Here is a 115,112-nt window from a genome sequence, read left to right on the forward strand (position 1 = left end):
ACTCTATTAGAGTGGACCGCCGTTAGGTTGCCATGATCTGATCTCACTCATTTTCCCAGGCCCAAAGCTATAAAGTCTGTAGATACACCTTTCCATTCCGAAATCAGGTTGCAGTTTCGACACCTTGCGGCCAAAGTTGAGCTCGGGATGAATCTTGGGCTTGGATTTGGCTTGCGGTCTGCGGTGCGAGATCTTCGGGATCCATAAATCAACACGGCGAAAGATCATTAAAAGAGAATCTTTGCTATCATAATAAAGAAATCACACGAGAAAACAAACGCAGAAGACAGAGAGATCTCTCTTTTGATTTGATCGCTCAATCAAAATGATAAATGAAAATTAATATTTCTTAATATTGTTTACAAAAGTGAGAATTTCGGTGTATTTCCTACAAGAGCTTTTCTCCATTCTGTGGGTAAAAGGCGGTGCCGACCGGGATAATATAACCATCTATTTTTCACTGCTTTCGGTCATTGTTTGATAAGAATTATTGCAACATATCAATCACGAGGTTAAGTGGGATCTGTGAAATGTGAGCGAACATGCATCAAGCAGCACGCAACTACTTGCGTACCATCCAATATTCAGTCCACAAAATGAAAACATTAACCGGGAACAACAGCAAATGGTCAGAAGTGTACACACCGGGCCCAAAAACAACAGCGGAAAGTTGCGGCCACCGACATTCATCAACATCAACATCAAAAACAAACAGCAAAAGGCGCGATACCCATTCCTCTACCCTCTCTATAAAGAGGGTTCCATAACCCAAGCCATCCAATCCCATTCCCATTCCCATTCCCACTTCGGGTCGATTTATAGCTGGAGACCTCTTGAGGTGCTCGCCGCTTTTTGGCGGTTGTCGCGGTTTCTCTGAGCCCAAAATTATTATCCCGCACTTTAGGCGATTAATTGACTTTATGACTCTAACAAGGAAGGGGTTTCGATTTTATAGAACAACCATATTACAGGGCCTCTAAGCCAATGGGGTTCCAATTAGAGCTGGAAGAGACTTTCCCCGGGGAGAATGGCTTCCATCGAATAGAAACCCTCAGATAACTGAGGGCAAAGTAAATTAAAATAAAAAATTGTACTGTAAACTTTTAATGTTCTTAACATATTTCAGTGATAGCAAGCCCTTTTGCATTCTCCATGTGATCTAAATAAATTTTTACTTCCGTATTTGGTGCATCCAGTGTACCATAATTGCCAGCAAACATTCGTATGATAGGTATACGCTATTCGACGCTTTCCGCTGCATTTTCCATCCACCGGACTTGGACCTTCACATCTTACTGAATCACATCAAAAGGAATGCATCTTTTACCTTATATAAACTGTTAAAATATATTACCTGCATCATAGCCCTTAACAAAAGGTTTTAAAGTAGCCAATAGACCGACTATGAATAAGAACCTTACTAGTTTCATCTCAAAACTGTTTAAACTTCAAACATTTTATTTAATTCCTAGCTTGTTAATTTAGCATTTGCAAAAGTGATTTAATTTTATGCTTGATTAAGGCGAGACGTTAAATAAGAAATAATAACGTATTAGTATTTAATTTATTTCGTACAAGTAAAAGTGACAGCATGTATAAATTTATTTTTAAAATTTAAGAACCGTGGATCTTTGGAATACTAATGGTATCCATGAGTTCATTGATTTGCAGTAAATCGTGTGACTAACCCTATAATGCCCCCATTATTTCCGTTAACATCTCCCACTGGAGTCCCGAAAAAGCGATGCCACTTCAAAATAATCCCATTTCAGAGGGACCGCCATTGAATTCCGGTCTGTTTGTCCAGTCGAGCGAAAGAAAGGCTGACTTTAAGCAAATTAGCAATTCCACAAAAGTGTCGCCTCGCCCTTAACCCTTGTGTGGCCGTAGCTGTGCTGAGCCTTAACCCCTGACTGGCCTAATCGTGGCACGTGCTTGGACATATTTAATGACAGGGCTGTGTCTCTTCTTATTCGACTAAAAAAAAAAAGTCGAACAACACTCGAACGAAACTGAAAAAGGGGCCAAAGTTGTGTAGCACACATAGCACACATAAAGATAATCCAATCTTATGCTGCTAATTTTACAGCATCCCGAAAATGAAATAAAATCAAATCTCGTGTGTGGACGAGCGTGTGCAAATGTGGTTTGGGTTAGGGGTTGAGGTTTTCCGGGAAGGGAAGGAGTTCGGAGCAGGGACCAAATCCAGATGAATTCAAAACTGGAAACCGCTGCCAGCTTTGCGAAAAACTTTTGCCCGAAAGAAAACCCTCAAAGAAATAAATTCGATTATATTACACTTGAGGAAAACAAGTTCTATTACAAAAGTAGAGGGTTAAGATTTTGCAATATTTATTATTGAAAGAATTTAAACAAAAATGTTGAATAACAAATTTTCAAACTATTTTCATGGTTTTAATGACACATCTCTGACATTCTAGTGTTTTTTTTTTCAGTGTTCGCTCCCTCTTTTATGTGCCTCACTCCCCGCTGAGACGAAGGCGGTTGGCATTCGCAGGGGGCGTGGCATTTGCATTTTTTCAGCTTTATTTTCTGGCCCTTCTGCTGAGTTGTTTGTTTGGCCAAAGTTTCGAGCCAGCGAGATGCCTAATTCGTTTACCAAATCCACTTTACATAGTTGAGCGAGTCGCAGGCACAAAATATGAAAATTCAATAAACTACGCAGGTCCTGAAGGACTCTCCCGCTGGTCCTGCCACTTGAGGCTTAATTGTGCGTAGCTCCACCTGCCGGCGAAAATGGAAAATGGCACGTGCAACACACGGGAAAAAGCTGAAAAGGGGGCAAGAGACAGTGCCACACGCACGAACTGCATTCGCAAGTGGGCGTGCATAATTTATGCTAATTCGCATGAGAAGCGCAACCAAAAATAAATAAAAATATTTATGAATAAATAGAGCAGCAGCAGCATGAGCTTTAAGATTCTGAGTTATGACAAATTGTTTTTAATGAGCATTAGCTTTCTAATAAGCCCAATTCCCAGGGTATTTTTGAATTCCGCTCGAGTGAAAAAAAACAACTGTGTTGAAGCTCATTAAATCAGCTAACTTAAGATTTAGTGGTGCTAAGTTGCTTAAATAATTGCCTAAGCTTGCTTGGGTAATTGCACATTAAATCAATCAATGTCGGTTAAGAAATTTCTTGTGTGGGTTTAAAGAGTTTTACTTAGCTCCCACAGTTTATTCTTTTTGATTTTCTTATAGTTGTGTTAATAGTTAAAAGGATTATGTGTACCATTTTGTAAAGTTCATTATAAAGTGCAAGGAAAACCAAGCATTGTAGTGAAAGTACTAGTTCGACGATTTCCCATAATGACCTGTCTTAACCCCTTGATGACCTGACCCCCGACAAATGACACTCTCTAATGAACCGCCGCCACACATGGAAAGTCTTTCCGCTTCACGCTCTGTCAATTGGCTAGGCGACATGTAATTATCAGCAGTCCTCGGAAAAATACGGAAAATGCGATTGAGGCTAATTTCGGTTAGGTGCTATGGGCCCAATAATTAAAAGATCATTTCTGAGTGCGGGCTGTCGATTCGTTGACCTTCATTGACGCCTATAATAACTTCATTAAAAAACGCTCCTTTCTATTTGTTTCATTCTATTTTAATTGCAATCAAGTGAAATGTTTGAAATTTGGTAACCAACCCGCATGGCGGAAGCCATCAACTCTTTTATATATTTTTTCTTTACTTTGGGTGACATTTCCCTGAACGAGAATTTCTTGCTACATTTTTTATGAATATTTCCTGACGCAGCTCCTCTGCTTTTAGTCATTATTCACACTGCAGTGATTCTACAGCAAGATAGACATTTTTCTACAAGCAAAAGGAGGAAAAACAAAAAAAAAATCAAGTAAGAATGGAAAATGAAATACCCAAAGGACATTGGAGCTGGGAGAAAAAACTTGGCCGCTTTGTAGAAAATTCATAAAACTTCCGCTTGGAAGAACTGAAGAGCTGGGGAGGAGAGATTTCATAGGCCCGGGTCAGCAAACAAGAAAATGGCGCATTTTAAAGTGAACGGAAGCAAAAGGAAATGGCAAGGAAAAGCGAGAAAAACACAGTCCAAGGAAATTTTCCGTGTCAAGAAATTTTCCTTCTACTTGAAGCTGCTTGCTTGTGCCGCCATTTTCTCTTTCTCGGGGGTTGCGATTTCCCGAGCTTTTCCCTCCCCCATTTTCCTTTTTTTTTCGCTCTGCGAGGGTGGTTCGCAGGCGAAAATAAACAAAAATCAAAGTTGCAAATAAGAAGAAACTACAAAGTAAGTTAGCATAAAAAAGTTTAGCGGCGCCTTGTTTTTCGGAAGTTTCAACATCTTCGTCGCCGGGGGGGGGTGAGTAGAGGGGTTGGCGTACTTAGCCCACCCCCTCCCCACGAACACAAGCACATGGACGCACACACACACACAGACACAGATACTGGGACAAAAGATTCCGTCGAGCACTTTTCGTGCAACAAAAGCCGGAAACAGCCGGCAAAAAGAAGCTGAGGAAAAACTCAGTCAACATCCTCTCAAGTGCTTCCTTCGCTCCTTCTGCTGCCTTCCACTCGGGGATTTCGATGCTCCAAGTTTCTGCACTTGCGGAAAATTCTTAAGTATTGGAACTGAATTTGGGGTGTTGCCATTCAAGCTATAAAGATTTCCGAAATGTTTTCTACTCTTCAAAAGATCCTTCAGCTACAGTTTGGTTTCATGGGAGTTAGAACTTTATTAATTTTTTATACGTAAGTTGATGGATGTATTTTCCAAAGTGTCCTACTTGTCAGCATGCAGCCAGCGATGTGGCCGCTCAACCAAGCGCAAGGGCAGCTCCCGAGAAAAAGGACGAAGCCGGAGAAGGACGACAGCGATGCTCCCTCACCTTGCTCATGCTGATCACGTCTATTTATTGTGCACATAATATGGGAGCAGCTCCAAACCAGCAGCTCCTGCCCCACCTTCCTATCCTGAATTCTGCTGCTCCTTGGACTTCGTTTCTCCTCCTCTTTCTGCTTCTCCGACTACGTGCGACGCATGCATCGCTGGACACGCTTTGGGGTCGTTGGTGGCCACCCCACTACCCCACTTTGCTCCTTTGGACACTTTTTTCCTTCCTATTCCTATATACTCCGCCGGGGAAAATTCAATTATCGAATGCGAATTTTTCTTCTCGTTTTTATTTCCCTTCGTTTTTTTTTTTTTTGTGTTCTCCTCGTTTCCGCTTCGAATATTTTTTTTTGTTTCAGCCGAAAGCATCCCAAGACGAACTTTCAGCGTATCAGCATTTATTTGCTGTTGATTTATGCAGCGAACACCCCATTCCACCCACCACCCCCATATTCTCAGCCCCCCTTGGGCTGCTCGCTCAGTCAAACAATCGACATCGACATCGACATCCCCTCCACGTCCCCATCCACATTCACGTTCAGATTCAGATTCAGATCCAGAGCGCTGTTGAATATTTGCCAAGTATGCTGATTGAATTTTTTCCAGTTGACTAAATGATATCAAGGATATTTGCCAGGCAAGCGCGACTGCCTTTGCTCCTGCCAGCAGGTTGCGCCTCTTAAAGCCTATGAGTTCAATGATTTTCCTGGCCTACAGGACTCTCGAGTCAGCTGATTACATTTAGCCAGTGGGCATTGGATTAAATATTACATAATTTAAGGCAAGAGTCTTGACAAATAAAGTGTTTCCCCAAGGGAAAGAAAAATTTCTTGAATTGTAATTATATACAATGGTCAATGCTAATTAGATTAAGGTTGAAGGACTTTTTGGCCTTCAGATATTTTATACTCTTAGGAATACATACATAACCATGTCTACGATATTAATAATATGAATATGAACAAAGTTTTCGAATCCTTTCCATCCATATCTAAGTATAACCGCTTTGTGCACTTACCAATTTAATTACAATTGCCGCCCACATTTGCAACGGAGAAGCTTCCTTCTTGCTTACCAGCAATCCGTGTTTGCTGCTCTGCATCCTTCAGATGAATCCTCGTCCTTGATTACCATGCTGCACTCACATCCATAAACCATTTAAGCAGCACTGCCAGCACATTGACAATTTCCAATATTTAGACAGGCAACTACTAATAATCGTGTTTGGCCGGCGTAAAGCGAGCATGCAGTTGGCAAATACCCGATATCCCAGATGAAACTATCCATCCATCCGCCGGATTGGATGGGATGAAATGAAATGGCAGGATGGGCATGGATAATTAACACTGGTGCCAAATCGAGTGGGTTAAACATCGGCGTACTGCGATCTATTTGAAACCCTGTTGCCCTGCAATAATTAATATGCCCAACGTGCAACAGCAGACAATTTGTGGAAAGGGGGCGACTTTCGGGGGCTCGTAAAGGGGTCTTCACGGATTGCGGAGGGGGGTGAAATTGGTTCGAGGTTGGTGGGCCGTAAAAGGCGTTAAATTGACACAATTGAACACACCCTTGAGATTCGAGTGAGTGAGGCTTTTCTCACTCGTTTTGTTTGCGATTGCCGTTGCAGGAACTGATGTTGCTGCGGGGTGTTGCTGCTGCTGCGTGCTGCTGCTGCTGTTTGGGGGTGCATGGAACAACATCTTCATCATTGCGGCACCGCAAAAATAAAAGCGAAACAAGTCAGCGATATGCGAATGTACCCCAAAACGAAGAGATGACAATACATGGCTGCTTCTAATGGGGGATCGAAAGCCCCCAAAAAACCCCCTTCCATATTTGGCCTATGCAAATATGCGCGACAATTGATACTTGGCATCGAAATGCGTAATCCAAAACGTGACAGCGATTTAAGGGGATTGTATTCAGTGAAATGTGCAAAATGCCAAGTCAAATTATGAAACTTATAGGAGGAGTGTGAATTCGAAAGCTTCATTTGTACTGAGAAGATAAAAGAAGTATGAGAAGTTCTTAGTTAAATATTTTATGATTTTCTGAAAGGCTTTTCCTTTGTAATTACTTTCAGAGCCCTATAAACTATAAATACCACATTGAAACCCACCACACCAGGAACTAGCAACATTCATAGATCGAAAATGCCCGCAAACCCGACTGTCAAAACAGGCAAACAAATTGTGCAAATAAGTCGGGGAAATGTTATTTATGCCCGTAAGATTTTCCGTGATTAAATAACTAAGGTACAGGCCAGTCGCCTCGCCGCTTGTTTTGCAGAATGACAGCAGTTGCAACTTAGCCGAGCTCCAAATGTGTCAGCATCGGTTGCATATTAATGGCCCGGAGGTGTGCATGCCAATTGTCATGCGCTGAAATGCTTGTTAACAACGTCGATTGCTTTTGGCCAAGTCAGTCGTCTATATATACCCAGCACCAGCCCCACCCCCAGCCAGAAAGCAAATCCAACTCCACATCCACTTTCAAATCCGAGCTAAAGCCAAAGTCAAATCCAACTGAACCTCCTGCTCTCCCACTTTTTCCTCTTTTTAATCAAAAAGAAGTCGATGCTCCTGACTCCAGACTCCTCCCCCGTGGCAATAACGCCACACATTTGTAATGTTGCTTCTGTTTTTGGCTGAAAGAGGAGCCCAGGAAGCAGCAGAGACAGTAGAGGAACTGCACTAAATGCTCACACTGAGAAATATAATCTGGTAGTCGATAAATAACATTTTAAGTTAATTGAAAGTTGATAAAATGGTAGAAATCAAAATCCAATAGGATTACATATTTATGGTTTTAAGGATATGTAACATTATTTATTTATTTCCAGAACCCTTCCGAGTTTTTTCCGGTGCATCTCTTAGATGCATTTTACAAGTTACTTTAAGGCAATCAATTTGTAGTCGAATCGCGTGGATCGCAAACGGGCGGGCGGGTGATGGGTTGGAAAAACCAATCAAAAGAGCGTTGCGAACGCAAATTGAACGGCAAATGGTTGCAAGATGATATTTCAATACACCAGCTTGCCGGGATCACCTGTGCAGCGGACTTCCAACCCTTTCACTCCCCTTCGGCCATCACTTTTTGGCCATAAATTATGGACGGGCGACGCCTGCGCGTAGTTTTCTTACTTTTTTGCAGTTATGATTATCGCGCCAGGATGGAAGAATGGGGCAGCAGAAGGAAACACATACGTTCCGTTCCTGTGTGTGCAAACAAATGTAAAAAATTTTTAATTGACTTTTGCAGTTTCGCAGTTGCCGGAGCCACCGCCAGTTGCACTTTTTATGGCCCCTCGCGTGTATGGCAGCTTAAAAGTTAATAAAACACGCCCAATGATAACAAGCCGCCAATAACATATATATATATATTGCCCCTGAGGTCTTCATCATCGTTTCGTATTTCCCAACATTGTGAGCTGATCCCCAGATACCAGATCCGCCAGCATCCCAGTCGATCCTCGCCAGGTTACCAGAAGTTTTCGGAGCTTCGAGCTCGTAGAAAAACAATCAATTAGGCCCAAAAGTAGCTTCCAACTCCAAGGGAGCGCCATAAGTTTCCGTCTCCCCCCAAGATCATGATGGTGATGATGGGGCTTCGGATGGTTAGGATGGTCCGGATGGCTGGCATGTTGCCCAGTGGCATCGACACGACTTTGATTCTCTTTCCGCGCCGACTGGCAGGAGTTTTATGGCCTGCTTTGGCGAAATTTATGTTACATTTTTATAGTTCCAGTGTAAATTGACTTTTAAAATGCAAAAATTTATCATAGCAACGGGCTGCAGTATGCAGGGGGAAGTCCCGCGCCAACTTTAATTGCCTGCGCCCCGCAAGACGGTGGCAACTCTGGCGGAAGCTTCGAAAAGTCAAAAGAAAGCTCTGTGAATGGGACGATAAACATCTGCGCGGTTTCAAGAGGAAAACAACCCCCAAAATTGTTCGCCAAGGCTTTATTTATTGGAGAACGTTTAGATACTCTAAATCATAATTAATGATTGTAATATTTTACTAAGAAAACGATATACAACTTTAAAAAAGGAGATTCACAAGCTAGCTTGGCTATTTTAATCAACGTTTGGTCGGGGTCACCAATTGAAAGTCATTACTGAATATAAAGCTATTAAGCCATAAATTTAAAAAAAATATTTGGTTAGTCTAAGAATACTTTGATTTTTGAATTATCCTTACATGTACATATATTGTATAAACCACACGCTTTAGATAGCCAAAAAACTCAACGGCAGAGTATGAAACAAAACACAGTCGTAAAAGCTTTTCGCCGAGTCAAAACATTTTGCGGACCTTGGCACTCAACGTTGTTTTATCCATATAGTTTTTTTGATTAATTCGCTAGTGCAGTTTACGCCCCAAACCACAGGAAAAAGCTCCGGAAAAGTTTGGGTCGCGTGGGTGTTGCCCCTCCACCTTTTCGCGAGGTCTCCAAGTTCAATTGCATGACGAAACAGCCGCGGAACAGTTGCGTCGCTCCTTGATTAGCTGAATAAGCGGGAAAAATCCATAAATTGATTAAGTAAAACTCGGAAAACTAAAGTGAAATGCTGCTGCCAACGGTCAGCGGCCAATCCGCCGCAGGATGCAAATGGAAAAACTGCTGTCGCCGCAGCTGGGAAATGCTGATGGCGCCCGTATCGCCCAAGAACCTCAGGACCACGGCGCTCTTGACGAGCATCTACCAGTTGGTAAGTTCAAACATACATGTATATATAGTAGCGGATTATATAAGAGACTGGAGAATGGATATCTCAGGCGGGGCGCAGCGCACTGGCACGCAGGGAGATCCGGGAATCCCCGAGCAATCCACAATGTGCAGCCGCGGCCCCAAATACAAAAATTACGCACTGGATATGCAAAGCCATACCCCACTGGGCGCGCAAGGAGGCGTCGAAGGCGGCAATGGAACGCTCGCCCCCGCCTATCCCCGGAGAAGTCCAGGGGCGGAGCGAAGGAGACGCTCCTGCGGCGCAATGCGTCCGCACTTGAGTTTCGTGATCGGAAACGTGCCAGGACGAGCACCCTTTTTAAAGCTCTTCTCCTGAAATATATTGGGAGTTGTTGCGAAAGCTCCTAGAACCAGTTGGGAATTGTAGAAGCAGCTTTCTGGCTTCGTTCAGTTTGGTGAAAAATAAGGGTGGTAGCTTCAGCAGATCGCTGGGTTGTTCCGGTTTTCGCAAACACTTTTTGTTAAGTGAGATCCTAAACAGTCGCTTTTCTATATTCCCCAGTTAATCTCCCACTGCGCCCTTTTCCTGGTTCTCCTGGGACTGGCGCATGCCGAACAGATGTGCGAGGTGCTGGAGCTGGACATCTTGGACCAGAAGGACAATGGTTTCTACAACATGTCGCCCTTTCACAACGATCTTCGCCTGCAAACCGCTGCCCAATTGGCCGTCGCCACGGAGAATCTGCTCTACGTGATGGCTGGTATCGCGGGTACCTACGCCCTGAGTGCCATATTCCTGTTTTTCGGAGTCTTCAAAAATCGGCCGGGCCTAATCATACCCTGGCTGGTTGTGGAGTTCCTATTAATGATTGGTTTGGGGGCACTGGTCTTCATGCTGAGGGATACAAAAATCGTGCAATTGCTGGGTGGTCAAGTGCCCTACTGTAAGTTTGGATTTTTAGGCTTAAATTTTGAAGTAAATAATAACGAATTATCTTATATTTCAGTTATCATTTGCTACATCTTGATCTGCATGGATTACTGCAAGTGGTATGTGATGCATAGCTTCTACCAGAGTCTACGCACCATGAATAAGCTTCGAGAGATTGCCACTGTGGCCATACCATGTCCAGCTCCAGGAGCCGTAAGTTGGTATCAATATTTTGAAAACTTTAATAGTAACTTTCTTATACATTAGATACCCTATCGTTTCCAACGCGAGCACATGTATCTGGGCAGCAATGGATATAAGCACATTCTAACCGAGTCTCCCGATGGACAGTGTTAAACATGTACTGAAAGATTGGATATTTTTGGAACTTCCCATCAGGTGTCTTGATTGCAATTGCACTGCAAATTCTGTATTGCAAAACAGAGTGTGATATGGTTTTGGTAGAGATACTATTTTATATAGCCAACGGACATGGAGCGGCTTATTAGAAATGCAGAATCGGTTCAAAGCGTTCGGCGATTAAACTATAAACTATTTTTGTGTAGAAATAGCTCCCAAAGCACCTTAAAAAATAAAAAAAATAATAATAATATTTGGTCACTAACGCGACTCGAACTCGGAACTTCGAAGCGAAGGTCGCACTCTCTAACCCCTAGGCTACGGCAGCGAAACTCTCGGGATAGCCGAGATTGATTAAGCCCCAAAATCTTGAAACGAAAAACTTGTCTTAAATAAATTGGCGTTCATACAAATATGTATTGTAGCAACGAATTTTTTAAAGCTTAGTTTCTCAGTAGATTTACCACTACTTAACTATAATATGCCTTAAATTCTGTTGACTAGCAATATTTTAGGTATTTCTATTTTGTGGCACAGAACGAATATCAAATAAAAGTGCAAAATTGTAACATATCTAATGAACGTGTTTTTTATTATTTCCACACTTACTAATTTAATGTACATCAAGTTAGAAAAATGTTTGGAATATTCAGTTTTGGGTGCTTTTATTATTTGGCCTCAGCTACAGATGCACATTATCTAATAATATCTTTCTTGTCTTAGGATTATTTGTTCCACTAGCCTTTCCGGCCCTTTAGCTTCATAATTGGCGGTGGCAAAGTGGTTCCTACAGTGGTGGTGCTCAGAGTGCTGGCTCCCATTAGACTCATATCGTTATCCAGGCTGTCCATTACAAAGTCCACTACGGTTATATTGTTAGCGCCTTCAGAATCCCCCTTATCTGTGGGGATACTGATCTGAAACTGCAGCAAAACCACCAGATAAGTGACCATTGTGGTTAAGAGTCCTTTAAAGAGAGTCCTGTTCACATCAAAAAAGCCACCGCAGTTGATGGTCGATGGATTCATTTCGGTGGCTCGCAAAAACATATTTATCTCCGTCTGGGCATCCGAGTTCATCCAGTTAAGCTCCACCATGAGTAGTTTCTTCTGGAAATTGGTTCGCACATTAACCGAGGCATAATGTGCCTCATCGCAAATATAGAAGAGCAGTCCTATGTTCCACAAAGCCGTGATAGTCAGTCCTATGTCCTTGATGCCAAATCCCTCGGAGAGTTGCGACATTAGTCCATAAATCGAAAGGGTAATGATGAAGAACAAGTAGAGGCTCATGAAAACAAAGGTGTAGCACAGGGCATTTCCAGTATCACGGGTCAACTTGCTCAGTCGTAGCCACAGAACACGGTAGTCTGCCACCATGGCAGCGGGTCCAATGTGTTTCAGTGCCTTCTGGAACCGCTCCGCCAGAAGATGAGCCGTAATGCTCATGGCCTCGCAGATGAGGAACCACCAGGCACCCAGCATTGCAGTCAAGTTGTCCAGGATGCAGTAGGGCACCACCTGGTTAATGTTCAAATCCGACATGGTGACGTGCGTGATGACCACCGATAAAACCGAGAGAATTGGCAGCACGATGGCTATGTACACCGCCTTCTGTCGCAATTTCAGAGGCAAACTGTGCCCGGATATCTGGTAGTACAACACCTCAAAGTCATCCCAATCATTGAAGAGCTTTGCTATCTTCCTGGCCTCGTACCACAATATTGGTATAATCATAATGGGCAGGATGTTGACCAGAAAGAGGTATGCAATAACCGCCTCCTCGAAGGGTCCACTCAGGGAGCGCACAATGTGGATGCGGTTGTTGGCCACATAGCCTACATAGCACTGTAAAGCGGTTTTGGGTTACATAATGGTATCCATAGTCAATTTTGAAAAATGTTATGCAAACACCACACTCACCGCCAGGAGCACAAAGAAAACCACCGAGTAAATAAAGGAGGCGGAGTTCATTTCGAACTTGGCACGAGCAGGACCATGTCGCACGATGGGTAATACTCCAATAATCCTCAAGAACCAATTGATGGGATCTATGTTTCGGTAGAAAACACTCTGAAAGCAGCGAAATTCAGTTTTACAAAAATGGTTTTAACAGCGTAGCAATCCACAAACCGGCTTAAATTCCGGATTATTGGACGCCGTGCTGTCCGAGCTCTTTTTCCTATCCAACGGAGGAGCTTCGTAATCCGCATCCAATCGCTCCGCCAATCCAATGGAGTACTTGCGGACCCCGTACAAGTATGCCTGGGCATTAGCACTGTTCAGCGGTTTTGCATTGAGGAACACCGCGTCACCCTTCTTGCGTCGATAGTAGTTGGCCATTCCGGAGAGACTGTGTCCGGAATTTCCTTGTCCGTGGCCTTTTACCACTTTTTCGCCAGACGGACGCATTAGCCATGCACCTGCACACGCCCCCTTATCGACCACGCCCTCTGTTGACTTAGAGCCGGAGTTTTAGTTTCCTGTTGATGTGCGTTGTTTGTCTTTTGAATGAATTAACCTTAGCCCGGTGTCCCAATTTCGAATTTGTGTCAATGGCGCGCATGTGGCAATTTACAACACTGAAACCGGGCTGCCAGGCTACCGATTTGGTATCTAAATGGATCTAGTCCGGTCACACTGGTGGGTGTGGGTGCGAAAGATAAATAAATAAATATGTTGAAAATGGACAGGGAAAAGTTGATTGTGCCCAATCAAATTGGCTATCTGATACTAAAGGAAGATGGAGCAGTTCTGGAGTCCGGCGGAGATCTGAAGAACGATGAGCGCAGTGCAAATGTGATAATGGGATTACTAAATCTCACAGAGACGTGCGTTTTTAAACAAAGGATGAAGGAATTTTGTAATAATTACGCCTATATTGTAGCATCGACGAGTCCTTCATGCCGAGCAGCAGCTGCGAGAGGATCACCATCGATTACGAGCATCACTACTACAGCATCTGCATGTCCAACCGTAGAATATACATCATTAAGATCAGCAAATCGCAGAATGGCGTCACCACGACCACGAGCTCCTCCTCGTCGAACAGCGTGTATAACGATGCCAGCGATTCCGGGGCAGTGCTGGCTTGAAATCCGTCGTCGGATGTCCGACCCACTTGCAGATTCTGTTGGCAAGCAACCGGACAAAGACCCCACAATTGGCGCACTCCCATTATTTACCTAATCCTCCTCTTTATTTGTCAAAAAATACATCATCTGTGAGCTCTTGCTCGAAAATGCGCCTCGCTTCCTGGGTGACGTCCAGCAAGGTGGCCTTGCTATTGCACAGGATCACATAGTACTGCCTGTAGTTACAGCGCCGCTTCACAATCCAATAGTCATTGGTGGTCTTGACCTGAACTTCCTCGGCAGGAGCACTCTCCATTTCCGCCTTGCCACTGCCATTGGCCAAGTCCGCAATGATACTAAGCACATTGCGGGGCAGCCCTTGGGGCAGGTGCCTCTGAAAGTTCGTGTGGTGCTGCAGGCTTTGTTCGTTAATGAACAAGTACTTCGGCGCCGTTTCGCTGTTCCCGCTGGAGTTGTCCTGGCCTGCAGCACCCACCGCCTCCTTTGTCAACTCGCTGGATATGTCCCGGGCCAACGAAGTCAGTTGGGGAGCCATGTAGGCATGGAGATCGTCGTAGAGATCTTGTTTCGGCGCAACCTGGTCAGCTGACAAATGTGGAATGTTTCAAGTTGATTATTTTGGCTATTTAGTTCTAATCCTTAACATACCATTCAGAAACAGACACAGAGTTATGTGCAAAGCGCGGTAGATGAGCAAGTAGTAGGGTTTGGCCTCCTTGTCCAGTGTCACATAGACCTTCATTGGATGATCTTCCTCATTCACAGCGTCATGTTCATCTCCTGCGACCTTCTGACGACTTCTTACGAATCCGCCCACCTGGCATTCACTTATGCTTCGCTTTAGTGAAGGAGAAACTGCAATGGTGGAACTGCTGGCCTCGACTTTCAGCACGTGTTGCACGACATACGAGTGCACGCAGTGCAGATCCTCCGGGCTAAGTTTTCCGCCACAAAGGACCTGCTCCTGGTAGAGCATTATGCTCTCCTTGATGTCGGGGAAGGTCTCGCACAGGGTGCCAAAGTTTTGGGCCCGCAAGAAGAGCGTTTTATCCAATGGCAGATACTGAATGGAATGCAGCATATCGATGATATCACATTGCGCGGGATCCCTCAGGTTGGTCAGATGCTGATCATAGAACTGGAGTAGCTTCTGGCAGAGCAGTTCCCTACGCTTATCCGGATTAGGTTCTTCACTTCCGCAGGAGGAGAAACATCCGTTTTGAAAGCGAAACATTTGATAGCATTGTCTAAGTATTGCTCTATAAATCCTGTCGGAGATCTCGGCACCCCGATAATCGGCCACCTCCACGCCCTCCTTTAAGCGCACCTCCTTGGGAACATTCAGGACCAGTACTAACCAATACCCTGGCTCGGGTTGGTAGAAGAGTTGTGTGGTTTTCTGGGTATGCAAGGCCTGGCAATCATCTTCAGATGTAAAAGTTCTGCAAGTACAGCAAACTCTGTATTATTACCCACTTCCCTCTATGTAAAAAGTTCCATAAATACCCAGTGAACCTTATGATGGCCTCACTTAGTCCCACATCTTTGATTTTCGTATTTAATTCAATGTCATTTGGATGGTAAAACAAAACCTTCTTGTGTTCCTGAAAAAAATTACTCATTAGGGGCGTTTCTTAGCCTTAAAATTGATTTGCCAACCTCGCCTTCAACTTGGCCAAAAGTCGAGTTAAAAATGTAAAAGCTGCGTAACGTAATTTCTACGCGTTGCAATAATTTAGCCATTTCTTTCCGCACAGAATTAAAAGTATTTATTTTGGCCAAAGGTAAATAATGAAAAGGTACTAACGCGTCCGTGTTTGCCAACCAGGGTTACATTTTACCAAATGTAGTGTGCTAGTATATACCAAACGTTTCCAGTACCAAATTAAAAAAAATACCACACAATTAATAAGCGAATTTAAAGCTTTTTCATTTATTTTGGAATTTAATAGATTTAATAAAATTTATGTCATGGCGTTTACTGAAATTTAGAATTTTTCTGATGTCTTCCCTTTTGACAATGCAGAAAGGAAAGTGGCCATCCATAATCTCCTCATATTTATTTAGAGTGAAGTGCGTGCTAAATTGTGTTTATTTGGAAATGTATTTAGTTTAAGCCTGGATTCCTCCACGGAGACGGAGCACCAAGTGAAGGGTCGATTCCTTCTGGATGTTGTAATCGGACAGGGTGCGTCCATCCTCAAGCTGCTTGCCGGCGAAGATCAGACGCTGCTGATCTGGGGGAATTCCCTCCTTGTCTTGGATCTTAGCCTTAACATTCTCAATGGTGTCCGAGGGCTCTACCTCGAGGGTGATGGTCTTTCCGGTCAAAGTCTTCACGAAGATCTGCATACCACCACGGAGACGAAGGACCAAGTGAAGGGTGGACTCCTTCTGGATGTTGTAATCGGACAGGGTGCGTCCATCCTCAAGCTGCTTGCCGGCGAAGATCAGACGCTGCTGATCTGGGGGAATTCCCTCCTTGTCTTGGATCTTAGCCTTAACATTCTCAATGGTGTCCGAAGGCTCTACCTCGAGGGTGATGGTCTTTCCGGTCAAAGTCTTCACGAAGATCTGCATACCACCACGGAGACGAAGGACCAAGTGAAGGGTGGACTCCTTCTGGATGTTGTAATCGGACAGGGTGCGTCCATCCTCAAGCTGCTTGCCGGCGAAGATCAGACGCTGCTGATCTGGGGGAATTCCCTCCTTGTCTTGGATCTTAGCCTTAACATTCTCAATTGTGTCCGATGGCTCTACCTCGAGGGTGATGGTCTTTCCGGTCAAAGTCTTCACGAAGATCTGCATACCACCACGAAGACGAAGGACCAAGTGAAGGGTGGACTCCTTCTGGATGTTGTAATCGGACAGGGTGCGTCCATCCTCAAGCTGCTTGCCGGCGAAGATCAGACGCTGCTGATCTGGGGGAATTCCCTCCTTGTCTTGGATCTTAGCCTTAACATTCTCAATGGTGTCCGAAGGCTCTACCTCGAGGGTGATGGTCTTTCCGGTCAAAGTCTTCACGAAGATCTGCATACCACCACGGAGACGAAGGACCAAGTGAAGGGTGGACTCCTTCTGGATGTTGTAATCGGACAGGGTGCGTCCATCCTCAAGCTGCTTGCCGGCGAAGATCAGACGCTGCTGATCTGGGGGGATTCCCTCCTTATCCTGAATCTTGGCCTTCACATTCTCAATGGTGTCCGATGGCTCTACCTCGAGGGTGATGGTCTTTCCGGTCAAAGTCTTCACGAAGATCTGCATACCACCACGGAGACGAAGGACCAAGTGAAGGGTGGACTCCTTCTGGATGTTGTAATCGGACAGGGTGCGTCCATCCTCAAGCTGCTTGCCGGCGAAGATCAGACGCTGCTGATCTGGGGGAATTCCCTCCTTGTCTTGGATCTTAGCCTTAACATTCTCAATTGTGTCCGATGGCTCTACCTCGAGGGTGATGGTCTTTCCGGTCAAAGTCTTCACGAAGATCTGCATACCACCACGAAGACGAAGGACCAAGTGAAGGGTGGACTCCTTCTGAATGTTGTAATCGGACAGGGTGCGTCCATCCTCAAGCTGCTTGCCAGCGAAGATCAGACGCTGCTGATCTGGGGGAATTCCCTCCTTGTCTTGGATCTTAGCCTTAACATTCTCAATGGTGTCCGAAGGCTCTACCTCGAGGGTGATGGTCTTTCCGGTCAAAGTCTTCACGAAGATCTGCATACCACCACGGAGACGAAGGACCAAGTGAAGGGTGGACTCCTTCTGGATGTTGTAATCGGACAGGGTGCGTCCATCCTCAAGCTGCTTGCCGGCGAAGATCAGACGCTGCTGATCTGGGGGAATTCCCTCCTTGTCTTGGATCTTAGCCTTAACATTCTCAATTGTGTCCGATGGCTCTACCTCGAGGGTGATGGTCTTTCCGGTCAAAGTCTTCACGAAGATCTGCATACCACCACGGAGACGAAGGACCAAGTGAAGGGTGGACTCCTTCTGGATGTTGTAATCGGACAGGGTGCGTCCATCCTCAAGCTGCTTGCCAGCGAAGATCAGACGCTGCTGATCTGGGGGGATTCCCTCCTTATCCTGAATCTTGGCCTTCACATTCTCAATGGTGTCCGATGGCTCTACCTCGAGGGTGATGGTCTTTCCGGTCAAAGTCTTCACGAAGATCTGCATACCACCACGGAGACGAAGGACCAAGTGAAGGGTGGACTCCTTCTGAATGTTGTAATCGGACAGGGTGCGTCCGTCTTCCAGTTGCTTGCCGGCGAAGATCAGACGCTGCTGATCTGGGGGAATTCCTTCCTTGTCTTGGATCTTAGCCTTAACATTCTCAATGGTGTCCGAGGGCTCTACCTCGAGGGTGATGGTCTTTCCGGTCAAAGTCTTCACAAAGATCTGCATTTTGGATTATTCTGCGGGAAGAAAATAGAGATGTGGAAAATTAGTACGAAATCAGACGAGTTTCGTTGAAATTACAAAACTATTGAAACTAACTTTCTGGCTGGGGAATAAAAATGGGAAACTTATTTATCGACGCCAACTTTGTTGAGAAACCCCTATTAACCCTCTACGAATATTGGAACAAAGGAAAGCGAAGAAACAGGGAACAAAGGGTAGTTGAGAAACCTTTGTTCCGTTGCTTCGTCATCGTTTTCGTGTTGCGAGTGTGTGCATGTATGTATACACAGCTGAAATGCATGCATACACATTATTTTGTGTGTATATGGTGACGTCACAACTACAAGCAATAAGAAATTTTCAGACGTGGCTTTGTTTAAGCAACCTACTCTATTTCAGCTAAAAATAAGTGGATTTCGTTGGTAAAATACTTCAATTAACTAAACAACTAACTAATAACATGCACACAAATGCTCGAGTGCGTATGTGATTTCTCGAATTTTCAAATACGTCACTGCGAATTTCACAATTTGCCAATAAATCTTGGCGAAAATCAACACGTAAGTTTTATTTATAGATTTGTTTGCGTTTTGATGCCAATTCATTGGGAAAACGAGATGCGTGGCTGCCAATTTCTTATTTTGTAATTACGTAGAGCGTTGAATAAAAAAAAATGGCCGAACAAAGACCTTGAAATGCAGTTTTTCTTGAAATTACTCAACGTCTTGTTGCTCTTATTACTAATTGGTAACAGCGAGTTAAAAACTTACGTTTCTTGTGACTTTCGAGAATGTTCTTTTAATTGTACTTTAATCACCAACAATTAAGTATAAATTTTTCGCTGATTGCGCTTTACTTTCTGCTTGTACTTGCTGCTGCAAATGTCAATTGGTTTTGAAGGCGACCGTTCGCGAACGCTGTTTATATACCTTCGGTGTCCGTTGAAAATCACTAAAAAATACCGTAGTGTTCGTAACACTTTAGTACAGAGAAAAAAAATTGTGCCGAAATGTTTTTGATACGTACGAATACCTTGTATTAAAATTTTTTATGATTTCTATGTATCACTTTTTTTTTGTGTTTTTCGTTTAAACTCACCACAGTACAAAACAATAAAATATTTTTAAGACAATTTCAAATTGAGACCTTTCTCGTACTGACTTGACCGGCTGAATGAGGATTTCTACCTAGACGACCTACTTCTTACCATGACATTGAATGCAATGCCACCTTTGATCTAAACTTACAAAAGTCCAAGGCTTGTTAGGATTGGTGTTTTGGAATTTAAGACCCTTGTTAGTTTGCTTTTGAAATAGCACTGTCTTCTCTACCGGCTATAATTTTGAAACTCGCAGCTTGACTGGAAATTTAAAAAGTAATTCTGTGTAGGTAAAGGGTGTTTTAAAAGTGTGATGTGTTGAGCGTTGCGGCAACGACTGCTATTTATGTATATATTTTCAAAACTTATTGTTTTTGAAGTGTTTTAAATGGAGCTATCTGGCAACGCTGCGCATAATCTTACACAAGCTTTTCTTAATCCATTTTTAAGTAAAATTTGTTTATACTCTTTCGGCAAATAATTGTTAAATCGCTTTAAGTGGGCTTACATCTGGATAAGTAATGAAAACCTGGATAATATATTAATACATATAATCCACTGTGCTTTCCCCGTGTGTGGCCATATACCTAAAAAAGTTTATTTTCGCAGAGCCCCGCACGGTCACACTACGGTTCGGCGATTTTCGATTTTGGACAGTACTGATTGCAAGCGCACCGAAAGCAAAATGGAGCTGGAGATTTTGAACGCGAAGAACAGCAAGCCGTACGGCAAGGTGAAGGTGCCCTCCGGCGCCACGCCCATCGGCGATCTGCGCGCCCTAATTCACAAGACCCTGAAGCAGACCCCACACGCGAATCGCCAGTCGCTTCGTCTGGAACTGAAGGGCAAAAGCCTAAAGGATACGGACACATTGGAATCCCTGTCGCTGCGTTCCGGCGACAAGATCTATGTGAAGGATCTGGGTCCCCAGATTGGCTGGAAGACCGTTTTCCTGGCCGAGTACGCCGGCCCACTGATTGTATACTTGATTTTCTACTTCCGACCGGAGTTGGTGTACGGCAAAGCTGCCAGTCTGCCGATTTCCCTAACCACCCAGTGAGTTTGTAGAAAGTAGTCTCTGAAGTCTTTCGATTGTCGACCTAATCGACCTCGTCGCTTATGCAAACTAAAACGCAACGGCTCTGCATAATTATCCCCGAACTTTGGATGGTGGTTCACCCAGTAACCCGCTTTCTTTTCTCTTTTGCCCCAGCATTGCCGCCGGCTGCTATACGGTCCACTATGTGAAGCGTCTGCTGGAGACGATTTTCGTGCACCGCTTCTCGCACGCCACCATGCCGCTGAGGAATCTCTTCAAGAACTGCACATACTACTGGGGATTCACCGCCTATGTGTCCTACCACGTGAACCATCCGCAGTTCACCTCGCCCTGCATGTGCACCGTTTGGGGAGCTCTTGGGGCATTCGCTGTATGTATCCGCGGCCATGGTTTATGGATCTGGGTTATATGTTTTCGTAATCTACCGGTTTCCTTTGCTTTTGTTCGAAACATTTGTTTCTTAATACCAAAGGTGTAGCTTTTTGTTAAAATTGGTCAAGCAATTTGTAATGTTATATGTGCTATATATTTGGGATCCATTAATCATATTTGCAGACCCACAAACTAAGCCGCACACTTTTCACTTTCAGCTCTGCGAACTAGGAAACTTTTCGGTGCACATTGCCCTGCGCAACCTGCGTCCGCCGGGAACAAAAGTGCGCAAGATTCCGGTGGCCGATGGAAATCCCCTCACCAAGCTGTTCGAGTAAGTGGTCACTAAAAAAACCCACAGCTCAAGTTTATTAATTCGCGCTCTTCGAACTGCAGCTTGGTTTCTTGCCCCAACTACACCTATGAGATCGGTGCCTGGGTTTCATTCTCTGTGCTGACTTCTTGCCTGGCTGCCTATCTGTTCGCCTTTGCCGGAGCCTTCCAGATGACCATTTGGGCCTTGGCCAAGCATCGCAACTACAAGAAGGAGTTTAAGGACTACCCTCGCCAGCGCCGCTCCATCTTCCCCTTCGTCCTGTAGGTTGGATGTGGGTATCCCCATGACGCATTCGCTGTATTACCTATTCCACATTATACATTTACACATTTGGCTAGCGTTTAACAGGGTAGTTGTCTAGTGAACTTTGTGCTTTCGTTGATTTAAAGCAAATACAAATTGGAGAAGCGTACATTTGGCGTGTTTTCGTCGCTTTTTGGACTTTGATCGATCGTATGGGAAGTTCGACGAAGCGCGTGTAATCAGTAATAGTTTATTTGGGGCTTTCAAAGGTGTGCCAGGTGCTTACCTTGCTAAAAATAAGTGGCCACCTTGGGTCATTTATTTTTAACACTTTTATTTCAGAATGAAACACCTTTTTTATAGCTTTAGTAAACCAATAATGCATTTTTATTGAACAAACATTTTGAAACAACGCGCCATCTGGAGCTGCCACACTGCTGAACTCCGTACCGTTTGGCATCTCCAGCGAAGCTAAGTTGGCTGCGGCTGATGATTTTGTGTTTACATTTTGCCGGCAAATCGAAAATTGGATTTAGAGGCCCTAAATTAACCATGAATCTGTTCGAGGAGCTGGACACCTTGGACCCCTCCTTCAAACTAGAGCCTCCCCGCATCGAGACGCCCACGGCGCACAAGATTACCGTGTTGATATTGCTCAAACAGTATGTGATTGTAGGTGCACCCACTTATTTACTCCGTGAAAACCAACTTCTAACATTTATCAATTTTTAAAGAACAAAAAAAACTGTTTGGATACTGGGATATCCATGCGCACCCAGCGACGGCGCATGTTCTATATGCTGGTATTCAAGCTCATTCAGGAGCAGGACAAGAGTTACAATGAGCTACATAGTTTGTTGACCACGGGGAAATACAAACTGGATACTCTGATGCTGGAATCCTTCGAAAAAGCCATGTCCGAGTTTTGTGCGGGCAGCATTGAGGCTTTGTTTGACTTCTCGGAGATCCAGAACATCGACGAGATCCTAAACGAAAACTACGGCATTAGCCAGTTCAGCATGGTGGGCGTTTATGTGCGCAGAGTGGGCGTGGTGCTAGAGCGCCTCAGTTTCCCTGAGATGATGGATATGTACAAGAACGTATGCTCCTATTACGAGAGAGGAGTTCGAGCTGCTGCCTCTGGTTCAAGAATGGCCGTAGCCGGAGGTATTCTGCATAGGGAGGAGACCCCTCCTCCGAATCCCATAACAGAAAAGCCTGAGGATCCTAAACCTAAGAAGAAAGTGGAGGCCGTAGCTCGTATTGCCCAAGAACGTAATCCCCTGAGCAAATGGGCACCAAAACAGGCCAAGTTTTTCATCAACAAACAGTCGGAACTGTTGGAGAATAACGAGCGTAAGGCTTTGCCTCCTTTGGAACTCCAGAAGAAGGTGCAGGAGATCATACACGACCTCCCACTAACAACTACACCCTATTTCCTGGGCTATATGAATCAATTGAGAGTTAGGGATTACTACAATGCTCTTTCTGCCCTCCACAGAGCATTGGACAGGAGTCCCGTGCGCCTGATGAGCCAGGAGAAGGGCTACCAGTATTTTTGCGTCAATCTGGCGGTACTACATGCCACCTTTGGTCATCGGGATGAAGCGCTAGCAGCGCTCAGGGAAAGCATTATGCTGGCCCAGGAGCACGGCGACAAAAGGAGCCTCAACCTTGCCAACACTTGGTACTGCTTGCTCAGGGATGAGCTTCCCTTGTCCGCTGTTCAAAAGAGTGTGCAGGATGCCAACGAAGTGGATGGTTCCCTGCTGCAGAACTACACCTTAGCCCTACACTTCGCTGTAAAACTAGGAACGGTGGCTGGCTACCAACCACTAAGACTCTTTGATCTCCTGCAGCACAGCGACAATCTCACTAATCGCAACAACTTCGCCGACCACGCATCAGAGGCCCTTGCCTTGAGGAGTGCTGTTTGGTCTGCTTATGGAAGGCATGAGCTAGCTGCTTTGTACTCCCAAGTCCTATTGACAGGCAGAGACAGGTTCGGCAGTGGATCTGCGGGTTTGGGAAGCGCTTTGGCCAGTTTCGCCCTGTGGCTTCAGTTGCAAGGAGAGCCACAACTATCCAAAGTACTCCTACATCATGCTAAACAGCGCTTTCCGCGTTTGCCCAGCGCCGAGGGTTGGATGATAAGCCAGTGTCATGTGGTCATTCAGGCGGGAATCTACCAGTGTCGCTGGCACGATGCTCTGAAGGCTTGCGATCAGCTATATTTGATCGATCCCTCTGACTCCTTATTCCAACGTGCCTCCATATATGTGGCCAAGCGCGAGTTTTTCAATGCCAGGCGCCTCCTGGACAAGTTGGCCGTGCAGGATAACATACCATTCCTCCTTAGGATGAGGGTTCAAGTGTTGCTTGGTTATTGTGGCATGGCGAACGGTCGATTTTCAAGTGAAACAACAATGCTTCTGCTCCGTGTGTCCGAGGAAATGTCCGAGGCCCAGATGGATTATGAGTTAGCTCTGGTGGATCTGCTCTTGGCCCTGCAACTATTGCTACTCGGTATGCCGCAGAAGGCCTATCAGGCAATAAAGCGCTGCATGCACGACATTCACATCAACGGCGGTCTATATGAACGAGCAAAAACGGATTTCGTGTTCGTTCGCTGCCTGTTGGCCGTCAATCAGAATGATGCGGAGAAACGGAAAGCGCAGCTGCTTAAATCGCAAGTAATCCTCCAGCGTGCAGCTCAATCATTCAAGAAACTCTCCGCACATGCGAAGGTTTTGGATGTGTACGTGTTCTTGGCACAGCGATTTAACGAATTTGGCGATCGGAATTTAAGGAATAAGTACGCTGGAGAGTTCCGACGCTACTTTACGGATCACCCCATTCCAAGGGAATATCTGGGTAGTCCTTAGTTTCCGTCTGTTGTTAAATTCTAAATAAACTTGTTCTTACAACCTAAGGAATCTCAATCTTACCTAAAGTTTTTCAATTCACAAGCACACAGCTGAATTATTTTGACTATTAATAAACGTAGTTTTATTAATTGGTTTAAACCGCAGTGGTTGCTTGTTTATACACTGTACGCCAACTGCAATGCTAACACCTATCTGAAGTTTTGCAACGGCTCGTTTCGATTGATGAGGACGTCCTTTTTTTGGGGGCCGGATGTTCATAGAGTGTGGATGCGTAAATGCTGCGCTGTGAAGTGGCATTTAATGGGTGGCTGCTTTATTGGGGGGAATCGCTGGACGTCCTGCACCGCTCGATTTCGACTGGGATTGATTGGTATCGACAAACTTAAGCTAACGTGTGGCAATTTCCGGATTTCCGATGCCGGTTATCGTAGAGCTAATATGCGTATGTGGTAGGGGGTCTCTCATGGTTAACGAATCAAGGGTAAGCTGGGCGACGGCCCTCCAGGACCCATCGCACTGCCGGGTCCAAGAAGCACCTGCTTCTGCTGCGACTTGTGCAGCTCCTCCATCTGGGCGCGCTCCGTCTCGAAGATGACCGGGGCGAACAGGATAACCGCGCTGGTGAAGAATATCCAGCTGGCGTTGCACGAGAACGAGTAGAAGCCCTTGACGCTCTTCACCGTGGCGCTGCTCACGGCGCCGACTGCATTCCTCACTGGCTCCGGGAACATCTCGGTTAGTCCCCAGAAGCGCTCGGATGCCGTCTCATCGGGCTCCTGTGTATTGTGAACAGAAATGAGTATTAATAATCTTTAAAAGGTGCTTCTTCTAAGCAATTAAATTATAGATGTAACGCCATATTCTATTCATTATTTACAATCAAAGTAACCTTATAGGATTTTGATGAATCAATATTATATACAAACTACTTACAAGATTAAATCTTATAATGCAATTTTTAAATAAAAACAGTGCATAATTATGTTAAAGTTACAGGAAAAACAAGTTTATGATGACAATGACCTTTATCGCGTGCACGTTGTGGCTAACAGCTGATTCATTTCTTGGCCAAAAGGCCAAAGCTAAATTTGTAAATAAACTCATGAACCTAAATAAGCTGTTTATAAACTTGAGATCCTCAAGACTATTGCTACATTTGGAAAACACCTAGAATGTCCTTAATGTGCGCCTCCCTCCCGAACTTTGAGGTTAGATTTCGTGCTGTGTTTACAAACAGGGTCCACTTACATCATCGTAGTTCTCGCGTTGCGGATCATTGGAGGTCTGGAAGAAATGGGAGAATGAAAGGTATTATTGAGGGGTATCAGTGGATTCGTTTTCATGCGCCAGCTGCTTTGATTGACCGACAATTACGTGAGCACGATAAGAAGTCGAGGGGATTGGGGGCTACTTGGTTTTCAGCGGGGTGGGGGAGCCAACGAGGGGCCACCACGTTTTTACTTACGGCAGCCACTGCCCGACGCTCCGGCGTCTCGTCCTTGCTGCCGCCTAACGACGACATGCCGCTGTCCTTTTCAATGAACTCGATTTCAGGATCAGAGTCCATCAAATCCTCGATTTTCACTGTTTCGGTATCCACTTTTGCGGCTTTCAATCAACGCACACGGTCGAAAATCGCGGGTTTGTGCTCTAAAGCAACCCTTTGAAGGAACACGGAAGTATCTTATCACCGGAATCGCTCACAAAATCCAGTTCGCACTGGCATTTAATTGAGCTTGAGCGGAGGATTCGTTCGCGTTCGCTTAAAATTTATGTAAAAATTGATTTTATAAAATGCTCCTCGTGAGCTTAGTGGTGACCTCACAGCGATAGACTCCAATTGGCCATATTAATCGATTTATCGCGGCGCATTCATGAGAAATCTCCTAGCGCGTGCAAGTGCAACGCTTTTTCAAATTCTCTTACATCTTACACACTTAATAATTTAACTTTAAATGTTTATATTCTACATCTTAGGCTTGGGTCAGTAGAAACACTCACCTTTCCCTCATTGTAGTCACCCATTGTCGTTAATCAACTGCGTTAAGAGTTTAAAAATGAAAATATATACAATATTTTGTGGAGCCTGAAATTTAGAAACGTTGTCAAATCGAACAGCACAAATTTACAAGTACTTTGATTTCCGATTTCTGGATTGGCAACCGAAACCAGAAAGGAAAAAGCCTACTATTAGTAATAAAACATTTGTTGAGCGTTCGTGTACCGTTTTTATTTATTATGCCACATCTCGTTTTCCGAATCGAAATCGCATTTATAAATTATGAAATCTTTAATACCTATTCCAATTATCTACCACTTTAGGTACGCATACAGATAGTGTCTTAGTTCTTGTGTGTGTTTTTCCAGTATCTATACATATAGAAGATAATATTAAGTATGTAGTTTGATCATTAACATAAACAGTAATCGTGTATATAAGTAGTAATATTGTTGGGTAGGTATATAGTCCTGCATATAGTTGGTAAGCACATTAAGAGGTCATAAAAAACTACTTGCATCGAAGTACATACATACATTATATATCAGGTATATTCAATGTTTTGGGCTAGAGTTTAATTTGATTCGGTCTTCGATTTTTGATTAGGTTTAAACTTGCTTTGCCTTTGCAGTCCTGTTGTAAATACCATACAAAAGTTGTGGTTTTTTATTTGCTTTCCTTGTGTTTACCCAATTTTGCTATTTGTACCTTTGACCTGATTATATTTACTCCACGCAACTTTTATCCATATAGTATTTTAAATGTATGTAAATATATATATATTTTAATTCTCGTTTCACTGATTTTTCAAAAGAGCACTTTTTTATATATATAAATTGTTTAAATTGTATTTTATGGTTTTCGTTTTTAACTTTTCTAAATTTGTATCAAAAAAGGGCGATAAACTAATTAAAACTTATTATTTGAAACCACGATACCTCAAATCGATGAGTTGTAATTGTTATAAAAATCAATTGATATTTTTTGCTGAATTATCTATGGGACGGCAATATGCAATGGACTGAATTTGGAAAATCAATCAAAAAGGAACCGAAAACAAACAATAATTCAAAAAAAAAAAAAAAATTACTTGTCTTTAAACTTTTAAATCCTAGAACTCTGAAATGTTCTTCTCTGGTTGTTAGTTAATGTTTAATTATATTTTCATTAACTTTCAATATAGTTGTTGCTGTTCGTATTTTGTTTTAAGTTCTATGTAATAGAGCTGAAAAAACATCGTGACTATAAATTTGGATTCCACTTACAAATTTGTATCAGTTATGTAAATAATATTCATATTTAAGTAGTTCATAAATTCATTTAAATATCGATGTTTTTTGCAGCTCTATCGAGTAACTTCCCAACTGAAATTAAATGTTTTGGTTTCTTATATAAATTGTTAACATTTATTTTCTTATTCTAACAAATTTGAAACAATTTTTGTTTGTTTTTTGGGGTATTTGAAACGCGCATACATCGAAAGCAGCATAACTACAATAAAATACAAATATATGAATCCACATGCCGACCTTCTTCGAATCTGGATATATTTTAATTAAATTTTTATTTGTAATTTCTCCAAATGTTGTCTGCTCTTCATTTTCGCAGCATCCTAAACACAATATCACTCACGCGCTCAGACTTATCCGAATATGCATTTTATATGTTAAATGTAAATGTTTTGTGTGTGTCTCTGAGTGATTTAAATCATTTCCGTCGCAAAATGTCTACACAAATTAGTCTAAACTTTTCACTTTCATTTTCCACATGAAAATTTCACTTGCATTATATGGAAAATGAATAATTCCACTTTTTACAATCGACAAAACTTTGAAACTAATTTACATATGTATGAATATGTTGTGTGTGTGTGTGATGAAACTAAAACGTTATGGGTGTGTATGTGTGTGTGGCCTGCCTTGCACTTTTTTCATACCCTTGTATAAATAAATTTATTGTTGTATAAAATTTCAAACAATTACGCTCTGCACATTTTGTTGCATTATTATTTTCTGCATGTCTGAGTATATTCTTAATAGCTTAACAATTATGCTGAAGGGGCAACTCGGGCTGCAATCCGCTCGAAATTTCCAGGGTTTTGGGGTTGACCATGCCTCCTTGATGGGCGTTAATCTGCTTAGAGCAAAAGTCTCGTGAATTCTGAAAAAAATGAGAAAAAGTTCATTTAAAATAATTGTTGGTTTAAAGAAGGTGAAGTATTTCATTTTTTTAAATGGTATACTAAGCCCTAACTCTAAACATAATTTTATTTTATAAGTAAGCACCACAATTGGTTAAATGAAATAAACCTGACACCCATTTCCCCTGACAGTTGTGTCCATCAAGGCAAAAAGCATTTTGCACATGAGATATCCAAACTATATAAGCTGTCGCCTCGGGTAATCACGCCTTCGAAGGGCGAAACTACGTATTTTTTGTATGTTTTTTTTTTTTTTTTCAAAGAAGGTTCTCCTGGGGGCGTCGTACGTGTTGCGCCGACCAATCGACCCATTCTCATGTTCTCAAGTTCCACTCTGGCACACCACCACACTGCAGTGTCAGCAGAAAGTGGAACGGACAACGTTGCGTATGCCGTATAACGTATAACGTATACGCAATGTTGGCCCATGTCGATGCCGGTGCAAAGTAAATAGCGTTGAGGCAAAAGCAACAACATCAGCGAAATGAGTAAATAAATTGCAGATGCCAGCAAACAAATGCGGGCTGCGGGCCGGGCTGTTCGAACTTTGCTGAACTGGGTGGACTTTTGGTTGGGTGAAAGGTGGCATGTCAATGCGTTACAAGGTCAAAGTATCAACTAGCGAGGCGATGGCATATGAACCTAATGATACAGTGAATTCTACTGGCCGGGCGAAAAACACACAAGCACACACACACACCTTTTGCAGCAAAGTAACAAAAAAAAAAAGAAGAAAAAAAAAAACAGAAACAAGTACAAAGAGGACACTCGAGTCGAGCATGTACCCGTATTAGTTTAAGTTTATTAAACCAATTTTATGCCACGCAAGGGAATTCTGTGCTGTCCTTTTTTTGTGCCATTAGTGCACAATAATAAGTGGCTGGATTCTGAGGTTGCTTAGGTGCTGCAACTACAGCACGGACTTGCTTATTTTGCCATTCTTAAACTTCTCGATAAACCCGAAGGTTGTTTAAGAACTATATAAATACTAAAAACTTTAGCCACTAGAAAACAAAATGTACGTTCAACATTCATCAAATATATGATTTCTGATAGATTTTAGGAGCTTATACCAGTTACTGCGTACATCATAAAATTCTATTTCTTAAGCACTCAATCTATGAAAACCGAATAAAGCCACCAAAGTCGCGAGTAGCCGGTATAAAAAACTTTACGAGTAAACAAACAAATAAACCTTGGGTTGTAATAGGTGAACTCCTGTTGCTGTTACTTGAGGTTAATAAACTTTGTTGTCGCCTTATTTGCCTAGCTGATTTATGGGCGTACGGCTTTCGGTGCGTTTGGCAAATATTGACATGAGTTTGGCATATTTTATGCCAGCACTTGATTATGGACTCAGACAGGCGCAGAAACAGGAGCAACAGGACTTTAGCTTTTGAATAGCACATAGCTAAAAATTATGTAGAATTATTTAAACTGTCCCACAGCTCATTTCTAAAATCTAAGAGAACATAACTGCTCATAGCATAATTGAACATAATAACATAATTAACTGAAATTGAAATTGGAAGCCCTAATGTGCAGCGCATTTAATTTCGGCCGATGCACACATGTCCTTCCATGCGAACGCCAGCGTCAGCAGTGTCCTTTGTCCCTTCTCCCATGTCCTTTGTCTGCGGCTGTGAATGTGGCTGTGGCTGCTGCACTTACCCTCGTAATTGATGCGCCCGTCCTGGTCCAAGTCCGCGATGACCAGCAGCTGCTCCAGCTGCTGCTCGTTCAAGGGCTCCCCAATCATCTCCATGGCGGTCTGCAGCTCGTCGCGCGTTATGAACCCATTGCCATCCCGATCGAATACTCTGCGTGGTGGGGGAAGGCGATTAACCGGGGGCACCAAGGGGTTAAGCGATATGATGATGCCAAGCATCATACGTACCTAAATGCGGCTATCAAGTCCTCGGTGACATCATCGGCCTCGTCCACCGGCTTGCTGTCCTTGCTGTCCTCATGTGAATGCTGCTCGTCCCGCAGCGCCTGGATCCTGCCCACCCATTGCAGGAACTCGGCCTCGTTGATTAAGCCATTGCCTGCGAATCGGAAGAGAAGAGGATGTGAGGTTGAGAAATAAGAAAGTTGTATTGCAAGGACAACTCGTGAATATCCTGACGGCAAGCAAGTGCAACAGTAGCTCCAGTAATTGAAAGCACTCGCAAAAAGAAAGCCAGAAAGTTGCAGTACTCAGCAAATCAGTTAGCCATGGAATCCCCATCCATTTAAATGGTATTTTCCAAGTCTGAAATTCGTCAAATGCATACCCAAAAGATAAACATTTTCCGTGCAAGCGCTGCTGGAAACCTTTTTCCACAAAACACTTTTCGCAGCTGGAACAAAAAAAAATGCATTTTCATTGTTGGGAAGTGTTCACACGCCTCAATCCCTGGCAACGAGGACATCCTTTGTTGGCAGGATATGCTCGGCAGGCTTCCTACTGCGCCAATCCCAGTGCGCCCAGGTGGTGGCATTGTCAGAGACATTTCCGGCTGAGATCTCGCCGACCATTAACATTCACAAGAAAAATAACAACAGCAAATGGATAGCAGGAAAATAGGAAAACGAAAAATCAAAATCAAAGCCAAAGTCAAGGGAAAATCCTAAGCCGAATGCTGCAAGTGAGCGCTCTCAGTGGGAACGGCTCAACTTTTTCTGCCGCTGAAACTTTTATAATTAAACGCAAAAGATACTGCGTGCGGAAAACCTTTTGCGCTCTGCTTTCCGGCCTTGACCTTCACCATGATAATAACAAAAAAAAATATAATAAAAATATAAGGAGAAAAACAAGTGTGAATGGCAAAGAAAGCGAAGTTGAAATCTCTGATAGTCCACGCTCGCATAAATTTTGGTGGCGAATGCCAAGGGACATCAAAAAAATAAAAAGAGGAGCGGGTGGTATATCATTTGCTTTTTTTATCTCTAATTGCAATTTGTTTGAGCAAACCGCAGCCATAATTAGAATTGCTAATTTATTTGCCAGTTAAAAGCAAAAAAATAAACTAGGACGATGTATATATAATCCTATTAAATCAAATGGCACTCAAGAAATCAAGTCGAGCACTTTTTATATGTCGTGGGATGGATTTCTTAACTTGAATACATTTTGTAACTTAAAAGAAGGCCCAATTTGAGATAACAAATAATAATGGCAGAACTTAAATAGCAAAATTATTTTCAGACTGAAAAGGTTCTGACTATTTATAGGGTTTTGTGACTCGAAGTATATTTAATCGAATATTTAAGGCAATAGATCAAGATTTCGGCTCAAACTGGCAGAAAATTGATTGCTGGTGTTTACCAAGAGAAACAGTTCGTTGCCAGCCGTTCGGTGGCATCAAAAACGCATTAAGGGTCAAACAACCGAATCCGCATCAATTAGACAATTGCACCCAACGAGTTCCTTGGCCCGAGGCCAGCTAACAAAACAAAGTTCCACACTGCTTCCAACTCTCTGGCGGAATACAAATATTGCTCCATCGTCAACATATCAACATATCACGATGATTGCTTTGGGTATTTGCTCATATGTTGCCAACCGACGATGGGTCATACATGACCCATTATTGTCATCCTCCTCGACCCGCACCGTCTTCTTCTATTTGCCATTTTCCTGCCGCAGTTTTTCCTGCTTTTCCCGCTTTTCTTGTCGCTCTGACAACTGTGTGACATTTCTCTGTGTGCCGACGCTGTTTTCATTCGCGCTTAGCGGCTTTCATTCTACTTGGAGTTTTCCCTCGCTTAAAAAAGACTTGCCAATTGTTGAGATAGATGATGGGTATTTGGTAAAGAAAAAATTCAATGTGTATCATTACATTAAACATTTTGTTATAAAAGTATATAGTATATATATATAGATATCAATTTTACCATACTTTCTAGCACCTTTATAACCAGTTTCATAAAAGAAACAATATTTCTTTTACACAACTTGTATACTTTACGTTCCAAAAACAGGGTATCCCAGGGTATCTGTTTGTCCTCATCTTTTAGGACTGCAGGTTTTGTAAGATTTCATCTCCTTCTCAAGGGCCAAGCCCCCATGCTTGAGAGGCCTTCGTTTCAGCTGTTTCCTCTCTGGTTTTTTTTTTAAATGCGAAAACCAAATGCACATTATCTCTATCTCTGCCTCTATCTGCGCCAATGTCTGTGTCAGGCTGCGAAAAGGACAAGTCCAAGGATAATGAAAATGGCTTGGTTATATGTATATGTTGGTGTTGACGTTGCCGCCATTGTCATCGTTTCTCGTCCTTTTTTTTTCCATCCTTATTTTTCTGAGCCATAAGGACGAAGGCGAGGGCGTTTCTGGCTGCGACTGCTTGTCGCACATTTCGGTAATGTCCTGCATACAGCGTATCCTGTGCAGTGGCTTCTGCCACATACATATGTCTGTGCTCATTTGGCTCGTTAGGCAGGCAACGAATTTTCAAGCTTGACCTGCAGTTGGGAGCACTTCGTGGCATTGATCGATGGCTGGGGCGAAATGGGGAAGTTTCCCAATCGGAATGCCCTAAATCATAGATGCAGTCAAAAGAGCAGGCATTTAGGTTTTGCACAATCTGCGAATAATCTTGCTTACTTCAAGCCACCTTTGATTCCGTATTCTACAATTCGGTAGATTAACTTGCGCTGCTACCAATCTCTCCTCAACTGTGACCGCGTCCTTTTTGGATGGCTCTATTTCAATCACAGATCCCTTCGGTTTATAGGCCACCCTCGATGACAGACATCCAATGACAACCGGCATAACAAATGGCCACTGCGGTCTGCCAGTGCAGTCCGTTGGTTTGGACGATGGACGGGGATCCTGCGGAGAATCGCTGAGGTGTGTGGCAACAACTTCATGGCAAAGTGTAATCAATTATTGGCAAATGTTGCTGCCGGTTGTAGGTGGCGTATACTTGTATATGTATGTATGTGGCAGGTGACCTCATGCCACAAAGCGAACGGAAACGGAAGTTCGCCGTTAGATTGTTGCTTTGCACTGAGACGATGGTTGCCCGCATTTCGAGTTGTAAAGCAGGCAATAAATGCTGACTAATACACAGGCAGGCATCCATGAGCGACTGGCTTTGATGGCCAATAAATTACCTTGCAGTTTGGCCATTAATTAAATCTCTACAAAGAGCCAACGTTGCGTATGTGCAACGTCTGCTGGTAATGGGGAATTTTCATTTTTCGGCCAAGGAATGCAGTTCAAGGCGACGCTTTTAAGGGCACCAATGAACTTTGAACTTAGTTTCGACCATTTTTGGGGAGTGAATTTATTCCTTGCCAGCCATTTCCATTCCACTTGGTTGGCAATTTTCAAGGAATTTTCGCTGCTGGCATTTTAAGCTGTATTTAATTTGGCTCCTAGCTTCCTTTGGCCCTTGGTTATGTAAATTTCAGCCAGAGGTCTTCACCGAAATTCGATTAGGGCCGAAATGCACCAAGGTTATTTCGGCTTTGGTGGGTGGTTTTCCATCGGTTGGCTGGTTGTGCAATTGCCACGACAGTTGTTGCTAATGCGAAGCCCAGCGGTTGTGGTTTTTGGCCACGGCAAACTAATTTCACATGGCAAAGATAAACACGTACACACACACACACACATAGAAAGATAGAGCGAGATTCCCCGCGGCTTTGGCTTTGACACTTAACAACTTGGCTAATAGCAAACTTAATGGCTTACAGCTGCTGTTTATGTGGATTTTGCGCCTAAAAGCAAACCCAACTCCTGGTGGCAATTAATTTGGCTGCCTAAGTGCGTGCAACAATTTTGAAATCATGTTGTGCCACTAAGCGGCAATTGAGCTCCAATTAAATAGGTGAGAAAATGGAGCCGAGCAACAAGGAAAATGGCAAAAAATAAAACTGTGGCTCGCGTGCCGCAATCAACGAATAAATAAGGCCAAGAAGAGCCACCATCAGGTGGTCACTTAGCTGTGTCCGAATGGCTAAATCAGCGTCTTGATACCTCATATAGCCAAGCCCCTCCCTCTGGCGAGAGTGTCACTGAATCCCCTGGAATGTCAATGAAGCCATCAAGTGCACGCTTTAAGCCACATTCAACTGGCCAAGTGAGTATCAAAAGCCAAAACACAATCAAGTGAGCCTTTGTCTCTCGCCTTTTGTGGCCATTTGTGGGCAAAGCTCCTGCCCTTTTATGGTGATTTGCGTTTGCCTTTAATGGGGTTCAAGGACCTACTCAGTTGTGCACTTTAAATCAGAATAGGGTTTTTTATGGGGCAAATGGTCGCAGTAAATTAAAAAATATTCACATATTATCTTTAGTCATATATAAGAGTGCATACTTTTGAACACGTATATAGTAGTGATTGCAAACCCCTGCTGCAATTTGTTGCATGCGTGGCATAAATGTGCTGAAAAGCTCCGTATTTCAGACCGGATTTGTCTATCGTTTTCATTGAATTTCGGTAGCAACCAGTAGCCTTTTCCTTTGTCTGTCTGGCACATGTCGCTGTCTGTGTTCCGAGTGTGGTTCGCTGTCAACTTACAACTTACAGGTTTCCCAGAGGTCGGCAAACATGTGGCATGGACGGGTGTGTGCAGCACACGCCTGCTGGTGGCAGGCATCAAAGCCTGGGTCCCTGTGCCCCAGGACCCCTTCGTAGGTCCTGCGTGGAGGAGGGCTGTCAGCAACAGTTGCCTGCTTTTATATGATAAATGTCACTAGCCCACAAACCAATTCCTGTGAAAAGCCCCTGTCCTTTTCGCCAGAACGTGACCGAGTTTAAATTTACTGCATAACCGGTGCAAACTGCAAAGAAGCGATAAGAGCTCCTAATGCAATGGACAAATATTTAAATTACCTGTGAAGCGATTATTACAAACTCAACTCGACAGACTCGAACAAACAAAAGTGACACCGGCACGCACTATATTTAATATATGCAAACAATATATATATATATATATATATTGAGTCAATTTGTCAACATTTACTTTACTTGTTAGGCGTTCAATGTAATTAGTATTTAAAATAATAGTCTTTTCAATTATTTGTCAAGATAATATGAATTGACTATAATTAAAATCGCTTTCCTCGACACAAACTCGAAATTCATTAAAGTCTATTTAAGGATAAGTGCATTATTGATGTGAGCATATTGCAATCACGACAACAACTGCATTTTAATGGAGTAAATTCAATTTTCTGCCAGGTTGGCCTAATTTAATTTTAATATGCACAACAGGGCGAAACTGATGAATGAAATATAAATAACACAAATTGTATGCATCGCAGGCGCACTGGCCATCCGTTTCGTTTATATCCTTACAAGTTTATCGGACGAGGAGGTCCTTTTACGGCTCTCCGTCTTGTCTGGGGAATTTATATAATAAAAAATGCATTTCCTAACGAGTAAATTAAATGAGAAAAACTTCTGCCACGAGAGACAGGAGGAGCTCAAGGCGGATTTTCTAGGGGGCATTAAACTTGTTAAAATGAAATTCCGCAGATATTAGCACGTTATATTTCTATATAACTTAATGCAATATAATTCAATAACTATGCCAGGATCATGTCAGTTACGATTACCATTGCTTTTATTAAACAAAAATCGTAGCATACTTATTTGGGCTTGTTTTCTTGCACTAAAATATGGCGAAACGAAAAATTTGTGGCACTTTGTTTACCTTTGGGAAATTCAAGTCAATAGCCAAGTTTTTCAACCCTCATATTTGTTTACACCGTGGTCTAAACTTGATTAAATGCCAATCGACATCCCTCGGCGAGTTTAATTAACTCTACCCGACGGCATTTCAAATGCCATCGAGCGTCGTGAATTATTAAAGGGCAGACAAACAAACACTTTCATGGGGACAAACTGTTGCACTTTGCGTCCACAGGTTGTGTTGGCCAGGCCAAAAGGGAAGGGACCTGGCCCTAACTGAAGTGGTCCTTCGAGTGGCACTCACCTGAGTGGCTCGCCTCACGTATGAGATCGTGTATGAGTTCGTCACTCACGTTTATGCCCAGGTTCTTTAGCATAAACTGCAGCTCGTTGGCGGTGACGCGACCGTCGCGATTTCTGTCTAGTAGATCGAATGCTGTGCGTAGATCTGCAAAAGTAATAGAAGAATCATTACAAAAGATATTTAAACTAATTAATAATAGTGTAATATGGTTTTAAAGTTAACATAACATTCTATGTTTCATCTCGTGAATATATAAACATTTAGCATGTACAAATGTTAGTTTAATTAAAATGAAATTCTACGACACTTCTTAGGAAAAACATTTATTTAATCCATTTTCGTCCATTAAGAGCTTTTCCCCGGCCCAAAACCACTTTCGTTTGTGGTTTTGTCGAGAACATATTACGTATGCGCCGCGTTAGCCACAACAAACTACTCAGGCCACATAAGTATTTACATATCAGCTGGAATAAAATGGCGTCTTAAGTTCTCACGATTCCGTAACGCAAATTTGTCCCATACAAAATTTTATGGTGAAAGTAGGGCAAACCCAAAGTCGTAAAATGAAAAGGCATTTCTCTGTAAATGCGTGATTTGTTTTTTTTTGGTGAAAAACTTGCGTGCTTGTTTTCGTTTGTTTACTGCATTTGTGGAAATTATGGAACGCGCTAGAAAAAAAAGAGCCATTGAAAAATGTTTATCGTCCGGGGGAATTTTCTTGTTTTCCCACCGAGCAAACAAAATATAATCGCTGCATGCTTCCAGGCTAAGACGGAAATTACTCGGGCTTAAGGGCTCATTCGGGATTTGCGGCGGAGCGTTGGTATTCTGTTGGCCAGAAGTTTTGGGGCTGCTCGAGCTGGGTCCTTGCACAATAATTAAGGCCTTGCGATGGCCTTCTTTGCGGCACGCCAAGAGCCGGCAGCCAAGACCCCAGTCAATGCCTTGGGCCCATCAAATCTGGGGAAAACGTCTGGGCGCCCCAATGCCAAATCGATCAAACTTGCAGTTGGCCCGCCAGAAAGGTGGCCATAAATATTGCCGCTTAGCCAAAACTTATAATTTTTCCAATCGCGCATAACTTTGCGTGCAATCAACTATGCAACTTGCTCGCCTAAATGCGGTAATGGAGGAAGGCAAGAAAATTATGGCGATTCGCATGATACAACAGCTTGGGAAAACATTGATGATGTTTTTTAAAGTTTTTAGGCTGAAAAGTTCCCTAAACAGGTCAACACAGCCAGCATTTTCTAAACCTTTGAATACTAATATACATACTATATAAAATATATATAATATACTATATATTTAAGTGACCTATCAACGTTTGTAATGCGCCACGTAGAAGTGGACTTTGGTCCACAGATTTTAGAATATTTTCAAGTTTTCGTTAAGAAACCATTTTTTGTTGCTAAGTGTAAAAAATGTAGAAAACGAAAGGAGGGCAAAAAGTAATATTATCCTTTAAGGGCAGCCGCTTGCTTCTGGCAGGTTTCTGGTGTAAAAGGAAAAATCTGGAATAGGGAAAGAAGATATGCGAAAATTGCATGTAAATTGCTTTGGGCCGAGCCGCTTTTCTGCCAGACCACGCCCCCTTAACGCCCTCTCTTTTCCATTTTCCCCCACTTTCCGGCGCTTGTAGAGCACTTCCGTTGCCGTAGCTTTTGTTAATACGACCACACACACACACTTGAGCCGCCGTACTTGTATAGTTTGTAATTGCACACGTGTTTATACTTCAAATATTGACACATTGACACCAATATTTCAGCGCACAGTGTCTGCAGCTCTGAGCGATTGCGGAATGGAGGGAATGACAGGTGTCGGGACACTGGAACATATTGAGGTTAACCCATGGATCGGCACATTTGATTGGCATCTAGTTAAGTTGCTGTCGCCGCTTTCTCGCCATATACCATATAGATTATACCATATAGATTTCGACACCCAAACGAATTCAAATTGGTTTGTTGCTTGCTTCTGCTTTTCAGACATTGGCAGCGGATTGATGTCTGCGGCGGTTTAAATTCAAATTTGGCCAAAATGAGATATGGTAATGCATCAATGCTCAAAGCAAAAAGAATGAAACTCTTTAAAGAAGTCAAAGAAAATGCATGAAATGCAATGAAATTCAAGATAAAATATTCCAAGAGCAAGTGATGTATTGAAAGTATTAAATGAACATTTTTTTTCTATCCTATCAGCTAGTCATTAAATTCCTGTGCACCTCATAAAAAGCGCAGCACTTTCCCCCTTGGCATTCAGCAAAGATGTAAGCTAAGATAGACGCGCCATAGTTGGTAGTAGCAATTAGCGAAAGTTTTATAATTGCCTTATTAAATCGGGACAAAGACAAACTTGAGGTTCCATCAGTTCAGCGCGACATTTCCATGACAAAGTCGAGGTGCGATGTGGCAGAAAGTTGGCCATCTGTAAGTGTCGCTGTAACTAATTGAGCCGACAGCTTGGGGCTCCCAGTTCCTTGGAATTCACCATTATTCCTGGCGTACGAAATGCGAGATGGGGGAAATTACACCCCCCCCCCACCATTTTCCACTGCACTTGAGCAATTAAAGTTCTTTTCGCAAAGGGGCAGAGAAAGTGGGGAAAAACATTTGTTGTTTGCCCTTGTCTGTTTGGGTTTGTCGCTTATTCCAGCCTTGTCATTGAACTTGATAATTGCATTGCATCGCTCCCTCAACGGACCCTTTATATGCCATTGCCATCCTCCTCCCCGGAGCCTCGTTTCCGGGGACCAGTGTAATTGAGTTGCCAACAAAAACTTGACATCACTTTTCGCCCAGAGCGCACAGAGGAACCCCAATAAATTGCACTTGCACACTGTGGCTGCCGTCGTAAATAACGCTTAAAGGCGAAAAGTTTTTTAGCTCCGAAAACTTTTGCCATCCCACACACATTTATTGACGATGGACTTGCGAAGCGAAATAAAATGCTGAGGAGTAAATTGCTCTATGCATAAGCCACTGAGACCATGAAAAGTGACTTAAAAAAAAAGGAAGTGCTAGATTTGGCCATTTCATTTCGGGCTTTGCGGTAACGCATTTCTAAGATTTACTTAACACTGATTCGAAAATGGCTCTTAGATTTTTCAAGCTATACCAAATTTTTCGTATCGATTTCCTTTTTATCTTTTTTTTTTTCACCTAACAATGCCGACATGAGCAAATCTTCAAAGCAAATGTTTCTAATTTGAATTCCCATGTTTGTCCTTTGTTTTTCGATTTGCCTTGGGTATTTATATCCCCGACGATAAGCCATATTAATCCCCTTTCCTCTGCTCGCTCTGAAATCAAATTATCCAGCACAAAGGAGGCGGCTTGAACATTTTACGCGGGCTTTTCAACACTTCAAACGTGTCAAATTGAAGTGGGCGTGGGTGTACTTTTGAAGAGCCTCTATTTGTCACCGACATACACGGCGAAACTGTGTGGCACTCTATAGAGTTGAATATAAAGTTGGGAAAAGACAACAGAAATCCCATAACTATTCTGTGGAAAATGGGAAAGGAGTGAAATCAAAGTGGAGTTCTGAAACTGACTTAGATTGGTTTGAATTGATTGTATATATATTTATACAAATGTGTGGTAAATAAATGAAGTACAGTTGAATGACACTAATAAGGACCTAATTATTGGAAATATGCCAGGCGCATGTTCACTTTGTTAATTAAGATGTTATAAAATCAGGTTGGTCACACTTCGTTGATAGCTTAAAGCAATTGTTTGTCATCTGACACAAGTCTAAAGGCATATCGAAGAGAAACTTAAGGACCGTAACCATAATTATAATGAGAACGTGAAATAATCATGGACTTTGTTGCCGGGTCGCAAGATAAGATACTATGGTATACATGTTATTCACAACAAATGAGCAAAAAAAAAGAATAAAACAAAACAACACAACAGAAAGTTATCGTGTTGATTAGATTCGAAATTTCGCTGATTGTGTTTGATTGTGCTTTTGTTTGTATTCCTTTGGTGAGTGGGTGGCTTGATTTGGCATGACACACGACTCTGTTTTGTTAAATTTCACCCGGTCTAATTTATTTGTATTTTTTTTTTTTTAAATATTGTACACATGCATATTGGCTTTCAGCGATAATTGCCCCTATCCACATCATGTGCTCACTTAGCACTATCACAGAAATGTGTGACCGAGTTAATTGCAGTGGTAAAAACAAAAAAGTTTAATTTATTATGTCCGACTTGGACTTCCCCCTGTGTGGTGTTTTCGGATTATCTTAATTTGAGCTTATCATAAAAATAGCAAAATTTACTGTGCGAAATAAGAGAATAAATTATTTTCCATACTTAGCTCACCTCGCACTTGACTTGCGATTTCTTTGTGATCCATTTCAGTTGTTTTCTGTTGTTTTTTTTTGCCTATATCTATCTATATAGTATTTATAGATTTAGTGTTTTGTATTATTTTCGACGCTCGTTTGTTTGTTATTAGCTCTTTTTTTGCTCTCCGGCAATTATGACTTTTTGCTGCTTTGCGGATGTGTGTACTTATTTGTGTCTCTGTTAACGGGGCGTATGAGTAACGCCAGCGAATTGTTTAGTTTTCACTGCTTAAACAATGAATAGGAAAATGGGTTGGGAACAAGTGCTAGATTATTTTTGATCTTGGCCGAGCAGCGAATCAGTACAATCAGCCCGATTGGTTTGGTTTGATGTTTGAATGGCAATTAATTGCTAAAATCACAACTGAATAAGGTCAAAGTGGCGATATCCCAGGGTCAGGGTGCAATATATTTTCTATTCCTTTTTGTTCCTTTTTTGCTTTTCCCCACATAGCGCCGACACTTGTCGGCTTTCCTCAATTTATCGCCCGTCACTCGCTGAGTTTTCGCAGACTTGATATTTCAATAATTATGCAGCCTGACAGCCATTTCTCTTAAGGCCAATAAATATACGTCTGGGCTGATGCAAATTGAAAGTTCTATGCCACGAACAAGAGAAATATGATGGCAATTAAGCTGAATTGATATTTTTTGGCTTTCTAGAAGGGAGTTTTCAAAAGTCTATTATTAATATGTGCAACTAATTAGTCTACCTCTTAGTTTATTATCTCATCCCTAAAAATTATTTTATCTTTATAAAATTTCCCTCTTTGACAGTTTCCTACACACATTGAGAACCAAAAGTTCTGGGAAACCCCATTTGTCACATTCGAATATAGGAGTATTGATCCCCCCTGAATCATATGTTTTTGATATCAGTCGTCACATGCGACAACTACAAGTATCTTTCGCTATACAATTTATTGACTCATTATTGGTCATCCCAGATATGCAACTCGATAAAAGATAATGCAACGTGTTCGTAGAAATCAGTGACATAACAACATCTTTTTAGGGGTACTGGTTGTCCTGTTTTAAGTTCCTTGACTTTTAAGTTTCAGCTTAAGCTTAAGGACTTATAGACAGACACCTCAAGGCCGCGAGTTACGCTTCAATTACGCGTACTGGGTTTAAAATGAATTGGCGGGTTGGTGTCCCATCAGTGGCTAGTAATCAAACCAAAACAAGGACGATAGCTCGTATTAATTGTAACCTTTTGCAATAAGAAGGCAGCTGCTCTGGCCAAGAACTGTGAAGAACCGATAGCGAAAAGTTTGTGTTAGTGATTAGAGATAGCGAGATAGCGCACCGAAAGTTCGGTTAAATTGTTAGTTAATTTCAATCCGTCGCGACTTTCTGTTCGCGTCGACTTCGAAACTGAAACTGAGCGCTCTAAAACGGAACCCTATGAATGGCGGCAGCCCCGTTGGCAGTAGGTTCGTGTGTGCGCCCCCAACCGAAAGAGTCCCGTTAGCCGAAGATGCTTCGGATTCACGAGACTTCGCGATTCTCTAGCTTCGTCGAAATTTCATTCATTGCTGGGGCAACCAGCGAATTCTTCTCTGTTTTTGTTGCTGCCTCTGTTTTCATAACGTTCTTCGCCGCGGAGAAAGCGGAAAGGAGGGAGTATGAGAGAATGTGTCGGAATGTTTTTTAATGTTTTCCCTTTCGTCTCAACATTCACGTGATGGCGTTCGCTTTTCTTTTGAAGGACTTTTCAGACTTTTTGCGCGTGCTTTTTAAATGAAATATGATAGTTTGTTCACTCGTCTGGCAGATGGATGTTTCATTATTATCTATCGGTGATTTTATAATGACTATCCAAACACTTGTAGTTATAAAACGTACAAAATATTTCATAAATGTCATCATATATGAAATCATATATAATAAATTAAAACTAATGCAAATAAATTTCTTGCACCTGTGTGTACGCCACATTCGCAAAGAAAAATTATTACGCATACGCCCTGTATTCAGGAAAGTCCCTCTGAAATGGAATCTTCTAAGAATGTTTCCCGTGGCCTTGCTCTACCTAAAACGACAACAACAACGAGACACAAAATGCATTTGGAGTGACAACAGAAAAACGCAGATGCGCCTATTGCAAGTGTATTGGTGTTCTTGAAGGGGAATTTACGAAGCGTTCTTTCTCTCTCTCTCTCTCCATTCTTTTGCCTGGAAATCGTGGGAAAGCCGACTGAGTCTCTCTTGGCATCTCACCCTCACGCGAACGAAGCTCAGCGAATATGGCGAACAAAACAAACTGAACGAAAACGGATTGTTGTTGTTATCGCAGGCAACGGCATTTGTGTGAATTTGCCAACGCGCGGAAAAGAGAGAGGTAGAGGTCTTATACGTAAGGTTTATGCAACGGTATCGCTGCATTTTTATGTAATCTCAATTAAATCGCATTGTCATCTTACGTAGCGTATGAACCAGATTTATTACGTTTCATGATTAAATTGGCTTACTTAATTTAAACGCAGTGTAATTGCCGTAATGATGGGATTAACAGAATTTTATTTTATCCGAAATGTGAAATATATCTTGAGACTTAAAAAGAGTTTTATTAGAACTTTTTTATTAACGAGTCGAGAAGTGAGGGAATTTATCTTGACCTCTTAGCCACAGAAATCTTCCTGTTTAACAAAGACGGGTTGAAGGAACTTGCAAACAAATTCTGATATCGGGTTTCCCTTCCGACAAATGAGCCGCAATCCTTTAACAGGGTCCTGTCTACTTTTCAAAATTTCACTACATTTTCCCTTTGTTCTGCCCTCTGAGTTTCCTCTCTATCCAACAGTTCGTTCAACCTTGTGCAATGCAAACAACTTTTTAATGAAAATTAATTGGGAAAACTTTTGGACGGCCAAGAGAGTGAAATGCAAGCCAGGAGCAATGGCAATCAGTAAACTTTGGCTCAGATAAATGAATAGAGCTCACAATATGTGCACTTTTATTACAGGACGATGGCCTCTATAGTAAAGAACGATTCAATATATGAAAAGAAAACTGCGTCGCAAAAAGAGCAACTTTTCCAGAAGGCGTAAATTGTATTAGGCGCGGAGTAACTAACTAGAAGGATCCAAAAACATCACGAACGCCTACGAAAAAAACGTGGGAAGTACACAAACGAAGTCACGTGCCGACGCCAGAGGGCGACACCCACGAACAGTGGGTTGAAATCGGCAAAGGACCCTGATTCCAATGAGTAATTACTTTCAGAAGACAAGGCCGATAAGTTCGAAGCACACAAAGGGACAATTAGGCGGTTTGTTAGAGGTTATTTCATTTAATGAAGATTTGCTAAATATTTTACGAATATAATGTGTCGGTAGATTGTATTTCAATTATTCCTCTTTTTTATATAAAAAGTGCATCATAAATGTGCCATTTTACGAGGCGATTGGTAATATAGATGCGCTGGCACCCAGTGCCATTTATCTGCGACCTTCCTTTTTTATGACCCGTCAAGAAATCGAAGGCCAGTCATCTGTTCTTTATAGTCAGCTTCCCCACACCCAAGTGAAAGTGGATGCATTTGGATCCCGAACCAATGTCCTGCATTAATATGCAAAAATCAATCTGAGGGCCACTGGCATCGTCAAAATCTTTCATACGCAAAACGTGCCCCCGAAAAGAGCTTTAAAATGGGGTGAATATATGGGGTGGTTAAGTGGGTTCCAAAAGGGGTTTCAAAAAAGGGGTGCTGGGCGTTTGGGGGTCAAGGACTCCGATACGCACAGCAGCAGTAGACTACGAAAAACACTTTATTATCTCGTTTTGTTATTGAATCCATTTACGTGACCAAATTAGCGATTTGTATTCATTCGCAAATTTTTTAGTACGTAAATGTGGAAATTACTTGACAATAAAGAGCTTGAGTGCTAAAATGAATACATTTTTGATTTGGCTTAACAAATTATGTTGTTGAAAAGGGTAAATACATAACTTGACAAATTTTCAAAAATTAAAAGACCTGAATAAATCACAAGAATGTAAAATTGAAATTTAACAGTCAACAAACTCTCGTTTTTCACTTGTGTTTTATTTTTTGGCTAATTGCCTTGCTACCCATAACTCAAGTCGAGTAGCAAGCCGAGAATTTTGCGGACGAAGCCTAAAAAACTGCCAACGTTGCGTAACCATAAATCAAAGTGCAGGCGTGTTGCCGAATGAAGAAGAAGAAAGTACAAATAAATAAAAACTCGCAAAAAAAAAATAATATGCCTGCCTTTGACTGTCAGGTTTCATCAGCGGCAAAGTGGCAACAAATTAACTGCCGACCGCCCACTTACCAAATACACAAACACACAGGGAGATAATTTTTCCAGGCGATAACAGAAAGATATATCAAGGGACGGCACACTGGCAGAAAATGTGCCACTATAGCCTTTCGGAGTTTAAAACACACATATGCAAAACATTTGCAACTCCATTTAATGCCAATTTAATTCTATATAAACCAAGAATTCCCTTTTCGAGATCAATCAATTTTAAAGAATTATTAGTTTCCCAAATTTTCTCTCAGTGTTTCGCTGCCCTGCTGACATTCGTTTAATTAGTTTTACGAGTGTGGCGACAAATTGACAGCACCGTGTTTCTGCGCGAGTTGATTGGTGTTTGCAAATTAGTAATATGGACTTGTCGCGATTACTCGTTCTCGTACTCGTACTACCACCGATAGCGTTGGCGATTGGCTAAAGTTCGCTTTTGGCCAAGATTGGTCACCACCTGATACTCACACTTATCATCTTTGCTCATATTTCCGAAGCGAAAAGACGCTAATTTGCCAGGTGAAACTGGTTCGATTTCGCAGGTTTTCGAACAAGTTTGGCGCACAAGTGCGGCACTATCGGGCGGCCAATCGATCAGTTTATCAGTCAATCAAGCGGGCAATCAATCAATCAATCACGGCTACAGAGAGACACTCGAGGGGCACTTCCGACCGCTACATAAGCTGGCGATACTCTGCGAGGGCGCGAAAAATAACAATGCTGCAGGAATGCCGCGTTACCGAACGATTTATCTACGAAAACTCCCAAGATAATGGCCTGAAGTGAAACGAACTAACCAGAACCCAACCGACTTTTGCTATATTGTATTATATTTCATTTGGGTGATAGCACCCGCCGCTCCCCGCAGATAACCGAGCGACTTATCAGCCGGATGGCAGTGCCCAAATCTGCTGGGTGGGTGGATTGTTCTATGGGCGATGGGTAAATGGGTATCTGGGTATCTGGGTATCTGGGATGGGTTGTCTGATTTCATTAAGTACTAGTCTATATGTCGTAATCGTATTTACTCTCACTCGGATTGCTTGCATTATCTTGATTTCAGTTCTCTGATTAACGGACACTCTGAGTGAGCCTTAGCCCCAAAAGTATCTGTGAGGTACTTGGGTAGTACTAGTAGCTCAACAGGTGTCACTTAGATAGTAGCATAGTTTAAAGTAGCTGCAATGCATCGATGAACATAATATAAAGCAATATCTTCTTTCTACAATATAAATACTGTCCGCTTTTCTCATAAAATGACTCATACTCCATATGATTCCCTGCTGCGTTTTCCACTTTAAGGCCAAATATTTGCCGGAGATCAACAGCTGAAGGCAATGTCAAATGAAAGTGCCTGGCGCCGATTTAAATATGACTTGTTTGGCTTGTCAGCCGGGGAAAAATGTGTCACTTGAATGGTGTGGGATCAGCATCTTATCTGATTCGTCTTTCGGTGGTAAACACTTTTGGCTGCAAAAATCGCAGAGCCAAAATTAAAAGCCTTATGGCAGGTATTTCGTTACTGCTCCACTTTATATATTTTGTTCACCGCATTGGAAACTTTATTTTCGCGTTAATTGGACACGTGATGCGGGGGTGTCAGCTATCTGCCGTCCTCTACACCCCCGTCTACTGCGATTCCATTCTTTGTGCTATCGTTCGTAAAAAAAAGAGGCGCGTTAATTAAATTTCAACTCGATTATGGCTATCGTGATTAGATTAAGCCGCATTTCTGCGGGCACGGAAATTCAAGATACAAAAATAGCCAAAGTGCTGTATACAACTGCGGATCCATCCATCTTGAGGTGCCACAGTGCACCTGTCCCAAGAATATCTAAAATTAGTGGTGCAACAATTAATGGGCTGACATGCAAAAGGCGGTCGGCAAATTTGGCTGGCTAAATTTACATGAACAACCACTAACCAAAAGTATAATCTGAAATCTGAAGTATTAAAGAAGCCTAATCATTTTTTTTTTCATTCATATCAAAACCCAACAAACATGAATACTTTTCCATGGCCGCAAGAAATATTTTTTGACACCCTGATAGTGTGCAAAACGAGATTGTGTATACGCAGCGTGGGCCCGGCCAAGAAATGGCAGAGCTAGCTGCTTATCTTAGCACACAAATTGGCTGTAATTATGAATAATCAAATACTAGATAGCCACGTATATTAACCCATATTTTGTTGAGTTTTTCGCAGAAGAACAGAGGTCACTGTTCGTCTTGTTTGTAAATAAACAATTTGTCTGTTGATTTGTGGTTTGATTTGGTTACTTACCTTTGATTTCCACCTCCGTAAATGGTTTCTTTTTGACAGACTGTGAAATGAAAAAGCAAAAAAAAAAAACGAAACGAAAGTGAAAATCAAATAAATACCGACCAGTCAAAATAAACCGATCGATCCGAAATAATTTCGTGTTTACCTTGGTGGCCCGTTTGCCCAGCAATGCTGTACCCAGCATCTGTAAAACAAAACATAAAGCAAATAAAACATTGAGTATACTAAGTAAAAGTCAATGAGCTAAGGGAAAATATTAGCAGAAGTGTAAACGAAAGTGTAGCATACTCTTCAGCTGCGGGGAAAATCAAAAAGGTATTTGCGGATGGGCTAAATGGATATTTTTACATTTAGCCAAAGGTTTTTTTATTTTTGACATTCTTGTTTATTACGTTGTTCTTGGTTTATTTTAGCACCCACTTGCACTTGTTGTTTTTCAATCTATTTTCACTCGAGGAATTCCGAGCATCTCAAGTTAGCGAAAAAGAAGTGCATATGCATTTAGTGGGCTCTTTAAGACCAATTCGATAGCATCAACCCCTCCATTTAGACCAAATCTGAGGAATCTTGGCAGGGGGCTGGCCAGAGTGTTCGTGCCTACCATTTATTTATTTCCCAATTTATTTCTAAATTACGTACTGAATGGCAAGCATTTCAACTATTTTTGATTAATTGCAAAAATGAACCAGCAAATGCGGTGAAAGTGTTTACGCAAATATATCCGAATATTCCAGTATTTCCATTTTCACAAACAATGCTGATTTCAAATTCATTTAAATTGTGTGCAGATGGGAGAAGTTGATTACACTTCAATTAAAGCATGACCTAATATATATTAATTGGTGTTGAATATAAACATTTGGTTAGTTAATTTAGACAATCTAAAGGTTGCATGAATCACGCATTGTTTTCCTACGGAATAGGCTTTTATTTCTGTTTGTAATCCTACATAAAGTTCATAAGTTTAGTGTGGATGATGTTCACATGGCCCACATGGCAACCATGTAAAACCTTGTCCGAGGTTAGTTACCTTAGCCAACTGCTGCTTTATGGGCTTAAAGCGAGATAATAAATGCAGAGGTGGCATTGCTCACGTGCCAAGAACCATACAATGTAAACAAATTAATAAATTTGCGCAGAATCGGCGTTATAAAGCTCGTTTAATGGCATTTTTCGTTGACACTTGTTCAGGAATTTCCGAAAATTTGTTATGCTCCACAAAGCTGTGCCAACATCATAAATTTGCGGCTTGTTTGTATAAATCTACGATATATGAAATAAACTTTGTGTCGTCAATTAGTGAATTCGAATAAACAAGTATCAAACGTTGGACCTCAAACAAAAGCGAGCATAGTGGGCTCACATCATATTAAAATATACAAGTATGAAAGGTAGGAAAAAAGTTAATAATCGCTAGTGTTTATATTGGCCAAGTAGATACACATACGTCTATAAACAATCACGTTTTTAATGCCTTCAAAAGCACTGAAGCGCATTTTGTACGCCAAAAATCCAGAACGGGCACATTAAGAAACCATTATGATGCCCCTCCGCAAAAGTCGATTTTCCAGATATATACATCTATATCTATACTCATATACCTATATGCCTTTTATGGACGCTCGTCTGTACTTTTTAATGATGTGTTTTGGCTACAAAGTTATGGGCTGCGACAGCGACGCATTTTATGACTTAGGAAAAAATGAATGCACTCTTGTGGAGCAACTTTATGTGAGTCGCGCACATACGCTTTCAAATTAATTATCGTCTGTTCAGATCTGAATAAAATATAGCCGACGGTTCCACTCGATTTGGGCAAGTTTGTTGAGCTCCTATTGGAAATATACTTTCCGAGAAACACTTTGGCCAGCATACAGAAATTTAATATTCGACAATTCAAAATAATATTATAAGTATGCATTTTTTCCATCTTAAAATAAAAGGTTTCCAAGAAACCCGCTACCATATAGCTCTTAAGCAATTAAGTGTCGTACTTCGTATATCATTTTGTTTAACATTAATTGCTAGCAGACAATAAACCTGTTGCAATATTTATTCGCGCTCTGCGTAATGGGTTAATCTAAATATTTGACAACTAACAAATACGATCTGCCAATTTAAATGTACCTTGGCGACCCTGACAGGCGAATGTAGTACCAATATTGTTATTAAAATTATTTATAGCCGGTAGGCGAGAGAGGGATTTAATATTTGCTCATCATAAACGAAATAAAAACAAATTGTGTATACAACGAAGGCAGCTTTAGTGTCTGCCAGACGGAGAATGAAATTTGTTGCCACCATTGAAAAGCGATTAGGTAAATATTTATGCAAATGCAAGCAGGTTTTGGGCTAAAGACTCAAGATCATCTGGGAATTAGGGCTCATGAAGATCGGGTTATCCTATCGATAAGAAAATAAGCATAGTACTCACCTTTAGCTGTTGGCGCAGTCCGCTCATTGGGCTCATTCAAGAAGTGATAGCTTAGGTGGGGGAATGAATGCGGTGCCGGTGGCGTATGAGTAATATTTGGTTTCAAATCAACTTTGGCCCAGTTTCGGCTCTATTTGCCAGCACTTGAATGTGTATTAAATGTGTTAGCACTCTTGTCACTGGGCACAGTAAAATTATCCAGCAATAAAATGTGTTTACTTTGTATTTCGTATTTCCCCTCGTCGCCTGCGTATTTATATCTTAACTTTTAAGGGGATTATAATGATGTGTGTTCCTTTTTGTTTGCCTAATAATATAGCGCTTGAATTTATTTTAGCAGCGCGCGCGACTTTTTCAACGATCGTCTCGCCACGGAATCCCAAACAATATTGAGTATTCTACGGCGCTCCAACGATCAAAATGCTGCCAAAAAAAAGCGAAAGCCAAAAACAAGTTGGCGAGAGAAAAGTTGAGAGCGGTATTCCCGCTCTTGCCAGTTTTATTTTTTTTTTTTTGAACCAAAAATTTTGAAATCTCGCCTCGTTCTGGGATTGCCATTTGTTCATCTGCGTTTTTTTCTTTTTTTTTTTTTTTTTGATTTATTTTCATCGATTTCGATGCTCGTTCGCTCTTTGTCAACGGACGGCTACAGCCGGCATAAAATGTAGATCTTCTGGCGCGGCGATTTTTCAATGAGTGTATGCGTTTTTCTACAGAAAGAACTGTGCCATCAGAAGCGTATGAATAGAAAAAAAAAAACACTTGACCAAACACGTTTCCCCATATCTGTTTATCTGTTTATCAATGCGCCTAATGAGCAGGGCGAAGCGATCTCAAAAACATCCAATTCCGATGTCGCCTGCATTGGCTTAGATCAACACTTGAATGGCTATTACATAAACCGGGGCAAACGGCAAGTGTTATATTTAGTCGCGAGTCATTCAACCCGGCTGCACATGAGATGACAAGAAAGAAGTGCCAGTGCGTTCGTGTGCCCACATTGCGTATGAGCTATTTTTACCGATCGACAATCCGCCCCGTTGGCTGCACTCAAAAAGCGCTGGCAGACGGCGACGAAGCTGCGGAATCTTCGATAATTTTAATTAGGCAGCTGTCGCGGATCGCTCAGATTGTTCAGGTGAGCTGTCCAAAAGTGACACATTGCTCATACGCCGTGTGGGGTCAAAAAAAGCTGAAGCTTAAAGGTTAAAATAACACTCGAATTGAATTGAATTGCTGAGCACAGCTGCTCAAACATTCGTTAATCCTAAAGTTCACTCACAGTGCAAGCTAAATTTTAAAGATACATCGTCTCTATATATTGAAATATGTTTAATTTTAAGGAGATATAGTTGCTTTTAGAGAAGTTTTACTGTAGCCTCACGTTTCATTTGGTTTTTTATGTGTATTTAAAAATTGCACAACTGTTTCGAAGCTGTTACTGAACTCCTTATCGATCATTGGCATTATCAGTGGATGACTTTACCCCCCGATGACAGGGAACAAGAGCATCCAGGGATCGCCGTTTCCATCAAGATCGCTTCAGTTCGGATGGCTTCTAAGCAGAGACAACCGGAATTGGACTGTTTACGAGCTCATTATCAGCTCATAAACATGAAAGCGGCAGCCAGACACAGATATGTTATGAGTTATTTATTTATTGAAAGCATTTATTACTATTTCTCTAAAGGAAAATGGAAAAAGGAAAACGGGGTAATAAGCCTTTGGCCAAAACCGTGTGAACGGCTAGCAAGAGAATTATGGTGAGAAATCGGCGAGTTGCTCTTTATAGATTTCCAATGTAAATATTTACAATGTTTATTTTTAAACCATATATGTACAGATATAATATAGATGTTTGTAGTACATCGCGTATGCATGTTATGATCGTGCCAGATAAATATTATGAAACTTTGCTGGGAGCCCAGTGGCGGATCCCGTGATTTGCCCTGGACTTTAACGGGGTGTTAATGACTCTGGGAACGGCGTTTAGCAACTTAAGTTAGTTATCGGCGGAAGGCAAACAGAAATGTCGCACTTAACCGGGTCTTAATGACCCAGCCGTGATATCATCGATAGACAAACACACGACTGGCGGCCAAACGAAGCGTGAAAAGTGCCCAAGGTCGAGGGGCAAACGAAAAAGCGGAACTCTAACTGGGCAAAAAGCAGGTGCAGTGCCAAACGAAAGCCAAAACGGTTAGCGAAATCTACGTGCCTACAAATCCTGCGCACTTACAGCGAGCGGATTTTCACTGATATCCTCTGGGTCCGCAATCTTGGCCAATTCGGAACACACACACACACTAATGGATTTGCGATGGATTCGAATTCGAATCCCGAGAGATTGGGACACGCGACCAATGGGACTCTTTTTTTAGAACGGATGGTGCTGTGGCCGCCGCGCCGACACTTTTTGTACTGCGTTGTCTGCAGCGATCTGCGCCTGTGATCAGTCACATAAATATGTGTCCACTAACTAACGAGACGCGACCAAGCCCAAAACGATCATCGTTTGCGTACACTGCAAGGAATTTTCAGACGAAAATGATTTCAATATAACAATCCAACTACCTTTGGAGCATTGAAAATGAACATAAATATGTAGAGTGTATAATTCATGACAATATAATCTTTAAGTGGTTCTGCATAATATCATCGTGAAATTCCTCTAAGTGCATACATATTATAAACAAATGCTTAATAAGTAAATATCAAATTACGATATATTTGGTATATACTATTTAATAAAACCGATCCCATTTATTTATGAAAATATTAGTTCCAATATATAATTCATGTACGCCTTAGATCATTATTTCGCAATAAATCAGTTTTTTCTTTCAGTGTATGTCAAACAAATGTTGGGTCGTGGGTGTTGCCAACGGATTCAGCCGCTGTTATTGTTATTGTTGTTCGTGCCGCTGTTAATGGGCATGCGTGGGAAATTCTGGTACCGACAATACCCTAGAATATTTTCACTGTCTGATCGCACGTGTAACTTTAATTACCCAATTATTGACCCGCAAACACAGCGATTTTCCGCCGAAAAGCGTAGGAAAATTTCGAAAAACCAATGTTTTTTATTGGTTCCTTGCGAACTTTTTCGATCGAAATTGTGATTTATTTATAATGGCGAACATTTAAAATTAAATTCGTTTAAAAATAGCCCAAACGAATCGGTAAAATAAGCAGAAAAGTCGATTTATGACGGGATTCCTTCGCAGCCATGCCAGCCATTAGGGCCAATTTGTAAACGGCAACTAATTTGGCCCACAAATAAACAGCGAATAAAATAAAGGTGGGCCAAGTAAGCCAATGGGATTAATTGTGATTGCAAGGCTGATGTTGTAAGGCAATTAGATTGATTTTATTATTCGATTAGCTTAAAATTCGTATGGCCTACTAGTTACAAGAGTCAGAGTTGAAGTTGAAAATCGATTAGATATCGTTGTGCGCTATGCTCGTTACTCTAGTTTGTCTAAGGACTACATATCACATATCCGGATATTATCTGTATTCTAGTTAGATGCTAGTAAAAACCTACACGCTACTTAACAAAGAAAAATCAATTGGACGGGAAGCATAGTTCCCTCAAAAAGGTACTTCTAGTAGTAGATCCGTGTAAAATTGTGTCCTGTTGCGAGGAAGTATTTGGGTTTCTAGGCGATCTCTAATCTTAAAGCGCTTGAAGCTTGAAAAGCAATTTGCATTTACCATTTGATGATGTTTTGCAATATTATCACAAAGTGTTCCTACATATAGCCTAGACCTGCATGTAGCGATAGTTGGCAGTGGAGCCGCTGCGGTATTGGCCCTCGCTTAGCTTGACGTACTGCCCCAGGAAGTTAAGCACGGTTGCGCTGCGGCACACGTTGTGCAGGCAGCCCAGCAGATGGGGCGTCAGGATGGTGGTCAATATGTAGGCTAGCTGGGGCATCCTGTCCGTGTGACCTAGCGGGCACAGCCAGTAGCCCCGCCGCACGGCGTCCCTGGTGTGGTGTGTGATGAAGGCACAGAGTAGGGATCCCAGCATTAGGCTGGTCCGGAAATAGTTCAAACAGGCGGTGCACATGTAGAACAGCAGCATAACCACTATAATGCTGGAGCAGTGGAGGAAGGGCCTCTTCGACAGATTGGTGGCATCCTGCGTGCGAGTTGTGGGAACTTGGTTAGTTCGTTTTTCGTCTGGTTACTGCAACTCACCTCCAAATAAAGGGAACGAGCCTCCACAAAGTGGTCCAAGTCAATGAACGATGACACAACGAAGCAGGTGAAAATCAATATCCAGCCGAACAACTGCGAGGTGCGCTCGTAGAATTGTGTGGCGAACGTGATTCCCGTGAGTGCTCCAATGGCCGCATGGGTGGCATTGTCGGCCAGGGCCTTCAGCAATGGATGCTGGGTCAGCTCCACAAAGTTGTCCCCCAGCAGACACGTAATGGTCACCAAGGTTGTTAGCACAATTCGCATATAGACCATTGTGTGGCAGTGGGGCATCGATTTCTGGGAGAGTCTGCTCTACTTTTCCGGCTGGCTACGCTCTGGTTTTCGGCAATTGGACGGATTTACTTGCTTCCGCTGTGTGCACTTACTCCTCCTGCTGTTGCTGCTCCACGTAATCTTCGCTGCTGTAATGTCCACGTACTGCTGGCATCTTGTTTACCTGCAATTCGTCGTGTTCCCGGCGATTTGCAAGGATATTTGTTATGGATGTGCGCACATAAAAATATCACACAATATTTGGAAGAGTAAATAAATACTTATCGATATTGTTCGGCAACCGCTCTATCGATATTTCTTACAGCCAGCAAATATACTGTAATGCGTTACAAAATACCGCGAGATTGAAATTTAAAATATTCGCTGTAACATTTTTCTATTCATGACATTGATCATTTCAATTTTATTTTAAATGCAGCAGAGAAAAAGCTTTTAATGTTATTTACATTGGTAGATTTTAATACAAACATATTATTTCCTATTTTCACAGCTAGCTGGGTAAAACAATCGACTTCTTATATTTTTCTTATCGAGAACTTGACTTTCATAATGGATCCGCTACCCTATTTTCTATTATCTGTTCTATTGTGCATTATGATACGGGTACAACTTCGATTTAAATACAATCAAAAATAAAAGTTTTCACTTTTGTTGTAAAAGTATATCAGTTTTTAAATTTTTGCATTAAGAAATATATACATTCTCTAAGAAAAAACTGAATGACTGGAACAAAAAAGTGCCGCGCTGTTTGATTTATTAACCAATCCATGTGAATATCAATGGGAAGTACTTGTGATGATAAGGCCAAAAAAGACATATACAAAACACTTACGAAAAATACTTACCGATTGTAAATGACGTTAGAAATCTTCTTGCTTTTGGGCATTCCCTTACAAGGGTTACTATTTATTTATTAATCATAATAACTTAAATATATTTGTTGTATCAAAAACAAGCACTATACACGTTGAAGGGATAGTATTTACTCTTGATGGCTTGTCGGGCATGGGCAACACGTTCTCCATTGTGATACGAGTCCAAGATGGCATGATCTTCAGCATCCAGCTTGAAATCGAAGACATTGAAGTTCTCCTCAATGCGCTTGGGATTGGAGGACTTGGGCAGCGGGATGGTTCCCAGCTCAATCTGAAATTAGAATTCATCATGAGAAATCCGGTTCAACATAAGGCCTAAATCGAAAATCCTTACCACATATCGGATCACCACTTGGGCAATGGACTTATTGTACTTGTCTGCGATGGCCTGAACCTTGCCATCGTACATAAAGGTGGGCGTCCTCAACTCGGCATTGTGCCTGCCCAGTGGACTGAAGGCGGTCACCAGGATTCCATTCTTCTTGCACAGGGCAATCAGTTTCTTCTGATCCAACGCGGGGTGTACCTCAATCTGCAGAAAGAACAATATGAGTTGAGAAACTGGAGGGAACATCCTGTGACTAAGTTACTTGATTGTGGATTGGCTTGATCTTGCAGTTGGCCAACAGGCGCGTCAGTTGCTCCTCGTTGAAATTGGACACTCCGATGCTCTTGGTCAGGCCCAGGTCAACCAACTTCTCCATGGCGCCCCAAGTGTCCAGGTAATCAATGTCTCTGTAGTTTGAAGCAAGTAAACGGCATAGTAAGATTACTGATAATAGAAGGCGCATTTCACAATCACTTGTAAGTGCCAATCGATTCGAAATATTTCATATATTATTCATTTTACTCACACAAGTTCCACCTCTCCATTGGCATCTTTGGGAATCAGTTCGTTATCACCGCGATATTTATAGGAGAAAGGCCAGTGAATCAGATAGAGGTCAACATAATCCAGGCCAATATTCTTCAAGGTCTTTCGGCAGGCATACTCCACCCTTTCCGGTTCATGGAAATTGCACCAGAGCTGCGGAAATATGTGGCCACTTAAGGATTAGTTTATGATATGCCTGCTATAAGAACTTGCCAACTGACCTTGGTGGTGATGAATATGTCCTCCCGCTTGATGACGCCTTCGGCAATCTTCTTCCGAACCGCCGCACCCACTTCGGCCTCATTTCCGTAGAAGTAGGCGGTGTCTATGTGCCGGTAGCCCACATCAATCGCGTGGAGAACTGCCCGTTCGCAATCGCCTTCCGTCGACTGAAATCACAAGTCATCAATAACGTTAGCGGTTCTTCAAATGACGTTAACCCGGCTACTGATAGGCGACATTCCTGATCCGTATCGGATATGCTATGATCAACCAGTCAATGTCATACCGCGAAGGTGCCCAGTCCGATTCCCTGGATATGGGTTCCGTCGTTGTGCTTGAAGTAGTACTCCACTTTCCCGGTCATCTTCGCGGTTACAAAGTTGAACACTGAATGCTTGGGTTGCTCGCTTCACCTCTGTTATAAGGTTTTCGAATGGGCCCATAGAACCTTCAAAAGACCTTTTGCATTTGCAGATAAAACACGGCCAAGCTGGCAGAGAAACTTGGAAATAGTTTATAGAGACGCAAGGAGCGTAGGTTCTAAGTGTGCTAACCAATATATTAAATGCATTATTTTAATGTTTTAATAAGGATAAATTAAACACATATTTTTTATAAATGATCCAAACCAAATCATGTGTAAAATCCCATTTAAAAATATGTGGGAACACTTTTGAAAAACACTTATCGATAGCTTGATAGTTGAGTGGCGCGCAAAGCTGATTCGGTTAACTTTATCGCTAGTTTTGTTTATTTACCTATTACATGTGGGTTTGTTTATATTCTCTTCCCTTTTATAGCTTTTCATTTTTGCAATCTGCCTTGCAGTTGTGAATAATTGAATTCAGACAAGTGTTGGCGAAATTGTACTAGACCAAATGATTTTGATTAAGTGGAATTTTCCATGCCAAGCCCACACTAAAAACTAAATGATCGAGCAAAAGCTCTCTCTCAAATCATTAAATGTTCAGCAGTGGTGTCCAAAAAAGGGTATTGTTTAATTAAGATTATATGTATATAATCACAAAATGAATTCGTATTGTTTTCATAGATGACTTCAAATGTTTATTATATTTTATGCCCCTTTAAAATATTTGCCACACCCTTGACTGCAAATAAGAAACAGTTCAAGTGATAAGACTAAAATAGAAGAATTACGTACTATCAAAATGCTTAAAAGTAAAACTAATGCGATATTATGTAAAAAAAAAAAAATAAGTGTGCTTGTTATATAAAAATCTCCAAAATAAACATAAATATTTCAACATGAAAAAAGATCTCAAAAATAATTATTATTGGTGTTTATTTTTAAAAAACATATGTATATGTACACAAAATATCAGATTTAACAACCACTTTAATTAATATCAAACATTGCTCCTGCTTTCCAGCTCAAAACTCGATGTTAAATGGATAGTTCTTGCTTTTGATGGCGTGGGTCATGGGAATCAGACGTTCTCCGGTGTTGTAGGAATCCAGAATGGCATGATCCTCAGCATCCAGCTGGAAGTCGAAGATCTGGAAGTTCTCCTCGATGCGCTTGGGATTTGAGGACTTTGGCAATGGGATGGTTCCAATCTCAATCTATTTCGATAAACATTATGTTAATAAAGAGTTTTTGTTCTCATTAAACCTAGTTCGTAATCCCTACCAGATATCGGAGCACCACTTGGGCGGTGGACTTCTTGTACTTGTCTCCAATTGCCTGCACCTTGGCATCATAGATGTAGTTGGGCGTCTTTTCTGCTGGATTGGGTCTGCCCAGGGGACAGTAGGCGGTCACTACAATGTCATTCTTCTTGCACAGAGCAATCAATTTCTTCTGGTTCAACGCGGGATGACATTCGATCTGGAAAATGGTCTATTAGGAATATGAAACCCAAGGCATAACCACAATTGACGCACCTGATTGTGGATTGGCTTGATCTTGCAGTTGGCCAGCAAGCGAGTCAACTGTTCCGAGTTGAAATTGGATACGCCGATGCTCTTGGTCAGGCCCAGTTCCACGAGCTTCTCCATTTCGCGCCAGGTGTCTAGGTAATCGATATCGCTGTAATAGCACAAATTTGGTCATTAAGAGTCAAGCAAATACAAACGAAGCACACCCGCATTAGAAAAGTAATTGACTAAATTAAAAACTCACTTGAGTTCCACCTCCCCCTTGGCATCGGTGGGCATCATCTCGTTGTCGCCGCGGTAGACGTAGGAGTAGGGCCAGTGCATCAGGTAGAGATCCACGTACTGCAGACCAAAGTTCTGCAGAGTCTTGCGGCACGCATATTCCACCCTCTTCGGCTCATGGAAGTGGCACCATAACTGGGGAGTATAGATTTCCATTTCAGGATGTTGGGCATTTCATAATTGACTAATCACAGAACTCACCTTGGTGGTGATGTGGATGTCCTCCCGCTTGATAACGCCCTCGGCAATCTTTCGCTGGACAGCTGCACCCACCTCATTCTCGTTCTCGTAGAAATAGGCGGTGTCTATGTGCCGGTAGCCCACATCAATCGCATGCAGCGTGGCCCGCTCGCAATCGCCTCCCAACGACTGAAAGTGCGAATCGTTTTATAATGAGATATGGTCCGTTTCCAACTGATAACCATCGAAGACGTGATCTTCACGGCGTTATCTTACCGTATAGGTGCCCAGTCCGATGGACTGGATTTGGGTGCCGTTGTTGTGCTTTACGTAGGGAATTTTGCTGGACATCTTGACCGTTCCACAGTTGTTCGCTGACTGACCGAACTGAATCCGAATCTCGATGGTGTGCCCTCTCACAAAGTTCTGAAAAAAGCTTTGATAAGCTCGAAAAGCTGGCCAAAATTGGCGGGAAGATAAGGTCCATCTATGGTATGACTTGTGAAACGGTTTTTTAAATTTGTGTCTTATATATATTATATATTTATATAACTTATATAAGCTGGTTGATTATCATATAATATCTTCTCCAAATTAACTTTAAATTCATATTTACTAAAGTACCGATAGCACCGAAATTTTTGTAGTAACTTACATGACTCCAGGATAAAATGAAATTCCGACTGAGCACCACACCTTCGAGACCAGTAAAAGCTTTGCCTGGGGTATTCTGTGTGGGGCGCATGAGTGGAGCTGGAGCTTTCTGGGAGGACGGAACACTTTGGAAGCGGCACAACATCTGTTATTCAAAGAGGCACAATGTACCAGACCTTGCCACCGTCGCACAAGTGAAGGAATTTTCGAAGCGCCTGGTGAGTTCCCACCCGAGGAATTTGTGGATGTGTGCTCCAAGCCGAGAAGAAAATCACTCCAGCGAGTGACTGGCTCCTAAAAAGTGCTAAAATGTTTGATAAATAAGTTTAAAGTGCATATACTGGAAAACCCCTAGTTCGTTATAACTCCCAGTGCCCTGAAGGATCGAAGTGAAAGTGCGCTGCAATCTATAAATACTTCTCTTGGGTAGTGACTAGACCAAGTCACGAAAGAGCAACCACTACCATTTGCTCCTGTGACCAAGTGCGTGTCGTCGCTGGCTCATTCGTTTCGCCTTGGTCTGGTCTAGTTTTTGCGGATTGCCATGGAGGTGTAGAAGGTGACTGCCGTCGAGCCTTGGTTAGCTGAAAATTATTGTATTGTAATTTCAGTATACGCAGCACGCCGACCACTGCGCATGCCACAAAACCCGGACCCCAGCTCACATCCCCTGCAATCGGGGCCAGCAGAAAAGCTGAGGGGCGGAAAAAAGTGGGAGGAACAGCAGGTGACACCTGCAGCAACACCTGCACAAGGGAATCCAAGGATTATACGGAAACCAAAAGAGTAGATAAGAATACAAGAAGGAACCGAATCTCGGAGAAACCAAAGAATCTAGAACCTATAGGCCATATCAATAATGGCGGCTGTGGTACATGGATGCAGCAGTCCGCGACAGCGATCCTGCAATGGCAGCAGCTCTCCAGGTGGTCACCACGGGTCTACGCCCTCCTCCGCCTACCCGACCATGCCCAAGTACTCAAGGACGGCCAGTCAGACACTGTATGCCACCAGTCAGCAGATATTCGGCGGTGGAGGTGCAATCGCGGATGCGAGCTACGGGTACGGAATGTCCTCCTCCGGCGGACAGCGACCACTATCCGCTTCCGCGTTGCCGGAAACGGCAGCGGCCAGCCGGAATTATTGGGGTCACCACAACGCCTTCTATCACACGGGCAGCAGGCATTACAGCAAGAGGAAATCCGCCGTGGAGCTGCTGGCGGAGTCCAAGCCGTTCTACATTAAATCCGAGGCGGTTTTCGAGCGACTGCAGCAGGCGAGCTATCGCAATGGAGGCGGTAACAACGGAGCTAGTGGGAAAAGAGGTCGTCGGCCGGAGGAATCGCATGGCCACCATTATGAACTGGAGGATAGGCGGTACATGAGCCTCAATCTCAGTCGGCAGCAGCAGGTGCAACAGCAGGTGCAGCAGCAACAACAACAGCAGCAGCAGCAGCAACAGCAACAGCAGTACCTGCACAACCATCATCCCCACCCACACCAGCATCACCCGCACTCCCGCCACGCCCAAGGCCAAGGTCAAGGACGAAACGGAGGCTCTGCCGTGAACAACAACCTACTGCAGCACAAGCTGCGCATGCTGCTGGGCTCGGAGACGGCCAAGGAGCGCAACGGTGGCACCTTGAGGCGCCACGAGATGAGCGACGGCAGTGCGGAGCTACTGCCCACGGACTACGGCGAGGAGGAGATGGGCGGTCAGGCGGGCGCCCTGAGGATCCCACCGCCCCTCTACATGCCCACGTCCCACGGCTTCGGGCGGGATGGCGAAGAACCCCTCGTCCTCACCGAGAACTATCGACCCATTAGCCCGCCCGCCGAGTATGCTGCAAAGTCGGGACAGGCTCATAACGATCGATATAGGTAAGGTTATATGATTTCAAAAGTTATGTTGAAACCAGTCGGTACATGACTTGCAAATCTTTCTTGCCTGAAAGTATGCAACAAAGTTCATGTTGTCCTTATGACTAAAAAAGCACAAGCAACAAATGCATCTGCAGTTGAATTGCATTAATTGTCACCTTTTTTTACCATCCAACAGATACAACTACCAGCGTTCGTACTCGCACTCCCATGAGGTACCCAACACGGGCGAGGATCGCAGTGCGCCCTATCCCTCCGGCGACTTCAACATCAATAGCCACAAGTCGTTGCCGGATCTGCACACCCAGATAAGCCGACACTCGCCGCACAGCGAGATCCTGAGCTGCTGCAGCCGTGGCAATCGATCGATCAAGTCCGCCGGCGAGTCCTCGATAAACCGTGACTCCGGCGGCAGTTCCGGTCACTATACGCATCGCAGCGAGCCCTGCTACAAGCGAGAGCGTCAACGGGAAGTGGCCGGCAGTGCGGCTCCGGCGAGCGGTACGATTAAGAACTGCTGCACCTTGGTGGCCGCCACTCGCAGGGACAGTGGCTCGTCCACACAGCACAGTGCCAATTCCTACTGTGGCTATGTGACGCCCGCCGGTGACTATTCCGGCATGGGTGGTGGCCGGAATACGGAGTGCTTGGATTGCCGCTGCAAACAGGACACCACAATGGGCTCCGATTATCTGCTGAACTTCACGCCCACTCCGGAGGTTCCAGAAGCCTTTCAGGATGACTACACCCCGACGCCGCCATCGCCCAGGCTTAAGACTCAGACGCCACGATACTCGAGCTCCTCCAGCCAGCAGCTGCACACCAGTTCGCAGGGCTACACGAGCATCAATCACTCGCAGAGCTCACTGGTCCAGAGTCCCGGATCGGCGCCATCCGTGGACGACATCAGTCCACCGCCCATTCAGTTCAAGAGGCAGCGATGCATCCGCTTCAAGAACAGAAATCGATTGCCAGTTCAAGGAGGTAAGAATTGAGAATCCCATTGGCGCAAATGATCATTTGTTTATAATCTTCCTGTAGAAATGGGAGGACCACCAGGATCAGGAGGTGGTCTCGTAGCGCCAGGTTCAGGAGGAATGGGTACGGCCAGCGGTGTCCTGGCCGCCTACAAGCAGCATCGGGGCAGCGTGGATCACGAGAATGTCTTTTTCCCCAAAGGTTTCTCCTCGGAGGTGTACCACAATAGCTTGGATATGGAAAGGGAGGCTCTGAATGCCAGCATTTCGGAGCTGGAGAAATTCTTCGATCGCCTGGGACTGAACGACGAGGCCTTCCACGAGATCTACAGCCAACCGAGGAGGCACCACTCGGAGACGGATGACGCCTCCGATGATTCCAGCACTGTTTTCTTCTCGGACGTAAGCACCGTGGACTCGATGCGATTGCCGGACAGCACGGAAACCCAGCCGCAGGCCACTCAGGCGTATAGACCCTCGGAACCGCCGTCGATTGTCGAGCGGAATGCCAGGATCATCAAGTGGCTGTGCAACTGCAAGAAGATGCAGTGCACCTGAGAATCGCCGGGGCAGTGCAGCTGCGGATTCGGATTTGGATTCGGACGCTAAGTGCTCCACTGATTTATAGATTCCACACGACCACCCCGTTTAGCACACGACTGCGAATTATGCAAAAAAATAATACAAATCACTGATGGGTGGGTGAATCGATGGGCTTACAAGATGGCCATATGGACGAAAAGTAATCTATCGAATTTTAGCTTTTCAACATATAGAATATAATTTCATTTGACTAACAAACTGATTGCATATCCCCCAAAAAAGAAATGCAGTACATATGCAATTGACTTTATAAAACTAATAGTTCGATTTTATTTCAACCAATATAACATTTTGTTAATGGCACTTGTTTTCTTTACAATATTAAGAGCCGCAAGAATCAAAGGATTTAATACAGTGTACTCAAAATATTGCCATACTAATAATATATGCAGAAACTATTTCAATTCATTTGTTAAACTTGCAAAAGCAAAGAGAAATGTGTAAATACATTTCAAACAGCAAAATACATAAAAGGGCTTTAAATAAATAGGCCTTCTCATCACTACAACTTTCCTAACAAATATTCACAATTTTGGTTACTTTTTAAATTATATATTGAGTTTACGAAAAAACAAGTTTGCAAACAGATTACTTTTGGCCCCTATGCTTTGTTACACCAAAACAATCACCCACCTGTCCACTAGAACACTGCTCAAAAAGTCAAGTTAAGTCAGTTGAATGTTTCGAACATGATTAGCATGATTAGCCTCACCTACCTGTACAATGGAACTAGGAATTACGAGCAGGAGTCTCGATTTTGGATGTGAGTTTCTCCTCTTTTAAGCTGCGCCCGTTCTCGTGCAGATCAATTACACCATTGATATTTGTATTGCCAACGGTAATGATATTGTCTTACGTATACTAATCAACTAGCAAGCGATCGTTCATATTAACTCTTATACACAGCGGTATTATTAGATGAATTATTGTACAATTAGTTCTCGTAACTTATATATATACTTACATATATACGACTAGTTGCCAAACCAGAAACACAGACAGTACACGAAACCACTAAAAACCACAAATTGAAATTGAAATGAACCTACCTATTTATGTAATTGTACATGGTTTGCATGGCGAATAAATAAAATATTTATGATTATCAAATTAATTGAAATATATATAGAAAATCAATGGAGAAAAAATTGTTTTATTATTGTTTTCATAAGTTAGTAGCTATGTAAAATTTATGTGGTTTTACACTCTCATTTGTTCACTATGATGCGGGATTTTGAATTTGGCGGTAAGCGAAACGGGTATTAGAGCTGCCAGATCGTGAATAAGCGATGGGTTTCTTAACCGATTCGGCGTTGCCAATCTTTTGAATGCAACTGTTTAACTCTTTGAAACGCAAAATAATTTTAAATAATTAATTAGGTATTAAGTAATTATTAAGCAGGTATAAATAATTAAGTATTTTTATTATATGTTATTATTTAAAAAATCAAAATTAGTCATTTTGGATATATTTGTATTGTTTTTGTCTATATTGTCCATAGTCTTTTATTATTTTTTTTTAGTAGCTGAATCTTATGCTTCTTTTTTAAGAAGTGCACCGCAGATTTATTGTTGTAATACACTGTTATTTCACATCGTAAATGAAAGTGGATTATCCCATTGATACCGTTGCATGACCCACATATAGAAACACCTGTGGGATCTGGAAGTATATATAAAGCGATTTGAGGCAGTAAGTCATTATCAGTGCATGACTTTCAAGTGACTGGAGCTGAGATGAGGAAATTAGTTATATCCCTAGCTGTGCTAGGACTAATATCCCTGGCCTTGGGTCACAATGTAAGCTGGGGCGTTGAAGATCTAGTTTTGGTGATTCTTTAGTTTGGCATACTTTAGAATCCCTGGGAGCAGCAGCCCACTCCGATAAAGAAGGTGCCAGTGCCTGTTCCGGTGCCAGTTCCTGTGCCAGTTCCTGTTCCTGTTTATCCCAAAGAAGGAGGTGGCGGAGGAGGTGGTAGTGGCGGTGGTGGTGGTGGAGGTGGTGGCGCCGGCGGAGGAAGCGGAAGTGGAGAAGGTGGCGGCGGAGCAATCGGCGGCACTTGCCCGCGTCCTTCTCCCGAAGCTTTACGGGTAAGTGCGGATTAAATAAATCCCTCGGACAGCTTTAAACCAAACTCCCGATCTCTCGGCTCCATGTTGCAGTGCCTGCGGGAATGGGCCTGTCAGTACGTCATCCGGCTGGATCTGCGGTAAGTGGCAACTTCCGGTTGAGTTCTGCAGGATATTCTCGCTCATATATCTGCTCCTTTTCGTGCAATTGCTTTGACAGCTGCCTGCTCACTTTAAATGGCAACCCATTGCTGGGCAATCTCATTTCCATACCCGGCATCACCGGAGGCGGCAGCAGCAGCGGCGGCGGTGGCATCTTGGGTGGACTCCTGGGTGGCAAATAGAGGACCCCGTTCGGTGGCGAAAATGTGCTCACATTAAACCCAATAAAGTTGCCACAGCACTGGCAAAAATAAAATGTACTTTAATTTTAATTTGAAAATACTTTCAATTCTGAAAATTTTATTGTCGCTAAGGATGCGTAAGATTCTTGTTTCATAAGAACAAAATGTAATTCAATTAATTCAACGCAGCTTAAAGAGGATAAAACTTTAAGCCGTAGATCCTGCGGACTTCGTGATGACGGGCTCTTCGCGAGCAAGTGGGGCACCGAGAGCTCTCCCGCAGGACGTTGTTGATGCAGTGGCGCCCAAAGAGGTGGCCACAACGCAGGGACACCATGGAATGCCTGCCATGCGGCTCACATTTCAAATCGCAGATGGAGCAGATGTTGACTTTGTACAGGAAGTCCAGTGCCTTGTTGAGCGATTTCAAATAGCTGTGCGTCTGGGCAATGTGCCTCACCAGCAGAGTGAAGTACTCATATTTGCCTAGCTCTTGCTGCAAACTCATTAGAATATTCCCGCGCCTTGAATGGTATAGATGCATCCGTGATGTGACCGATTCCAGTTGGGCTAGTCGCTGTTCTGGACTGGCGAAGCTCTCCTCGAGAATGATCTCTTGAATTTCTTTCTCCTGCTCTTGCAGCTCCTTCAACAAGTCGACAATTTTCGGTAGATGTAACATTTTTCTGAATGAACTTTGACATCTAGACTCGAATTGGCAGCATTGGATAATGTTATATAGACAGCTTAACAATTCAAAATCAAACGTCTACTGATCTCCAAGTATTTTTGGCTGTGTACGAGTGTCATTGGATTGGACGGAATCGAATTGAGAACCGGGCTGGGGGACTCGGATTGGAATTGCTGCTCCTGTTAATGGGCAGCCAATAATCCTTAGTATTGGCATCGGTGTAAAAATGGCGATAATCGCCGGCATAACCGTTAACTTGATTATTGTTTAAGTGCCACGCAATTAAGCCGGGCAATTCTCAAATTAGCCCGGATGGGTCGCTCACTGGTGGCTTATTCTCATTGGCGACCATTGCCATCTCATCTGCCATGTCCTTAGGTCCTGCAATTGAACTCCTGGCCTTTAACTTTAAAGTATTGGCAGTTGGCGAGCGGAGGTGCAGAGGAGCAAAGGAGCAGCTTGCGAGAAGCTTGCGCTCTCGAATAAAGTCGCAAATCATTGAAGCATATGCAATTATTCATTTTGAGGTTGAATGCGCTCGAACGCACACAATGATACAAGAACACGGTCTTGGCAGCTAGTGTGTGTGTGTGTGTGTGCGTTGGTGTATCTGTGTGCGTGTGCAAATACTCGCTTATATGTGATTGTACGCAGAGGAATTTAAATTCAGGAGCTGTTTCTTAAACGAGGATGCTCCATAAAATTCGCTTTTACTACGCATAGTTTTCGTCGCTTTTTTGTTGTATGTATTTCTTGTGGTGGTTTTTCCCTTTGCTTTTTTCCTTATACAGCCACTTTTTTTTTTCTTGCCCTCCTATTTTGCCTTCCTTTTAATGCCCTCTTGATTGCAGCCCGATTTCGTCTGCAGATAAAGCCCCCAGCCCCCCAATTGCCAAGCCAGCTAACCGCCGCGAAGGACACTCCATCTTGGTTAATCCATCACTTGCATCGTAGTAGCTCAATAGTCTGGGACCTTCCAATTTCCTTTGCCCTTTTATAATTAACTTTATGTGTATGTATTTAGTTTTATTGCTCGTTAGACAGCCGGGCTGTGAGACAATGAAACAACAATTTGTGATCGCCCCCAATCAGCCAGGACGGGCCAAAAAATCCTCCAAGACCACAACGCCCATTCTCCCATTCCGTTAACAAAGCCGAACCGCAACGTGTGTAGGCCATTTTGGAGTTTTACTCGGCCCAGCCGTTGCCATTATATTAATTACGAACGTTTGCGCCACACAGCTTCCTGGCCAGGACCTGGTCCTGATTCTGGTCTTCAGGGTGTCCGGGCGTCCGGGTGTCTGGGTGTCCTTCCTACCATTTGAGGGGTGCCCGCTACTCCCTAATGGGCACAACAAGTAAATCACACTCAAAGCTCCAAGGCGATTCCAGCGACGAGCTTCGAGGACTTCGAAGCCGAAACAGAAAGAGAAACAGGACCCGAAACTGAAACTGAAACCCAAAAGGACCGAATAATTTCCATTCAATGTGTGAAACTTGCACAGCTCTTAACGAGCTTGGGTCCACAGAAATTCAGAAATTCATTTAAGCGCGCCAGACAGGACACACAATTCCTGGCTGGTTGGTTATGGCGATGGTGACGATGCTGAGTCGAATGGGAATGGCATCGTTTAAAGCGACTTAACGTGCCCGGTAATTTTGCAAATTGTACAAATAATTAAGTTGGAAAACTCTTTACAGTTTATTTTAAACAGGGTCAGGACCTTTTCGAACTCGCCAAGGCAAAACATTGATTTAAAGCAAGACCTGAGTAGGCTTTTAATTTCTAAAATATAGTATATCAAATCCATACTTAATGGCGAAATAGTTGGTTACTATTTGATTATAACTCTTTCCGGATTATGCCTAAGAAAAGTAAGCAATATAATTTATTCAGTTAAAACTGGCCTTATTTAAATGTTTATTTCATGTTTAAATATACACCATTTCGCCTGCTGATTTGTCACCAGACCTTAGGCGCTTTCGTTTGATGGACTTAACTCGTAGACTAAATAAGTTTAAGCAGCAATTTTTGAATTTATTCAATTCCTTAATCCGTCTTTCCTTTGATGGCCTCAAAGCTGGCTATATCCGATACCGTGGAGCTGGACGGAGCGGGAGCGGGAGCATCGGATGTGGTTGGTGGGTTTGTAGTTTCCGCCTGGGGAGATTCGGTGACGAGACTCTGCGAAAAGAGCAGTAAAATGATGGTGAATCCGAGGGGTTTTCATAAAAACGAATCAAACTAAGCACACTATATATATGAGTAGAAACTGCATGAAATAACAAATTTAAAAAATTTGAAATGAAAGAGAACATTAGAATATATGTGAATCGAGCGATCTAACTAACTTCTGCAAGTTCATATACCACAGTTGTACATAAAGCAAAAGGACTTCAAATAACGACCACATAATCCTGAACTAGCAGTAAATGTCCTTTGGACTCACCTTCGATTCGCCCTCCTTGAAGGCCTCGGCCAGTCCTGGATGGATTTCGCTGAGTGGCTCATCGCCATGTCGGATGTAGACGGGCACATGACCTTTGCGAGGCTCCAGCTCCTGGAAGGGGGCCGCTGGTGGGCGAGAGAGAGAGAGGGGTGGGGTGGGGTGTTTCAGTTTAATTACACGCCATTAAATTATGTTTCGCTTCATTTTTCCATTTGTGTTGCTGTTTGGCTTATCAGCTGGTTAATCTGCGCCGCCTTGGCTATGACATACACCCGGAAGCCTTGAATCACGACAAAGCGTAATTATGACTAACGAGCCGAGTAACAGTGAGCTTTGTGCCCCACGATCCCCAGAAACTACGCCACTGGCCGGCGATTCTGGCGCTCGAAAACCTGTTTTCATCTCTCATTCCAAAACAATAGCCGCAAATATTTCAAGCAGATGTGCCATTAATATTAAGCATTTAGTGCCCGTAAAAGTACATCATATATTTCAGCCATTCCACTTACCCTCGGTGAGAAGTGCGTGTACGGCGAGAAACAACAGAACTCCCAGCAAGATGCTCTTTCCCAGGCTGGCGGATGTCTTCTTGACCATGGCTATTCTATTTGTGAACTTCTCGCGATTTGATGGCGGACTGCGATCGACGCGACTCCAGACTCGAGACTCAGGCTAGATCGGCCAACGGCCAAGCTTAAATCCGACTCGACTCCAGCGAACTTTTGCCGGGCCAATTACTCATGGGTAGCAGCATCCAAACAGAGAGAGAAAAATTATGTCATCGATATGCAGGAATTGCAGGGAAATTGCATGCACTTTACTTACTACTTATTAAGTATTTTAAAAGAAAGCTGATCAGTTCAGCTTAAGAAGTTTCTTAAACCATTTTGAAATATATTTTAAATGTGTTTGTAAAATACTTTGCAGTGTATCCGCTTGCACCTTTTATACCCCACCTCTTTAAGCACCAAAAATGCTCCCCTTTTCTCGCAGTGCACGCGAATGATGATGGCTCCGATGATGGCTGGTAATGAAGCTGTCGGCGAACTTTTCGAGCTGTGGTGGGGCATAAAAAGCTTGGGGCTTCGCGGCAATTGCCGGAGTTTCTAGGGTGTTGAGGGGAGGGGTTTCCTCGGAAGAACAGCAAGGGCATGGTTTCTAACCCAGCATTTAGTGGCCTGTGGCGCTCCACTCCTGCAACGCCGCCACACTCTGATTGTGTTCCTTAAATTCAAACGTTATTCTATTTTTTTTGCCATTTTTTCTTTTTTTTTTTCTGTAACTTGTTTCAAATTAATTGGGTCGTTAGAGAAGCCATTTACGCGGGAGAGGTTCGTCTTTTTTGCGCCCTGCTGCCAGTTATTTTTGCTCCGCACTCGCCTTTGAATTGTTTGCCCACTTTCGTTTTTGTTGAGCATTCAAATCGAGAAATTGCTGACATCTGTGGATGAAATGCCGCGGGTCGTCGGATGGATGGGTGTATGGATTGGGATTGGGCTTGGGTTTGGTTGTACTGCAGCGGCGGAAATCGGAATACAAGTACTTGTATCTGCCTGCGATTACGCCATTGAATGCAAGTGGAGGACTTTGCGATCCGGAGGATTGGCAGGAGGCATGTGGAACGAGGCCTCCTCGACACGTGTGTGTGTGTGTGTGTGTGTGTTTGCCCGCCTCGATTGTTCCGCGTCCTTGATACAATTCCATTTTGATTTCGGCATTTCAGACCTGCCCATGCCCATGGCCGCCCAGATTGCGAATCAAATTGTTGGGCAAATATTCAACAGAGTAAATATGTTTATGCCGAATCAAGCAATTTCATTTAAACACACTCCACATGACGAGGCACTTGTACCCCCGCCTCTGTGTGTGTGTGTGGGAGTGTGTGCCCCGCCCCATTCAGATTGCGATATAATGCTCAAGTACTGTGTACTATAGACATATACTATAGTATACTACTATATGATGTGCAGCCATCTGCTGAATGCCGCTTGTTGACTGAGCTGCCCGTGTGGCTTCCACATTTGAATCGAATCAGCGATGCATAGTTTATTAGTTGCGCAATAATTTGCCCTTAAAACAATGGCATCTAAACAAATCAGCCCTTTTACTTTCAGTGTAAAGCCCTTGTACTGGACTCGAGTGCACTCAAAGTGCGTGTTCTCTATGGTCCATTGAATTAACTTTCATTGAAGTCCGACCATTTCAAGTGGTTCTATTAATTAAAGTTTCAAAAAGTGAGCAAGAAGCTTAATTGCAATCATAAATATGCAATCATAGGTGCTTAAAGAATTAATTTAAACAAAGTGCTGTTGAGTGTAGCCAATAGCCAATAGCTTCATATATCTAGGCAACTAATAACAATAATTAAATAAATTTAAAGAAAATTGAAGCAATTAATTTTAAGCTAGATAAATAATTATAATTATCTGCAATGAATGTACTTACCTCAAACCCACTTCCCATGAATAAGAGCCAGAAAACAAGTATTTGGTTTTCTCTGTCGTTTATTTAATATTTTTATGTATTTTATGTATGTTTATTTCCGAGGCTCTAAAAATAGTTACATGGCTGCACTAGTGTGTGGGTGTAGCGTTTATAACTATGATTCTAATTTATATTCCATCGACTCATCGTTTTCGGATTTTGTATTGGATGCTTCGTGTTTTTTGTTTTTTGTTTGTTTCTTTTGGGGGGGAGTTTAATTCTTTGTTTGTTGTCATTTCCATAACGGATTCTTCTGGTGTGATTCTTCTGCTTTCGTTCGTTATGATTCGAATTTCGAATCGAATCGGTTCGCTTTCTCCTCCGGCTATTCGTGTGTATTTTAATTTAAGAATGGATTAGCTTTCTTTGGGATATAATAGGTTATATGCTCTACATATTTGCCATAAAATCGCATGGTTATGCATGTGGGTAGGTCTGTAGATGTCGGCTAGTGTCTAATAGAGTGTATGGGGTTACGGGGTCAAGGGTCAAGGGTCAAGGGGTAACGGGCTTATTAGTATAGCTGGGTGTTCGTTCATCTAGGTGTGGTTTGTGTTTAAAGTCGATTATTTAACTCCTACGGAAGCTGAAACTAGTTGAACATTCTCTAACTAAAAGTAGAACAAGAACGAATGCTAAGTATCAAAAGGAAAAATCTAATCTGTGAAAACTCCGATGGGGCGGCGCCTTAAAATCGCTGCCCGCCAATCGGGAGTGGGCGTGGCATCGTATTGCATTCATACGTATTACTATATATCTTTAGCTATATATATTCCTGTACGGCCAGGCGATCGCGCCGGCCGTGTGGTCATTGAGTATATACTTGAATTGATCTTGAGTTACTTGAGGGATTCCTATTCGTCTTGCATTGGAAAAGTTGAGATTCGGTTTATGATGTATATGTTTATGGTTCGCTGTAAGCATTTATATATAAATAAGTTAAATATGTTTACTTATATACGTGGTTGCATATATGCCGGTATGTATGTATATATTTTTTTTTAATGAAGTATACAATATATTGCAATTTTAAATGTATATAACTGTTCAAGTCTTTTTGCATCTCTAATATATGAATATATAAATTAATATCTTTACGTTATTCATCGTTCATTTTATAAAATATCTCACCGTTCGATTTCTGCCCTTTTGTTTATTGTATAATAATCAAAATGTAATTGGTGTCTTTAATCTAGAAATTATTTCATTCTATCAAGAGGGTGTTTGGGCCGATCAGCTGAAGTTCCCGACTTCCTTTTCAACGATTATATAAACTAATGGATAAATATATATTTATGGTTTGATTAAATAACACATTTTTCCAATTGTGTAATATGAACATACCGGTAAATACTGAACCTAAATATTAAACTTAAACCTCGGATGTGTATTTAACATTAAAATATGTGTTTACATATTTTTGAAACCAAACAAAATTAACTAAAGTTAAGTAAAGAGAAATCGGGAGCACAGCTGCACATCTGTTTTGTAAGTGTTTTGGGGGCTCTAATTAATTTTTGCAGTTGTGTTCGGGGTATTTCGATTTTGGGACTCAACTTGTTGCGTGTATAAAACAAGGTTGCTGTGTAAAAATATTTTTAGCTTCATATTTTAGCCCCACTTCAATTCATTCGAGTTCTTCATACTTTTAGCTCTTTGTCATTTTGTTTGCTTCTCGTTTCTCGTTTTCATTTCACTTTTATTTTTTGTGGTGTATAATGTGTATAAATAAATCTTACTCATAAATAAATCAATTAAACGCTCGCCTCAATATATAATCTATTTATATTCGTAATTATTTCATATATATTTTGAATGTAAAATTGCAAATCACATAATTGTTACCACTACTGTTCAATGGAATTTCTTATATACGTTTTTTTTTTTTAGTTTTTCATTGGTTTTTTCTTTTTCGGTTTTTATTTGGTTTGCTTATGTGTATATAGGCATTTAATGCTATTTAAAACGCTATCAATAATCATCAATAAAGCCATGCATAAACACGATTTCGAACTATGGCCCTATAAACAATGCACATAGCACTCACTGGTCTAAATTCTAATTCTGCCCCGATATTCTAGATTCTAGAATTGCTGCTAGAACTGCGACATGCGGCATTACTTTACGTGGTTATCTACATGGCGCGCACGTATGTAGATACGATGTAATATAATCTGTTGTTGCTATAAAATGTGGGCGTATTTGTATGTTGTGTGAGGGAGGGTGTGGGGGGCGGGGCGGTGTGTTTATAATTAATGGTTTCTTGCTCGTTGTATAATTAAGTTCGAATGGTTTTCAATATTTTGTTGTTACTTTGCATTTACTATTATTAATTTCGATATAAAACTGCCTCTTTTAAATATATTTATTTATTTGTAATATATTTATGTGTATATATATGCTTTAAAAAATAACCTCTATCGCGTCTGCGTCTGCCACGTTCATCAATTCTTAAATTATGAAATAATCGTAATTGACAATTTAATTAAATTGTTTTCAAGTTTACTCTTTTGGTTTTTCATTGCCCTTTGCTTCTAGGTTTTGGAATAAAAACTACGCGTAAAATAAATACATGTTTGTGTATATATCAATACTTCTCGATTTTTTTTTTTTTGTTTTGTTTTATAGAATTACAAATTTTTGTATGCTTTTTGTTTGGTTTGTTAAAAACTATGTCACTTAACTTTGGAATTGCTTTTAGTTATCATTTGTTTTACAAGTGCGTCTTCTACATCTATCATCATCGTTTCATCAACCTTTCTGCTATCTTCTTCACCTTCGACCTCCCAGAACATTGGGTATATTGGGATATACATACATATATTCTTTTGCCTATGCATGTATATCCTTTTGCGATTGGGAAGGAGGTGTGTTCCTGTCCATTAGAAACCTTTGGCTGGGCCAAAGCTCGAGGGGTCGCGGGTACGGGGGTAGTTTCTTGTAAAAAATTGTTTTTAAACTTGCATTTCATGTGGAGCTTATATATGTATGTACACGACGGGGGTCGGGGGGACTCTAATGCTAGTAATAAAATAACTATTTCGTATGTATAAGTACTTTGTTGCATGTGTATGAGAATGTCTTAATTGGGGTCGCGATTCCTTCGCCACTATATATACTTTCCATACTTTGAATGTATTTATTTATGTTAAGTATTGTCCTTGTGATATGTTTCTAAATTGTTTTCTCATTAATTTTAATCATTTCTAAGTAATTGAAGTAGTTTTCCGTTTATCGAGTTAGAGCATAATATGGAAGTAATCTCATCTTAAACTTGGTTAGAGTGTAAAGTTGCCGCAGCGGTTAAAAAGGGTTCGTCTCGTTCGATTCTGATCCTATATATGTATACATATATATATATATATATATATATGTGTATATATATATATACGATCCGCGAGCGCTATCTTGATCATTGAGCACGGTTAAGAGAGTCTAAGAGCAAGAGAGATATAGGGAGTTGTGGGAGTGCTATAAGTTCACTAATTGATTAGTTTGCTAGGACTTGAACTGAGCTCCGATCGAATCCTTCGGTACTCTAAGGACTACATCTAGTGGTGATTGGAGATTAGTGTTAGTTATCTGGCGAATGGTGTCCGGTTTGTGTGTCTCTGGGTATCCGGTTCTTGTGAGGGGGTGTATATAAACTCTAGAGCCCTAAAACGATGCCTAAAAGTAGTTATTTACCAAAAAACATGCAAATTGGTTCTGCTCGCTAGGTATTAATCATTTAGTTCATATGTATACATATAATTTGCCGTTTGCACCGTTTTTCCGTCTTCCTACCATCCATCTGTATATAATGCTTATTTGATCTGTGTATATATAGAATTTCTACTTATGTTCCATAATATTCGTTGTGTCAGATTTTTACTATAAGTTACGTTTTGGATTTCCTTCTCAAACCTTTTGTTTTTGTTTTCTTTGTTCTTACGCCTCCCAATCTTCGTTCAGTAAAAGTTGCAACTTGGAGAGATTTTGGAATAGTTCAGATTATAAGTGAGTAGATATAAGTGTGTGTGTATATAACTGCTTGAAGAAGATTCTATTGAGTTGAGATCCATCATCATCATCGTCATCGTCATCATTATCATCGTGATCATCTGCCATTTAAAGAACTACTCCGCTAGTAAGCCGATTTCTAGACTAGATTTTGTTTGTTTATAATTCTCATTTGGTTTTGTTAATTCATTTTAGTATTAATTTGATAAGGGTGCTCGAGTATTGCTTATAGGGTTCTGGTATAAAGTATCTTAGTTGCGGGCAGGAGAGTTCCCTAGGTCGATTGTCCCTAGGCCACCACAATGTCCTGGCTGTTCTCATCGCTCTCCAGCTCGTCGCCCATCTCCAGTTCGTCCTGCTTGCTGCAGTCGTCGTCCTCCTCCTCCAGACCCTTGCCCTGATCGATGGCCCCGGCATCCCGGAGGCATGCCGATTCCAGGTGCTTGTTGAGGTACGATTTGAGGGCGAAGGTCTTGTTGCAGCGATGGCACTTGAAGTTCTTATCGCCCGAATGGGTCTGCATGTGGGCCCGCAGATTGGAGCGGTCGGCAAAGGCTTTGCCGCAATGGACACAGGCGTAGGGCTTCTCGCCGGTGTGGGACCGAAGGTGTCCCTGGAGTAGCCAGGGTCTGGAGAAGAGCTTGCCGCAGATGTCGCAGCTGTGCGAGAGCTTGTGCGTGAGCAAGTGCATCGCCAGGGCGGGCATGGAAACATAGGCCTTGCCGCAGGTGTTGCACTTCTTGGCCGACTGTGAGTCCAGCGAGCGATGGGTCTGCTTGTGGCGCGAGAGGTTCGATGATGTGGCATACTGTTTGCCACACTCGCAGCACTTGTAGCAGCCCCTCTTCCGCTTGGCGTAGTTCTCCCCGTTGCCGGAGGAGCTGTGTCCCAGGCTGGCTGCCGGATTCTCTGGCGGCTCCGATGGCGGACCACCTCCTGACGAGGCATTGCTCTGGGCACTCTTGGGACGCGGCTGCATCGGTTCCTGCCTGTCCTGCTTGGTCACAGCAGCCGCCTTGCTCGCCTTGGTCCTGCCATCCAGCATGTTGAGGCACATCTTGAGGGCCGAGGCACGCTGCTGGTTTTGCTGCGGATTGGGCTTGCCCCACTGCTGCAGACCTGATTCGGAGGAGGAAGACATGTCGATATCCACGTCGGAGCTGTGGTCCGAGTTCGGCGGCGTCAGAGGCGAGCAATTGTTGGCCCCCTCCGAGGAGCCACCCATCAGGTCGTATGAGCTGCTGCCAATGAACCGGATGGTCGACTGGGGCGATCGGCTGGAAGCGCTGTTCGATATCTCCTGGATTTCCGGGGAGCGCAGTTGCTCCTGCTCCTGCTTCATGATGGTGACCACGCATGGCGGGATCAGGGGCGGCAGACTCTGTGACAGGGAGAGCAGATCGTGGGCCGCTTCCGTTTCCTCCACGCTGCGACCCCGGTAAATCGATGCCGCTGCCGTCGCCGCGACCAATTGTTGTTCCCGCATGCGGTCCCGCTCGCGTTCTTTTTCCCTCTCGCGCTCCTTGTCCCGCTCGCGCTCCCTCTTCAAGGCCACCGGCTCCGGCTGACGCGGAGATCCACTGGCGCTGGCGGGCGGGGCATAGAAAATCACCTTGCCATCCTCCGCCGGAGCTCTGCCCACTGGACGGCGCAGCGACACTGTTTATGGGTAAATTAATACTTAGTTTTAGTATCCACAAGATACTGGCCAACTCAAGAGAACTAACAGTCCATGGGCTGAATACTATCCTTGTTTTGGACAGAGAACTCTTTAAGGTTCATTTTCACTAGAAATCCTCCTTTGAAATAGATGGGGTTCCATAATTGTCAAGCAACTTGTTGATTTTTCAGACTGACCAGGTGCAGGGTTGCCATTACGGCCAGGGCTGCCTAATCGACTGTAAGCTTTGACGTTTTCCGGAACGATGGAATCCGCTTAATCGATAAATTCGATGGGTAAAGATCGAAGAAAAACCTACAAGAGTGCAAGTTCCAGACAGCTTGCAGTACAAGATTTGTGAAACGATCTTAGTTTCAATTAATTGGTAAAAGAGTACGAAAATTCACTGACTAACGATTCTTTAAAAACGATTTACTGTGCAAATCAGAAAACATTCTCAATTTGTTTTGACTCGCTTTGCAACTCTATCTTATTTAACTTCGGGCTACCCTGTCTTCTCTTTCCCAGAGCTGCCACCTGCACCTGTAGACCTCGAAAGGTGTAACCCGAAACTACAAGCTCCTTTGAACTGTCTTTATTAAAAGGCAGCATTTTTTCTTGCCTTTTTGAACTCCTCCCACTACACAGACACACATGTGCTTGAAGTGCGTGTGCCAAATGCAAGAGATATTGTGAAGGGACTACCGAAAGCAAAGGGAATCATACAGGACAGCAGTAACCATAAATGCACATTTATTCGGCATTTATGGGACTGAAGCTGACGCAGTATATATCCCTTTTCCACTGCGGCTGACCTGTTACGTTCCGAGTTGCTCAATCGATATGACGACCTCTCAAGCCATCAAACCCACCCAGCACCACCCACTGCCAGTGGCAGTCAATGCCGCTTGTTTGCATTTGCTTCTGCTTTGGCTTTTCCCCTACGCTTTTCCCGTGCCTTTTCCTCCATTCAAGAGCAACAAGCAACGACATCGACAAGAAGGCAAGCGCAAACATGGAAAATGCCAACATACGCTAAAAAGATTAGCTAACGGCGACAATGTCAAACACGAGCGCTCACAGTGGAGTGTTCAAAGTGGGGAAAGCAGGGAAAGCAGGGACTGTTTGGGGTCACCAGCAGTCACCATGGGGGGGATCACCCCCCTGGGCAGAGGCCCAGTCGCTAGCGCCACCGGTTGAAGGACGCTGGCCAAGTGGGTGGCCATAAAATGGTTGAAAGTGCCGCTGGCTCTCGATGATGGAGTGGGGGACTCACACTGCCTGGCTACTAAAAATAAATACGAGCACACAAATTGTCGCAGCCACCTGTTCACATTGTTGTGACGCAACTTTCAGGGGGGTGCAGCTGGTTGATTCCGGGTGATTTCGGGTAATTCCGGGGGGCATGAGCGACTGGCAGGTCTCACAAATGGAACAATAGCTACCTAGAGAACAAAACCGCTCTGGCAACCCAAGAATGTTCACTTGAACAGGAAGTACAGGAAATGTGGACTAATAATTGGAAAACTCCAAAAATAAGTCATAAAATATGCTAAAAAAAATTACAATAAAGGTCGAGGTGTTTTCTCCTAAAAGTGCGGGTTTCATTTTGTTTGGAAATATATATTATATTAAAGGGAACACGATAGATGAAACTTTAAAAGTGCAACTCACCTGAGGCGGAGACTGGCGCTGCCACAGTTGCAGGAGATCCTGTAGTTCCTGCTCGCCGTTGCTTTTCCTGCTTGGAGGAGTTCATTTGGACCAGAGATTGGGCGGCGGACCATTCCAGATGTTCGCAGAGCTGATCCTCCTGCTCCTCGCCATCCTCGTCGTCCAGATCGATGATCTCCCGCTTGAGAATTGAACGCGAGTTCCTTTTGGCCAGCGATTTGAGAGGTGACTTGCCTCCAGTTCCCAGGCCATTTCCATTGGCATTTTTTAGCACCGAACTGGCAGTCAGCGGGGATTTATCATCGAACTTCACCTTTCCGGAGGTCCTGGGCTTGGGTCGTCGCCAGCTCTGCAAGTCGGCACCCGATGCCGATACCGATCCGGAGCTCAGGGTGGATCCCGATCCACCGGGCACATACTTCTTGCTGGCACTCGCATAGGCAATCGTTTGGATCTTATTGCGATTGGGCAGTATAAAGTCCACGGACATCTTGCCTGCAAAACGGGTCACCGTATCCGTATTCGTCCGCCTTCCCAGTTTGCCAGCTTGGAGCCTGGGCAATCGAAATTCCGGGGATTGCCCTCCACTTGTTTGCTGCTGCCCTGTTTATTTTGGTCTAGGTTTCTCTGGGTTTTGGGTGTGGTTTTTGGGGTTTTCTTATGCTTAGATTTGTTTTGTATTTACTATGTAGATGTAGCACAACCTTCTTTGTCATCTGCAGTTAAAATGCTTTTGCCTTTATAAGCTATAGCCGTAGCTCTTGACCCGCCCACGTCCGTTCCTGGCCCTCTTCTACTGCCTCTACTTCTGGTTCAACTTTGACATTGACATGCGTCGCCTTGAGAGTATTGCTGCGGTTGCTCCTTCAGCTTTGATTCCGTGTCCCCGAATTTGCGGATGTTGCAATATTGCGTCCTTTGGCTGGCATCCTTCTGCCACCCGCCAGTTCCTGCCCACCTGCGATCCTACCACATCCGCCTGGCAGCTTATTTAAATTGTACCCCCGGCTATCTCCGCAGTTCAAGGTATCTGGCTTTCGTTGTTGCGTTGTTGCAATGTTGCAATGTTGCCGACGTTACCGCTGCTGCTCCTGTTTTCTGCAAGTAATGGAAAGGCGGGTAAATTAAACTGCACTTATTTACCGGCAAGACAGTGCACAAAGACCCTGTCACATTTACATGCAAGTAATAGCTGTATCCTGCTCGAAGGACCAAGACAAAGGTGCGTCTTTGTAATAAGCTTCTTAACATTGGTGTAAGTTTGTTGAATACACAGCTTTGTTAAATACACTTTTTACATCGCAGCAGTTTAAAAAAATATATAATTAATTATATGTATATGTATATTATTCCTTAAATTAAGGGAAGTAGACTCTAGTTCGAAATTTAAATTTAATATCAAAACTTATTTATGATGACAGCTAACAATATTTTCCGAAAAATGAATGGCCCCCTTTATCATACTTTCTATTGACTGGAACTTCTGGGGGGGTCCTGAACTCATAATAAGCAAGAACCCGCTGTTAGGACTTCCTAAGCAATTGCTGATAGCCCATAATGCACCCTTTGCCCTAGCATACCCCATAAATTGCAGGTAAATACTCTATGGCAACCATTAACTGCACACTCCGCCACTTTCCAAACACCTTGCACTCGAAAAAAAAGCGAAGAAAAAAAGAACGAGCTACGAAATTGCATAATTTAAACGGCGATTAAAGTGCGAAAATTGTAAACAAGTTCCTGCAGTGGTTGCCAGTCATAATATTTACATTATAAATGCAAAAACCGCCGTGCAATCAGCGTCAGACGGGAACAGGACATCCCATCGAGGGGCGGAGTGGGTTGTGGGTGCTTGCTAGTTGGGTGGTGGTTGGTTTTCCAGATGGGTGGGGGAGAAATTTGCAACACTTGATTACACTTAATTGATAAATTGTTATACTTTTTGCACTAAATTGCACGGTTTATACACGGACAGGCAGTTCATTTTCCGCACTGCGTGGAGCAGAGAGAGCGAGCGAGGGAATGAGGGAATTAGCGAGAGAGTGAGAGAGAAAGAGGTGGGGAAATCGGTATTTTGACGGGGGAGGGCTGGGCGGAAAAGCTTCCATTGGAAGGTGGCGCACACGCACGCACACCGAAACTATCTATCCCTATCCCACGTTTAAAAATGGCGCATATACTCGCTGCCATTGTTTAGGAAATGCACTGGCCGAGGTTCTACGATTTGCGATGGCGATTACCTATGTATCCTTCTGCAATATATATACACTTTTTCGTCTAGTTTTATCACATGTTGAATATTTCTTAGGTAATGGTCTGAATGTTTTGCGGTCTGTGGAAAATCTTATAAATTTTCCTCGTTTTCCGTTCGTTGCTTCAGCAACAACAACTTGTTCACTCTGCACTTGTCGAATGTTTTGTGAATTGAAATCGACGGACAAGCTCTCAGAGAGAGAGAGAGAGAGAGTTATTTTTTATACCGAGAAAGAGAAATGGAGAAATATTCGGCGCACTCGTTGAAGCTTGGAAACTAGTAGGTGGAATTGCAAAGCAGCGAGTACATGCAACAAATAGTCAACTGTTGGTTGCCTTAGCCTACCTCACTGTACCACCCCCTTTCTCCAACCCATTTCTCGCCCATTTCGCTCTTTCCCTCTCTCTGTCTCTCTCTCTCTCTTTCTCTCTCTCTGAATGTCCTGCTGCACATAAACAATGCGAGATTTTTATTGCATACTTTGCAGCTGCAGCGACTTATACACACACATGCAAGGAACATACATCCTATATAGCACTTTGTCACATGCAACACCAAATCAAATCATGCATAAATAAGGAACCGAACTTATAATTATATTTTTGGCAGTTAAACCAATCTAAGGCGGTTATATGATATTATGATATCGTAGGAAACTTTCGTACTCGCTCTGATTTGTGGCTTGTTTTTTCTTCACACACACACAATTTGCTCTTCGATAGTTATAGATTTTCCTCTTTGTTTTTTTCTTTTTTTGTTTAGCTGCACTTGGTCACGTAATATTTGGGTTTCTGGTTTTGGCCTGGACTTGAGTGTTACTATTTTTTTTTATATATTTTACAGTTTATATTATTATTGTGGTGCGGTGTGTGCTGGCTATTAAACTATGGACTTGTTTTGCCTGCCGCTGTGCGTCAGTTTTTGACGTACCACTCCCTTCTACTGTGCGCTTGGCATTCGCAGCTTTTCGCTGGCTCTGCCGCTCACTTGGCTATAGCATATAGCGTTGATATGTATATGTGGAGGTTTATATATGTGTGTGTGTGTGTGATTTACAGCGAGTGTGCGTGATTTCGGGTCAACACCAACGCACACCACTAGGGGGTGGTGGTGTTCTTTGGAAGGCAAGGGGTGGTTCCTGGTGTATTGCTTAAAGGGTTTAGGTACCATATAACTGCTTAGAATCCCACCGATAGTGACAGAATCTTAAGATATATTGATTTGATTTATTGGCTAGTTGGAAATTCTTAAGATAACATTCAGACACAACAAGTAGCCTGACACACCACCCTCTAGCCGCCCAAAAAACACCCAAAAACATGCAACAACCCCAAGAGAGAGTTACCTCTGATTCTGCGCATATTCTCTTTATGTTTTATGTGATTCTCGCAAAACTCAACTAGCGAGTCACCAATACAACGACAAAGGACATATCCTGGCAGGAACTCGTGCCACACACACTTGTGGATTGCCGAAAATTATGCAACAGCACCGCTTTTGGAACGGAGGAGGGGGTGGGTCTGCTTGCCACGGGGGGCAGCAAACCGGGAATAAGTATCGCTACCAGTACCTTTCCGAAAAAAAAAAATGAACCCGAAAAGCCGGGGGTGTGTTTTGATGTCTGCCACTTGGCTGCCAAAAAAACAAAGAAGTAGAGGGAAAAAGTTCGAATTTTCAAGGGGTTCCAAAGCTTAGAAATAAATTATGAGCTGCTCCAGCTGTAAGAGTTTAATTTGGTATTGTTTTCATTCTTCGGTTGGACCTTCGGTTTCTTTCATTTTGGTTAGCTAGACCAAATATTTAGCATAGTTGACAACTGAAACTTGCTCCTTGCTTTGTCCGTTGTCCTTTTTAACGTTCTGAGGTTTTGGGTTTATTTCGTTACGTTTCGTTTGGTTTGGTTTCATTTGGTTTGGCTTGTTTGCACAGGCCGAGATGCGAGACCGAATCGAAAAGGGGGCCAAAGGACACACAACGGCCGCAAGGACTCTATGGCCCGTGGCCCATTATTGCCCCCCCTGGTCGCAACCAGCAGCCCCCTTTTCTCTTCTCCTTCGCATCCAATAGAGTCCCTTGCGGTTTTTGTATCTTTTTTTGTGGCATTGGTGGTGGTGGTGGTGCTGCTGCTGCTGCTGCGTTGACATCAGCGCTTCCGCTGCGGGCTTCCTTATTATTCCTGTCACTAAGCCGCCCTTTAAATTCGCAATGAATGCCAAACAGCGAAACAGTTAAATGTTTTTTTTTCGGTTCCCGCTGTTGTTCGAGCCGCGGAAGTGCAACACCAACGAACCAACCAGGCCAGCCAGCAGACCAAACCAGAGCAGACCGGAACAGGATGCACTGAGAGAAAAGAGTGACAACTACCCCATAGTTATTAATTGATAATAATGTCCAATTGGGGTCACAAAAGAGCATGTGTGGCACTATTTGATTATAGTTATTTACACGCTTTTTACGTGGCTATCTACATAAACACAATGAATTGTTTATGAGAGAAACTAAACCGAGCTTTAATCCCTATCAGCTGAAATAGTTTTTGAACACTTTTCCATAAATAATTCTATTAAATCTTGCATGGTTTATACTATATATAAATATAGAGCAGTAAGCGACGTAAAAAATTGTTTGTAGTGCTTGAATTGGTTTCGCAATTGTGGCTTGGTTTGGGTCCTGCCAGTGCTGCAGGGAAAAGAGTTGGGACTGGGAAATGGGAAAGGAAACAACCGCAAGGTTACCCGGCCAAAGGGGTTGGCTGCGATGTCCTGGCGATGTCCTGGCGACGTCCTGGTGTCCCGCTGTCCTGGCGCGTCGTCGGCTGCCTTCGCGGTTACATTGACCCTTTTTCCACGGCCGCCTTTTGTTGCCGCTTGATAGGCTTTCTTGCCGTCAACGCTAATGGAGCTTAAAAAGTTGTCAAAGCGGCGCGGGTTTTATATTTTAATTTCAAAGTGCCAAAATAGAAAATGAAATGGAGCAAAAGGATGGCGTAGTCATCAAAAGGGCTCTGCAACAAGGCATCAAATCAACTGGATCCTCTGACATCGCAAATCAGACGCGAAGTGGGCAAAAAGCTGGCGGTCTATGCATATACAAATACATATATATATATATATTTATAGCGCAGACTATAGTCTGGGCATTTGTGGGGAGCGATGACGACCAACTCCTGTTGCCCATTTATTGCCATATGCTGACAGTGTTGCTCGCGGGCGGCGATGGGGGCCAATTTGAGCTGTCATAAAAATGTACAACAACCGGCTACAAAGCAAACAATGCGACGAGTGCCAACAGCAACAGCAACACAAACAGCAGCAACATCTACGGCAGCAACAGCAATGGCCGCATTCAGCAATTGTGCAAACAAATTGCTGTTGCACTTTACTTTTATTTTACGAGTGCGAATGCCAGAGCTTACTAGTATTTTTCTACGCTTTTTTTTTGCCACTACCCGTTTTCTGTGCCTCGCTTGACGGACCAAGGGAGTCCAGAAGTCCTGGAGTGCTGGAGAGCTGGTGTCCTGGAGTCCTGGAAGTGCTGCTGCCCAGCCACCCCAACCAATTTGCATTTTACTATCGCTGCAGGTTTTTATAGTTGTTGCTTTTGCATTTGCTCTTACTTTTTGATGCCTCACTCGGGCTGTGGATCCTTGTTCTGGTCCTGGTTTTATTTGCGGCCCGGCCCGCAATTTCCACTCCTCCCGATCCGTCGGACTTATCCGCCGAGCTCATCCCAGCGCTTTTTGCGGAATGCTCCGGTCATAAAGTTTACTTAACATGCCGCTGACGCTTTAGTATTTTTTGCTCCTGTTAGGATTCGGATTGGACAAGTCAAGCTGGAAAGCTCCTTCTGCCAGATGGACGACAAACACAGACGCAAACAAGGACTCAGGACTCAACCACACAGACAGAGGTTACAGATGTTGAAGAAGCGAAATCTCCAACATTGACCGGCATTTCTAATGTGCCCTGTTATGGCTGGCCATCAATTATATCAATTTCTGGGCGAGAACTTGAAGTAAACAAAACCACTTCAATGGCGGCTACTCAACTTGATTAGTTTGATCAAGAGGTAAGCTCACTTTCGGTCAGATTTATTGGCCGAGAACTCTTTGAAATATTTGTGAAATGCATTCATTTCAGCCGCAACTGCACTTTGTAAATGTCTTCAGGGCAACTTCAAATCCATTAAGGATTTATTCAGCTTAAACGTTGGTCCTCCGCCACAGAAAATTCTTAAATGTTCAGTTTCTAAAGGAGTTAAAAAAAATGTTAATTGCCTTCAAAGAAATTGATTCTCTCTTAAACAAGAACTGTTTTAACAAATCAATGCAAATATTAATAATTATTTGAAAAACACTGCCATGGCAATACATTTACTACTCGATTCATATACACATATCAAGCTTTTTCCTTTGCTAAATGAATCATCTAATATAATAGCACTTGTAAAATAAATCCAACAACGACACATCGTAAAACACTCTTCTAAAGTTATTTCGGATATCTCCATTGGTATCTCTATCACTCGTTCACTCGCACAAAATCAAAATACCCAGTCAAAACGAGCTCACACAACACTCCTAATCCATATTCCATCAAATTCGCTTTTAATACAGCGGACTCGAGTAAAATATAAACAATTTACAGCCACTTGCTGAGGTGAAATTTATTCAGAGTCCCATTCAATCGCGATGCCACTAAGCTCACACGCTGCTTTTCCTTCTCGACAATTTTCACAGGAAACGGCTTGGGGGGATGGGTTTTTCCTCTTTTTCCGAGCGATTTACGAGTCTGGCCTGGGTTCTATGTTATCCCGTCCCGGGGCATCCCCTGCATTTTACAACATTTGTATTTATTTGGCGTCATGAGTTTAAGATGTTGTTGATATATGTTTACCGTTGGGTGACACACACACACTCACACATACACAGCAAGTGGCAACTGCTGCAGCTTCACATAAGTAAATTAGGATTTATGCTTTGTTCTATTTGAGCGCTGCAAAGCCATAAACGATTTTTTATGCACAGCCACTTGGTTTTGGCGCGGAATGGTGGCGGTGGAGCAGTTCGCACCTTGCCGAATACGATTTACGACTTTGAGCATGTGAGAACGTAAAATTGTTATAAATTTGCATGTGCAGAATGCGAAAGAAGCCACTGCGTCTTAGCACTCTGAAAAAAAATGCTCAAAATCGCAGTAAAATTTAGTGATTCGCCATAAAACTAACGTGAATCAAATTCAAAGCGTGCGAGAATCTGACAATATCACAAAACATTTCTGAAGGCGGCAACATAAAACTTTCGCTGTTTGCTCGAAACTTGTTTGAAGAAATATGAATGAAATTGTTATTCACTTGAGTTTGTTCCAAATTTCCTTTCAAATGAATTTTAAAGCAAATTTATTGGTGTCTATGAGTATGCATATTAAGCTGGTATTAAAATACAAGTTAAGTGTACAATTTTGAATTGTTTTCAGTGCACGAATGGGAACAGCTTCTTTGGCGATGAGGAGGCAATAAACCCAACTTACGGCCAAGATCAATCGCAGCGGCTTGAGCCAGTTAATGGCACATGAAACTGAACAACAGAGGCACTCTCCAAATCGCCGGCAAGCAAAAGGAGCAGGACGATGGAGACAAAGGCGAAGGACGAAGGAGGAAGGATATATGTTCCATGTGAGTTGGCAGCACCAAGACCAAGTGAGCGTAATTAATGCGCTCAAATTTATCAAGCTGCATTAGGGCAATGAATGAAACCTGTAACTCATTTTGTCACCGAAAGTAAACAACGTAGTACAATGCGATGTAAACTGTTGCTAAGCCATCGCGTGTGTGCATATGTCTAAAAAAAAGTTTTCCCGCACTTTCCCTCACTGCGCCAGGCCGACATTTTCTTATTTTTCGCCCCGTGACCCACATGACTGACACATCGCGATGACGCAAATCTTAAAGCCGAAAGGACACACCCCCCCCCTCACCGAAAAAAAACAGAACACAACAGAACTGAACCAAGCCAAACCGAACCGAACAGTAGTAAGATGTTGTCGGCAGATAGTCCCCACTGGATTAATGCTGCCATAATTCCACGGGCGGCCTAAGGCCGTAGAGCCCCTTGTGAAGCTTGTGGAGTGGAGTTCATTTAATATATCCGATAAAAGTATTTGCAATAAATCCTGTAAAAGCTAATGATTAATTGCTCTGTAGCTTTTAACGTCAACGCGCATACTGGAGGCACGGATTGTGTGTCAGACAGCAAAGGCAGCGGCAACAAGAACAACAATGGCAAAGCCAAAGTGGCAGCGACATTGGCCAACGTGGCGTATGAGTAATTCGACTTTGACGCCGCAGCGCCGCGCGTGGTTTTGCCTACAGCCACACACACACACAGTCTCACACTCTTTCCAGGACTCTGTCACACACACACACCACTGTGGCACATTTGTCTCTGCTGTTAGTGTATGTTTCATGTTTTGCGTTATTGTCGCTTCAAGTAAAAACACAAAAATATTTATTTCAAATGAGTCCTGTGTACAACTGGGGACTGCGGAAACTGGTAAACAGAATGCTTTTCCGGCCCAACCCCAAACGGCCACGCCCCCAAAACGCCCACGGGAGATACCCTGTAATGGGTGTATCGGTGGTAAGAAAACTATTGTTCAACTTTAGTTTGGGATACTTTTAGACAGACAGCTAAAAAATTAGTCACCGCAGCGTATTGACAGTTACCATAAAGTCAAGAAGAGAGATTCTATTGTATATAATACGAATCACTTTCCTTTGTTATTTAGGGTACCTCGAATTCGTTACCCCGATACTGCAGAATCGCCTTCTTTTTTTTTTGGAATTCTTTTTGTTTTTGGTGGGTGGCGAAAGTTACTTTCAGGGGGTAGGTTGGGCTGCTTCTGCCGTTCAGTTGGCGCCTTTCCTGTGGCAGGGGACCGGGTGGAAGACAGCATTTGCCATAAATTGTGAAAGTGTCAACGAAAGGCAAAAATACACACACACACACACACACACAGATGCACACGCACGCACGCACTGAGGGAAAAAACAATGCTAACGACATACAAACAAACAAATCTATACTCATTTCGGCTACTGTACCTTGGAGTGGGGAAGCAACACGCACGCATATTTATTTTGAACACATCTTTTTTTTTTGGCCAGCTACAAATGCGTTATATAAATACGCCTCTACAGATACGCAGATGTATATGTATGTTCGTGAGTATGTATGGATGTATAGATTGCCTTTTACATACTCACGCATATTGTTCTAATCAGTGGCGATGTCCTGGCTCCTTGGAATGTCAATTTTTTGTTGCCTAATTTATTTGGCCAACCCAAACCAAAACCAATCGAAACCACCCTCTGGAAAAAGGGGGAGTTACTACTACTTTTGACACCACCCGTAGGAAAGCGCTTCAGATGATTATTGTCATGGTCGAAATTCTCGTCATTGGCATAGATTTTTCTCTCCCAAAAATTCAGAGGTTGGAGAACTTTGCATAAGCTCCTGCCGCTGACATCTTATGGAAGATGGATAGTTCTGTGGCGTGGTCAGGTACAATCGATAGCCGGCATATTTATGGTGGCCACGTGACCTTTCGCTGACCGCTGGACGTTTGGCAAGCGGTTTTGCTGACCCCTTTGCCCCGAAAAAGGAGGAAAAAGAGTTTCCTTTTTCTCCTTTAAGCCTGACAGATTTAAATCCCTCGAAAACTGCCCGAAATAATTAATCTCCTTAATTGAATACATGCGATTATGAATCAGCAAGGAGGACAAGCACTTACCACAATTACTGCATTAATTTCCGCCACTTGTCGAGTTGCCTTGGGGCTTTTGGTTCGGTTTGGTTTGGGTTTTCTTTTTGCTTTTCCTTCGCCTTTCCTTTTTCGGGGGTTGTACACTGTGTATATATAGGAATAATAATCATAAGGAGCTCCAGAGCATCTGGCCGGGGGCGTTGGTCCAGTGTTCCACTAAATTGGACACATCTGCACAGTTTTTCCTCACAGTTTGTGCCCCCAAATAAGGAAAATCCCTCCCACTTCGTCTTGGCAGCGTGTCAATCTTGCGAGTCAAATGGCGGCACGCATGGCAAAGTTTTTCCAGCCCACAGAGAAAGAGAGAACATTGCCTCAAATCCCCGCACGTATCCGCATTTCCACAATTCTACAATTCCGCATTTCCCATTTCCACATTGCCGGGAGTCTGGCGCATTTGCATTTGCCTCCGTACACAATTTGTATGCTTAAGTAAGCCGACTGCGTGCATGTTTCTAATGGGCGGCACAAAAGGTTAGCTTACCTGATGCTGAACACGGTAAAAAACACGCTGGAAAAGCGGCTTTCCCGCCCGCTTTTCACCACCCTTTCCCCGCACCAGCCACCACTCTCCCCGGGCAGCAACTGAAAACTCATTTCGCCTCGGGCGTGACTTTTATAGCACTTTGTTTCCGAGTAGCTAGAGCAATTCAGAAAACCAGAACCCAAACTTGTACCAAAAATTGTAAAAAAAAGGAGGAAAACTTTCGATACCAAAAGGTTTGAATACCCTTGTTTAGACATTGTTGTTATGACAGCTAGTCCTGAAAAACTTAAAATAAACTAGTTTTTCATTTTCGTTTTCCAGTTTTCATAAAAGCCATATAGAAGATTTATCAGATCTAGAATTTGCTATGATTAAATTAAATATATTATAGGTATATAATAGTTGGATAAACTTTTCGCATTTAAGATATAGACATACACACAAATAGATAGCCACGGATTATGTTCTTCTTACACACGTTATCATCACAATATCTTAGTACACATGTAAATTACTGTCTTACTACAAATGTAATTATCAAGATTTAATTACGATAAAGTTTATGGACTAAGTAAATTAAGGCAAAAGTTTTATTAAATAGAAACTTCCTATCAGAAACTCACTGACAACTTTTTCTTCCAATGCCATTTTCAGGATGCCCTTTTTAGATCGCAATCAAAAACAAAAGAGTGTGTGACAAATGATGGCTACATAATACAGCCAGAGCTCGCAGCATTCGAAAAAGTTTTCAATGAAATCGGGCAGGCAAAAAAAAAAAAACAAAAAACAAAAAGCGTAGACCTTCAAAATGACGAACTCAAGCAATTAACCTCTGTCAGGGTATACAAATGCGAAAAATGGATTTCTGCGAGGGCCACAAAACGATTTCAGAACTTTTGCCTTGGCAATTGCGAAATGCCAAAATGCGAAACACATTTCGGGTTCAAGTTGCTGATGGTGATTGTTGCCGCTGCAAATGCCACTGCTGCTGTTGCTGCTGCTGATGTTTTGGAACTTATCAACACGCCGATCACCTGCGACAGTTTCCGTTTTGCCTCAGATACATGTAGTCACCCATTGAGACAGGACCTAATTGCCCCGCACCCAGTTACACTTACAGCTCGAGTTCCATTCCCACAACCAGCGAGCCACCGAACCCTCAACCCAACCCAACCCGAACCCAAGCCCCCGCTCAAGGTGAGCAGTGTAAAAACTTCCTGTGCACTCATTTAGTCCTGCTGAGCTGTTGTCCCTTATGTAAGCAGCAGCAACATCAGCAGCAGCAGCAACACCAACTGCGACAACAGCAACAGCAGCAGAAACACGGAGCAACACGCCCCTTTCACCCGAACAATACAATACACAAAATGAAACGAAAAGGAGCTGAAAAAAAAAACGGATATAGAAATTCAATACTTTGATTCGTGCCACAAGCAAAACGAAGGAAGTGCAACCATACAAGGTAACCAAATAGCAGGACAACACGTACCACAAGCACTTGTTGGGATGTTCAGCTTACACTGCGAAAATCGCAAATCAGGGATTATACTTGGGGATTCAAAAACAATTACCAATATCATGAGGCGGCTAAGCGAAGGATTTATCAATGAATGAGAAACACCTTTATCTAAACACCTTTATAACCATTTACTTTCGGTTTCACTCTACAAACCTGTTATTTTTAAATACATAAATTGTTATGAAACTTAAAATTTGCCCCTCGCTTCCTTTTTCACCGTGCAGGATATAGGGCGGTGGTGAACGGCGTGCTTGCCGGCCAACAAGATTTCCCAACTGCAATGGCAACTTTTGGGCAACATTGCTGCATTATACTTAGTGGTTTCCACTTGATTGATGCCATCTGTTAGCTACCCACCCAAAAAACGCAGAAGTGGCGGGAAAGTTCGCCTCCCAACTAACGATCGACAGAAGTACAAATGTAATTGCCGAGCGCAAGTTACGTAGGAGGACTACTACTGCTACTGCTTAATAACAACATCACGCAATGTTCGCCGCGTGGGAAAGTAGTAGTACCGACGACTTACCGTTGGCTAATTACCGACATATAGATATCCTGCGAGTGTAACTATTAGCAGTCGGCAGGCATTCGCATCCGGTTGTCGAGAGGGGCGGGCGAGAGGCGAGGAAAAGGACTCTGGGAAAGCTCTCCTCTCCTCTGCAATCCTTTCCCCACTCACATGTCTGCCAATTATAAGCAACTAAACCGCAGATAAGAGCGGATGCTGAGGCTGCGACCGAGACCATATATCCCAGACTAACCCCAACATATCACCATCTCACTAGATCCCATACCCAGGAGCCAAAACCATGCCCATCCTCCCAGGGATGTGCTGTCAAAGCGACGTGACTAAGTGGTGAAAAATGATTTCGTGGCTACGTGTGACTCTCTCGCAGGGAATGAGCGGGCGTTAAGCGTTCACGGCTTCCTCCTGGAGAAGCACAGGTCCTGAAGATATCCTGGGAGAGCTGGAAGGAACTGGGGAACCCGAGTAGCAGCCACAGCCATCGAGAGGGTCACTTGACGAGATACCTCCAGAGGGGTGAAATAATGCTGGGAAATGGTTGAGGGGCTTGGGATTGGGTTTGGGCTTGGGGTTGAGGTGGGCTATCTTTTGGGATGGGAACTGCGAACTGGGAACTGAATGCATGTGCTGGAAGTGTTGTGCAATCGTCAAAGGATCAACACATTCGCTCTGCCTGGCGATGAGGTCGGTTCGTGAGGGAAATTTATCAAGACTTCACGGGCAGCATCCTCTGCAAAGGGAGGGAACTCAAGGAGCAGATGAAGACTTCTTAGAAAAGAAAACCCTATTCGTCTTTGGCAGAAGCTGCTTCCCTGAAGAAAGAAAGAAAACCCCGTGAGACAATAGGAAAACCTTTGAATGAAAACATCCAATAGATTCGAACCGCATCATTTTACAATCTTGCTGACCCTTAAGCAAATGGTTGATTTATGAGGGTTTGGATAGATAGGATATTTGAATATTAGGAAATAGGAAGCATTTCAAGCTATGGTTCATACTCATGAAGGACAACTTAAGCAAAGAAAAAATTAACACTTCTTTTGAGGCTTCATATTAATATGATCGGATAACTATTTTAGCCATTTTGCACAAAAGCATTTCTTCGTAAGTAAATGCACCCAACCATACAGAAATTCACCTCATGAACGTTTAGTTTGATCTTCGGTTCTTATTATTCATCGTTATCGCAACACCTGGTTTCCATCAGTCATCTTTCAGTGGCAGGATTTGGCATTCTTTGCTTTCTTTGCAAGACGGAAAGATTCCTTAGCGTATCTGTCGCCAATTCAGGGATAGCTTCCTTTATCCTGGCCAAGGAAATACCGCTGTCCTTGGTTCTCCGCCCTCCTGTTGCGTGTCACGCTGTCGTCGCTGGCATCTACATCCAACATCCTGAATCGCCTCCACCCCCAAGGACCAATCCTAGCATCCTTTTGCACCTCCATCTGCATCAGCATCTCCATCGCCTGCGTCGCTACTCCTTTCGTCCTTCGTCCTTCGTCCTTTTCGTGGCAGTCTGGGCGTCGTTGTCTTGCTGCCAAGTAGCACTCAAAGTGAGTTTGCGACGCATTGCCGCATTGTCGCTACTTCATCAGCAGCTACAGCTACATCCACATCCACATCCATTGCTACTGCTACGGCTACAGCTCCAGCTGAAGCTAAAGGCAAAGCCAAAGCTTTATAGCGAAGGCATCAAGTGCAAGTATCCATGTCCTGGCTGCACTTGTGCAGCGTCTTCTTCGTCATCGCCACCTCCTGCGGCTCCCCATCCCATCCCACTCCTGCGACACAGAATGTTGCCAGTTGGCAACTGAGCGTCCGCAGGAAATGAATACGTGTTGAATATTTGTCGAGTTGAAGCACAAGGACATGCAGGATAACATAAAGGATGGGGCTGTCGTATCGCCCACTCTCCACCCCCTAAGCACATACATCGCAAACAAGCATCCCAGCACAAATGCGAACAGCCTGGGCAAAAATAATGTCTCCATCAGGGCCAGAATATTTTGGCGAAGTTAAAGGCACTTATTCGAAAAAATTCTACAAATTGTTTTTCATACTTTAAAGTATGTTTTGAAATCCTTTCATTTATAGGGTCATATTTGGTAATACTACCATATAATAATAATAATTTATCAGTTTTAAAGGTGATATAGAGGTAGTTCGGTTTTAAATGAAGATTTCTATTTGATTGCCCTCCATTGTGTTTGCTTGGCACGGAGTGTATCCATCTACGTGGATGAGCTCCATGTGTCGCTTAGCCTTGCTGGCCGGGCTAATGCGCAAACCAAATATGATATACTATACGGGAATGTATATGCTGCGGATATATGTGCGGCGCAGCATCTGCCACAGATTTGCAAGCGTTTCACAAATAGCAACAACAAAAACAACAACAGCAGCAGCAGCAGGGGCAACAACAACATCGGCAGCGTCCCATCAGCAACAAGCTGCAAGGACCAAAACGCCAGCTGCTGCAAATGGCACGCATGAAAATGAAAGGCCCATCGAATGGGCGCGTTCATTGAGAATTTATTTCAATAAGAGAAAAGAGGAAAAATGAGAGGGTGAACATATATAGAGTGGGTAGTGCGGGGAATACTCGTACAAGGTACATATCCTGAGGGGCAGCACTAAAGGCCATCGGAAACTATAATCACGTATGTGCATATGTCTCGGGCAACACGAGTCTGCCAGGATATCAGCGCTAAGTGCTCTTGTTGCATGCTGCACAAGTAATTAAGATTAGTGACTCAATATGCACACAAACACAGGCGCACAACCACACAGGCACTTGTATGTGTTTGTCTGAAGACAGGATTCGTTAGACAAACAACTTAACTTGTTCTATGCCATCCTGTACGCTTTGTTTTAGCTGCACTCTGCAAAAATTTAGCAGGATGTTCATGACATCCTCTTAGCTTAAAGCAACTTAAATATAGAAATGAGGGAATAATAGCTCAGGATCTTGGAACTCTGATGAAATTTGCAGGAATTTCTTGGTCTACTTTTGGCCAAGAATGTTTAAGAAATGCTTAAAAATGTGAAGTAAATAAATTAATAATGCAGCTGCCTCTAGTTTATTTGGTATCAGAGTTGAAAGCGCTCTAGTCAAGCTGAGTGTAGACCACTTTAAGCTTTAATTTCTATTTCTACCTTCAACTAATGTGCATCCTTCGCTTGGCTCCTCTTGCACTTGGAATTACCAATTTACACAGCACAGATTTGCCGAAAGCAGCTTCCTTTGTGCGAAGAGTGTTGGCTCGGTAATTCCCACAAATTGAAGAATCAACTCGGTTGCCTGATTGATGCCTAACCCTCCGTAGTTTTGACTTCTCCGGGTTTCTAATTGAATCAACTGCTGCAAAGGGAGAATGCAGCCTCAGCCTCAGATATTCAAAGTATTTCCGAAGCGGCTGCATCCTGAAAGCCATTAGTTTATGGATGGCAAACAAAACAAATGCCAGAGGGCGCTAACCTGAGCTCGATCCCAGTCCCAATCCCATTCCCCTTCCCCTTCCCCTTCCCCTTCCCTAAACGAGTTCTTGTCCCAGTCCCGAAATGAAATTCAAGATCTGGGTGCAGCGCCAGAAACCAGAACCTAGAACCTGGAACCTTGGCCATAGATGAACCTCAACCGAAAGCGGGGTCAGGAATCAGGAATCAGCTGCTGTTGCATCCATGCAAAGGAAAATGGAAAATGAAATAATGCCAATGTGGACAGCTGTCGGAAAATTGTTGAAAGGCGACTGAAAAGCGGTCTTCGCTCTGCTCTCCGTATGGGGTTCAGTTTGCCCTTGGGCTGTTTTTTATGCAGGGGTTTTTCGTCCTGGCATCAGCAAATCATCATTATCATGCCAAATGCAGTTTTTAGCACTGAGAAAAAAATGAGTATTTACAATTAACCCTTCGAAACTCTTAGAAAATGTATGTGATTATTTTAAAGCAAATCACTTCAGAAATTTTACCTTTATAAAAATGTATAGATAATTTCTTATATTGGTTCCTTGGTTCGTAGATGGTAATTGAGTGCATCGCTTTTACCATTAATTGAAATATTGATTTTGTTCAGTGTGTGTTTATGTAGATCATCGACTGATGCCCCGTCTGCAGATCGCTGGGCGAGTCCTTGTCCCTTTCATTTCAATCTGCCTGCCTTTCGCTACCTGGACCGCACCTCAACTTTTGGGCCAGGGTTCGTGCCCTTCCCTCCACTGCCACTTCCCCCACCCTCGATTTCATCGCTCATGAGGAGAGGTCTTTGAACTCTGGGACGCGTCTAACGATTTGTGGGTTTCATTCGCTTTGTTGTCCGACTGCAACAGCTGCCAATTTTAGTGGAAGAAATGGGAGAGAATCCCTATCCCTATAACGATCCCAGTGAGATTTGCCCCTACTACTCGCAATCCCTATCCCTATCTCAACACACGATTCGTACGAAAGTCCGAAACAAATGTAATTAAAAATACAAAGTTTCGAATTACCGGAATGGTAACTGGATTCTGAAATGAACTGGACACACGCGCGCGTCCAGTTTTGGGGAAGCCCCGCAAGTGTCCGCCATATCCTTCGTATCCTTCATATCCTGTTGCCGGATATGCTAATAAGTTGGCCCATCAAAACTGGGCAAAGTGCAATTTCGGGCGATGACGTAAACTCGCCTTTATTTCACTTCCCCTCGTTGCGATGTTGTTATTGTTCTTTTTTACCTGTTTGCTGTTTCTATGCAGACGGCAAATGCCGAAAATGGGGTGGTGTTTGGGTGTTGCAGGGTGTTGCAGGGTGGTGGTGGTAGTGGTGGTGCCGTGTTGCTCTGATGATGATGATGGTGATGACGATGATGTCGATGGGGTGGTGGTTGTTGCACACAGCCATTCAAAAAGGAGTAACAATGAAATTACAGCAGGAACAGGAATAAATAGCATTTGGGAAAAACTCGACAGTGCCGGGACGCAAAAGGATATACATACATATATACCGAAAATGCCGAATACCCAGACTCAGAGCAAGCCAAACCCAAGCCCAAGCATAAACGCCCAGACTCCTAGTAACCCGGACACAGACATCGCGAATACAATAAAGATGAAAGAGAAGTCAATTGCGGATCCATCGAAGCGTGAATACTCTTTGTCGGGCCAACTGATTGGTTTATGGTGCCATAAACTACACGAGTCATACGGCGACAAAGGCCACGGAATCCTAATCAAAGGAAGCTTTACAAATTACATGTTGCTCGGCTGCCTCGCCGCTTTCCGTGCACCTCGATTGTTTCATTTCCTTATCGAATCGGTTATTGGAAATACTTGGGGTTTAATCCGTCGGATTTGCGGAACATATGTCCTCGGATGAACGGGTTACAAAGGCATTGCAAGGAAGGATAATAATTGACCACGGAAGCCGTCCAACTTATTTAAAGTAACAGACTTCAATCATGTTCAAGTATGGAAAAATATATATTAATTTGAGCTTAAAGAATAAACTGTTATCTCAGATGTTTAATAACATGTTTCTTTTCTAAAAGGATCTTAAAGTTAAAATAACATGTTCCGACAATAAAATAATCCCATGCATCATAAGAATAATCCATCATCAATTTAGCTGGTATGATGGAGTGGCATAGTTTGCATTTATACGTAATTCTTCTTCATCATATTAAAATATATATTATTTCAACACGAATTGCAAAGAATGTCTATCTACTTTGATACTTAAATATAATATTATCAAGTTCTAGAGCTAATAGCTTCAAATTTTCTGCAAATTTCCATATCCCTTGCCTATATAGGGCATGCTCAGTATACAATTCAGAATCAGACCCAGACTGAGTCTGGTACTCTCGTGCTGTTTCCACTTTAATACATCATTGAATGAAAAACGGAATGAGCATGCCAGACACCTGGCTCCCTTGGGCTCTGTACCTTTGTGAATTTTTACCTCCGTACCGCTGCCTCTGGCTTGCTTTTCCCTCTGGCCTTCGGTCTGCTCTGGGTGCCCAGTTGAAATGGAAGAGTGGAAGGGGAAGCTAGAGGAAGGAGGAAAGGATCAACAGTTTCTGGTTATAGTTCTACAGCTACAGCTGCCGTCGACGTCACTTCCGTGCCACGCGAGCGTCACACTTCTCACAAGAGAGTATGAGAGAGACAGAGATAGAGATATGGCCATATAGGATTGGAGGGTGTTGGGGGTTATAGCCAAAGTTTCGGGGCAACTCGCTAGGCAACGCCACCAAATAGCCCTTGGCAAGCTGACAAGCCGAATGGCCAGCGACTACGGCTGCAGCCAGTGGGGTGTGCATTTTAGATTCGGCCAAGAGTCGGGCATAATCTCCACCCACCGGCGGAAAGCGATTGAAAAGGGGGAAAAGCGCCCAAAACAGCTGGGCCAGCTGCAGCACTTGTAGAGCATTTCCTGCTCCGGCTCCTGCTCCTGGCGACTGGTCCTTGCTACTGCTACTGCTCCTGCTCCTTTTTGCACGCTCGCAAACGCGCTCAACTGAATCCCCGTAACTGGGCTGCGGTGCACCTTTCGTACTCTCGGACACGGACATCCACCCCCCCACTCAAAACTAAATAAACTAACAAATTTCAACGAAATTTAAAGGGTTGACCGAGTAAATACCCTTCTAGGATTGTTGATCGAAAAAATACCTATAAGGATATACATATATCAAATAAAATCAGTATAGAATATATGACAATTTTATTGATAGATTCAGTAAAAGAGATATATGGAAACCTATTGAAAGTTTAGATAAACATACAATTAGAAAATATCATTCAGCCATAATAACAAACAGTTATCGAGATAGTAAGCCAAAAACCCCAAGTACTTGCCCCTTAAACCCTTCATATTTGTCTTTCGAAAATGTGTCAGAGGTAGCACCCCTGGCTGGCTTGTAAGCCCATTTGAAATACTCCCTCGCAGGGTATGGAACAGGGCATAAACAAAAACTAATAGCTGCAAACTTAGCACACACACCGCACAGCTCGTAAAACACGAAACAGGAAGGCTGTCGCTGCATTAACCATATTGTCCTTGTTCCAGGTGAGCGCGCCCCATTCCGCCCGTCGTCGTCCTCTGCCGGCTGCATAATTTCGGTGGCCGCTTTTCCTCCGCAACTGAATTCTATTCTACATTTTCCTGTCGTGACGCGTGGCCCAAGTTCCGATTCGCTAGCCAAAGCCATATGGCCACGGAGCTGTAGAGCTTGAATCGCCTCAGTGCCTCACCATCTGCAGTCTACCTTCCGGATCGGATCGAGTTGGAAATATATTCATGTTCGTGGAGAGGGTGTGGAGTGTGCGCGTGGCCAGCGGCGATCGAGGGATTCAGGTCCTGCCTAGTGGGTCCTTGTACACACATTCCTCAAGGAGGCGGAGGGTGCGACTAACGAAGCGCAACAATTTCGTCGTTCGTGGGCCGCATAAAGCGCATCTTGGCCGGAATCGCCTTCAAGTCTGTTGGCTGGAAAAGCAGATTACCATGCGCTAGGAGCCGTGTGCCAGACGAGTGGTTTCGTCAACACCCTAAGAAAGGATGGGCACTGGGAAAAATAAGCTCTAAGATGCATATTTTAAGATGCTTTGATAGCCATAACATTTAACTCAAGATGTCGAATATGTGAAGTATAATAATTATCGGATAAAACATTTATAGTATAGTCATAGTTTATTTAATACCATAGCTAGGACTCGCAACATTTTCTCTCAGTGCAACCTGGGTGGGGTGGAAAGGGGCATACTTAGGGCTTCTACTTAGGTGCCGGGCGTAGGGCGAGCCCAATTTTTTTTTATAATTAGTGCAGTCGAATTCCACAGATGGTCTATACGTTACTTTGGCATTAATATTTACATACCGCCGTTCATTTTCAAGGAATGCCCGAAGAGGTCCTTATGGCCTGTCACTCCGCGAGATGGATGGACAGATATTTGGAGCGGTGGGCACTTCTTGGTTTTCCTCAAAAAATTCGAAATAGTTTAAACAGGGAAACCATAGAAAAAAGGTTGCATCTGTTTCGAGTGGGGCACAGGAAGTGGGTTCAACGAAGGACCCCGGGGGATACCATAGTAAACCGAATGAAAATTCCAATGAAAAGTATATATAATTTTTAAGGACTGCAGCCGCTGCAGAAGCGACGCTAAGCTCGTCTGAGGCAGACAAATTGTCTGTTGTCGCTGGCTAATTAAAAGGTTAAGAACTTTGTAATTTAAGTGTCTGATTATGCAAAGCCCGAGCTCCCCGTTCAGCTAACCGAAGCTCCACTTTAATTAATTAGTTTTGTGTGTGTTGCACTGACTGGGAATGCGAACAGATTGTATATGTAAGTAAGTCGCTTCTCAAGATGTTCTAGGGATTTTATGGTGGGTCATCTTGAACGCATTGTTTGAAAGCATTTCAAGGATTCTCTAAGGTTTTTACTTTAATCGAAGTAAGGTTAGTACTACATTTTAAAGTAGTATGTTACGAGTTATCTCTAGATAATGATTCTAGTTCTAATAGGTTCAATTAATAGCCAAACAAATGTTTTTACAAATATAAATATTGCTATAGACTTCACATAGCTGGACCCCTTTGCGGGCATCAAAAAACCCTGGAAATCCATCCCAAAATCGTGTTCATTTCATACTGGGAGTGTGGCATATGACACATCCAGCTGTCAATCAAACCCAACTCGGCAGGAGCTGCAATTAATCATCCAACGATTTGAGTTGCCGCACTCATATCCGACCTCTGTGATCTGAAAAGTAAACCACTTATTCATGGCCAGTGGAGAGCCGTCAGTGCAGAGAGACGAGGGCGACAGAAGTTAGTTTGTGCTGTTTATCTTGTACTAACTGAGTTAGGGCCAAGGACCAGCGACTGTTGCATCCCCTCAACCCGTTACCCCAACCAGCATAGTATATATGTTTACGGGAAAGTAGCGTACACCCCCCTTTGGCCATCCCGTCGCTGGCAATTTGTTCAAAATCAGAGCCAGCAACAAATGCAATGCAACAGCAATTAACTCGGCACAACTGCCACATTCTGGGCGCAAAATCCACCCCGTGTATCGTGAATGGGAGCCTCAGGCGGCCAAGAGCCAAGAGGCAAGAGCCGCGAGCCCCAAGCCGAAAAAGTTCCAAAAGGGCCAAAGAGCCATGAGCCAATTCTCAGGTATGGCTGGGGGTCCGGTGCCTCCACGTCGAAAGAAAGAGACCGAGTGGGAGAAGGTGGGGAAATGGAAAGAGAGAGGCGCAACAATTTTGAAATCGGGAGAAAGCAACAGCGGGGAATGTTTTGGCAATGAAACACTTCCTGATTGTTGCCTTTGCTCTAGGGCGCTGGCACACGATGCGATTTCTTAGAAGATATGTTAGAAAACTCTTTGTTTTTAAGGGTTTCACTGGTATTTTAGGCATGAAGGCCAGCACTAAGTTATGTTTTATTCTTTTGGCCGCTATTACCTTATGTTATTTCAGTGATTTAGGTTTCTTGAGCATATTCCATCGTGTGTACCAGCCCACAGGACGAGCAACAGCAATAGCAACAGCTATGCGCTTCCTTTCTGGGGGTTGGAACTTAGGGGCTGTGCCGCTCTCAGCGTTCCGCTCTCTGGCGCTCCAGTGCTCTCGCTCTTCCCTTCGGCTCGTTTCGGCTGCAAGGCGACGCGGTTCGGCTGGCTGTCGTTATGCTGGGGGTGGACCACCCTTATAAGCGGGCTCTCGGGCCGCAAGACTCTCATAAGCATTCAAGAGTTGCTTACGTTCGGTTCGTTCGCATTTCTTCTCTATCTTATATAATATTATATTTTCTCCTAAATCAATTTTTTCACTACCAACAACAACAACAATAATAACAACTCAACTATTCTCAACTCGCGTCAACCTTAACTTTCTCAAAAACAACAAACTACAACTCTACCACTACCAATCTGTCAACTTTCCGTTTTTAAACTGAAACTGCAAACCAAAACATTTATTTTCGTCTCGACGGCCATTGACAAAGTTTTGTTTTCCAAAAACCCGAGGAGAAAATTGCCAGCCCAAAAAGAGTTGAAAGGATACCCCAAAGATTCGTTCAAAAATCGTCCCCCCGTTATGTTTTGAGTTCAATTCCGTGTTGAAAACAAACGTGAACGTAAACGCAAATGTAAATGTAAAAATCGATAAGCCACACGCAGCCAGCCAACTGAACGCGAACGTGTCCGTGTGTGTTTCGTGGAGCGAGGGGATTGAACGGGGGGAACTGACCAAAAATCGGTGGCCCTGGCCAAAAACGCAAAAACTCCGGCCCAAAAAGAAAAAAAAAAATACAAGAAAAGCAAAGCAAAGCAAAGTAAAGCAGAGCAGAACAGAGCAGAGAGAGCGACTCGAAACTCCAGCCCAAATGACGGATACGGGTCTGACAACGAATCAAGCGCCGAAATGTGTGAAGTGGCTGTGAAACCCGAGGAATCCTAACTAAAAACCAAACCAATTTACAATAAAATGCAAATTACTAAGAATATTTAACCGAAACGCACCAGACCACACCACTCCACTCCACACACACAGACAGACACACGAGACACGGCAGAAATGCCAGGCCTGAAATTCAACAAGCTGTACGACTAAAACTTTAAGAGATCTTTCGGCGAGCCAAACTCTATATACAATATATATATATATATATATATATATTAATATATATATTTTCCCATGCGAGATAACAACAGCAACGTTTCCTTTCCGCTTTTGCCACAAATAATACCCCCTGAGACGGTCTTTGCTCGCTCGAAACTCGACACTAGCTTCAGCACTTAGCCCTCTAAGATCTACTAACTGGATCCTGATCAAGCTCCTAGCCAAAACTCCAACTCCAACTCCAAAACCTCTAATCTACAAAGAAAAAAAAAAACACAGAAAATGCCGCGCTGCCTGATAGCCAAGAAGTGGAAGGCCTATCCCTGGCTGGATCGGACGGAGGATACTAGCAACCAGCAACAGCAGCAGGAGCAGAGTGCCCCCAACTCGCCTCGCGAACTGGAGGAGCTGCATCTCAAGTCCAGACGCTCCACCCTGGACGACGACGAGGAGATCGATGTGGTGGGCGACAAATTCCTGATCAAATTGGAGAAGCAACGCACAACAGCAGATGCTGCCGCAGCAGCAGCAACATCATCCGAAGCAGCAACATCGCACAGCAGCAACAGCAGCAACATGGAGGCATCGGCGACGACGACGACGTCCAAGTGCTGGGGACCCAGTTCACCCACGGCGGGCACCACGGCTCCAAGTCCGCCTCCCCATTCGCCGGAGGCGGCGACGCGAGTGGCCGGCAATGTTTACAACGGTAAGTTAGCCCTCGGGAAAGTCGGGAAATCGGAAAACACTGCTCCAGCCAGTGAGGCGGGGGTGGTGGAAATCGAGATGGGGCGCACGTAATCGCTGTCATTGATGTGGCCATTGTGCGATTGCGAAACAATTCCGAATCAATTTAATTGCCTTTGTTGTCACTCAATATTGTTTGCAATTCCGGCCAGCGGGCCACAAAACGCAGAACGCACAGACCCTCGCCGACTTCCTACTGCCAACTTCCAGCTCGGTTTCCATTCCCTTTGGCGTGAAAACAATGGTACAGGCCAAAATTAAACCGTTTGCCTTCGTCCTTTTTGTTGAATGTGTGCCTGTCACTGTTTTCCACGTACAATTGCGAAATTAATTATTCAGTGGAAATTAGAAGCAAGGCAGACCTAAAAACCACTCACAATAGACATCCTTTCTATAGGTTTAGGCTTTAAAAGCTAAAAATAACTTACTACGAAACAGATTTAAAGTAATTGCACTAACCCATTTTTTAGCTGTGAGCTGTTGCTCTTCTGTGTACTTTTCTACTTCGCCAAAGTTCTTATTTTGCGGAGAAAATCCTTTGAGCAAACATAATATTTTCCAGCACATACAAAATAGTTATCTTAGCACAACTCCAGGCGTGGTCTTTGATATTTATGTTGACCTTTTAAAGTTTGCCCTTGGTTAAAAGAAATTATACGCATGTGTCAGTCCTTCATATTTAAATGAAAGCTATTGTTTAAAGTTTGTTAAAGAAAATATCTTAAGAATGGCAGAGGGTAAATGTTTTGGCAGCTTATAAAGAAAAGGAAACGGAAAAATTATAATCACAAAGAAATTATAAGTGCATGTCTAGGAAGTTTAAGCGAATCATATACTCTACATCCGACTACATTAAGTATATTTTCCGGCACAAAAACATTACAATGACTGAAACTCTTATTTCAAAAGAAAAAAGTGTAGCATACTTCAGGAACCATGATAAATGCTGCTGAATAAAACTTAACCCATGATTTAATTTTTTCTGCTTTTTACAGGCTACACCCGCGAACTTTCGCCGCTGCACTACACCGCGTACCTGCCCCGCATGGAGAGCGAGATAACCGTGATCCGTGCCGCGGCTACAGCTCTGGTGGCAGCCAGGACATCCGGAAACGGAAGTGGAGATCAGCACCTGGCCGCCTACCAAACGCCGCCCTCGTCCACCACGTCATCACCCTCTTGTTCGCCCAGCGGCGCCGGCGATCGGTACAGTCCGCTCTCGAGTGGACAGACCTCCAGTGAAAGGAAGTGCTTCAGCAGTACGGGAGCCACACTGTCGCTGCCGCCGAAGAAGAAGGACATCTACAGGCCGTATTCCTTGGACGACAAGCCGGCGCACGGCTATCGAAGAAGGGTACCGGCGGAGGAGGACCTGCATGCGGCACATGCTATCCTGGATCTGAGTGCGAGCACAGCCTTCCACCCGCCCACGCAACCTCACCAGTTGCAGCAGCAGCAACAGCAGCAGCAGCAGCAGCATCAGCATCACCACTCCCAGCAGCAACACCTTGCCCCGCAGCAACATCACTACTTGCCACTGCAGCAGCAACAGCAGCAGCAGGCACACCACACCCACTTGCCAACTCTCGAGGCGCATGCGCATCTGCGCAGCACGTCATCGATTGCCGAACTGGCTGCAGCGGCCAGTGTGGTAAATGAGCAACGCCCCGCCAGCAATGCCTCGAGTGCCAGCAGCAATCACATGCCCAGCAGTCCCAGCAGCAACTCGAGCAGCAGCAGCAGCCAGGTGCAGAACGAGAACAGCAACACCACCAACACGAACCCGGATGGGGATGGATGTCTTCAGGATGGCGAGCACAGTGGCGCCTCCGGAGCGTCGGCCAAAACGGTGGCCTACACCTACGAGGCCTTCTTCGTCAGCGATGGCCGTTCGAAGCGCAAACATGTGGCGGATCCTGCAGCTGCCGCCAGCGGAGTGCCCACTCCTGACCAGCAGAAGACCAAGTACACGTGCTCCGAGTGTGGCAAGCAGTATGCCACCTCCTCGAACCTGTCGCGCCACAAACAAACCCATCGCTCGCTGGACTCGCAGTCCGCCAAGAAGTGCCACACCTGTGGCAAGGCCTACGTTTCCATGCCCGCCCTGGCGATGCACTTGCTCACGCACAAGCTATCCCACAGTTGCGGCGTCTGTGGCAAGCTGTTCTCGAGGCCCTGGCTGCTCCAGGGTCACCTGAGATCGCACACGGGCGAGAAGCCCTATGGATGTGCGCACTGCGGCAAGGCCTTCGCCGATCGTTCCAATCTACGAGCACACATGCAGACCCATTCGGTGGACAAGAACTTCGAGTGCAAGCGGTGCCACAAGACCTTCGCCCTGAAGTCATACCTCAACAAGCATTTGGAATCGGCTTGCCTGAAGGACGAGGAGGAGCTGATGATGTCCATGTCGCTGTCGATGCACGACAGCAATAGCGAGAGTGGGGCCAGTATGGCCTCGTCGCCGCCACACGAGTTCCTTGAGCGCGTCAAACTCGAGGGCAGTGGAGGAGCCACTTATGCCATGTAAGCATAGAATACATTGGGCGCGCTACAGAAATCTCTAAGGACTTGAAGCCAAGTCGCAATCCGGCTCGGGTGACCAGACTTAGACATCTCTGTTGCACAACCGATAAACAGAAGCGGAAGGATGTGCTGTAACTGCATAGCTGGTTAGTTAATTTACCGTTAAAGTTAAAGTTACCGTTACCATTTACAACTAGGTTAACCGATAGCCGTTTTTATAGAAGATACATACATCACAATACGTCCAAGAGCAAAGTGTAGTAGAGTAACACAGAGACTGTAGAAATTCGCATTAGGCAGCCAAGCAACAAAATACTCAATGGGTGTGTTTTCAAAATCTGTTATTTGGTTTGCGAACTCATTTTTTTAAAAGGTGCCTCTAAACGTATGCAATGGAAATATCCAAATTCATGGTCAGATTTTGAAAACAACCCCATAATAACCAACTCAAAATGGTTCTTCTTTTAAGCATAAGTGAGTTGAACATTCCTAAAAACCAAAGCATTCCACAAAACAAAAAAAAAAAAGAAAACAAAAACAAAAAAGAACACAATACACCCCAAACACACAGAGAGCCTTGTGTATGAGGTGCTACGCCACATGCATTCCGAGAACCTGAAGAAATCTAAGCAATTCTAGCAGCTATCTTATCTATCTAACTACTTACCAAATCGAATACGAATACGAATCGAAAACAAAAACACACACATAAGAGTACTATATTTAAATGCATATATAGAGTGTACTTATAACCCGTAGCGAAACCAAACGAACGTTTTAATCTACCCACTCTCTCCAACTAACTCTCGATGAACACTCCTCTAGCTAACCCTAACTCTTACTCGAACAATATCTCTCTACTCTCCTATCTCTATCTCTTTAATCGACAACGTTGACGACGACGACGAAGTGATTAAAATTAATGCAACGAATACAAAAGCAAATGCAATGTTTCTCAAACAACGAATTAGGACTTAAGGGCAGCCTATCTATAAGCAGTAATTACGAGTGCTAGCCACTAAGCAATTTTAAACTAAGTCACACGAAAGCGACATTTAAGCACTCAACAATTTTTAGATTCGATATAATGACAACGATACAAATTAATCAAAAGCAAGCAAACAAAAACGAAACGCAAAGCAATATTTAGTCGGGTTTTGCGGACCGGTTCAAGTGGGAGCGGTTCCATAGCGAATGTTAACATAACCGAAAACAACAAGGACCAACTCAAACTCCCCGAGAACTGGTTGTGTAAGCCTCATATTAACCCTTGTAGAAAGCATCATCACGATCACGTTTATATATAGGTCAGTCCCCCCAAAATAAGTTCACTCCGAAATCATTAAAGGCTAGAGAAGAGCATTGCAAAAGTCACAGAGGGCGGTTCGAAACCCCTTTTCTTTCGTTGGGCGCCGTTTAATCCGCAGTCAATTAACACTACTCACCAGTGAAGTAGCCTACCATTATTTATGTTAGTCCTTAGAAGTGAACATCTAGTCGCTGTTTAACAGCAAAATCACTTATTTCATACCAAAGCTATACCACATTACCCAGTTTTTAGAATCAACAAGCATTGCATTCCGTTCGAGGCCCAATTAGGAGTAAAACCAGCGAATAAGACCAAAAAGAAATCCGGGGAATCAGGAGTAAAAGCCCCAGTATTCGATCGCATAGAGAGAACCCCTCAATCGCAGAACAGAACAGAACAGAATATATCGAGTGTGATCTAGTCTCAAGCATTTAACAGTACACTTCGTCCATGCGTGAATAATACTTTTGCACTTTTTCGACACTTAATCGACCTAGTACGATATATTACTTAGCCCTATATTATGTAACTGTAACTCATATTCATTTATTCATTCATTCATTGAATCGTTTACGCATTCATCTTACTCACACACACGCTCACACAAACACTCAATCGCTGCACAGCCTGTATATATTAGGATATAGCATGTACATCATACATCAGCATTGTAATCATCAACTGAAATCAGCTTCAGCAACCGATCTCAAAGAGGAAGTGGGGAAAAGAAGTGCAACGAACATTTTGTAGCGCTAGTCGTAGCCAAGTTTAGATGACCCAAACCAAAGTTGTTGGTATTTCTAAGCGGGTATCTGGGAATATATAGAAGATATATACATCTAGAATACGTATGTAGTTGCGTAATATTTACAAAGCATATATTATACACAGCTAGGGTTAGTCTTCAGACATGTACTCGTAAGTTAAACTAGTAAGTATAATCACGAAATTATTTTTATACTGTTGTTCGGAGGAGGGAGCGTCGGACGAGAGAGATGGCAACACTTTTAAGGAATAATATTAATCGAATAATCGAGACGAGATCGCAATCGGCATCGAATAAATCGGCTAAAGTACCAAAGCAAATACTCAAAAATAAAAGCAAACATAAGAACCCCTGCAAACCGCAAGACAAATTACAATTATTTCAATTACAACTACAATTAATTATATATAATATATAGCGTTATCTAGCATATAGTCAACTATTATTTACGTATCGTTTATAATTTATCGACGCGAGATATGTAATGAATATTTATGAAATTTGCATTATAAGAATGTTGAATTGAATTGAATTAAATTGAAGCCCGGCAATAATATTAAATTTTAAAAATTTTGTATAACAATTGTATAGAAGGCGAAGGAAAGTAAAGCAATAACTTAACTTAACTAACAAGTTAATCGATTTATTAGTCTTAAAGAATACTGTAAGGTTGGAACTACTTACAATTAGCAATCAAAGCACACTTGTAAAAACAAAAATTAAAAAAACAAAACGATAAACGAGAGAAGCAATTATAAAGTTACAAATATACAATGCATATTAAATAACCACACATTTTACGAGCGAAACAATGTTTTTTTATTTATAAACCAATTCGGACTTTTTATCATTTTAACTGGCTTCTGTTGCTGATTAACGTTTGATGAATATGAAACGACGAACCCAAAGCAATTCGAATATTGTGATAGTCCAAAAACACACTAACAACTTTCAGAACTATTCATTAATTTTGCTCAAAGGAAGAGAGCAAACGAGAAATCAAATTGAGCTCCAGGAACTTTTTAATAGAAATAACGTGTATCGAAAAGCAATAAAACGTAGTGGTAAAGATATATGAAGAAAGAGGAGCAAGGATACTATATTAAGGGATGAATACTTGAAAAAAAAAAAAATGTAAAACGAAAGTCTCTTGGAATATATAAAACTACTTCCTAATTATACCCACGGCAATTATATATTGTATTTGGAAAGCTTTAGTCCAAAATTAAACCATTTAAGTTGCTCCAATCACGCACATACACAAAACAGAACCCAAATCATCATGATGTATTGTTATAAACCCAAGGAAATTGTTAAAGTTGATACATTAGTAGCGTAGGACCCACACACACACACACACCTGCACACAGGTGCATACACTTATCCTGTACAGACACAGACGCATAAACGGAACCAGCGCAACGCGAAATGCAATTGTTGAATTCAGTATTTGTAGCATTAGGTTCATGATCCATTGTTTCCATTATCTGTTGCTGACACCACCCCCCAAAACAGAACAACCGTGCAACGGAACAACCGAACAACTGAACACCCATGGCAACACAATGTTGTCCTGCGCTGCGTTGTGTTATGTTGTGTTGTCCTTTTTGTGTCAATGCAGTTTAACGAGCGCTCGTTAGGCGAACGCCAACAAAGGGAAATGTAATAAAAAAGCAGGCGAATAAAAAAAAAGGGGGATGTACTGGCGCACCACCATCGCGAAAATTGCAAAACGGGGAAAAAACGCAAAAGGGGGTGTCCTTGCACGCATTTAATTCGAGAAAATTTCATTTGCATAGTTTGCATTGAGCGTGATTTATTTATTTACCAAATCAGAATCATAAAAGCACAAACACTCACAACTCACCACCCCCACACGTGTATAAATAATTGAGCAAAAAAAGAAAAGAATATAAAAGACTTGGCACGTTAACACTAATAATTCAAGAATTGAACATAACTAATAAAGTCATGAGAATTATATATAGCTGACAAAGAATAAGCAAGCGAGAACAAAAAATGAAAGACTTAACACTTTGAATATATATTATAATTATAACGGAAGAAAGCTATACTTATTTACAGCTATTGTATTGTATATGGTATAATCATAGAGAATCGAGGTAAAAGCAATTAACGAAAGCAACAAAAAAGCAAATGGAAAGCAATAGAGCATTAAGGTAACTAAAAAGTATTAAATCGCATGTATCTATGAGTAAATATTTGGAATTCGTTATATTATTGCGATAAGTAAGGCGAAACCCCAAACATTTATGGCACTATACACTATATATATATATATATAGCAGAATAAAGAATATAAACAATTTAGTTTACACGGAAAAACGAAAAAGGTAAAAAGCGAAGAGAACTCTGCAGAGGCGCAAACAAAAAAATAAGCAATAACTTATAACTAACGAGCCGTAGGGATTTTTGGATTAGCTGGCAAACGATGAATTGATTAAACGATTATAACGATTATTAGTTACCGATATACAGATATATTAACAGGTAGAGTTGTTTTTTGCATATTGTTATCGCAACTTTTGTGCTGCTTGACGAGACCAATTGATGTACTTTATACAACGAAAAAACCAGAAAACCAAGGAAACTAATGAGAACTCATCTTATGTTTTTGCATAGGTGCATATTGTTGCGATAGATATACAAACCTATTTTGGTCGATTATACATTACACACGCCCCCCCACACACGATAGTTGAAAAACGAACGAAAAACGAAAACAGTTACTGCGTAGAGATAAAAAACGTCATTTTAAATTGTGTTTAGAGCACTCACACATACAAACACAAAACGAACACACAGACAAAACTGTAGCATTGTAGAAAAGTAGAGTTGCAAAAATATTATTAATGAAGCGAACATAAATTTAAGCTTACGATTAGAGAACAACACAGCACCTTAGTGAGCCAGCAAAAATAAAAGTAAAGAATTCTGTACCTAGAAATACAACAAACATCTACACACACGACACCTACACACATACACACACACGCATTAATTATGTATTTAATTGCATCGAGACAAGCTAATCGAAAATATATATACGAAGCGATATATGCAACTATAAATATATACACACACAAGGACATGAATGCGTTTATTATGCGATATATGCAAAACAGTCTATATTATTAATTACGTGCATTATGTATATGACATTCATGTACATAAGTGGCAGTGAAACACACATAAGCAAACATTAAGGTCCTGGCTCATGCTGTCAATCAAGGATAATGGAAGGAAGTCTGACAGGAATGTCCTGCCAAGCCTGATTGGAGTCATAGATTCCAGGATCCGCCCTCGAAAGTCAATTTAACCAAATGGTCAATTTCAATTATGACTCAAATCGTTTCATGTTTTTCAGTAGTTTTTATGCTAAGTTGTTGAAAATTGTGCAGCCAATAAGGCAGAACCGACAAAATATGAAGAGAAATCGATAAAGAATTTATGAATGTCTTCAGTTTGATTGCGTGGTTTCGACTAGAGTGCATCAATAAATATATAAAACTTATATACGCATTAAACGAGTATACTATATATTTTGTACTTAATTAATTGATTTTGTATAATCCAACCAGAAGCACACAGCCACATACACACACACACGTACACCACAATGGCTAATCAATGCATAGTTACTAACGGGAAAAAAAGGAGCCAAGCATTCTGTAAAACATTTAACATAAACGTACATAAGTATATTATATTTTCATAACACATGACAAATTTATACATGAAAAAGAAAACCGAAATGGAGAAAAACGAGATGGAGAAAAGTGCGACGATGCAAAACAACTTGCGTAGTAAATGAGAAAACAAACATAGTGAATAAAAAAAATAAAAATCTGACAAAAAAAAAAGCTACAGCCAAACGCGTTTGATTTCAATTTGTGGGAATTTTTTTTTGTTCAATTTGGGCGAAAATCTCCGGGGATCCTGCGGAGAAAGGACCTCTGTCAGCGGCAGACTCTGGGAATTCAATTCAATGCAGCCTCACTTGTGCGAATCATCGGAACGGAAACTAAGTATTTTCGACGGCAAAGTAATTGCAGTTACACTTTTCTTTTCAACTGCCATGTTTTTACCGGAAGTGGAATGTTGCAAATTATTGGTCGCTGATTTTGTATTGAGTATTAGACAAAGGTTTCACAAATGGAAGTGGTTTTCAACAGAAGGTGCTAATTTCATTAAAATCTACCGACAATCAATTATCAACATTTCCCGTCATTCTAGAAATTCGCGAACCACAGGGCGTATGAGTAATTTTCCCAATTATTTGCTTTCATCAATATTCACGTTCTTCTCTGAGCCATCGATTGCATTAAAATGTACATCACTTTAACACTGAGATTCAAGACCCCGTGATGTGTGCCCTACATCCTTGAAGAACCTACTCAAATCAAAGTTAAATTCAACTTTAAGTACATGCCAGCGATTCCCCGGGGGAAATGTGACACGTTTGGCGTTGGCTACACCCGAGATCCTAAGCCAAAACCCCTTCCGGCTGTATTGCTGTGTTGTCAGCTAAATAAATTCCTGGCCCAACTGTGGCTGCCATAACTGCGCGTAACTGTGAGCCAAAAACAAGAAAGTAAACAATTTTGAAGCATAAACAGCCCCCTGGACCATATAAGCTCCCAATTCTGACCCCCTTGCCCTCCACGAAAATGTTGTTGTTTGTTGCGCATATTTTCACATATCATAAGTTTTTATGCTTATTAAAAGCCAAAAGGAAAAAATTGAGCATAATTTATATGATTTGCCTATGGGGCAATAACAAGGCAAGAGAAAAACTCTGTTTATAGGCCGATCAATGGCTCGAAGGCGACGCTGATTCTGCTTCTGCACTGGGAGAAATTTGAGCATGTCTTAAATAAATTACTGATCTACTACTATAACAAAATATGATCAAAAGATCTATTCACATTTGTTGCATTTTTAAAATGGCCTATCTACTTCCTATATAAATAGCTTATCAACTAGCTATCAAGTTATCTTAACCATCGAACTTCTTATAATTTGATTTGTATCTTTAAGGAATAACCTTATTAAGCTAGGGGTTTTTCAGACCAAATAACGCCACTCTGAGCTACTCCAGGCTAATCAAGCCCAATTTAGGTTGTCCAACACAGAATGCGGCTTGGAAAAGTCAAAGTCAGATAAGTTGGACTCTAATTTAATCATTTTCCATTTTTTTTCCTGTGTTCCATTTTGTTTTTGGGCTGGGCCGCGCCACGCGAGCCGAGTCGAATCCGATGGTTTTAGTAGATTGTCCTCAGACGATGGCATATTTATACGGCTTAGAGATTGCCCAGTAGCACACATACGCCGTTCGAGTAGAGATAGTTTTCCGGAGGGCTGAGGCTTGCGGGGTGGATGTGATGGTATGGTATGGTATGGGATGGCATGGCTTCTGCTGTTCTGAGGGGAAGACAGAGCAGCCCTTCGGGGCGATTCCATCATAGGCGGATGGCGGATAGCGGATGGCGACAACGGAATCAAAATAGCCCCGCAACAGTTCGGTGGACGAAAAAAAAAAAAAAGGGATGGCATGGGATGGGATGGGAGCGAGGGGTATATGGGCAATGGAATCGTCGTGGCCGTTATCCAGCAAAACAATCAACAGCGCGCTTTTTAAGCCAAGCCAGATATATATTTTCTAATGCTTTTTTTCTGTAACTTTCCGCATTCACCCTTGTTCTTCACGCTTCGAGCGGTTTATGGTCGCTCGTCCTTTCGCTCGTCCCCATCCAGAATTTGGGGTCTGGGTCTGGCTCTGGATATTTCCGAGCCAGGCTGGTTACATGGCTCTTCTCTACCATTATTTCGGTTTTCGTTTTTGTTTTTGTCGCCGTCATGTGTCGGACCCACGAGATGTATCTGTGTATCCACAAGTGTGCCAGATATTCTCGGCCGTTGTTGCGCGTGAATTGTCGGCTTGTTTACTATGCCCTTCAAATTATGCACTATCTCAATGGCGGCGGGGGAGAGCCTGAAGATTGCATTAAGATAAATTTAACTGAATCAATTTGCTTAATAGCCAATTGAAGAGCGGGACGAAACAAAAAACAACAACAGCAACGAAGCTACAGAGCTACAGAAACAAGAACTCGGGCTAAATGAGCGGAATGGAGAACAAAAACAAAGTGAGTATGTCTCCAGTTTTAGTGTCATTTATTTTAACGTTGATTTCTTCCTATCCATTTATTTACATTGCATACTTCCCAGCTCCATTCGGGCTTTTCCCCACCCAATTTTCCCTCTTTTGGTAATGAAACGTCGTCCAGCTGGCTTAATGCGACTTTTCTCACTGGGAATGAGATACAAAACAACAATCAAACGGGGCAAAAAACCAAAATAAAAACAAGAACGAAGCGAAATGAAAAAGAAAAACCAACGAAAATTTATAAATCTCCAAAGTGACGCTGAAATTACATAAGCCGCGCGTTACATAAGCCAAGGCGTGGGCGTTCACTCCGCCAATTCCTTTTTTCACAGCCCTGGTCAATTTCAATTTAGCGCCGAACACTGGACACAATTGCAGGTCTAACCCCATTAGAGAGATATGAGCTTAGTCGAAATGAGGGGACTACCGGGGGGTGTAGAGCCTTGCAAATGCCAGGCATTTAAAAGCGGATGTTCCGATTCGCATTTCGCAACGCAATGATAAACTCAGACGGTTCCGGCCAACCACCTGACCTGGCTCGAATGCAGTACCAAGAGTTGACGCTAATACGTTCAAAGCAAGAACTACGACTCGGGTAGAATAATGGATAAGTCTCTAACGTGAACAAGGGGCAGTGATTTTAAGTCATGGAACAAGGCAAGATTTAACTCCACTCTTAAGAGACGCATAATAATGCCCCACGTTGGGCGCCACTTTTAAAGCTAGCTTGTGTTCTGCTAGTCTTGGGCCTAAAAAGTTATTAAAATAATTCTATAAAATCATTTTATGTTAGATTCCATAATGAGTTGTCTATAATATCCATAGTCCTTAAACTAAATTTTACTCATCACTATCAGAAATGTTGCTTCGCCAGTCAAAGTTTTTGTAATTCAACGGGCGTTACGCATATGTGAGGGTGTGGATCGGAATGGGGAGAGGCCTGACTTGGAGGCCAACCGCCGCCAACTGATTTGCATGACAGCAAAAGGTGCGTAGGCGTGCACGCTCGGAACTTAACAGAATGGAAATTGTAGAGTGGGAAGTGGAAAGCGGAAAAGCGGTCTTATCGGCCTGCGAATCTATTTGGCCTGGTCGGCTCTGACTTCTCCCGCGGTGGTAATTGCTGCGAAGCGCCCATTTTTCGCACGGATCGCTTACGCACATGTCCATAAAAATGGACAGAGATGGAGATAGCACATGGCATCGGCACATGGAATCGGAATTGGAATTGGAAGTGCTCGCCGCGGGGCAGCTCTACGTATAATAGAGTGGACTGGTAACGCCGCGGTGTGGCATTCAACGTTTAACGTTCTTCAACCAGTGCAACTAATTATGGGGCGCGTAGCGGATTTTAATTATCGCCCCGTAAGTAGAGGCTCTGCTCAGCTGTTGCCGCTTTCTGGGTAAGGTTCCATCCTGTTCCTGTCCTGTCAGTCAGTTAGTCACTGGGCCCCATCCTGTTCCGATTTAACACTCGGAAAAACATTATCCAAAAACATTATGATACCAATTTTTTAACATCTTTCTAGCGAAAAATTGGCCAAAACAATAAAACCAGTTGACCAAATATGGAATGTCATATATCGTTGAACTCGTATTCAAATTTCCCATCGAACTGCATTCAAGCTTTCAAATGTAAAATTTTGACCATTTTTTGCAAAAATGGATGATGTAACCCCTTATCAAAAATGCAAAAATTTTCAAAAAAAAATTTTTTTTGAAAATCAGCAGGAAAGTGGCAGGGATTGTTAGCTGCGGTAAATTGATGCACAAAACGGTGAAACTTTGGTTGTGTGACTATTTTTGACCAAATTATGGCACTCAAAGTCACTTTTATGACATCGTGTTGTACGTTTATCTTTAGAAGACATTGGTTTTCGAGTGTAGGCACGCCCTGAGCGACAGTTACAAACAGCCAGGCGGTGATGGGCCAAGTTGATGGGCTATGGCTATATGGCGATGGAGATGGCGATGGCGGCAATCGATTGATTGTGGCCAAACACGCAGTGCTGGAGTTGGCCAGGATAAATCAAGCCCCTGACATTTTGTTGGCTAGGCTGGCGTGCGTGAGTTTCGTTAATGCACAAACGGAACCCAGAGAGCAGGAACAAAAAACCGAGCCAGAAACAGAAACGGAACGGCACAGAACCAGATACCAGATACCAAAAACAGAACC

The 115,112-nt window shown here is 42.9% G+C and overlaps 19 protein-coding genes, 2 long non-coding RNA genes and 3 other non-coding genes across 42 annotated transcripts; 10 read left to right on the plus strand and 14 right to left on the minus strand.

The window, feature by feature from the left end:
• Positions 1 to 1,097: 1,097 nt before the first annotated feature.
• Positions 1,098 to 1,418, minus strand: lncRNA:CR43917 (long non-coding RNA:CR43917). The gene is made up of 2 exons (NR_073911.1): positions 1,355 to 1,418; positions 1,098 to 1,295 (listed from the first exon to the last, which is right to left on the minus strand). It is a non-coding gene; the product is annotated as a long non-coding RNA:CR43917 (long non-coding RNA).
• Positions 1,419 to 8,262: 6,844 nt separating this feature from the next.
• lncRNA:CR45422 (long non-coding RNA:CR45422) lies at positions 8,263 to 8,580 on the minus strand. Its single transcript, NR_124776.1, has one exon. It is a non-coding gene; the product is annotated as a long non-coding RNA:CR45422 (long non-coding RNA).
• Positions 8,581 to 9,190: 610 nt separating this feature from the next.
• On the plus strand, positions 9,191 to 11,450 carry Fie (Fire exit). 2 transcript variants are annotated; one of them, NM_133165.2, is made up of 4 exons: positions 9,191 to 9,606; positions 10,150 to 10,531; positions 10,595 to 10,731; positions 10,786 to 11,450. In NM_133165.2, the coding sequence occupies exons 1-4, from the start codon at positions 9,463 to 9,465 to the stop codon at positions 10,873 to 10,875; spliced, it is 753 nt and encodes a 250-aa protein (NP_573393.1). In that variant the 5' UTR covers positions 9,191 to 9,462; the 3' UTR covers positions 10,876 to 11,450. The 2 variants fall into 2 exon arrangements, with proteins under 2 accessions (NP_573393.1, NP_001261381.1); NM_001274452.1 differs by having other exon boundaries at positions 9,348 to 9,606.
• Positions 9,673 to 9,947, minus strand: snRNA:U11 (small nuclear RNA U11). The gene has a single exon (NR_003121.1). It is a non-coding gene; the product is annotated as a small nuclear RNA U11 (small nuclear RNA).
• A 165-nt stretch (positions 11,451 to 11,615) lies between the features above and the next one.
• Gr63a (Gustatory receptor 63a) lies at positions 11,616 to 13,220 on the minus strand (the record flags this gene model as incomplete). Its single annotated transcript, NM_001144411.1, has 3 exons — positions 11,616 to 12,725; positions 12,801 to 12,950; positions 13,011 to 13,220. The coding sequence occupies 3 exons, from the start codon at positions 13,218 to 13,220 to the stop codon at positions 11,616 to 11,618; spliced, it is 1,470 nt and encodes a 489-aa protein (NP_001137883.1).
• A 296-nt stretch (positions 13,221 to 13,516) lies between these two features.
• On the plus strand, positions 13,517 to 14,115 carry Lamtor4 (Late endosomal/lysosomal adaptor, MAPK and MTOR activator 4). Of its 2 annotated transcripts, none has more exons than NM_139577.3 (2): positions 13,517 to 13,708; positions 13,765 to 14,115. In NM_139577.3, exons 1-2 carry the CDS (start codon positions 13,554 to 13,556, stop codon positions 13,970 to 13,972), a joined length of 363 nt encoding a protein of 120 aa, NP_647834.3. In that variant the 5' UTR covers positions 13,517 to 13,553; the 3' UTR covers positions 13,973 to 14,115. Both variants share the same exon structure in this region, with proteins under 2 accessions (NP_647834.3, NP_001261382.1).
• On the minus strand, positions 14,061 to 15,773 carry Ccz1 (Caffeine, calcium, zinc sensitivity 1). The gene is made up of 4 exons (NM_139578.3): positions 15,632 to 15,773; positions 15,479 to 15,576; positions 14,621 to 15,414; positions 14,061 to 14,557 (listed from the first exon to the last, which is right to left on the minus strand). The coding sequence occupies exons 1-4, from the start codon at positions 15,713 to 15,715 to the stop codon at positions 14,076 to 14,078; spliced, it is 1,458 nt and encodes a 485-aa protein (NP_647835.1). The 5' UTR covers positions 15,716 to 15,773; the 3' UTR covers positions 14,061 to 14,075.
• Positions 15,774 to 15,875: 102 nt separating this feature from the next.
• On the minus strand, positions 15,876 to 19,801 carry Ubi-p63E (Ubiquitin-63E). Of its 4 annotated transcripts, NM_079185.4 has the most exons (3): positions 19,472 to 19,537; positions 19,144 to 19,324; positions 15,876 to 18,387 (listed from the first exon to the last, which is right to left on the minus strand). In NM_079185.4, the coding sequence occupies exon 3, from the start codon at positions 18,374 to 18,376 to the stop codon at positions 16,085 to 16,087; it is 2,292 nt and encodes a 763-aa protein (NP_523909.2). In that variant the 5' UTR covers positions 18,377 to 18,387; positions 19,144 to 19,324; positions 19,472 to 19,537; the 3' UTR covers positions 15,876 to 16,084. The 4 variants fall into 4 exon arrangements, with proteins under 4 accessions (NP_523909.2, NP_001261383.1, NP_995994.1 ...); NM_001274454.1 differs by lacking the exon at positions 19,472 to 19,537 and having other exon boundaries at positions 19,144 to 19,255; NM_206272.1 differs by lacking the exons at positions 19,144 to 19,324; positions 19,472 to 19,537 and adding an exon at positions 18,470 to 18,667.
• A 307-nt stretch (positions 19,802 to 20,108) lies between these two features.
• On the plus strand, positions 20,109 to 21,652 carry Sc2. Its single transcript, NM_139579.3, has 4 exons — positions 20,109 to 20,528; positions 20,686 to 20,902; positions 21,123 to 21,238; positions 21,301 to 21,652. Exons 1-4 carry the CDS (start codon positions 20,158 to 20,160, stop codon positions 21,503 to 21,505), a joined length of 909 nt encoding a protein of 302 aa, NP_647836.2. The 5' UTR covers positions 20,109 to 20,157; the 3' UTR covers positions 21,506 to 21,652.
• Positions 21,653 to 21,960: 308 nt separating this feature from the next.
• Positions 21,961 to 24,430, plus strand: ida (imaginal discs arrested). Its single transcript, NM_139580.3, has 2 exons — positions 21,961 to 22,156; positions 22,219 to 24,430. The coding sequence occupies exons 1-2, from the start codon at positions 21,974 to 21,976 to the stop codon at positions 24,367 to 24,369; spliced, it is 2,334 nt and encodes a 777-aa protein (NP_647837.2). The 5' UTR covers positions 21,961 to 21,973; the 3' UTR covers positions 24,370 to 24,430.
• A 38-nt stretch (positions 24,431 to 24,468) lies between these two features.
• On the minus strand, positions 24,469 to 26,548 carry mge (maggie). 3 transcript variants are annotated; one of them, NM_079186.4, is made up of 3 exons: positions 25,838 to 26,209; positions 25,621 to 25,656; positions 24,469 to 25,148 (listed from the first exon to the last, which is right to left on the minus strand). In NM_079186.4, exons 1-3 carry the CDS (start codon positions 25,937 to 25,939, stop codon positions 24,840 to 24,842), a joined length of 447 nt encoding a protein of 148 aa, NP_523910.1. In that variant the 5' UTR covers positions 25,940 to 26,209; the 3' UTR covers positions 24,469 to 24,839. The 3 variants fall into 3 exon arrangements, with proteins under 3 accessions (NP_523910.1, NP_001261384.1, NP_728910.1); NM_001274455.1 differs by having other exon boundaries at positions 25,396 to 25,656; NM_168044.1 differs by lacking the exon at positions 25,838 to 26,209 and adding an exon at positions 26,374 to 26,548 and having other exon boundaries at positions 24,474 to 25,148.
• Positions 26,549 to 26,589: 41 nt separating this feature from the next.
• On the minus strand, positions 26,590 to 52,234 carry Eip63F-1 (Ecdysone-induced protein 63F 1). Of its 4 annotated transcripts, none has more exons than NM_001202117.2 (7): positions 52,103 to 52,234; positions 47,575 to 47,613; positions 47,430 to 47,469; positions 36,501 to 36,644; positions 30,469 to 30,619; positions 30,243 to 30,391; positions 28,307 to 28,531 (listed from the first exon to the last, which is right to left on the minus strand). In NM_001202117.2, exons 2-7 carry the CDS (start codon positions 47,611 to 47,613, stop codon positions 28,509 to 28,511), a joined length of 546 nt encoding a protein of 181 aa, NP_001189046.1. In that variant the 5' UTR covers positions 52,103 to 52,234; the 3' UTR covers positions 28,307 to 28,508. The 4 variants fall into 4 exon arrangements, with proteins under 4 accessions (NP_001189047.1, NP_001189045.1, NP_001189046.1 ...); NM_080163.4 differs by lacking the exon at positions 52,103 to 52,234 and adding an exon at positions 49,864 to 50,254; NM_001202118.2 differs by lacking the exons at positions 47,430 to 47,469; positions 47,575 to 47,613; positions 52,103 to 52,234 and adding exons at positions 40,841 to 41,091; positions 42,080 to 42,219 and having other exon boundaries at positions 26,590 to 28,531.
• Positions 51,335 to 52,609, plus strand: asRNA:Eig63F-2 (antisense RNA:Ecdysone-induced gene 63F 2). The gene has a single exon (NR_003122.1).
• A 67-nt stretch (positions 52,610 to 52,676) lies between these two features.
• CG10866 (uncharacterized protein) lies at positions 52,677 to 54,609 on the minus strand. 2 transcript variants are annotated; one of them, NM_001300002.1, is made up of 2 exons: positions 54,070 to 54,609; positions 52,677 to 54,010 (listed from the first exon to the last, which is right to left on the minus strand). In NM_001300002.1, the coding sequence occupies exons 1-2, from the start codon at positions 54,361 to 54,363 to the stop codon at positions 53,630 to 53,632; spliced, it is 675 nt and encodes a 224-aa protein (NP_001286931.1). In that variant the 5' UTR covers positions 54,364 to 54,609; the 3' UTR covers positions 52,677 to 53,629. The 2 variants fall into 2 exon arrangements, with proteins under 2 accessions (NP_001286931.1, NP_647838.1); NM_139581.3 differs by having other exon boundaries at positions 53,214 to 54,010.
• A 631-nt stretch (positions 54,610 to 55,240) lies between these two features.
• On the minus strand, positions 55,241 to 56,742 carry CG12766 (uncharacterized protein). The gene is made up of 6 exons (NM_139582.3): positions 56,624 to 56,742; positions 56,337 to 56,504; positions 56,096 to 56,268; positions 55,832 to 55,976; positions 55,576 to 55,773; positions 55,241 to 55,512 (listed from the first exon to the last, which is right to left on the minus strand). The coding sequence occupies exons 1-6, from the start codon at positions 56,699 to 56,701 to the stop codon at positions 55,312 to 55,314; spliced, it is 963 nt and encodes a 320-aa protein (NP_647839.1). The 5' UTR covers positions 56,702 to 56,742; the 3' UTR covers positions 55,241 to 55,311.
• Positions 56,743 to 57,135: 393 nt separating this feature from the next.
• asRNA:CR43916 (antisense RNA:CR43916) lies at positions 57,136 to 57,918 on the plus strand. Its single transcript, NR_073912.1, has 2 exons — positions 57,136 to 57,327; positions 57,729 to 57,918.
• On the minus strand, positions 57,625 to 59,082 carry CG10863 (uncharacterized protein). Its single transcript, NM_139583.4, has 6 exons — positions 58,975 to 59,082; positions 58,720 to 58,887; positions 58,481 to 58,653; positions 58,243 to 58,387; positions 57,989 to 58,186; positions 57,625 to 57,921 (listed from the first exon to the last, which is right to left on the minus strand). Exons 1-6 carry the CDS (start codon positions 59,047 to 59,049, stop codon positions 57,730 to 57,732), a joined length of 951 nt encoding a protein of 316 aa, NP_647840.1. The 5' UTR covers positions 59,050 to 59,082; the 3' UTR covers positions 57,625 to 57,729.
• A 244-nt stretch (positions 59,083 to 59,326) lies between these two features.
• On the plus strand, positions 59,327 to 63,895 carry CG14982 (uncharacterized protein). 2 transcript variants are annotated; one of them, NM_001274456.2, is made up of 4 exons: positions 59,327 to 59,911; positions 59,973 to 61,233; positions 61,412 to 62,217; positions 62,275 to 63,895. In NM_001274456.2, the coding sequence occupies exons 2-4, from the start codon at positions 60,212 to 60,214 to the stop codon at positions 62,766 to 62,768; spliced, it is 2,322 nt and encodes a 773-aa protein (NP_001261385.1). In that variant the 5' UTR covers positions 59,327 to 59,911; positions 59,973 to 60,211; the 3' UTR covers positions 62,769 to 63,895. The 2 variants fall into 2 exon arrangements, with proteins under 2 accessions (NP_001261385.1, NP_647841.1); NM_139584.2 differs by having other exon boundaries at positions 59,467 to 59,911; positions 59,964 to 61,233; positions 62,275 to 63,064.
• Positions 63,896 to 64,507: 612 nt separating this feature from the next.
• On the plus strand, positions 64,508 to 65,304 carry CG10853 (uncharacterized protein). The gene is made up of 4 exons (NM_139585.3): positions 64,508 to 64,613; positions 64,671 to 64,904; positions 64,977 to 65,023; positions 65,104 to 65,304. The coding sequence occupies exons 1-4, from the start codon at positions 64,551 to 64,553 to the stop codon at positions 65,225 to 65,227; spliced, it is 468 nt and encodes a 155-aa protein (NP_647842.1). The 5' UTR covers positions 64,508 to 64,550; the 3' UTR covers positions 65,228 to 65,304.
• An 11-nt stretch (positions 65,305 to 65,315) lies between these two features.
• Positions 65,316 to 65,922, minus strand: CG14983 (uncharacterized protein). Its single transcript, NM_139586.3, has one exon. It carries the CDS (start codon positions 65,907 to 65,909, stop codon positions 65,418 to 65,420), a length of 492 nt encoding a protein of 163 aa, NP_647843.1. The 5' UTR covers positions 65,910 to 65,922; the 3' UTR covers positions 65,316 to 65,417.
• A 1,887-nt stretch (positions 65,923 to 67,809) lies between these two features.
• CG14984 (uncharacterized protein) lies at positions 67,810 to 69,167 on the minus strand. 2 transcript variants are annotated; one of them, NM_001274457.1, is made up of 3 exons: positions 68,878 to 69,167; positions 68,369 to 68,493; positions 67,810 to 68,103 (listed from the first exon to the last, which is right to left on the minus strand). In NM_001274457.1, the coding sequence occupies exons 1-3, from the start codon at positions 68,963 to 68,965 to the stop codon at positions 67,969 to 67,971; spliced, it is 348 nt and encodes a 115-aa protein (NP_001261386.1). In that variant the 5' UTR covers positions 68,966 to 69,167; the 3' UTR covers positions 67,810 to 67,968. The 2 variants fall into 2 exon arrangements, with proteins under 2 accessions (NP_001261386.1, NP_647844.2); NM_139587.3 differs by having other exon boundaries at positions 68,878 to 69,037.
• Positions 69,168 to 70,867: 1,700 nt separating this feature from the next.
• Positions 70,868 to 81,388, minus strand: CG12605 (uncharacterized protein). Of its 5 annotated transcripts, none has more exons than NM_001274458.1 (3): positions 81,108 to 81,388; positions 78,189 to 79,286; positions 70,868 to 76,513 (listed from the first exon to the last, which is right to left on the minus strand). In NM_001274458.1, the coding sequence occupies exons 2-3, from the start codon at positions 78,676 to 78,678 to the stop codon at positions 75,144 to 75,146; spliced, it is 1,860 nt and encodes a 619-aa protein (NP_001261387.1). In that variant the 5' UTR covers positions 78,679 to 79,286; positions 81,108 to 81,388; the 3' UTR covers positions 70,868 to 75,143. The 5 variants fall into 5 exon arrangements, with proteins under 5 accessions (NP_001261387.1, NP_995997.1, NP_995996.1 ...); NM_206275.3 differs by lacking the exon at positions 81,108 to 81,388 and adding an exon at positions 79,368 to 79,567 and having other exon boundaries at positions 73,472 to 76,513; NM_139588.4 differs by having other exon boundaries at positions 75,008 to 76,513.
• Positions 81,389 to 89,515: 8,127 nt separating this feature from the next.
• Positions 89,516 to 90,401, plus strand: CG43915 (uncharacterized protein). The gene has a single exon (NM_001274460.1). The coding sequence runs from the start codon at positions 89,668 to 89,670 to the stop codon at positions 89,983 to 89,985; it is 318 nt and encodes a 105-aa protein (NP_001261389.1). The 5' UTR covers positions 89,516 to 89,667; the 3' UTR covers positions 89,986 to 90,401.
• A 10,111-nt stretch (positions 90,402 to 100,512) lies between these two features.
• Positions 100,513 to 110,620, plus strand: scrt (scratch). Of its 2 annotated transcripts, none has more exons than NM_001274461.1 (2): positions 100,513 to 102,107; positions 103,141 to 110,620. In NM_001274461.1, exons 1-2 carry the CDS (start codon positions 101,681 to 101,683, stop codon positions 104,673 to 104,675), a joined length of 1,962 nt encoding a protein of 653 aa, NP_001261390.1. In that variant the 5' UTR covers positions 100,513 to 101,680; the 3' UTR covers positions 104,676 to 110,620. The 2 variants fall into 2 exon arrangements, with proteins under 2 accessions (NP_001261390.1, NP_523911.2); NM_079187.5 differs by having other exon boundaries at positions 103,141 to 105,186.
• The last annotated feature ends 4,492 nt before the right edge of the window (positions 110,621 to 115,112 follow it).

This window comes from Drosophila melanogaster, chromosome 3L (genome assembly GCF_000001215.4).
Source record: "Drosophila melanogaster chromosome 3L".
In the NCBI taxonomy this organism is placed as follows: domain Eukaryota; kingdom Metazoa; phylum Arthropoda; class Insecta; order Diptera; family Drosophilidae; genus Drosophila; species Drosophila melanogaster.

Excerpts from the sequence above, each read along its gene's own strand:
- Ubi-p63E (NM_079185.4), bottom strand. The coding sequence starts at position 18,376 with ATGCAGATCTTTGTGAAGACTTTGACCGGAAAGACCATCACCCTCGAG.
- CG43915 (NM_001274460.1), top strand. The coding sequence starts at position 89,668 with ATGCCAAAATGCGAAACACATTTCGGGTTCAAGTTGCTGATGGTGATT.
- CG10863 (NM_139583.4), bottom strand. The coding sequence starts at position 59,049 with ATGTCCAGCAAAATTCCCTACGTAAAGCACAACAACGGCACCCAAATC. Across the intron at positions 58,654-58,719 it reads ACATCCACATCACCACCAAG|TTATGGTGCCACTTCCATGA; the intron begins GTGAGTTCTGTG and ends TATACTCCCCAG. Across the intron at positions 57,922-57,988 it reads AAGTGGTGCTCCGATATCTG|ATTGAGATTGGAACCATCCC; the intron begins GTAGGGATTACG and ends TTATCGAAATAG.
- CG10853 (NM_139585.3), top strand. The coding sequence starts at position 64,551 with ATGAGGAAATTAGTTATATCCCTAGCTGTGCTAGGACTAATATCCCTG. Across the intron at positions 64,905-64,976 it reads CTTCTCCCGAAGCTTTACGG|TGCCTGCGGGAATGGGCCTG; the intron begins GTAAGTGCGGAT and ends TCCATGTTGCAG. Across the intron at positions 65,024-65,103 it reads GTCATCCGGCTGGATCTGCG|CTGCCTGCTCACTTTAAATG; the intron begins GTAAGTGGCAAC and ends TTGCTTTGACAG.
- scrt (NM_001274461.1), top strand. The coding sequence starts at position 101,681 with ATGCCGCGCTGCCTGATAGCCAAGAAGTGGAAGGCCTATCCCTGGCTG. Across the intron at positions 102,108-103,140 it reads GGCCGGCAATGTTTACAACG|GCTACACCCGCGAACTTTCG; the intron begins GTAAGTTAGCCC and ends TGCTTTTTACAG.
- Eip63F-1 (NM_080163.4), bottom strand. The coding sequence starts at position 49,899 with ATGAGCCCAATGAGCGGACTGCGCCAACAGCTAAAG. Across the intron at positions 36,645-47,429 it reads TACGGAGGTGGAAATCAAAG|ATCTACGCACAGCATTCGAT; the intron begins GTAAGTAACCAA and ends TTACTTTTGCAG. Across the intron at positions 28,532-30,242 it reads CGGGCGCATCAATTACGAGG|AATTCACGAGACTTTTGCTC; the intron begins GTAAGTGCAGCA and ends CATTTTTTTCAG.
- CG12605 (NM_001274458.1), bottom strand. The coding sequence starts at position 78,678 with ATGTCCGTGGACTTTATACTGCCCAATCGCAATAAGATCCAAACGATT. Across the intron at positions 76,514-78,188 it reads AGCGCCAGTCTCCGCCTCAG|TGTCGCTGCGCCGTCCAGTG; the intron begins GTGAGTTGCACT and ends ACCCATAAACAG.
- CG14983 (NM_139586.3), bottom strand. The coding sequence starts at position 65,909 with ATGTTACATCTACCGAAAATTGTCGACTTGTTGAAGGAGCTGCAAGAG.
- Lamtor4 (NM_139577.3), top strand. The coding sequence starts at position 13,554 with ATGTTGAAAATGGACAGGGAAAAGTTGATTGTGCCCAATCAAATTGGC. Across the intron at positions 13,709-13,764 it reads TTACTAAATCTCACAGAGAC|CATCGACGAGTCCTTCATGC; the intron begins GTGCGTTTTTAA and ends CCTATATTGTAG.
- CG10866 (NM_001300002.1), bottom strand. The coding sequence starts at position 54,363 with ATGCCCCACTGCCACACAATGGTCTATATGCGAATTGTGCTAACAACC. Across the intron at positions 54,011-54,069 it reads CTCGTTCCCTTTATTTGGAG|GATGCCACCAATCTGTCGAA; the intron begins GTGAGTTGCAGT and ends ACTCGCACGCAG.
- ida (NM_139580.3), top strand. The coding sequence starts at position 21,974 with ATGATTTTGTGTTTACATTTTGCCGGCAAATCGAAAATTGGATTTAGA. Across the intron at positions 22,157-22,218 it reads TGCTCAAACAGTATGTGATT|AACAAAAAAAACTGTTTGGA; the intron begins GTAGGTGCACCC and ends CAATTTTTAAAG.
- CG14982 (NM_001274456.2), top strand. The coding sequence starts at position 60,212 with ATGGCGGCTGTGGTACATGGATGCAGCAGTCCGCGACAGCGATCCTGC. Across the intron at positions 61,234-61,411 it reads GCTCATAACGATCGATATAG|ATACAACTACCAGCGTTCGT; the intron begins GTAAGGTTATAT and ends ACCATCCAACAG. Across the intron at positions 62,218-62,274 it reads TCGATTGCCAGTTCAAGGAG|AAATGGGAGGACCACCAGGA; the intron begins GTAAGAATTGAG and ends ATCTTCCTGTAG.
- Ccz1 (NM_139578.3), bottom strand. The coding sequence starts at position 15,715 with ATGGCTAAATTATTGCAACGCGTAGAAATTACGTTACGCAGCTTTTAC. Across the intron at positions 15,577-15,631 it reads TTGGCCAAGTTGAAGGCGAG|GAACACAAGAAGGTTTTGTT; the intron begins GTTGGCAAATCA and ends AATTTTTTTCAG. Across the intron at positions 14,558-14,620 it reads TCTGTGTCTGTTTCTGAATG|CTGACCAGGTTGCGCCGAAA; the intron begins GTATGTTAAGGA and ends CACATTTGTCAG.
- CG12766 (NM_139582.3), bottom strand. The coding sequence starts at position 56,701 with ATGACCGGGAAAGTGGAGTACTACTTCAAGCACAACGACGGAACCCAT. Across the intron at positions 56,505-56,623 it reads TCGGACTGGGCACCTTCGCG|TCGACGGAAGGCGATTGCGA; the intron begins GTATGACATTGA and ends TTGTGATTTCAG. Across the intron at positions 55,774-55,831 it reads TCAAGCCAATCCACAATCAA|ATTGAGGTACACCCCGCGTT; the intron begins GTAACTTAGTCA and ends TTCTTTCTGCAG.
- CG14984 (NM_001274457.1), bottom strand. The coding sequence starts at position 68,965 with ATGGTCAAGAAGACATCCGCCAGCCTGGGAAAGAGCATCTTGCTGGGA. Across the intron at positions 68,494-68,877 it reads ACACGCACTTCTCACCGAGG|CGGCCCCCTTCCAGGAGCTG; the intron begins GTAAGTGGAATG and ends CTCGCCCACCAG. Across the intron at positions 68,104-68,368 it reads TCAAGGAGGGCGAATCGAAG|AGTCTCGTCACCGAATCTCC; the intron begins GTGAGTCCAAAG and ends CTCTTTTCGCAG.
- Sc2 (NM_139579.3), top strand. The coding sequence starts at position 20,158 with ATGGAGCTGGAGATTTTGAACGCGAAGAACAGCAAGCCGTACGGCAAG. Across the intron at positions 20,529-20,685 it reads CCGATTTCCCTAACCACCCA|CATTGCCGCCGGCTGCTATA; the intron begins GTGAGTTTGTAG and ends CTTTTGCCCCAG. Across the intron at positions 20,903-21,122 it reads GAGCTCTTGGGGCATTCGCT|CTCTGCGAACTAGGAAACTT; the intron begins GTATGTATCCGC and ends TTTCACTTTCAG.
- mge (NM_079186.4), bottom strand. The coding sequence starts at position 25,939 with ATGGACTCTGATCCTGAAATCGAGTTCATTGAAAAGGACAGCGGCATG. Across the intron at positions 25,657-25,837 it reads AGCGTCGGGCAGTGGCTGCC|ACCTCCAATGATCCGCAACG; the intron begins GTAAGTAAAAAC and ends CATTTCTTCCAG. Across the intron at positions 25,149-25,620 it reads AACGCGAGAACTACGATGAT|GAGCCCGATGAGACGGCATC; the intron begins GTAAGTGGACCC and ends CACAATACACAG.
- Fie (NM_133165.2), top strand. The coding sequence starts at position 9,463 with ATGCTGCTGCCAACGGTCAGCGGCCAATCCGCCGCAGGATGCAAATGG. Across the intron at positions 9,607-10,149 it reads TGACGAGCATCTACCAGTTG|TTAATCTCCCACTGCGCCCT; the intron begins GTAAGTTCAAAC and ends TATATTCCCCAG. Across the intron at positions 10,532-10,594 it reads GGGTGGTCAAGTGCCCTACT|TTATCATTTGCTACATCTTG; the intron begins GTAAGTTTGGAT and ends CTTATATTTCAG.